The following is a 121,896-nucleotide window of genomic DNA, read 5'->3' as shown; positions in this document are numbered from 1 at the left end:
TAAGCATTGAGTTAACATCTTTTGCCTTTTTTTTTCTTAAATCAAAGAGTTATCAGGCTAAAAAAAACGGAAAGCCTAATTATCCAAGTAAAACAGGTCAACATGTTCAGTACACAATCAATAAAAATGGCTGTCCTCATGAAAAACTAATTCAAAATGAGCTTTGACACCACCTTTTCTTTGGAATATTTTTTTAACTTCTCTTAATGAGAAAAATGAGTTTTTGACTGCCCTGCCAGTGAGTTAAATCTGGGTTGGAACGGAGTCAGGGACATTGGGATTTGGTAGATTATTTCACACATCTGGGCTTTGTCCTTTCAATAATGTTTGTGCAACCGCATTGAAGCACTCCTTCGCAACTTCCCCATCACTGAATGTTTTTTTTTGTTTCCCCCAAATCCATGATACTTTTAGTGAACATTCGTTTGCATGCCGCTGGGCTGTAAACGAAAATGTAAAAATCTGTTATACTGCACTCGAAGTTCGATGTTTTTGCGTGCGCTCACCTCAAACTTCAGCGGATAACTGTGCACAAAAGGGCGGTGCTTTGTTTCGTAGTGGCGCTTCGCAATGTTGCGACGGTTTCGGAGCATATGATGCACACTGGTTTTGAATCGGCTGCAGCCAGAACGAAACAAAATTTCTCCGTCCATTCATTGAAAACAACACGCATCGACCTTGCTAACTTTTTAGCAAGGCATACTGTTAGTATCGTAAACAAAAGATTTGATTGGCTCAAATCAGGGACGCCTTTCCCGTTTTAACTAGAATTGCAGCGCCAACGTTTGCGAATGCGCCCTGCAAAAAAATCATCATAGCTTGGTCATGGGTCCGGTTCGAACCATCGCGCGGTCCGTATCGGATCCGGACCACGGTGCCATTTGGTGATGCCTGATAATATAATATAATATAATATAATATAATATAATATAATATAATGTAATGTAATGTAATGTAATGTAATGTAATGTAATGTAATGTAATGTAATGTAATGTAATGTAATATAATATAATATAATATAATATAATATAATATAATGTAATGTAATGTAATGTAATGTAATGTAATGTAATGTAATATAATATAATATAATATAATATAATATAATATATAATGGAGAACGTGAAAAATCGACCACTTTAGAGGGAACGTTTGCACTTGTTTCCATTCGGCGGAATTTAGCGAAGCACCGAGAGCGCCAGTTGCACACGGACAGTAGTAGGGAAAGCCGCAGATTTGATTTCACGCAGAGAGCAGGCTAGCGAGAACGTCACAACTTAGCTGCATGTCAAACTATTAGAGCGTCCATCTCAACGATGACACGTGTTTGACATTTAAGGGCATCTGCGTAAAAAACAATTTAAAATGAATCTTGACAGACTTCGAAAGCGAGTGCGGCAGTACATCGACCAGGTAACGAGGGTGCTATGTGGAGTTGTAATGTTCCATCCAAGCTAGTGTTAGCCTGCAGTCAAGCCAAGTGAACAGAGCAAAGAAACTGTAGATCATGTTCGTATTTAAGCAGCACGGCATTTTGCATTGTGTGTGACTCTTGGGTATGTGTGTAATTTCAGCAACAATACCAAAGCGCGCTGTTCTGGGCCGACAAGATCGCGTCTCTTTCTCATGGTAAGTTGTCGACTTTACTAGCCGGTGTCATCAGGTATTTTCCATTCCTCTATCAGTAAAAGTGAATGTTTCAGGAGATAATTTCCTAGAGGCAATGTGTGTACGTTATATTTTATAGGTGGTAAGAGCAAAACATAATATATATATATATATATATGTATATATATATCTCTTGAGATCAACGTGTCAGCTGTTTCCCCTCACTTCCAATGAGGTTTTTCCTTTGTTCGTTTGTATAACGCTTAACTGGAAAATAAGTCATTGACAGAGGTTGAGGAGGACATGTATTTTAAAAACAACATCAACAAAAAGGTGATTGGGTTGACGTTTCTCATACGAGCCAATCCACCTCATCAAAACGCGTCGGAAATATGTCACTTATACTTGCAGTTCCAATCGTTTTAAGACAAACGTAAACAAACAACATGGCTGACGACTGCTGTAAAGAATATTTTGAATAATTCGAACGTCAACCATTTTAGAAGCAAACATTTAAAATAGCTATATTATTTAACCTATAAATATAGTTGCTATTGGCTGTTGTCAGAGGTGCACATAAGCGGCACTAAATTGCACTGAAAATGTTAAATCGTGCACCTGATTAGGTTGTTTTTGTTCAGGCCTGCCTCCTGTCAAATTTTAAATCAACCGCCCCAACGATTGCTTATGGAGGACAAAAGTAAAAGCCAAATCATGGTCATGCACAGTAGTACTTGTTATTTTGAAGTTGGCCCTCGCGGCATGTTTCATATTATGAGCAATGTGTCTGCAACTAGTAATTATTTTGATAATAGATTACTCACTATTGAGGGTTGCAGCCATCAAATATTTTGGTATTTGGATTTCATTCTGAAAAGTGAATAATCGTGTATTTGGATCAAAATAAAACATCTTTTCTTGGTTAGTACTGAAGACAAAAAAAAAACGTTTCCACTTGAATGGCCAACTGGTTTTCATTTGTGATATTCAAAATGTCAATAATTGTGTTGATTAATTGTGTAATGTGATACAAAAACACGTTTCAATGTCCATCCCTTTATTCAAAAACAGAACATTGTCAAATTGCAACAGTGCATAAAATGCATCAAATAATTTGATTTCCAATGCACTTCTGCTTGTTTGAGGTTCAAAATTTTATTTGATTCTTTTAACGCAGCAGCTGGTCCACCTTACGATTCAGGGCACACTGCAAAAATTATGGATTCCCCTGAAAACAGAGCGGATGCTTACATAACTGCAGTTTCCTTAGAATTTTACAATATTTCTCCATAACAAGAAAATAGTGTTCAGTTTCACCAAAATAAAATTGCCTTGCAATGTTTGAATGTTCTGTGAATGACAATTTGAAGGAATGGCTTAGTTTATTATCTTTCTCGTTTTGTGGCGTGCAGAAGATCCACAGGACATCTACTGGCTTGCTCAGTGCCTTTACTTGACATCGCAATATCACAGAGCCTCGCATGCACTCCGCTCGAGAAAACTTGATAAGGTATTTCCAGAAGCCTCATTGTACCAACAGTTTGTCTTGACGAGTGTGAGGAAACCAAGTTAGCTCTAGAAACGCTATGTTTATGCATTGAATGAGGTTTGTGTTTGATGGATGCATTGTGTAAGCATGTTATTTTTCAAATGAGGGGCACTGTTTTTCACTAGCATTGGTAACATTTTCTCTTTCTTTCACAGATGTATGGCGCTTGTCAGTATCTTGCTGCACGGTGCCATGTAAGTTAATTGATATATGCGGTGGAACTTGAAGCATCAAACACAATGCTTTGGGTTGTTCTGATTTTGAACATTTCTTTCCCATGGAAAGAAAACCGTTGATGGATCTGTCGCCATTATAAAGCAATTAATTGTACAGGCATTTTTTTAATTAAAATTCATAACGGTCATTCAAATCATCATCATCATCAAAATAAGAATTACCAAAATGCAAAAACAACAAAATTGCTATTGCTTCGTTTTAAATAACTGTTACAAAAAAAGATCCAAAGACAAAGCCAAGAGTTAATACTTGGTTGCTAGCCAAACTGTGGCTGAACTAGGCAACTAGGATTCTAACACCAAAGTTTTTAGAGATTTTAGATGAGTATTTTTGCCAAAATCTGAATTGTGCACTGTATTCAAATAATTATAATGAAACTGATTAAAAGTATCAGTGAAATGATACCTGGGTTACTCTTTATTTGTTCTAGTATGCCGCCAAAGAGTTCCAGCAGGCCTTGGATATTTTATCAGAGGAGGCAGTTTGTAAGAAGCTGCTGGACAGGAGTGTGAAGGAAGAGGTCGAGACAACAGAGGCAAACAAGGATTGGGACATGTCGCCTGCTTCTGTAAGTCATAACCTGCATATCACTCTATCACAAATGAAATATTTATACAGTTCTCTCTGCATTTATTGCCTTGTTTCATTCATGAAAAAAGGCGGAAGGGAAGTCATTCAAATGAACATTCCAACTGTTAAAAAAAAAAAAAGGAGTTTCCTGTTCCTAAATATGTACATGAATATGAAGGCCGCTCCAAACATATTGCTGACATCGTAGCAAACTTTGAATTTGCTGTGTTGGCAATGCGATCATGACCTTATATGGAGTGACAATCACAGTTACTAGAGCACTCGCTTTACAAAAAGTAGTGCAAAATTGCAATTCTTGTCTCCTGAGCTTTGCAAAAAAAATTATAATTCATAAAAAAACATGTGTTTTTGGCCTATGCCCGTTGACTAAGTTGTGTGGCAATTTGATTGGTATTTTTAGCGTAAACCTGCTAACGTTATATGTGATACTGTTAACTTTTTTGCTGTTTAAGAAAAAGTTTGCATAGTATTCTTATTTCCTGTTCCAATTTTTGCTGCATCCTACTCAAGAACTAGTTAGACCTAAATTTCTTGCTCCCTCTGCTGGTTCTTGCCAAATTGTAAAACCCATTATGCTGTCATTGATTCTAGCTGTAACAACCCCTTAAAAAAAAAAAAAAAAAGAAAATGTCACGTGAACAGAGGTGTTGCACATCCCCCTGTGCACATTCTACAGGTAAGCGACAGTAGGACGCAGTGAGTGTTGGATTGATAGTGGACTGACGTTAGTGTTCTTATTCCAGATCAGCAGCTCCATCTGCCTCCTGCGTGGCAAGATCTACGATGCCATGGATAACCGCCCATTGGCCACCTCTAGCTACAAAGAGGCTTTGAAACTCGATGTGTACTGCTTCGAAGCATTTGAGCTTCTCACGTCGCACCACATGTTGACAGCCCAGGAAGGTAAGGGGGGGCCTCTGCTACTTTCCACTTTATTTCAGAACATTGCAAATTACAAATTCCGCCCTCAAATAGACTCCTTTTTACCATCCCTTAATAATCTTTTATTGAGTTTTAATATGCAGTTTAACTTGCCCTAATTTGTTATATAATTAAAGAATCGCCAATAACCTCTATTTGTGGAAATGTTCATACTCCTGTCTACTGTTCCTTGTTCAACAGAGAAAGACTTCCTATACTCGCTACCACTGAGTCAGCAGTGCACAGAGGAAGAGGAGGAGCTGCTTCATTTCTTATTTGAGAATAAGTTAAAAAAGGTAAAGTGGTCCCCAGCTATTATTTGCGGGGATAGGGACCAGACTGGGCAGCAAATGGCAAAAATACGTGCATAATTGACGTACATTAAAATGAGTGGAGGTGGGGAATTTTTTTATTTATTTTTAAACCAAAATAATTCTAAAAAAAAAGGAAATGCTGATCAACATTGAATATGCGTTTACCGTGAGCGTTTGGGGGGAATGGGGAAACGCACCCAAAAAAACAAAAAAATGGGGAAAAATTGGAAAAAATGCAAATTTGATCAATTGTACGTAATTAAAAAAAATAAAATAAAATCAAAGCTATGGAGAGATGCAAAACGTTTAAACACATTGTTTGCACCACCCCATAAAATTTATTGGCAGTGCAAATATAGTAGTATCATGTATCTCAACTTACTGCTTTCTCTGTTTTTTTTTTTTATTGAATTATTCCAACTTTGTTTTACGCTGTGTAAAACGCATTGTTACAGCTTCAGCTGTTATGAAATGCACCATACCAATAAAATAGTATTGTATTAATAAGATTGTGCTGGCATGCTAAAGTGTCTCCACTAACCTTTGCCACAACAGTACAACAAGCCAAGTGACCTGGTGGTGCCTGCCATGGTCAACAATTTGCAGGACAACTTGGATGTGGTGGTGTCCCTGGCCGAGAGGCATTATTACAACTGTGACTTCAAAATGTGTTACAAGCTCACCTCCACGTAAGTAGTCTTGCACTCAGACTGTGTGCGGTGCTTGAAGTGTCTTTAGCTCACTGTGTTGTCTTTTGTGTCTTTTAGGGTGATGGTCAAAGACCCCTTCCATGCTAACTGCTTACCAGTGCACATAGGAACTCTAGTAGAGCTGGGAAAAGCAAATGGTAACGTATACGCCCGCTTTTCAGCCCTACTTGACATACACTCGACGTACATATGGTGTAACCTCCAAAGTTAAACATTCTGTAAGACAAATAAAACTTGAGTTCAACTCACCGTGTGTGAGAAGCAATATAAAGGTTCAACAAGCGATACCTTTTTCTAAACGTCACTACAGAATGTTCACGGTGACATAGGAAAATTCTTCCGTTAAATTTTCTCCTAAGGGTTGCAGTCCGCTTGATTTGTGGACTTGGTGGTAAGGCAGAAGCCAGTACACAGAGAAAAGCCACGCAAGTATGTGTAGGACAGAAATTCCGAATTGTGAGGAATACATGCTAACCACAATTTAATTTTACCAAGCATATACCAACTCAAATACACTTATCATCATGCACCGTTACTTCCAGCAATACTCATAAAACGCCACCAAGTGCTTGTGTAAAATTTGTGATTGTTGCCTAAAATTTGTTTGTACTATTGAAGTTGGCAGTCTCAAATATTGTCACGGAGGAGATGGCATTCCACTTTGGAGGTTCTACTGTATTGACATGTTGACGGGAGTTGTTTCCATGTTTATGTATGTCTGTGTGTATTTGTCCCACAGAGTTATTTTATCTATCGCACAAACTTGTGGACTTGTATCCCAACAACCCAGTAAGTGTCACTTCCTCCGTACCATTTTGGATTTGCCGCAATGACCTAATAATACACATTCCCAGGTATCCTGGTTCGCCGTCGGCTGCTACTATCTCATGGTTGGTCATAAAAATGAAAATGCCCGTCGCTACCTCAGGTAATTATATTACCAGTGCGCAAGAATGATCATGTTTAGGGGTAAAGTTAATGATTAACTTGTCCCTTAGCAAAGCCACCACTCTGGAGAGGACGTATGGTCCGGCATGGATCGCCTATGGTCATTCCTTTGCCATGGAGAGTGAGCATGACCAGGCCATGGCCGCCTACTTTACAGCAGCGCAGCTGATGAAAGGGTACAGCTATAACTCAAGAAGAGACCATTTTCAGGATTGTTTTCACCACACTCTCCATTTGTTGCTGTAGATGTTTACCCGCGTGTGTAAAACAGCAAAAGATGCTTAGCATTTTAGTACTGACCAAAATGTATTATTGTACTACTTTTTGCTGGCCATGCTTCTGAAACATATTTCAGCACTTCACTTAACAGCCATAATTCCAAAATGGATTCAATTAATGTTTTTCCTCAAAATTTTATGTACAACACCCCATAAACACAACCTGTTAAAGGTCTAGTTTTCACTCTTAAAGTTGCTTGAAATATTTCAATGCAGCATCACTTCTATGCTTTTGTCATGCACTCAAGAACTTGCCATTATGTTTTGGCAATAACTATTTGGCATATATCCTCTTACTTTCTAGTTCTTTGATGCCACAGCTTCCTTTTCCAGGTGTCATTTACCAATGCTGTACATTGGTCTGGAGTACGGCCTGACCAATAATTCAAAGCTGGCTGAGCGCTTCTTCAGTCAAGCGTTGAGCATCGCTCCGGAGGACCCGTTTGTTATTCACGAGATGGCCGTGGTCGCGTTTCAGAATGGAAAGTGAGTCACGCACAAGCTTAAGACATTAATTTTATTTGATGGGCATTTCAATAATCGAGCATTCACTGTTAGTGCTCCATCTTGTGGGCAAGTAGTGTAAAAGCTTTTTTATGTCTGCCTTTCAGCTGGAAGATGGCTGAGAGGCATTTTCTGGACGCCATGGAGAAGATTAAAGCCATCGGGAATGAGGTAGCTGCCTTAACAATGTAAAAATAATTAACAAACCTTTTATGTTATTCAATTATAATGGAATTGTTTTTATTTTTTATATTTAAAATTGTATGAATTATTGTATTCCTTTAAATTGTGTATTTAAAAAAATAAATTTTTTTCATTTTTCATATCTATTTAATTTTTTTTAATTATGTAAAATTATAATTATTTTTTATTAAAATTGTATTTTATTTAATTTGAATTTTTTTATTTAACGTTATATTTAGTAAAATAATATGCATGTTTTGCTTCTTTCAAATTTTATTTTATTTTAGTTAAAAATATTTCATTTCGATTACAATTATTATTGGTGTATTTATTTATGTCTTAAGGTTTTACACATTGTGATTTATTCCATTCTAGGTGACTGTAGACAAGTGGGAGCCTTTATTAAACAACCTGGGCCACGTGTGTCGCAAACTCAAGTAGGTAACATGACATTGTTCTTATTGATTTTGCCTTTGAATAATTTTTTAATGAAGGTCTGATGTGCATTTGTGCAGGAAGTATGACCAGGCCCTGGAGTACCACCGTCAGGCACTGGTGCTGATCCCCCAGCACGCCTCCACCTACGCCGCCATAGGATATGTGCACAGCCTCATGGGCGACTTTGAGAGTGCTATCGATTACTTCCATACGGTAATATTTGACCAAATCAATCACTATATTAGATTCATTTTAGGGCTGGTAGATTAATCAAGTTTTCCGGGCAAATATTATATCTCAAAATTCTTATTTTGGTGGTTTGGGGCCTAAACCACCTAAGTCACATGTTGGTGAATTTCCCATCCATCCATCCATTATCCGCCGCTTATCCGGGGTCAGGTCGCGGAGGCAGCAGCTTCAGCAGGGAAGCCCAGACTTCCCGCTCCCCAGCCACATCTTCCAGCTCTGCCGGAGGGATACCCAGGCGTTCCCAGGCCAGCTGGGAGACGTAGTCTCTCCAGCGTGTCCTGGGTCGTCCTCTGGGCCTCCTGCCGGTGGGACATGCCCGGAACACCTCCCCAGGGAGGCGTCCAGGAGGCATCCTAAACAGATGCCCGAGCCACCTCATCTGGCTCCTCTCTACGTGGAGGAGCAGCGGCTCAACACTGAGTCCCTCCCGGATGGCAGAGCTTCTCACCCTATCCCTAAGGGGAGAGCCCAGACACCCTGCGGAGGAAACTCATTTCGGCCGCTTGTATCCGAGATCTTGTTCTTTCGGTCGCGACCCCCAGCTCGTGACCATAGGTGAGGGTAGGGACGTAGATCGACCGGTAAATCGAGTGCTTCGCCTTTTGGCTCAGCTCCCTCTTCACCACGACAGACCGATACAGCGTCCGCATCACAGCGGAGGCTGCACCGATCCGCCTGTCGATCTCTCGCTGAGAATTTCCCATTTTTTTTCCAAAATCTATATTATTGGTCAGTCCTCACGCATGGGTATTATTTTTACACATTGACCATCTAAATTGTTCAAATTGTTTTGCTAAATGTTTTGATTTACTGCTCCCATTGTCTTTGTTGGTGTATTATCGCTTGTATGTAATGTGCTTTGTTACAGCTGCAGCTGTTGGGAAATGCTCTCTGTAATTGAAGTTGTATTAATTGGGACGTGCTTGAAACTTGAAAGCTACACACAAAGACTTGCTTCTTAAATTCACGAAAAGTTTTTTTTTTCTTTCCTAGGCGCTTGGACTGAAACGAGATGACACATTTTCCGTGACGATGCTTGGCCACTGCATCGACATGTACATTGGTGAAACGGACGCCTATGAAGGTATGTTACACTTTTAAGACTTTTAGAAATAAATCTAAACCCTTCCTGAGCAAAGCTGTTGTTCTAGAAGTAACATTTTAAAATGAATTTAAATGTAGTATCTTAAAAAAAAAAAAAAAAAAAAGAGAAATGAACTATGTCATGTGACATAGGCAAAGTGTTTAAGAAAGTGGTGACCCACGTCGTGTGCATCGCATTCTCAGCTGGCATAAATGTAAACACGACCACCCTTACCTTGCAAAACAGCAACGTGATGTGTTTTTATATATCCTATTCAGTATTATTTTCCATTGCACTAACTATTCTCTTATTTATCTAATTTATATATTTAACTGAATTATTGTTGTATTGCACGGGAGAGGGGAGCTCTCTAATCTCGTTGCACACTTGAGTACAATGACAATAAAGGGATTTCTGATTCTGATTCTAAAAAGAGGTTAACTGCTCAGCACATTTTATTAACATGCCATTCTTTTATTAAATAGCTAATCTTTGTGTTTTGGCTACTGTGGATATAAAAAGTCTCCACACTATTCAAATGCATCCCCGCTAAAAGTGTGGAACCGCTACCTTTTTAGTTGCTAAACCACTACTGCGTCTCCAGAATTTCAATTTCCTGTTCTATGATTATCATTATTTTTCCAAACATGTGCCGGTGAAGGTACCGACATCAGCGACAAGGTGCGAGGAAGCGCCAACACGCAGACACTGATGAAGGCACTCAACACGACAGAGAACACCGAAACGCTGGCCTCACCGCGGCTGGAGGACGTCAGCAGCGGCGTGACGGTGGAGACGCCGTTGTCACATCAGGACAAGATGGTGCTTGATGTGCCCCTGCGGCTATCCCTGACGCTGGAGTGCGACATGTACGAAAGCGACGTCATGTTGGACACCTTGTCGGACACCAGCATGTGATTTCGAAGCAATGGGTTGTCATGGAGACACAACCCATAGTGGAAGGCTTTGGAAGGCAAGTTAGCATGTGCCTTTTTTTGAAGGTCTGTAACGAGACTTGGACTTAAACGTCAAATCGTGGAAAGATGTCTGATAGTTTGGAGCTAACACAAACTTAACCTCAGAACTTAAAAGACTGTCGTCACTTTTTTAATGCTTCTCTGCTCTGCAGTAAATGCGGATTTTTCACCGTGACGCCAGAGCCACAATGGTATAGACAAAAGTGCAAGCTAGTCCATTCAATAAATTGTGTCTGTGTCTTTAAAGATTTTAGCACGTGCGTGTGCGTGTGTGTGTGTGTGTGTGCGTGCGTGTGACATGATTGGCTGGTAGTGTGTGAAAGTTTAACAGGATATCAAACTTCTGTTCATTCCATCATGTCATCTGCATCCACTTCATTTTGACATGTCATATGTCCTTTAATTTCAGTCAAAATGTTCAAGTTTTGGCTTTTAGTAATCAAGCACATGCCATCTGAGTAAAAAAACATGAACTTTGGCGTCTGCCCCTATACTGTGGAGGCCATGCCCCAATGCATCATCCACTTGTTGAATAAAGAAATATGTGTTGGCCTGCAGAAAGTAAATAACGGGTGAGGACTGTTACTACATGCCCTTGAACACAAGTGTAGAAATTCTTAATTCCTTTTACTAAAAGTTTGTGTGGCCCATTATTCTTTTTCTGCTCGCCTCAGGGAAATAACAAGACTTTATAACACTTCTGTCCACATACGCGATAGCATTTTCTCTTCTATCTTGTAGCATGATGTAACAATGTCAATTCAAAACAGTTGTATAAACAAGATGTGCTTTACACTTTTCAAACACTGGATGTAGTTTGATATGTCACGTAACAACATCCAGTCGTAATGGTAACTTGAAAATGATGTAAGGGAATTTCAGAATGCCTGTACAGGATTTGACAGCCAACACACTCATCTCATGTTCACGCGTGCTGAAAACAATCGTAACTGACAGGTGTGTTATGATAATACAGTGTTGTCATACTGGATACATAGAAGTGGACTGATGATTGATCAACAAGTAAAATCCTCCCAACGTTTTGTTCAGGTGATTTGTTAATTTTGGTTTGATGGATGGCATTTTATGATGTATTTTCAAATGTACTTCTATATTATTTTAGCACTTTAAGAAAAATGTCAAATATATTTTCATTTTAAGTAATTAACAGAGGGTGCATAAGTCATAGACTTGTTTTTAATTTAGTTCCATTAGGAAAGGAAGGAACGTACAAGGGCTTCATCCTCCAATATCCATAATAACATGCCATTATTGTACAGTATTTTCCTTTTCAGTTTTAGCAACACATATTGAAGAAAAAATGGGCAACTTTTTTCAAATTAGAAATGTAAATGTATTTAAAACAATAATAATGAGCCGTTCAGGGAATGAATCATTGGCTAATTTAGTTTATTTTCTGTTCATTTAATTTACTTTCATTTGTTTACCTGGTCACTATATGTAACGGTTTTTTTCATGTATTTGTTTTACCTTTATTTTATTTGTTTATTTTTTAAAAGAGCTCTGATGTAGAACATGGACAGGAAAGAAATTGACTAATTTCCTTTCGTGACGAATTCCTTATTACGAATTAAAAGGCATTTTTGGCCCGCGTCCCATCCTCTCGCGATACTTACATGTCCTCTCGCGAGCCCTCCTGGCAACGCATGCAGAGTCCTCTCCGGGCAGGGAAAAATGGAACGAGATGAGGTCTGAAAAGGAGCAAATGACGGCGACCAAGGACAAGGGCGTCGTGGAGATCAAGTTACGGGACAACTCGGGGGACCAGGACAACATTCCCAAGCAGAAAGAAGAGAAAAAAGAGGTTTTTACGAAGGTACGACGAGGTCTGGATAGCAGCCTTCGCTGATATTGTTTACGTTGTGTGGGGGAAACATGGCGGACGGCCTTTCAGCACCACGGACAGAGACTCACCAAAACACGTTTGTTTCTCTTTAATTATCCCATACAAAGCATTGTTTTACATTTTGAAGTAATGGGCTCATCTACATCATAAAATGAAAGAGCGAACTTTGCTCTTCTACCTTGTAATGGCACTGTTTGTTATATCGCGGCATTTACATTATTGTTAATTTTAAAAGATACACATCACTGCACATTACAGCAAAACAAATGCAATATGAGAAATAGCGCCACACCCTCCGTTGCTGGATGCGACATCTGTTTGATTAAAAAGTCTTATAGTAGTACAGTAATATATGCAGATTATATAATCGGCTTTTATTGGCGAGACACACACCGCTTAATATATACACGTCTACACACATCTGTTTAGTGTGTTTATATAAGTATAATAATTTCACTTCTAAAAAATGAATAACTTATGTGTTTAACTGATGGAAAGGTGGTCATTCGAAGGCTCCCACCTCATCTAACCAAGGAGCAGTTGGAAGAACACCTCAGCCCGCTTCCTTCCTTTGATTACTTTGAGTTCTTCCCGGCTGATCCAAGGTATCAATACAAAATTAGCTTATGTATTACTATTATTATTGTTATTATTATTATTATTATCATTATTATTATCATTATTATTATTATTATGTCTGTTCATGACCTCTTTTGTTTCCGTAGTCTGTACCCGCATTTGTTCTCCAGAGCCTACATCAACTTTAAAAACCAGGAAGATATCCTTTTATTCAGAGATAGATTTGATGGCTACGTCTTCATTGACAACAAAGGTGACCGCTATTTTCTTTACGATACTGTGTCTTCTTTTTAAAGCATGGGGTAAAATGGTAGAAAGGATAGAAGTATTTCAGTACAGCCCTTGAATGCAAATACTGTATTTGCCCACATGATGGTGGGCATATAGTGCGCTGCAGCCTACGCCAGCTGACTTTGGCCAAAATTCCCGCTTGCTGCGGTATAATTTATTACTTGCATTATTAGCAAGTAGAATTAGATGATTTTTTTTCCATGCAGATGCTAACATAATTAACATGTTGATGCATATATATATACATTGCTAATGGCTAACATGGCTCTCATTTGCCTTCCTGTCAGGCATTTTTAAATAGTTAACAGGTTTGCGGATATGTTATCTGTTCTTTCCTTTTATTATACAAAGGTTTACTTCATTTACATTTGTACAAGAGCTAGGAATGTGAAAATTAATTTTAAGCAGTCGAGGATGGTCGAATTGGTCATAATTCTGGTAATTACAGTTTTATATTTAATTTCTCCTGAGTTGTGGCATTTATTCATTATTTAGTAATTGAGCCATGGCTTACTTCAGAGTGCAGGACAGCAACAATTTGTGAAAATATGATATTCAATACACTGATGATCGGTCTTGGCATCCAAACAGGTCAGGAGTTTCCTGCCGTGGTAGAGTTTGCCCCCTTCCAGAAAGTCTCCAAAAAGAAGCTCAAAAAGAAAGATGCCAAAGCTGGAAGTATTGAGGAAGGTAACGAAAGAGTGAATTGCCACATTAGCGCTGTAACACTACAACCGTGATTTTATACAGAACGCAGCAAAGACAGCTCTGTTTTTACACTGCAACACAGGATCCCGCAGTCATTATTAGACCTCTGCCACTGTTACAGTTCCCATATTACTTAAAAAAACAAAACAAAATTGCTTCCTCTCTCAGACCCAGAATATAAACGCTTCCTGGAGAACTACTCCTGTGATGAGGAAAAGTCGATGGCCAACCCTGAGACCTTGTTGGGGGAAATTGAGGCCAAAACCAGGGAGCTTATAGGTAAGCTTTTGAGTTGCCTTCGCCATTTGGTGTCAGAAGTGAGCAAGTGAGATTTCTTCAAAAAGGTACCATCACTAGCAGTGCTGTGCGGTCAGAGTAGGCAAGTGAGCCAGTGCCACCCCCGATGTCTGTTCCCCTACATATGAAATGTAAAAAAAAGAGAGAGAAAGAAAAAGAACATTAAATTATGTGCCATTTTACATCTGCTGTCAGTGCTTTTGTTTCCACTGATTTTCTTTTGTAAGATTCCATAACTGACTTGTTTCCAAAGTTCCCATCACGATTCAGTGTCATAAGTGTGCTCTTATTAGTGACATTTCTTCAAAGTTAAAGGGCAAGTCAAGCCTAAAAATATAAGTGTTCTATATATTGTGATTGTGGAATATGAGTTAAGCGGTTAAATCCACCCATTTTTGTCCATCTCACTGGGCGGCCATTTTGTCGCTTCTGTCAACTGACATTGCAGTTGCTCAGGGCTCAGGTAACGACCAATCATGGCTCAGCTTCAGTAAACAGGTGAGCCATGATTGGTTGTTACCGAAGCCATGAGCAACTGTAATGTCATTTTCAGTGGACAGAAGTGACAAAATGGTCGCCCTCTGAGATGGCTGAAAATGGGTAGATTTTGCTACTTAACTCATATTCCTCAATTGCAATATTAACCAGAATGCCATGTTCAGACTAGTGAAGACGAAGAGAATATTTTATTCCAGAGAATTTTGTGGCGGTTGACTTCCCCTTTAATAACACAAATCAGTGTCACAATTGTGATTGCTGAGTGATTTGTATTCTAATATTACCATCACAATTTGGGGTCAGAAGTCAAATCCTGCAAGTGGGTCTTTTTCAAAAAGTTACTTTTTTTTAATCTATTTATTCCCCAAGGTGTATCAACACAAGTTGCTGTTAGAAATTGGAGTTTTACGAGTGATTTTTCTTAACAAAGCTACCATCAGAATTTGGAAGAAGAAGTGGGATCCTGCAATTCTTTTGCCTTCCGCTGAGGATCACAACATATCGTTAAATAAATACCAATTTACCAGTGCCAATCAAAACCAGCATCCTTGACTTTGTGGAGCTTCTTAGAGACGCCCTGATGAAGGTGTATATATAATCCCTTTGTTCAATTTTAGCGAAAAGAACTACACCCCTGTTGGAATACATCAGAAACAAGAAAATGGAGAAACAGGTATGCCCCCCCCAAAAAAAACGAATGACTACGCCTAAATGAGAAAAACCTGACAAAGTAATCGTTTCCAGAGAATACGAGAGGAAAAACGAGAGGAGAGGCGACGACGAGAGTTCGAGAAGAAGCGACAGCGCGAGGAGGAGAAACGAAAGCGGCGCGAGGAAGAGCGACGCAAACGGAAAGAAGCTGAGAAGCAGAAGAAACTTTCTGACAAAGACATCAAAATTAAGGTACCGATTGGCCCGTACTGTCTGTGATTCTCCTGACCTCGAGCGACCTGTCGCCTCATACGTTGCATGCATTCATCAGCTGCTGAAGAAGAGCGACAGGGACGACGACGTGGACTCAGACCGCGTGAAGGACAAAACTGAAGTTGGGGAAATGGAGAGGGGGAAATGGGAAAAATCAGGTGGACAGATGAAGTCAAAGGATTCCAAAGAAAAGTAAGGACCATCAAATCAGATTACGCCATCCATCCGTTTTCTCTACCTTTCATCATCATTTGAGTTGCTGGTGAGCTGGCGATATGAAATTTGAGATATTTTCATGTTTTTGATTCTAAGTTTTACCAGTAAAACTGGATTTTAAAATGCATTGTAATCTATTGCGTTTCTGGGGAAAAAAACAATTATGAGGTTTGCACTTTTTTATGGATTTTTTTTTTTAAGGTCTGTGTGACGCCACCACTGAACACCAATAATTGCCATGAGGAGAAATACTACATGCGCGAGCTATAGAAAAGGAAATAATAAAACTTTATTGCTCCCACAGCGGGGGGATTCATTGGTTGCCGCAGAGAGATTTAAAAGGCTTACAATGTAATGAAAAAGAGACATTATCAAATAAATCAGATGAGCGATATCAAAAGTTATTTAGAAGAAGTCTCGAGAGCACAAGTTGCATTAAACAACATGTATTGCACCCCGTTTTTTATTACACAGAAAACTTTCCACCGAAGTGACATCGAAAGTGTTTGTGCTTGTTTTTTTGGCTTTGATCGAGTGCGATTCTTTGTGTGTTTCTGTTGTTTGGCTATTGATTGAAAATACAGAGTCTGATTATTGTGGCCAGGTACACAAATTTTTCCACTGGGAAAAAAAGTTCTGGCACAGAAGTCGCGATCAGGAACTCTGTAGAGAAATTCAATAGGTGAAAGACATGTCAGCTTGGCAATTTTCATTACTACTCAGTTAAGTCTCTGCATATTTGTCTGCAGCGCATGGTGACATAAAATTACTACATCTTGTGTTTATAAAAGTAACAAAAATCTAAATGTAATTAGATCAAAAATGTCATTTGTTTTCAACTTTGTCAATAATTATCATACCTGGAGTTCATTTTAAATGTATGTACAGAAAAGTGAATGTTGATGAGTTGATTAAGGATTGGAGTTTACTTCATTAAACAATACTTAGTGACTTTTTTTAATCTTGCACTCGACAAAAAAAGCTAATACTAAAACTAATTAAAACTAAACTAAAATGAAGTGTTAAAAACATAAAAACCAAGAAACCTCTAAAATTTAATTAAAACTAACTGAATTTAAAAAACAAAAGTCAAAACGAAATAGCCCGACAAAAATAATAAGTGGTTCAGAAAATGTATGTATGAATGTATGTATGGATGGGTGGATGGATGGAAGAATACAAAATAAAAATGAACTATTTCGAAAAATCCCAAATCATTATAACCCTGGTGTGGAATGAGCAATGAGCAGGTTGTGAAAAAAAAAATCTGAAATTAACCAAATTGTGACATAGGACGCTTCAGCCAGACACCAGTCATATGTGCACATCGTGCAATTTGCAAAAAGTCCCGAGTGTACCTGCACTCTCAGCCAAAGTCAGCTTGGGTAGCCGCCAGCTCACCCACGACCCCTTTGATGAAAAGTGTTTTACAAAATGCATGGTACAATATTTACAGTATCTACAATCTCTTCGCTAGAGGTCAGCCTGAGAGTGACAAGGAGCAGCAGCAGCAATGCCGCAGACAGCGAGACAAGGAACACCGCGGGAAAGACGACGACAGGAAGCGTCAGAGGCACCACTACGACTTTGACAAATTCACGCGGCGCAAAGATGAGACCAAGTGGGGCAAGGGCTACTGCCAGGACCGCGCCAAGAAGGAGAGCCATCATCACACCTACCCCTACTGCCCCGACAGCGGCGACAAGCAAATGAAGGAGGACAGGGACGAGCTGGCAAACAGGAAGGAGCGCCTCCGAAACAAGGTGAGCGAGAAGGTGAGCATGCGAGTGGTTCATATGATTTTATTTATTTTTTTGTTATAACTAACAACATTTGGATTTACACATTGTGATTTCTTGACTTTAACAATAAATGCCTTTAATGGTCAACATTAAATCCTGCAGACCTACTGTAAATACAGTGACAGTGTTTTTTTTCCTGCGCAAGCACAATTTGGTGTCAGAAGTGGGATCTGGGACAACATAAATAGTTCTTTGATGTGATCTTTGTGGAAGCAACTGTGCAAACTGTATAACAGTCAGTTATTTTGATATGTAGTTGGGTCATTTCTTTGTTCAGTGAAAATTAATATTTGAGGAGCTACTTAGGAACTAGGAACTGTAAGTTAGTGAGTGAAATAGTTGCTAAACCTGAAAGGTTAATTTGTTAGTAAAGCAGAATGAACCAAACCACTCAGTGGAAACTAACCTTCAGTTAGTTGGTTAGTTAATTAGTTGGCCTGATTTTTCTTTCAAAGACATTTGTCATTTACCATATCAAACTGGAGACGGTTACTTTGCCACCAATTACAACACTAGCGTAGAACTGGATTGGGTTTTGAAATGAAAGGGGTGGGACTGAAAAACATGAGGAACATGAGGAGTGTTTGGCTACAAAAGTCCTTGAGTGCATGTTTTGATGGCACATGATCCTTATGTTTGTCTTCTCACCCCTCTGCAGGACCGCCCGGCCATGCAGTTGTACCAGCCCGGCGCGCGAAATCGCAAGGGTGTCAACTCAGCTGGCAAAGGCTATGATTGCATGCCAGCGGGCCACTCGTCTGAGGGAGAGGCGTTGGGTTGCTTTGAGGTGGTTGCCATGGCGGCTATGCAGGACAAAGCCTATGACAACAGCAATGATGAGCATGGGCACTTGTAAGACATTGTCCATGATTCACAAAGGAGGGTTTGAAACCGATCACCATCAGATTTATTTTCTGACGCTGTACATTACATTAAATTATTTGTGATACTTTCTGCCATGATAGAATTGTATAAATGAACGGCACAACACGGCAGTTTCGTTATAGAATGGAAATAATGGAACTGGTTAACTGTATTCCATGATGTTTGGAAAATAATGCACTTGTTAAATCATTACCATATGGTTGTGTTTTAAATGGGAGATGTGGGGCGGTTGTGTTGTAACATGACACTAATAACAGCAGAAAACTCAGATGTCCCACCCAGGAGTGTGAGTCTTGTTGTATTTCCCCAGACTGTTTTGTAGGGACATTTTGGCTTTCATCCTGTTAAGACCCGTGCGTCATCCTTATGAAAACATTACTAACATCATTCAATGGACATTTCTATGACAACCTTCCTAGAAAATGAAATATTTTTTATTTTGAGCCAGATTACTAACGGCTGAACCAATAATAATTTGCTTTCAGAGAATGTTGTCCATGTATAACATGCTGTTTTCCCCCCAGCCAGCCTACTTTGCACATGAACAAATAAATGTCTTGTCAGAGACAAATTGAGTTTCAGTCTGATTTGGAAACCTCTTTTACACAAGGATTGATTTGGTTCCCTTTTATACGTATCTCTGTATCACTATCTACAGAATCAATGTACAGAATCTGTCTGTCTGTCCGTCCGTCCATCTAGTTAGGCTACTTGTCAGATGAATATTGAACTCCCTTGTTTACTCTATACATTTCTTTTTATTGTGATTTTATGTTGTCATACAGAATTTCACAGGTACAGAAATGCTGCATCAAGCGTCTCATTTTTTTATTGACACAATCAAAGAACAATACAACACAATCAAACATTAAGATCCATTTTGTATTTATTCTTCTCAATTCTTAGTTACATGTACGATTTCAGTATTAAACAATGTTTTCCCAACTAACGGACAATAAGTGGAATTTGCACCGGAAAACAGGTAAACTATCTCTGGATATTTTACAACTGAGGCTTCATCGGGGAAATGTGTGTATATCACAGTGAGAGACAGTATTGGTCGTGGGTTCAATCCTGGCTCCGGCCATCCAGCGTGGAGTTTGCATGTTCTCCCCGTGCCTGCGTGGGTTTCCTCCCACATTCCAAAAACATGCATGGCAGGTCAATTGAACATACTCTAAATTGCCCCTCGGTATGAGTGTGAGCGCGGATAGTTGTTTCTGTGTGCCCTGCAATTGGCTGGCAACCAATTCAGGGTGTCCCTCGCCTACTGCCAGAAGATAGCTGGGATAGGATAGGCTCCCGCATTTTTAAAGCTAAAGATATCCTTTATTTGTGGTGTTACAGCAGCAAAGATATAGAACACACAGAGGCTTTAATTAATAACATTAGCAGCAAACATTCAGAAAAAGCAAACCTATGCGAATATACGTATATCCACAAATTACCATGTATATACACACGTACATCCCACAGCATGTACAAGGAAAGACTTCTAATGTCTGGACATAATCCCGAGGGAAGTCTGTCCATGGTACAGAGGGAAAATAAATAAAAACGCTGCAATGATATAAAAAAAATACTACAATGATAAAAATACTCCAATGATAAATTTAATGCAACGATAAAAATACTGCAATGGTAAACGAAATTCAATGGTGTACCATTGATTAAAAGTTCAGTAGTAATGTGTATTGCATCCTAGGGCTGCGCAATTGCAGTAATGCCCGCCCGTTTGAAGAGTTGATCCAATGTTCTTGTAAAACTGTCTGACAGGAACCAACAGGAATGAGCGGCGAAATCTCTCCTTTGCAGAGCGAGGGTGTGGCAGTCTATCACTGAAGGAGCTGTGGAGTGATGCCAGATTATAATTGAAGGGGTGGGCTGGGTTGTCCAGCAATGATGACAGTTTCGCCATCATCCTCCTGCCCCCCCCACTGAGTCCACGGAGGAGCCCTTTTACAATCAAATGCAACAGACCAATGAATGAACAAAATATATATATATATAAATATATCTTCAACAACAACAATGATAGAAAAAATAAATAAATCCAAATACCAACATAAACAAATAATACCACAAGCGGAAACGACGACACTTTTTCCTAGTTTCCTAAAACCTTTTTTAAACGAAGGTATCAAGCGTTTCATTGGCCAAGTATCTCCGACGTTTTACGTCATCACGTACATCACGTTGCTCATTGCCAAGTTCCGGTCTTGCTGAGGTAGGAGCGATCAAACCCAAAATGATGAAATAAATAGTGTTTTTCCAAGCGTGTTTGAGAGAATTGCAGTGTTTTCATGTCATACATGCTACCGGCCATACAACTCAACATTTTGTCCTTATGTATGCATGATAATTTCGGTGACCGTATAATGCGCCAACAAAATGTGCCAAAGTTAGCGAATTTTGACGTCAAGCTTGCTGCAAACCTAGTTGTTTGGTTACTCGCATTCATCAACTTAAAACAGGCGTAAAGCTGTTTTTTTTAAACTTATCCTTACGCTGTAAAACGAGAACAAGGGTAATCAAACATTTGTTTATTCATCACAGCTTGTATAACACGTCAAATTACGTAATTCTTAATTATTGTCCCGTAAATATCTTCATTGCGGTTAAAAACCAGCATGACTAGTGTACATCTACACATATATCATGGACGTGCTATTGCCATATGTCAAAACTGAGTGAAAATATCTAAATTAGCCATCACTCTGCACACAAATGGAATAAGTTGTCAACAGAAGTGAAGTCAGCCCCGAGTGTAAATGCATAAAAAAAACTTGCATGGCAGGTTGATTGAAAACTCTAAATTGCCCCTAGGTTTTAGGCTGAACGCTGATGGTTGTTTGTCTATGTGTGCCCTGTGATTGGCTTGCAACCAGTTCAGGGTGTACCACGCCTACTGCTAGAAGACAGCAATGATAGGCTCCACAACCCCAGATAATTGATGGATGTCGTTTCATACATAGGGTTTGTCGATACAAATTTATTTCTCTGACATATCTTGGTCTTTGTGTCCTTTTACTGTAAAGTGGACCACCAACCATGGTGCTGAACCCCGTCATCTCCAAACTGGCTGGTAAACTGGTTGTGTTGGCCAGCGCGTCTCCAAGGCGACTGGAGATCCTTCGCAATGCTGTAAGAGTTTGGATGAACATCAATGTGCGTTGTGTCGTTCTCATGTCCGTCTTCTGCCTCACGTTAGGGGCTGCGTTTTGAGGTGGTCCCATCGTGGTTCAAAGAAACTCTTGACAAGCGACTTTTTAAAACACCTCAGCAGTACGCTGTGGAGACGGCCAAGCAGAAGGCATTGGAGGTGGCAAGGAGGATGCCTTGTGTGAGTTCACTCGTTATTATGTGGTTGCATAGCACATTTCCTCATATCAACTACAAATTCTGTGATAGTTTTTTTTTTTTTACACCGGTACCTGTTGGACAGAAACATTAATGGCATTTCTTTTCCCCACTGTGCGTGTTTTAGAATCACCTTAAAATTCCGGACATAGTAATCGGAGCAGACACTATCGTGGTAAGTATATCCTTTCAAAGTCAGTGTTATGTTACGGCATAATGTTTGGATAAAAAGTTGTGCGCGCAACTATTGCGGTCTTGTTCTCAAAGGAGGTTGGCGCTTGGTGCTTATTATTTTCCTCACACCTCAACTTTCTCTATACCTTGTACGTCAAGCTATATTGTATTTTTTATTTAAAATCTACTTCCGCAGACTGTAGATGGCATGATTCTGGAGAAGCCACGCGACAAGCAAGATGCATACAGGATGCTTTCAAGGTAAATATAGATTAATGTAGTGGATATAATTCTTTCCCCGTCCATGAGCCGTTACCAGATTGTGGTGGAGGGCTTTGAGTGTGCCAATGATCCTATGAGCAAAGTTGTCTGGGGTTTAATCCAGGCTCTCCCTTTTGAGATAAAATGAGACGCATGGTCATTCGGGCCGAGCTCAGACTTGAGCCGCTTTGCCTCCACATTGAGAGGAGCCAAATGTGGCGGTTCGGGCATCTTGTCAGGATGCCTCCTCGACACCTCCCTGCTGAGGTGTTCCGGACGTGTCCCACTGGGAGGAGGCCCAGAGGACGATCTAGGACACGCTGGAGAGACTATGTCTCCCAGCTGGCTTGGGAACATCTCAGGATCTCCCAGGAGGAGCTGGACAATGTGGCTAGGGAGAGAGAAGTGTGGTCTTCCCTGCTTAAGATGCACCCCCGGCGACCCTACCTCGGATAAGCGGAAGAGAATGAATGAATAATTATTTTTTTCCTGTTATCTTGCTTTAGCTTAAGTGGTCAAGAGCACAGTGTCTTCACAGGCGTCGCCATCGTGCTCTGTTATGAGAAAACAAGTAAGTGGCGTTCAATGAGGCATCAGGGCACAGGATTTTTTTGCACATTTAAATTCTTATAATATTGGATACATGTAACTTGGTATTTGTGACAGATTTGTGGGTAAATATGTTATGAGTTAGTATGGTAATGTTGCAGCCGGGAAAGATGGAAAACATGCAGGAAAGCGGCCCTCCTGTCGAAGTAATATCAATCAGAAAATGCATGATCAAGTAAAAAAAAAACACAAATCGCTCCGGATTCTTATCACATATTTGAGGAAATTTAATTTACAAAAACCAAGAACAATGGACCCCTGGTCGTGGGTGTGTTCAGAAATACTCTCCAAGCGCGCACTGCTTCACTCAAACCGTTCGGAAAACAAGAGCGTTGTTCAAATGTCCCGTTAGGTTCGTCAGTGTGCCCCAAAAAAGGAGTGCTCAGTACGGATGTAAACAGTTTAAGCATTTAAGAACTGCTGATCGCTTTATAACATAGGCTGTGTTTGGAAATTGATGGGAGGGAAGTGTGTACTGCCTCTCTGAACACCCACGCTCTCAGAGGGACGTTAGGGAGTCCATGTACATTTCCGAACACACCCTAGAGAATGTGGATTTTGGATGCTAGCCAGAGCTCAAATTTGAATACGTACAAGTTGTACCTGAGTATAATTCGCAGGACCAGCAAACTATGAAAATGAGTGCAATTTATAATCCCCAAAATACAATAAACCTCACCTGAAAAAATAGATTGGATAGAATGTTCACATGCTTTATGGGTTTTGTGTCATGCTATTATTTTATGTGCAATTTAGGATTGGCTGATTGTAATTCCCCTTTTTTATGCAATGCATAATAATCCACTATAACCTTTTCTGACCTGAGATGACGAAGATTACCATATAGTTGACTTCTATGAAGAAACCAAGGTGAAGTTCGCCGACCTCTCCGAGGATATGCTGTGGGAGTACATTGACAGCGGTGAACCCATGTGAGTATCACGTCAACGTGTAAGAGTGACTATGGACTTTGATGTCACTATTTTTAGCTGCTTTAACCTTCATCCAACTGACATATTTTACAAACTCAATTCCAATAAAATGTGGGTGTTTTTGTTGTTGTTTGATTGACTACACTACAGAGAGAAGATATTTACTGTTCAAACTGATAAACATCATTGGTTTTAGCAAATGATAATTAACTTTGAATTTTAGGGCTGCAACACATTCCAAATAAGCTTTGACATGGTCACTGTGTTACATTCCCTTTACGTTTAACAACATTCAAATTAAGGACACTAATTGTTAAAGCTTTGCAGGTCGAATTAGTTCTGATTAGGGATGTAAAAATTTACTTATTTTTAGGCACACACCTAATTTTGAATGTGCTGATGATGTTACGCATACTAGAAAAGCAAAACAAAACGTTTTGTATTTAGATTAAATAAAAAGTAAATCAGAAATCAATTCAAGTTTTATACCCAATCATGGCACCCAACAGCTCCCAATTATCTTGTTCACCTGTGGGGTGTTCCAAACAGATGTTTGAGGAGCCTTCCTTCAACTTTCTTTTACTTCTTCTTCGCCACCTGTCGCGGCTTTCTTGGAATGTGTTGGAGCCATAAAACTCATAAGTTACTTATTATTTACTAAAAACAATCACATTTCCCAGTTTGAACATTAAATATCTTGCCTTTGTCGTGTAGTATTCAATTAAATATACACTTTTTGGTTGCACATGATTAATATGTATTAAACTAACACGTATTTATTCTCGAGGAAAACACGACATGATGCAACTGATGTACATGTTCGAATTAAGTAAATCCAAAGGACCCTTTTTTCAGGACATAGAACATGATTTGCAAATCATTGTATTTTGCTTTTATTCATGTTAAACACAAAAATCAAACTTAATTGGAATTGAGTTTGTACATACAAATCATGTTAAAAATGATCAAGAATTGTCTTTTTCTATTTTCAACAAAACAAGACCACCATTTTACTGTTTGTCACAGTAGTAAAATCCATAAAGATTTTTCTGAATTATTTTTTTATTTAGAATTTATTTCATTTTGATTTTTGGCATTGTAGACATTATGATGCATCATAGTTAATCCTGTCTTAGTCTTTCAGGGTATTGACAGCAAAACTGTGTCTTTGTGTTTGTGTGTGTGCGTGCATGCTTCTGCCGGGGTGTGTGTGTGTGTGTTAGGGACAAGGCAGGCGGCTACGGCATCCAGGCGCTCGGCGGAATGCTGGTGGAATACGTGCATGGAGACTTTCTCAATGTAGTGGGTTTCCCCCTCAACCACTTCTGTAAACAGCTGGACCAGATTTATAACCAACAAGGCAGTTGTCAGGGCGGCAATGCTGCCCCAATTCTGCCAGCCACAATTCATCCGCTATCTACCACTTCATCCTCGCAGACTGTACTTCCTGAAGACCAGGTTTGCTATTACCATGCACAATATATTTTTGCAATCCTTTTTAAGAGGTGGTCCTCTTGAAGGTGGTCAACAAGTCGTCTGGACACGCTCAGGAAATACAACCAACGACTGCCAGCAGGGGGCACTTCAACAAATGTGAGGACAGTGAAGAAGCCAGAGAGGCCCTACAGAAAATCATTCCTCTGATCGACGGATTCAAAGCCTCCAAGGTGATTTTTGCCAATAGAAGTAACTGAGTCAAACTACTCTAATGCAACTATTAGAGGTGCTATTGGTTCACTGTTATTTTGCGCTTAGTGCAACTTGACATCCAGGGAAGTGCATTCAATCTACATTTTGTACTCGCACTACACAATGAAATTGGCTATTTGACCACAAATGTTGGCGCAGCACTTGGAGAGAGACAATGGTCCAGGTTTATATTCTGTACAATTTGTGAAACATGAATAATATTATTGCACCTTACTGAGTCAATCGTAAAACTTATTTTTGTCTCTATGGCCGTATGATACTGCCCCTAAGTGGCCATGGCGCACACACGAGGAGCAAATAGCAGCACAATGCCTATTAAATTGAAGCAAAATAGAAAACATTATCTTATATATCATATTATTTGCAGAATTGAATAAGCCATAGACTAATCAACTATAGCCAAACAAAATTCTCTTTGTACAACCTTTTGGTTGTGGGATTGAATGGGAAAAAAAATCTTTAGATTTTTATTTATTTTTTTTGTCCAAAAACAAGGCACTGTTTACCGCCTCCAAGTTGGGCGTATTTGACTTGCTCGAGCGCAGGCCGGCATTGGATGCGGCGCAGGTGGCCCTCGAGCTGAAAACCTCCCTCAAGGGAATGGAGCGTCTGCTGGAGGCGTGTCTCTCGCTAAAACTGATAAAGAGCACAGGTTCGTCAACCATTTTCTATTCTTTTTACATCTGTAATGGAAAGTTGCCAAATGTAAACTGAAGGTTTGCGATCTTGAGGCATTTCATGTTCTGTCAAATTGTTGGCAGCTGATACCATGTGAGTGAGAATACTATACTCGAAGCTGTGCATCAACTTTCCACCATCCATCCAATATTGCCACACCCACCTCTCTCATATCTATTTGGGGAAATTCCAGACTGTAAGACACCAACTTATGAGAACACGGAACTGTCCAAACGCTTCCTGCTATCCAATGCGCCATCCTCCTTGCTGGACTACTTGGCGCACTGCAACGACTCCGTGTGGCCGCTCTTCAGCCACCTGGAGAGTGCCGTGCAGGAAGGCGTCCACCAGCACCAGAGGGCCTTCAGCAAATCTGGCGACTTATTCCAGGTCTGTATTCTATAGAATTTGTAGTCCTAAATTGTGCACTTTAACTTCTAATGCCGAATTGCTCACAAAGGACGCAGTTTATAGGAGCCAGGAGGTGAAGCTGAGGTTCATGAAGGCCATGCACAGTATCGCTCAAGTGACCAGTAAAGCAGTGGCAACAGCGTTTGACTTATCTGCCTTTAAGAGTGCCTGTGACATCGGAGGTGAGAAAACATGTCCAGTTTCTTGTACTCAAATGGAGATGGAGGTTTTTTTCACAATTGTATTAATGGCAACAAAAACACCTCGTAAGAGAAGAATTTCAGAGTTGATCGTAACCTTTTTCAAAAGTTTCCTTGATAATAAGATAAATCACATTATATTGATCATAACAGTGCTTTTTGACATTCTATGTTTTATTTTGTGTTATTTAATCACTTGATACACTTTTAGTGGCAGTAAATAAAATGAAGATGATATAGAAAAAAATTAATGGCGGCTTCTTATTTTTTTTTCCATGAATGTATAAAGTCTGAGATGTGCTGAATGCCTTATTATTTTTCCAGGCTGTACAGGTGCAATGGCATTGGAATTTGCCAAAGCTCACCCGGGCATGTCTGTGACAGTGTTCGACTTACAGACCGTTGTTGAAATGAGTCCCCAATTCCTTCCGCCTTGCACTCAAGACAGGATCACATTTGTCGCAGGTATTCTTATTGGTATGATATATTGAATTAAATGCCATTGTTTTCGAATGGTAACGTGGCTTCACGCTTGTGACCCAAACAGGAGATTTCTTCAAAGATGCCTTACCCAAAGCGGACTTGTACATCCTGTCGAGAATTCTCCATGACTGGTCTGATGAGAAAGTGCACTTGTTGCTCAGCAGAATTGCTGACGCATGCACACCAGGTACGTTTCACTTTGTATATTGGACATGCAGGCTTTGTCAAGCTAACATTACTGATCATTTACGACAATACACACAAGTGCGTTTGTTGTCCTGCATGCAAAGGAGGAAGGTTATCAAAAAAGTTGTTTACGTCGGACGGAATCATTTTTTTTTCCTAGTTTTCCCACATACGTAAAAAATGTAAACATGAATATGTTTTATTTAATTCAGAAAAGATGTGCAAGCAGAAATACTGTAAATACGTCTGTCAATAATCATAAATATTTTTGGAATCAATTATTCAATCAGTTATTCCATTGCTTAATCAAATAATCAGATTAAAACCCACATTTTTTTTAATTTGATATTGTATAAAGTTTAAATGTAACCAAATAACAATCGAGCAATATCACATGATTGGGACTTTCAATATGTTGCACACACTAACATTTTTGAAACTGACGAAACACAGTCGTTTGCAAATATCTTACTTTACTTTTGAGAGTTAGACACTTAGTTTAATTTCAACAATTTTAAGATAAGCAACGGCTCAAAATGATTCATCTGTGATTAAAATAGTTGGCAAAGCAACTTCTGAAAGCATCTTCTCTCTGGTACTAATTAAACATAATAGTTATCATTAGAGATTCACTGAAAGTTCTGCGACTTAAAATATTTGTCCAAAATTGGTCCAAAAGTCTGCTTTCATTTTTTGGCCGGAAGAATTTTGTCACTGAAACATCACCGCAGGAACAGAATGTTGTGATGACACACGCGTACAGCGAAGGCTGGACTGACTGAACACATGGAAATATGCCCAGGGACAAAATTCTTCCATCACGGCAGCTTTAGGCTACATTCATGAAGGACACGATACCCAATTGGGATGTTATTGTTGCACACAAACCACATCACATGGTGCAAATCATACAGAAGGAAATATTACTGATAGACCGATATGATTTTTTTCAGGGCTGATACTGATACCGATTATTAGTCGTCATGGAGGCCGATAACCGATATTTCAAGCCGATGTTCATTGGTTGAAAAAAAGGGGCGTAAAATGGTGTCGACATTTAAAACAAACATAAAAACTCCAAAACTTGACGTAGTTTCAATGCCTTTAAGCACATGTTATTAAACGACTTTAACAACATGTTAATGCTTCTTTAGAGCCTAGTAAATAGAAAACTTAATTTTAAAAGTCTGAACAAAAAGTGCACAGAGCTTCCAGGCTCAGCTGCATGGATTATAGTTCAATGAAGACAAACACGTCTTCAAAGTTTACCACGGCAAATAGTTTTCCATTAGTTGTGAGTTGTAGTAGACTAACATTTATTCAAATTTTGGGCAAAGTCTGGAACCAATCAGATGTTGCTGTGTGTTGTCCAATCTGCTTCTGCAGGAAGGGCGACAAGCTCAACAGAGAGAAGTGTGCTGCAGCGAGCCAAAATAAACCATCTTTTAATATATCAGCCTTGAAAGTTAGTTATTAAAAAGGCCGATGCTGATTATCGGCAAAATGCCAAATATCTCACTTTTAGCCACGAATGTTCATTTTTGTGCCTTCCTTGTTATCAGATTTCAATGCTAAGAATCACCTTTCTGGATGTACTGTGTTAAAATGCACATCCACTGGTGCTGTCAGGTTGTGGCCTACTGCTGAGTGAGATCTTCCTGGATGAGAGTAGAACAGGGCCAAGTCGCGGGCTGCTCCAGGCCCTCAGCATGACCGAAGGCAGACAGAGGAGCGCAGACGAATACGCTCTGCTTTTGAAGAGCCACGCCTTTGTTGCCACTGGTGTCAAACTGACGGAGAATCTGCTGGATGCAATGCTATGCGTCAAAGTCTGAGCCGCCTTCAACACCCTACAGGTCCGCCAATCAGAACTACGACCATAAACTCCAGTAGACTGGATTTACACTGCAGGTTCCACATTTTCCGACATATGCCAGAGTACTTAATGATCCGTGCTACTCTCTCAACCTATGAAGACCATTAAATATGGTTTTCCACACATTTAATGTGCCATATTTGGAAAACATTTAATTTCACTGATCTACAACAAATCTCAATCACAGATAACTTCATGTGTCCATAAACTTATTTTTTGCGCTGACTTAAAAAAAAAAAAAAGGCTTATTTCCTAGCACATCCGTTTTTTTTTTTAATTTTTTGTTTTTAAGTTTGATTTATAGAAAAGTATGGGCAAAACATATCGTACCACATTGTAATTCATAGCTAAGACATTTCAGAAAAGAATTCCATCTGTTGCCGAATCTGACCCTTAATTCATCAATATTACGAATTAGAGTACAAACTACATATTACCGTGTATTAGTGTCCATTGTCCTTGAGAGTCTTGAAAGGCTCTTGCAAATTGCATTTATTATAAAACCTGATGTTTGTTTTTATTTGTAACACCAAATGCAGGCTGTGCTGTTCTCATTGCGGAGACCTTGTTGGACGGGCGCTCCGCTTACTCCACCCTGCAGTCTCTGAACATGCTGGTCCACACGGAGGGCCTGGAGAGGACGCAGCATCAGTATGCTGACTTGCTGAGTAAACATGGCTTCGGAAACATGCGTGTGGTGCACACGGGGAATTTTCTTGATGCCTTTCTCACCATTAAAATGTGACAAAGATGAAAGTGTGTGTAGATCCCTTTTTCTTTAATTTTGGCTGAACCTGCTGTTCTTTCATTTCATACTTTGTGAGAAACAACATCTATGTAACACACGCCCTTCGGAATCCCGACAGAGTTGACGCACCCTCATCTCTCTGCACACATCTTCTGCTTTTTCTTTTCCAAGCTTCCAAAACCGTGCACACACACCTTCAGCATGATCAGATTTGACGCAATCCTTTTCTTCCATATGTTATTAGCGTGACAGTTTGTAATCTTGGACACTGTCTGGGGATGCACTATTTGGAATTGGGGCAAATTATTTAGTGGGTGCACCTCTCAAGTTGTGCTTAACTTGTTACGCTATAGTCATCTTATCTTATCGTTTTCCATGTTGTTGTTTTTTTTTTTGTTTTTTTTTTTTTGCAGCACTTACCTGTATTTCAAATGAAGGAGCAGCCTAAATAAAGAAAAATTCCACTGTTACAGTAGATGATTCTTTTTAGATAGGTCACCATCTTTTTACATTTGTGTAATAGTTATTGATTTTGCATTTGCTTGATACCATGCTTCATGTTTTAACATTTTTTGAAACATTGCCTGCAATGATTGAAAAAGTAGCCCTACCCCTTGAACTTCTTCACGTTTTAACCTTATAATTACAAATTTGAATGTATTTCTCTGAGATTTTGTGTGATAGAACAACAAAAATGTAATTGTGAAATGCCACAAAAATTGCAGCATAATACAATCTAAAACGTGTTCTATGCATTTGTATTCAATCCGGTGTGATCGATTGGATACAGAAATCACCCACTTAGTAATTAGAGTCTACCCGAGTGTAATTTACTCTCAGTAAATACACTTGTTTTGTGACACATTAATAGTTTGTTACAGAACAACAGTATCATACAGGAACTCACCAGACTGGTCGTGGATAAAACGATGTAGAATTTTAATGCAGAGTTCATAATCTTTTTACTATTTTTCTACGTTTCTATTTGAACATCTCAAGGAACACCATTTAATCTACAGTATCATCCAAAAAATTGAAAAAAGTATCAAAATGCCCTTTTTTGTCATTGTACTCAGTGTACAACGAGATTGGAGAGCTCCCCTTGTCCAGTGTAATAGAACAAATAATTTCATAAAATATATCAATTAAATTAATTGAAGTTTAAATAATTAAACGGAAAGTAAACCATAATAACACACTTTGTTACAGTTCTACAAGGTAAGGGTAGTTTTGTGTGAGAGTTCAGCATGGAGATGGCTCTCGGGAAGAAACAGTTTTTTCTTTTTTTTTTCGTTTACCTGAACTGACAAGTGTCCTGCAGGTTTTCCATATCTTCCTGCTGCAACACAGCTGATTCAAATGATCAGATAATCAGCAGGGTCTGCAGATGCTAGATAACGAGTGCTCAGGTGTGTTGCACCAGGGAGAGGTGGAAAACGGGCAGGACACCGGCCCTCGAGGAACAGGATTGAAGACCCCTGACTTAAACTGACAAAGCCAGCGAGGAGAACACTGGTCAGCACCATTCCTTCGTTTCGTGCTCTGATAACATACCACAGCCACTCATTTGATGCCATTGGTCCATTGCAATTGTGCCCAAAACGCTCCCACATGTTTCTTGACTTGTCTTTGTTTGACGCTTGTGTCACAGCCAGTAAAAACATCCATGGTGTAGTTTAGTAAAACTTAACAAAAGAAGTATAGTGGTTGCAAACATTTGGGAGGAAAAGTTTGGCGTGCGCCATTAAATGTGATAACAAGTGTGAACGCAAGAGGGCAACATTGGCTAACAAAAGTGACATTTCAGTTGCTTCACATGGAATGGAGTTTCACGTGAGTGACCAAAAGGGGGCACCATTGTCTACCAGAATTATATATTTCACTGTCCCAGATACAGCAGCACGGTGACTGGTGGTTGGCACACGTTTTCTAGCCTAGCATTTCTAAAGTTAGTGAATTTGAATCTCCAGCCTTCCTATGCGGAGCTGTATTGTCGCCTGTGCTTGTGTATTTGTTCTGTTAAATGACGACTCCAAGTTGTCCTTAATGTGTGCGTGAATGTTTCCGTCCTCTGAATGAGCTACCTAATTCCCTAAAACAGTATAGAAGTGGTAGCCTAACAGAAAATTAATGGATATGGGAAATGTTTTACTTGCACCAAGTTAAATATTGAATGAAGAATTGTGAAATGCCACTTCTAAACGATACCTGCTCATAAAGTGTCCCATGTTCAGAAGCGTTTTTGCTAACTTAATTTCACCGGGCAGGATGGACATCATGACTTATGTACGGTAAGACTGGCTTTTTTGTGGGAGGGTTAAAAAGAAAGTTGCTAAAGAAGACTAATTGGATTGAGAAAATATATTACCAGAACTACAGTATAAATACAAAACAAGCTGTTCTGTGTGCTTATGTTGCTTTTTTTTTTGCATAGTTTTTATGTCCACCAAGAAGAAACATTAGGTTAACAAAAATCATGCTCATCCAAGTGGCTAGAGGTCATGACAAACAAATTCAGGGCGAATTCTGAAAATACTTCAGTCATGTTAACCCCAATTATGGCCATGTCTGCGTCCACTTACTCCAAAAATTATAAATATATAATAAATATAACCTTTAACATTTTTTCTTGAGTTGTGGGCCCTTTCGGACACCTGTTTTCCAAATGATTGTTTATCATAGCGTCTGGCCCACATCTCATATCAGCAAATGTGTAAATTGTTCAAAGTGAGTTGTGCTACATTGATTTGTTTCAAGACAAAGAGGGAAAAAATAACCTCGAGGCATGTAGCGCTTAGAAATAACAACGCAGCCCTTCTCTGCTCTGTGCTGTTTGTTTGGCTTGACATCAGCCCGAGAACATGGAGGGGCTCTAATGAGAATGAGGGGGTTGCTTTATTCCTTCTTTTCGTCTATTGTTTTAGGATACGTGAGGTTAGGTTGGTCCTTTGTTTCAAGTCTGAATGCAAAGCTAAGAGCTCAACAATGCATTGGATAGCAGGCCCTGAAGTATAGATTGCGGCGGTCATACATGGGACAGAGATACTCCTCCATTTGTCTGACGTCGGAGGTGTCAAGTGGTTGCAGACGGGACTTTGATCCGACCCAGCAACGAGTCTTTGTTGTTATTTTTGGGATTTCTCCTGGGTGCAGCGTAAAACAGCAGTCGACGAGACATTTCAGCACACTTGCACACAACCACATACAAATGCTAACATGCACCTTTACATGTACAATAACACGCTTGCCGTCATGTCAATCAAGTGGATTTATGGATCGATAAAGCCTTTTATTGTCTGGGAATAGGACACAAAGCAGCATGTCGTATTTTGGCTGGATTTCTTTTGTCCATATTTAGTTTGTGCTGGATTAGTATGCGCAAATTTTGAAATGATAAATACATATATAGATCTATAAATGAACACGTACATGTGTACATTTATAAAGATGTGCAGTGCAAAGATGACGACGAATGACATTTGTCAATATCTTCAAATACTGAAAAACATACATAGTTTTATGAATGTCTTACATTTGTAAATTACATTATGTAAATGTGCAGAAAGTTGTGTAGATGAATGAATGAATAAAGATTCATTACTGTTGACATGCATATGCACAAACGTGCAAATCATTTGAAATTGCATAGTCATATATAAAAACAAACGTTATATAATCAGTAATTGTGAGAATGTAAATGAAGTACCTACAATTTTTTTTAAATAAGTGCATCAAATGTCTGTGAAATCTCTCAAAAAATCCTCCAAATTTTCTCATAGAAGTGTAGCTCTAAATGAATTTATAAAAAGGTGAGTAAATGTGAAGAGACAAATATTCTGCCTTTCTCGTTTTTATTGTGAGATCAAGTATGCGACGGGAAATTATCCAATTTAAATTAATTAGTCTGAAATGTACGTTTACATGCGGTTTAGTTTGACTAATATTCTACAAATCTTTATTCCTCGATCGCTGCCAGTTTTATTTAGTGGTAGTCAAAACAATGAAATGCACTTCCAACTGTCGGAAGAAGGTATTAAAAATAACTTGTGTATCCATTTTTTTCAAAATTTGTGTTTGGTAAAGTTCCATGAGAATTTTTCCAATGTAAAATATGTGCCTTAGTTCAACAAAGGTTAGGAAACATGACAACGTATGGCATACTGATCTATAAATGTGTACATGCACGTATACCGATGTGTGCATGTGTCAGATTTATGAATGTGCAAATAGATCATTTTTGTATGCGCGTACCATCCTGCATGTTGACGGCGTTGCCGTATGAAATGGAAATAAACGTTCGCCGTTTGATATCACACTCCAAAAGTAATTATGACCTTTCACCTTTTGCGAAGTGCAAAACAAATGTTTAGCCCGGCGACAGTTTGCGTCGCTAAGATATTTAAGGGGTTGACGTGTGTAGCGTCTCGCCGTGTGTTCGTCTCGACTCCAAGATGTCACATCAGACGCGACGGCTGTTGCAAACATGGCGGCGACGCTCCTCTCGCAGCGCGACGCTGACCTTTCCTCTTAACCCGCGCCTGGCTGCGGCTCGTGACAACAATCAAACTAGCGCTGCTAGCTAGCATCTGACGTATAAATGATATGCATCCCCCGCTGCTCCCATGGCAACCGCCTTGACTTTATTGTTGGCTGGCTTTGATCCCGCTACGCTTTGATTCATTTCTCCTTTCAGCCTTTTAGCTAAACATATCATGTGAATTTGGAGCTTTGTTCCTGACAGGCCCCCGTCTTCCTTTCGGCTCGCTCCCGACGCCTCCCCAGAGGAGTCGGGGAGGAGGAGAGGAATTCCGCCGGATTCAAAGACTTGTCATGACTTTTCTCTCCCTGGGCCTTGCCTTCCCTTGCTGACCTGATCCCCGTCGCCCTTGGTACGTTTACATGCGTTTTAGTTTGACGAGGGCAAGAGTTATACAATAGGACCAATAGCACGTCACAATTTAGACATTTAATTGGAGCTTTTTCTTTGATGAAAATTCTCCATTTACTTCTGTGCTAAGGCCAAAAGCCAAAAAAAAAACTATTAGTTTGGTGCGAGGAACTATGTTGGTGAAATTTGAGGAGCTTTACTTTGACAAAAATACTGCTTTGTCGCCATCTAGTGGAACTTAGGTGCCAAGCAAACGATGATGAAGTGAGTGTAATAAGGGTTTATTTGGACAAAAGTAGAACTTTGCCAACATATTGTTGCTTCTTTTGTGGATTTTCTCATTTCGCAGTAGGGTCAATCTCTATCACGCATGAATAGTGGGAGAATATTGACTATTTCCAGGACAGCAGAGCCCTTTGCCACAAGTAGCTATTCAAAGCAAGTGTGAGTGGCTATACCATGGTGAGCTAGTGGTTAGCACATCTGCCTCTCAGTTGAGAAGTTCTGGGCTCAAATCTTGACTCTCGCCTTTCCTCTGTGGAGTTCCATGTTCTTGGTGTACGTGCATGTTTCTTCTGAAAATATGCATGTTATTTTATTAAAGATTCTTAAATTGCCTCTGGATATTAATGGTTGTCTATGTGTGACCAGCGATCGGCAGGTGACCAGTCCCGGATGGACCTCACATGTCGCTCAACGTCTGCTAGAACTGTTGCTGTAGAAAATGGATGAAGGGACTCTGTGGCTCAAATTATTCTACCTCACTAATTTAAACCAGCAAAAGTATAGAGTTGGACCACTATCGATTACTAGGCTACTACAAGAAATATTTAAATGACCGTATTTAAAGTCTGATGACACATTGGTAAATAACGGGATTCATAGCTCTTTGCTTCATTTGCCAAATTGGGTGGTGAGGCATTTAATGCGCTTGATTTAGCCCAGCCAATCATAAAGACACGATTACGTGACGTAAAAGTGCACTGATATACAGAACATTTACAAACAGAAATAGCATATTCAATCCAAATAAAAGGCAGTTGGGCTTGCATTATTATGGGCATGCAAGGAGCAAGGTCATGCATACTAATAGGCCATAGGATGTGTGACGTGTTTCTTTAATACTTAAATCCTACATTATTTCCAGTATATTTTTCTGTACGTTACATGTGACTCTATTTTCATAGATAGGCACAGCTACATACGGCGGAAAAACTGGCGCTTCTTCATGTTTGTCGCGGCTTAAGTTTCACACACAGATGCACGATGAAAGGCGTTCTGCAAGTGCCTTCATGGCAGCCAACTTTACATTTGCAAGTGTAGATCTTGCAATCCCTTAGAAACGTACATTACGCATGCCTTTCACCTACATGGTCTCCAGTGAGTCTGTTATAATTCTGCAGTGAAATTAAAGGGAATGAGAGGTGCCGTTTCCATTGGCTGGGAAGCAAGTTGTCGGTGTTCACTCCCACAATGGCGCAAACATCCCCTTATAACTGCCGCATCCATCCATGATCCGAGCCGCTTATCCTCATGAGGGTCGCGGGCGTGCTGGATCCCATCCCAGTTGTCTTTGGCCCGACGGCAGAGTACACTTTGAACTGGTTGCAAGCCAATCGCAGGGCACACAAAGTGCACCCATGTGCACAGTTTGACTGCATTTTGCACTAGACTTGCAAGTACCGGAGAGTTTTGAGATCTTCCATGTGTGTGGTGGAGCTCTGTTATTCTAGCATTGTGGTTTCTTGTCCAGTGGGTCAGTGTGTGTGTGTGTGTGTGTGTGTGCGTACGTGTGCATGTGTGCCTTACATTGTGGGAACATCAATCTTTTTATGTTGTCACATTGTGGCAATCAGCCTCTTCGTTTGAAGTTCTGGCCTTGGTTAGGTGAAGGTATTGTGTATAAAGTAGTAGTTCTGGTCATACTGAGGGCAAGCAAGTGTGCAGGAAATGAACGTTAAAGTTAGTCATGACAGAAACAAGACCACATTTCCCCATAAACGTCGGAATTAAAGACATGGCTATGTGTTTCGAAACTGGTCATTACAGAACAGGCCGTGTTCTATTGCTTCTGCCATGACGTTTATTGTTTGCCACTTATTATACTGTGTGTATGCTTGCCTACCACTGATACTTTAACAGTCGCCTGCTGAAGCAACTGCCGCTCTTGATTACCTTTGCCCAATTTCTCAAGCTTTCCACAGCAAAATATTACTGCGGATAATTGCAAAAAGCACTCAAAGTTGAGTGCATCAGTGGGAATGAGCTACATGACCAAACAATGACAAAGTCATGTTTTTAATTCTTGGCATATGGAGACACATTTGATCCGAGTGGAGAGTAAGGGCATCAAGACAATGGAGTGCTTCAGCAAAGTGGAGAATGTGGCGATGTCAAGCCTCCTGGATCTATTTCATGGGGATGGTTAGGAGACTTTCATAATGTAAGAGGAGCAAGAAAGTGGAGTGCTGCAGCCAAATGGAAACTGGAGCACAATACTTCACACATCCTGAGTGAAATCTCACCAATATGGCTCACTAACATTTGCAAAAAACAAGAGTGTTTCGTTTACCCCCACCCCCCAAAAAAAAACAAATAAATGTCATTACAGCAAAGTGGAGAATCCGGAACAACTTTGGGCTGTGACCAAAGCTAGATTAAAGCGTCATGCCAAGCTAACATTGGAGAACGAGGGCCCCACAATCAATCTAGCACCCTGCATGTGGCGATTTAAACACAAATTACAGAATATAACCCTGAAAACGTATTCACTGCCAGCCATTTTTAGCCCCTCCTTTACCTTACCAGTGATTTATTCATTAAGATATCTAACAACGTACCTCAGAATGAATGCCTGGATATTTAAAAGATGTAAATATATGTCATTGGCAGTGCCTGAGTCGTATTGCACAGAAACAGAAAAGCTAACGGTAATGTCACCAATCTCAAAATTTGGAGATACATGCTTTTTATTGGACAGTGACGATATATCACTCTTTCAGGACTTTCACCGCTCCGAAAATGTTTGATGTTAGTGATGCTGACATGTAGCCACCTGGCATGTACACGACTTGCATGATCGGTAGAGATTGACGTCTCATTCTGATGAAAAGATGTGTGCTGTTTTTTGGTTGTTGAAAAAAAAAAAAAAGATCATGGCGAACAATGAATTGTTGATGTATAATCAAAAAGGGATTCTAATACCAATACCGTTTGTGTTGTTTGCTCACTTGATGCAGCGTATCAAGTGACTACACCTGTCAATCTGCTTTGAGGATGGAATATTTTAATTATCACCACACTTTGCATCTCAGTGATTCCCCCCACTCATGTTTTTGATCAGAGACAGTTTTGCACAACCACAAAAATATACACTTGCACACGCTAATGACTTCCAAGAAAAATAGAAATACCATATCCAAAATATTCAATTTGTGATTGAAACTGTCAAATTGTAATAAATTGAACCATGTAGTTATCATTGTGGTTAAGTTTTCGAAGATAACCTATTACCCAGACCTGCTCCTTCAGAGGCCCAACTAATTTGTTGTAGTGTGATATTTGACCAATGGGGGGCAGTGTGACTGCTGGCAAAATCCCCTTTTCAATACAGTGCACATGGATGGAGGATTTACCAGAGCATTTTTTTGTCTCAAATGTAACGCTGTGATTATACGATTTGAATGAATCAAACTAATGCATTTAAATATTAATCAAATTACTTTTGTGTATTCTTCTGTGCTTATTTTAAATTTGTAGTAACTCCTGATATGCTGAAAGTTGTTTGTATTGTATAGCCAGTGTCATTTAAAAAGCTTGTATTTTTTTTAAATTTTTGTTTATTTTAATTTTTTTTGTTTATCATTTCAAATCAAGCGTGAATGAACAAACAATGCATTTCAAAATGTTCATTGTTAAAAACAGTAATCTCTGCAAGTTTTTTAAAGCACATTTTTCCCAAAACAAACACAAGAACAACAATAATAATAATAATGAAAAATTAGTCACTGTCCAATGAAATGTATTTGACTCCAAATTTTATGATTCACTTTTCAAACACAAAGGGAATGTATTTTTATTGTATTTAATAATAATAAAAGCAATTAAAAATTGGTTGCTCTCAGAAGAAAAGCCCTTACATCCACACTTAACTTTTTTTAATCAATGATGTAATTAATCTTTTTAAAAATCTGAAATTCTAATATTTGAAGTTATGTACTCTTTATTGTTCAGATTTCTTTCATCACCTTACTGCTATTACCGCTCTTGTATTTTGCACACCTGTGCCAATAATTTGCTTCTTCATTTATTTGTATTTAGACACTTTTTTTCCAAATATCTTAGTACATCTCCAGATAAAAGTGGAGCTACAGGTTTTTATTTTTTAGTAAAAAATTTTAAATGCATTTTTTTCAGCATTTTCCTGTAATTTCACAGTGGATCTTGTTGAAGACTATTCGGACCTCAAAAGTGCGTGGTTATATGATGAAGATGCAAATTGCTTGGTTTTGGCCGAGTCTGCACTCTACTCTTCCACTCATTTTAAAGTGTTTTTATTTTTACTTTGTTTCCAGTAAAATAACATCCTTGGCCCCTCCCTCTTCACGATAGAACACAACTCTACTACTTTGCATTTGTGAGCCGAGCAAACAGCTGCCTGATGAATAAGTTAGGTCATCTAAATATGGCTGCTAGTCATGTATCTTTAAAAACTATTTAATAATGGTAATCAAGATAATCAACAACGTAGCAATTACATCTTTACACTTTCCCTTGTTAATTATGGATCATGAGGAAAGACTGCGTTGGCGGTCTCAGGTGGATTGTTCGTCTTAAGTGTTTACGAACTCGAAAGCGGAGCGACTACTCACGAAATAGCAACGATGGCGGAGTTGCTATGATTTATTTATTGGCGCATGTTAGTAGGGGAAGACCCGCTGTAGCGTTTATTATCATAAAGGCCTCCGGTCACGCGTGCAAAGCCGCCATCTCGCATGCATCACTCGAGAGGTAGCGTTCCGCACTACGACTACGACGCGACGTCGCTCTCCCCGAAGCTAACGGCATTAAACGTAAGATGTAAGTTGTTTTCCTTCCTTCGCTCTCGGTTTATTTTAAATATGTCAAATCAGTGCCAGTGTGCTGCGGGAGGAAGAGGCGAAACCTCTGCTCAATGCACCTGCTCTCACATCTTCTCCAAAGCATGCAAGCGAGTACCTGACATGGGCGTTTGCGTTGTCGCGAGCGCACGAGTGGGTTGAAAACTCAAAATGAACCCTGCAGAGGCCTTCCCTCGCTCTGTTCAATTATTTAGGCTCAAAGAAGATGAGGAGGAGGAGGAGGAGGAGAGCGGCGGTTTTCCCCGACACGAGCACGAGCGAATCACATATTTATCCAGCTTCATCTTTGCCAAATAGCCGCCAAATGGAAACAAATACCTTCAATGGAACACTCATGTTTGCTTTATGCGCACAGCTCATTTTGGGAAAGCAGTCGAAGAGCGCAATACCTCTCCTGGTTACTCCAGTGTCCTTCCACATTCAATAAAACGCATGTTAGGGTCAATTGTGACTGAATTGTCGTTGTGAATGGCAGGTGACGAATCCAGGGTGTACCCTCCAAATCAGCCAAAGTCAGCTGGCAGAAGGATCGTCAGTCCGTCACTGATGGACGCACGTTTTTCTGACAATTGACGAATGATGGGAAACTTAAATAAATAAATAAATAAAAAATGTCAATCATCAGTGTAATTGCCACTAACTGGGTGAAGGACCGACGCATTTCTCAGTGCATCACCGACGGGTGCCCGTTATGACTGCAACACGTCCGCCTGGCTCGTGCGTTTGTTTGCTGAGCTGAATACAAACAGGGTTGCTTCCATTGACTATATACGAAAATGCTTTGTGCTTCCTCTCCAGTACGTGGCGGTGTGCACCAAAGAGCTGTAATCCCCCAATGAACCATGAAGAAGAAAAAGTAAATGATGTAAACTGCCTGGATCTGATTTCACCCCTGCGGAGCAGAATTCTGGTTAAGGTAAGCCATTTTGGCATAAAATGTTTTGGTGTTTTAGGAGTTGAAACGGCTGCCGCCACAGGCGTGCTCCCACTGTTCTTAACTGTTTAATAGATTGGCAAATAAGTGTGTGTAAAGTAACACTTTCGATTTTCCATGTTATGGATGGATGGCTGGACTATGACGCGCTTTTTTGGCTTTGTGGGGGTTAATGACGGACTGACGATAGACCGACTGGCGGACCGCAAGCGATGACTGAAATTTTTAAAAAATAACTCGACCGACTGACCATTCCACTTTGTTTAGGCTAAAAAAAAAAAAAAGTGACGGACTGACAATGACGGACACATTCCCAGGCTGCTGACGGATAGCAAGTGACGGACCGGTAAAATGTTGTCAATTAGCCATAGCCGTAGCCATAGACGCTGTGGGGGTTCCTCAAACCAGAAAAACGGATAGTTGCAAAATCCCCAGCGGATATGACATAACTACATTTTATGCAACAATCATTATACACAACGTTTGTGTTTCGTTGGTTGCAGTCATGCTACATGTCACGTGCCAGTAATTGGTGGATACATCCCTCACTCTTCATTGGGTCTGTCCTAAAAACAAGCATCTCACACAGGATCACAATTGGTCAGTTGCATCTTTGGCATTTCAATGGTCAGTCTCGCATTAAGTTAGATTGCTTTCTTGTCATTGGTCATTCTACCTGTCCGTCAGTAGATGCGTTGATATGGCTGTTGTTGTGCCCATTGTTCTCTTGTCCCTCCCCTGGTTGTTAACCACTCCATCCTGTTAGCCGCATGTCTATACTCTGTCTCTCCATCTTAACGCGGCAGCCCAAGAAAGATGGTTACTAAATAGGGCCCGAGTTTTGGTTGAGGTTTTTGACCAATCACCTCATTGCTCACACATGTGGAATGTGGTTGGTATTCTGGGATGAGTTGTTGATATAATCACTGTATAATATGTCATGCGCTCTCTTCTGTCGTGAAATTGTGCTATGAAAATGAGATGATTTGGGATACTAAACTTTTTATTGGTCCGTTGCGTGCAGCCTATATGTATATTATGTCCGTCACTTTTCATTGGTCAGTAGGGCAACATTTCAGCAGTTGCTACTTAACCCAAGAAGGTCACAGCCAAACGTCACCAACACAAGTGAGATCAGCACTGGCACCGGCAACTAAGCCTGAATACTCTCAACTTATTTACAGACAGCCCCACGTTTGCCTTCACATGATCGCCGTCAAGACGAGAAAGCAAAAACAAACTCCACTGTAGCTGTCAACATTTCCTCCCTGTCTGGTCGTCTCTTTTACAAGCGCCTCGCAGCATGTAAACACAAACGCATGCACAAAAGACACACCGCAACAAAAATCTGTACGCCCACGTGCACGCACGCCACAATTTCCTCCAGTGCAGGGTGCTGGGAAACCTGTCAGACGCTCACAAAGAGAACAGCAAATTTATTTATTTCTCTGAGTTCTGAGTAATTACAGGCATTACGGCGGTGCGTGGCGCTGACGTCTCTTTATACCATCAGGTGTCAGAGTGCGCCGTGCAGAGAGGAGGAAGCGGCGGAGACGAGGAGACGTGACTCCTTCCCGCCGTCTGATCTCTAATCAAATTAAATAGGTGAGCACTTCCTCCTTTCGCCCCCCCCCCATCACCCAAAAAAATGGTAGGAGGTGCCAATTGTGAATCTCAAGCTGCTGAAAAGGAACAGGTACCTAGAGGAAGAATATTCTTTGAATTCAATACCCCTAACATGTCAACACCATTCCAAACTAAATTATTACCCTTCATGCCAGACATTACAGACCGCACCTGTGATCGGTTACGATTGATTGCTCAGTGTACAGGTCAGCAACATCCGAGATTATACAGTTACAACCCAAATTCCTCATCAGTTTAAAAGTTTGCAGTTGACGTTTGTCAAGATACTACTGTTTTTTTTGTATACTATATACACTGTACTATAAGACAATAAGCAGCTACTTTTTTCCTAGATTTTGAACCATGCGACTAATACAACGGTGCGGCTTTTCTGTAGATTTTTCTTTCACCGGTAGGGACGCTCTATAGTTCCGAAAATACGATAAATAAACCTCGATTTTTTTTTTTTTTTTTCCTCTCGGGTCTGTTCTGTTTTAATTAGCAAAGTTGTTGCCGTGTTAAAAGGCACTGTTTTAACAATCTGTTTATGTGCATCGTTCTGTGCATGCAGTAAACAATACATTTTTTCATCATAGAAAACTGCGGCTTACAGCCTGGTGTGACCTGTATATGGTTTTTCTTTTGTTTGTTTTTTTTTTGTTTTCTGGAGAATATTTTTGAAAGCTGGAGAATGCTTTTCCTGACCCGGATGCTAGAAGGCTTTACTTTCACCAACTCGTGAGCTGATTGGCTATGGCAACTGCCTGTCAACTCTAAGAGCTCGTTCACTTACAAAGCACATACTCCATCACTGCTCATTCTGAAGGTGTTCTATGAAATCTGCCTGGCAACACAAGCTAGCCGAATTCTGATTGGAATAAAAACTCTCACCAAAAATATAACGTCTTATATTTGCATATTCTTAATATATAAAATTAAATACAATTTCATAAATATGATCATCAGTTCTTGATTTTTGGTTATGTTAGGCAAGCAGAGAAGGCCTTGAAGGGAGCCTCAACCCTCACCATCAGTACACTCGCAAACTGCAGGTTGCCCTCCCCTTTAAATTACAGCAAAACAACCTGGAAGCATGTTCATTAAAGGCAATGAAAAGTGGAGGGATGAAGGGAAGAAAAATTGGCACATAAATATCTCTTCCAAGCAAATCACTCTACAAGTCAACCGCCCCCTCGGAGTGTGTGAGGTGGTATTGAGGGTGCGACAGTGCCCCCTCGACTGCAGACATGCAGGAGACACATGCATCGACTTTGCCTGTGACGGCTGTTAGCTCCTCCTGAAAGCTGCCTCAACTCGCCATGGAAAAGTAACGGCGGCACGCTTGGATGACACATTATTATCCTTTAATCTCCACGCTCAGCTCGTGGAGCATCAAATTGAAATATCCTGAACAGATGTAAAAACACATGTGGGCCCGGGCGCGCAAGCTGTGCAGCGCTTTGTTTCATCTCGCTGTGATGTGAGCCTTAAGGAGAAAGCTTTTTAAAATTTCATCACTATTCAAAAGGATAATTAATACGTACCCCCAGGCTTTGATTATGCGATACCCAGTGTGTACTGCCGCTGCTGTTGCCATAATGAGCCACTCATCATCAGCGCACTCTGCCTCCCTGTGCCTCCCCAGCAAACATACAGTTTGCATAAGGTACCGTACTTAAGATTCTGCACAAGAACCTTTTGTGTGTGCGAGACACCGTATAGTCCCCTGCCATGTTTATAAGAAGCTGCGTGTATGCATGCAAGGTGCGACTCCCTCATCTCATTTGCAGTTCAGCGTTATACGATCACGCTAGTTGTTGTAGTTTGTCTACAAGACGCCCCCTGTCAGGCCGCCTGCACCAAATGTGGCCTTCTATGAACGCGTACAAATTCGCTCTCCTCCCTCATGCTTGACGCTCAGGCGGCATGTGGAGAGTGACAGACCATGGAAGGGCAATATTGTGAGGTCACATGTAATGAGGGCTGTTAATTAGAACACCTCAAGGCGAAACAATAAGCAGGCTTAAGGAAGACTCTCACGTCATTGATCAGTCTGCATGTTGGTCATTACACACAGAGCCAGTGATTGGTCGGTGGCGTCACTTAGGCTCAGTTGCTTAATCTGTGAATGAGTGCAGACAACACCAGTTATTGGTCACTTATTGGGCTGCAAATAGTAATTATTTTAATAATCGATTCATTATGAATCGAATTGTAATAAAAAGCATGTTTACCTTCCCTTTATTAAATACAGGAAATCAAATTGACAGTGCAGGAAATGCAAAGACTACTTAATTGTGATTCAGTGACTGATTTGAAAAATAGGCAAAAATGTTGATCATTGTTTTTCAACATAAAAGCAAATGTTTTCAACACAAAGATACTCTGTCGGCTTTCATTCAGGACTACGGAAATTGTAAAATTTTTCAATGAAAAAAGGTATTTAAATGATTAATCAAATCTCAGAAAAAATTGATTAAATTCAATGTTGATTAATTGTTCCACCTCCTCACTCTTCATTGGTCGATCCGATCTACTTGTCAATCATTGCAGACAACTGTAATCGGGCTGTTTCATTGGTTAGTCTACAACCACTCATTCCAGACAGCACGGGTGGGTGGTTGGTCACGTCTTTTGAGCAGCATTGGTTAGTTTTCCTGTCAATGCTCAAAACATCAGTCATTGGTCAATTGCATCACCTATGGTAGTGTCAAGAGGCTTCGGGATCGGTTGGAGAGCGACAGGCCGTGGAAAGGTATGGAGAGGTCGCTCGTAATGAGAGCTGTCAATTAAAATGTCTCACTGCTAAGCATTAAGCAGGATTACGGACTACAAACTACTAAATCCATATGTCTGTTACTGAGCATATTTAGGGGTTAGTATTGCGTCTTTGACCGTCCAAAAACAAGCAAAAGCAGCCACAGATTTGACCACATAAACACACCAACCTCATTTTTGCGTGGAAGGTTGTCCACTTCCAAGCTACTTCTCTTGACACATAATAGGACACCACTGTCACACCGGCACAATCTCCTCTGACATTCTATTCCCTGAATAACACTCTTCATCTCTCTTTGCAGATGGGGGGTGAAAAAGAGCATGTCATTTGGGATTTGCCCCAGCGCCCAAGATAGCCAATGATGGAACTTTAGCCCGCGAGAAATTTTAGCATGTTCACTCGGCGGTGAAGTGACACGCCAGAGGGGCGCCGTGACGGGCAGACATCAAGGGCGGACTTGGGCGACTCCTCCATCCTAGAATCCAATTCCATGCCTGACACTGTGTGGAATTAGCTTCAGACAGGTGAGTGATGGCTTCCCTGGGTGGCAAACGGACACGAGTCAGATCAGAGTTGAAGTTGCACCTGGAAATCCTGATCAATTAGTAGTTAAAGTTCATTTAAAGAAAGAGTTCCCAAATTTATGGTTGCCATCCAAAATAAGTGGCAACTCACAGTTGTTAAAAAATTCAAAGATACTAGTATTCATATGTATGACACTTGATTTAAATTTAAATACATTTCTACACAATGTTTGACTTGCTGAGGGCATCTGAAGAGGAAGTGGAGTGGGCTGCAGGGTGCACATGGGCCTGCTGGAAACGCCTTCAGATGGGTCTCATTAAAGAACTTATCATGTCAATTACCAATCAATACATGTCCTGGGGCTTAAAATACATTACACATGCATTGCCCCCAGAAGAGTTTAGTGTTGATGAAATTATTATGTCTAGTCTTTTTTTCAGCTTTATTAACTCGTTTAAGTCAGCCTTCAATGGTACTTCTACGTGCTAAGTGCCAATCGTTACACATAGAACCAGGGAATGGTCAATTACATTATGGTTCATTAGTTAGTCTATCAATCCAAGGCCCGAAAAAAAACAAATTTTTTGCATAGCAGGTTTGCTTATAGGCGGCTCGGTGGCCGACTGGTTAGCACGATGGCCTCGCAGTGAGAGACAGCATCGGTCGTGGGTTCGATCGCGTATCTGGCCTTCCTGTGTGGAGTTTGCATGTTCTCCCCGTCCCTGCGTGGGTTTCCTCCGAGTACTCCGGTTTCCTCCCACATTCCAAAAACATGCATGGCAGGTCGATTGAACACTCTAAATTGCCCCGAGGTATGAGTGTGAGTGCGGATGGTTGTTTGTCTCTGTGTGCCCTGTGATTGGCTGGCAACCAGTTCAGGGTGTCCCCCACCTACTGCCAGAAGATAGCTGGGATAGGCTCCAGCACCCGCCGCGACCCTAGTGAGGAGAAGCGGTTACAGACAATGGATGGATGGATGGAGGTTTGCTTAGTAATGACTTAATTTTAGGGGAACATTTCTATATTTAAGGAGCAATTTGGTTAATCTCAGGTACCTGAAGCAAAGGTTTTATTTAAATAATAAAAAAATTGTTTTCATTTTTGTATTTTCTTGCAGAGAAAAAATTCAATGGGCAATTTCATACACAAATATCAATTTCACCTTGAACTTGGTATGTCTGAATGTGTCGTATGGTCCTTTAACAAAGTTAACTTGATTAAAATAAATAAATAAATCGAATCTGTTATGTCATTTTGAGAACATTTATTGTGCAGGCCTCAAAAGAAAGTTAAAACAAACAAGCGGGTATTATAAATATTGTACTTTTACATTTCTAGGACAGCCCTCCTGCCTGACATTTGCCCTAACGGAAGTTTATTCAGATTCATTTTCAATTCTGTTTAGAGAGTATGATTTTTTTTTTTCTTTCTCCGTAGTCCAGACACTTAAGTTGCTGTTATTTTTGTTCAAAATGGAATTTTCTCCACTTTCAGGCAGTTTCAGCCAGACGTCTGTGAAAAGTGAACTTGATCGCCCAAGCACATAATTCCGGTCTTGAACGATTACGTGTCAGTTTTAAGTTACTTTAGCAATTAGCATCACTGGTCTGTTTAACCTCGTAATCGCTTGATGAGAAAGATTTTTGTCACAAGTGTAAGTTATCCGCAGCCATGGAGACAATGATTAGTGATTTATTAACGACTCCATGCTATCTAGCCGTTATTTCTGGTTACGGTACAATTTCATACTTGTCATCCCACTTATAAGAAATGCACATTATTCGTCGCCATTGAGACATTTCATATCATAATTCATGTCTGATTTTTTTTTTTTTTCCCTTCAATTTTGCGCCTTGGCTTTTGAGTAACTGCTTTATTGAGACTCTCCTCCGTCCCTACACGGCCTTCCATACGTATTGTCAGCAGGTGTCAATCAAAATTCGGCCCTCACAAAAGAAGCCTCACATTTCGCACAACAATTATGACCGGCTTGAAATATGGATTCTCTCCTTGACGCCTCGCCACTCGTCATTCATGGGGGCCAGCGGGGTCCTGCCATGGGAAGCAATTATCGCTAGATGCCAGCTGACAGCCTGACTCCGTTGCCAGCGCCATGATGCCTCTCATCCCCGGGCATACTCTAGGCAAATAGCATCCTCATCCCTCAAATCAAACCTCTTTGCCACTATTGGCTACAATCAGAGAGAGGGAGATGGTTCCCTTTGTTTCGCAGGACAATGCAGTGGATAGAACAATGAAGAGATGCTTTGATTATTTTTCTTTTCCAAGCAACTGCTGTCTTGCCCATAGGGAGAGATTTTTTTGGGAACGGTGGGGGCGGAAAGCAACAATTAAGACCCTTGCAAAGCAAATGACCACATTTGATACAAGCAATAACGAAAAACAGCCCTTTCAAATCTCATTGGGTTGAGAGTGCATCCCGTCGCCATGGCTAAAACATTCATCAGAAAACAGCGGCAAACGGCATGGAGCTCGCGGTGCGATCAACGCAAGCACTTCTCCTGGGATTTGTCCTGCTCTTCAAAGCAGTGAATAATACCAGGCAAGTCTGAAAGCAGACTTGAGACGGTGGTGGGGAAAGCGATGGACAAGGAAAAGGCGAATGCTAGTGGGTATGATAAGAGCATGTCACTGGTAGTTGGGGAAGTCTGGACTACTTAACATGGATGCAGTCACACGGTTGGTTGTTAGAGCAGCACAAATTGCATTTTACGTTGCAATTAAAGAATTTGACGGAACATAGCAATACACTTGTGCAAATGATATTGGAAACCACTAATAGGTGTATTGATTCCGAGACAAGGAACATTTACTTTACGCGGAGAAAAGTGGACGACATCAAGACCAATGCAGCCAAAAATATCAGCTATCATTTTGATCTGGAAAATAATCTAAAGGTGGTCTCTGATGGACAACCGGAGGGAGCGGGGTCGGCCAATTGTTGTAATTGTTGTGAATTTCAGAGAAGGAAAAGGGATTCTCACCACTGCAAGACAGAAAAGTAGTATTAGAACAATGCCATACCAATGAGGAATTTTTTGATTTTGTGAGACAGAAAAGGTGAGTGCAATTACGTTGAAGGAGGAGCGACAGAAAGGGAACATTGCCGATGACAAACTTATTGGAGGGGCTGTGTTCAGAATCGTATTCCAGCAACAAAAAAAAGGTGTGACTTAATGTTTAACGATATAGAAGTTACAGATACATTTACCACACATGAAACCAATACAATACTAGTGTGCTTTTTAGAGGATATACGTGAAATGCTCGATAAAACGGTTGATCGCAACTTTTGGGAGACTTTAATATGAATGCATTTAATGAGAACTGCCCCATGTGGAATAGATTATCATCTGTGGCTAAAATATAGAGAGAGTGGCAACAGCAACTAGAATAGCTGTCAACAAGTTTGGCAGTTGTACAAGATGGATGTTTACAGGGATTGTTGATAAAACACGCACCATTGAAAAAATAGACTGCTATATTTAAAAGTGCACCTTGGTTGAATGTGGAAATGAAAACTTTAATTTCCCAGCGTAATGATACTAAAATAATGGCAAATAAATCAGGATTGCTATTTGACAGAGAATTTTACTTTAAATTCAGAAACACGGTGATTAAACTGAATAAAAAAAAATTATTGAAATTGACATTTACAAATCAATTTAATGGGCTGATTTGGGATTAGGAGGTCATCCGCTCGACCAGGGGCGGGCAAACTTTTTGATTGGCGGGCCACAACGGGTTCTAAAATTTGACCAGGAGCAGTTGAAGGGAGTGTTTTGGTAACCTTACCTCATCAGAGGAAAAAAATGCATTTCATTTTAAATGAAAGTGAACAAAAGCATTACAACAAAAAATATGTCTTTGACACACCACAGTATTTAAAAAATAACACATTAACAAGGTTTATTCATTGAATTTTTTTCAAGTTTGGCGGGCCGTATTAAAACGTTGAATGGGCCGCAGGTGGCCCCTGGCCATCGTTTGCCCACGCCTGCCCTGGACTGTACTAAAATACTAAATGACCAAATACAATGATACAAAATTGTTTTTTACATTTTTTCATAGCCTCATAATACAATACAATACAACTTTATATTTATAGTGCATTTCAATGCCCTGTACTATTCCAAATTATTCTAAATAAATATAGAAAAGGATGAAGCTGTTGAAAAAGTTTTGAAGTATATCCAAACTCACCTTGTTGGTGCTTTTGGGGGAGGATAATGGAATGCATCTGGTGTGGTTCATGAGCCACGATGTTAGCACTTCCTTTTCTCACACCTGTTACGATTAGATGCCACAGATCTGGACTTTAAAAAAAACAAAAAAGAAATGTGTACAAAAATAGCATGCTCACACCCTGTAGCGCAGCCACGGGTTTAATGCAATCAATTTTTTTTGGGGATGTTTGTTTTCGACTGTGGTCAACAATACTGCTGAGCCACACATTATTCATTTTATGCCAGAGGGTGCGTGCCACAATTGGACGCTGAGCCGGACTATGCTTTTTGCTTAAAAATAGTGTGCGAATGGAGTCGGGAGCCCTGACTCCAGCTTTAACATGCGTTGAATTCAGTGTTAGCATTTTCTTTTTTGTACTCATTTGACTGACCTCCATTCAATAAATGCCTAAAACAATTGGTAATTGTTACTGGCATATCTGAAGTATGCTCATGATTTGGGTTTTGGCTCGCAACTAGCAAGGTAACAAAAGCTAATGAAAACTAAATGCCATCCATTAGCTGAGGTGCTTCTCCTCACTATTGTCGCAGGCGTGCTGGAGCCTATCCCAGATATCTTCGGGCAGTAAGCGGGGTATACTGGTTGCCAGCCATTCGGAGGGCACACGACGACAAACGGCCTGCAACATGCAAACTCCGAAAACTAATTTGAAACTGAAATGACTCAAACTAAATTTGATGAAACATTTCCGTTAATAAAATAGATATGTGATTGCCTTTATAGGAAAAACTATCACGAAGTGAAATATGAGCTTCATAGATACTTAGACTTACTCGACTTTATAGATTTAAAAAAAAAAATACTAAAACTAATGAAAATTAAACAAAAAAAAAGCATTTTTGAATAAATAAAAACTAGCAAAAATAAAAACTAACTATAATGACAAACTCATGCTTGTAAGTCAACGTTCCTCTTACTAGTGCTAGTTTATCAATAGAAAAAGAGCCACGATTAATCTGACGGTTTAAGAGTACCTACAAGATGAATTGGGATAAATGAATGGAAATGGCACAATTAATTGCTATAAAAGTCAAACAGTCATTTGCCACTTTTCTCATTAGTTGAAAAAACACACCAAGGCAAAGTTCAGTTGGATGCTTTAATCACTTTAATTAATGCACATTGTTGTGTGTTCCCTTCTCGCTCACGGGCTTGCTCACTTGCTCCCTGTGTACCTATATTAGTGAAGTAATAAATAAATGAACACACACTGCCACCGACTAATTATCATGCAAATACAGCAGCAACAAAGCATGCTGGGACTGTTAATCTGTGCCACGTTGCTGGCGAAATTCCCCATAGTGCCTCACAATTGTCCGCCGTGCAATTAAGAGGATGGAGCGGGCAAGCAATGGCTGTCGCTTGGATTCGCCATTTGGCTGGGTGATGCTAAAATAAACTGTGTATGCCAAAATCTACTTGTTACTACTACTAAACAGATAAATGGTAATGCAACATGTTGGGTTGCAAATTGGCAACATTTTGTGTTGCGACAGGATGCCGGGTTTAAATTTAGACCAATTCTAATAATCACTTACGAAAACAGGCTTTATGTGGGCTTTTTCCCGACAGCCTGCTGCTTTTTATTATCCTGTCCTGTCAGATGTTGCGAATAAAACACTGATGTCTTCACTTTCTAGGCCTAGCTTTGCTTGGATTCATGTGGATTTGGACGCCATTTCATGGCCAGGTAAATATTGGCTTTGTTTTGATTGCTAAGTAATTGGTGTCATCATTTGCAGAGGTGGAGTTCTCACACTTAGGTACAGATTAAAAAAATAAAAACACCAGTACAAGTAAAATGAAAAGTGAAGACTCTGAAATGGAGAAAAGTAAAAATAAAATATAATCAAATAAATTAAATAGATTTTGATAATGTATCAAAACGAAAAACGTTTACCCTTATACTTGTTCTCATTCGGGTCATGGGTGAGTTGCAGGTTAACCCGGAGAGTGTACCAGCCAATCACAGGGCACATGGGCAAACAACATTTCACATTGAGTTCACACCTTGCCAGATAATCTGGTGACTGACTGTGGTTTGTCGGCAACTAAATGCGATCTTAGTTGACAGTTAACTAGTTGGAAACAATTCACTCGCAACTTACTTCAACTTCCTCTTCCTCTCGCTCCCAAAGACGGCAATGATATTGTTGTCCCACATTGTTTTTATTTCATCACAAGCATTGTTTACACGTGTTTAACAAAAAAAAAATATAATAAGATGAAGTATTGATAAAATTGTTCATGCAGATGGGCGTGACTTAGTAGATACGTTCTCAACCCCGATTGGCTGTCACCAAAGTTCACTTCATCCTACAGGGGTGGAATCGATGAAGGAGCAAAATTTGCTAATTTTCTGCTAGTTGAGAAATCGCGCCTGACTACGTGAACTACGTTGACTATATATGGAAATGCACCGCTGGGAATGATGAGCACGCCTTCGGTCTGCTCATAGGATAACTTGGTAATGAAAAGTATTCATGATGACCCCGTCATATCGTCGCCCACGCGAGAAGGCGCGCTCCCCCAGTTTGAAAACAACTGAATTAAGCTAACATGCATGTTCTAGAATGTGAGAGGTTGCCAGAGTACTTAGAGAAAATTGACTCAGGCAACAAGTAAATGCGACAAAGGATTTAAAGCCCAAAATCATCAGACTTGTGAAGCAAATGTGCTAACCAATTTCTAACGTGCTGTTTTCGATTATTTCCAATAGGGAAAATTGTTTCTAAAGCCCAAAAAAGTCTGAGGTTAACCAGCATTCCAGAGCAGATTATGTTCCACTCTACTTCTCTCCATACAAAGACTCATAAATACATAAAATGCCACAAAAAAAGAGGACCTTACTTAGATTCCTGATCCAATTGGATTCATCGCAAAGATCAAAGATTCCAAATCAAAGGGAAGAAGCAATTTTTATGTTTTAGTTTTACATGAGCGGCTCGGGAAATGGATGGATGGATTTTCACTTTGTTGGGCAGATATGCCGCAAAATAAGAACACGAGAGCAAAAAGTGCCTGATTCCGAGAAGCCGCATTATCATAACGACCTGATTTGCCGAAATCGCGTCCTCGCTGTGGTTGTGGATGTTGCCTCTCCCTTGTGGCTAATGAGACTGGGCCAGCCTGGTCTCCATGACACCTCTTTTATTGCTCGAACACTAAATGGAGGCAATGATGACCATTTGATTCATCGCCTTGATGTCACAGGGGCACGCTGCTGTGCCCTCTTTTAATATTTGATTGTTTTCTTCAATAGTGCATCATTTGCTCCAATTCATCAATTGAGCCTTTCATTTGAAGCTCGTCTAATGTGGATGTTCTGATTACCGGACCCTTGTTCGCCTTTGATGGCCCCTTTTTCCTTTTTCTTGACCCAAATTTGGCCAAAGTAAACTTTGGTTGCTTAACTTTTGCATATTTTTCCAATTTACTGTGCTCTGAAAAACAAAATGTATCCAAGTGTTTGTTTGTACTTTGTGTCCCTTAATTAATGCTGTAAACACAGCGGGGGTCGTTTGGGGAAGCACAATATGATAGTTGGGGAAGGGCATAATATTTGATTAAATTGATCGTTAAGAATTCTGTGTGGAATTAATTTGTTGATCTTGAAGCAAGGAGAGACAAAATGGAGTACACTACTAGGCTGCAACCGGCGGCGCTGTTGATTCACTCTCAGCTTGTTTAAAGGAGGACATCGTGATGGGATGTTGAGCGACATGCGCACAATGGCAACTGCTTTGAGTCAATGCGACTCATGTAACATCGGCATGGAAACAGTAGTTAAAACAGATAAGAATCTCATTAAAATGTCATTTTTTTCTTATAGTTGATCAAGTAAACGTATTTTAAATGACCATCCGTAATGCTAGCGTGGCTGTGTAGGAAGTAAAGGTGCAGTACTGTATTTTATGATATGCCAAACTCTTTGTCCCGGATGTCATTTTTTTAGTACACTTTAATTTGGATGCCAGTCAGTTGTATGTGTTGGTAAATTTATAAAGGGCGGAGCTAAAATCCCCGCCAGATCCACAATCCCCAATTCCAATGAAGTTCAGACGTTATGTAAAATGGAAAACAAAAAACGAAGTACGATGATATGCAAATCCTTTTCTTTCTAAATTCAAATGAATACACTCTCAACTACTGAGCCTCATTTTTTTTAAATTTACTTGTTTTTTTTTTTTTGTTTTTTTTTTTTTTGTTTTTTTTTTTAATAATGCCTTTCCATGACACACCATTTGATCTCTCACAACAATGGTTGGCAGTCACTGCTTGAAGCGACAGAGTAATTCTAGCCAGTTTTTATGGGTGCAGCATGACTCGTCATATTTTGTTTTACAACTTAAGAATAGCAAAGAAAATAAGCGTTAAAAGTGATATTGCTTAATCAACTTATTTCATTGCAATTAAAAGCTGCATAGATGATGGGACATTGCCTCCGCGTTTCAACACCGTGTTTAAAGCGTTTCCCGTCAGCTATCAGTTATTTTCCAAATCGCTCAGTAAATCCTGCACTGGTAGGAAATGAGGATCAATATCTTTAATTCCAAGCCGTTTGTGATATTTTCATACGGAACTTACAATTACAGGGGAATCGCACTCATTATTTTTTATCAGTACTGATCAACAAATTGCATCAAACTCTTGAAATATTTCCCCTGCCTGTTCTGAGGCTCATTGGAGCTAGTGCTCAATTAGAGCTGCATCGCTCTGTCTGTCCTTGTTAGCGATTCACGGTCATGGATGGGCTGGCAAAACCCACAACGAGCTTTCACTGTGGTGCGCTTGCTAATGGTGGACTAATGAACTGGTAGAATATGGAGTTTAACAAACATACGGATCAAAGTTTTGAAGTTTTAAAGGCAATGTAGATCTGTCGTGCGGGTGTGTGTGCGAAAATCCCTGTTTTGTACTGTATATTAAAAAAAAAAAAAAAAATTAAGACTTTACATTCAGTCAAAGCAGCCATTAGTCTGATTAACATCAATTGGTGTCTGATGTCTGAACTCCGGCGCAGATCGACTCAAAGGTTAACAGCGACTTTCATCAGACACAAAGCGCCAATTGTGTCATGATTTTAACTTCAAGTAAGTAACGTAAAGTGCTCCGTGTCACTCTGTCTCTCTCCTTGCTTCTTATGGCTTAATCAGTCAGCTGTGAGCAAAGCGCTTGATTGCGCACGACAGGGCAATAACGTGAGAATGAGCATGCGACGAGGCCGTGCATTTGGCAGCGGCACAAAGGGAAGCTTAAGTAAGCTGAGACAGTCACAATGCTGTTGGTTCCCTTTGGGCTTCACAAGGCCGAGTGGTGTGTTGTGAGAACCTGACGGTGCCTTTTAAGGATGATTGCGCAATACTAGCTACAGACAGCCTTCGGACTCGAATGGAATAACTGCACAACACAACAAATACTTTGTACAGTAGGACAAACGTACACATTTCTTATTTCAGTGGCATAACTTTGGTGTTAAAGGTTGTGGTGGTATTTTTTGAGGCATATTATTTTATTTTGAAATGTATTGATCTGGAGTACTTTGTGGGTCACATGGAAAACCTCGTGTAAAACAGCCTAGAGCAGAGGCTCTGTGTGCTGCGTGCGCCTTCGAGTGCAGTGGTGTCAATCGCATTTTTGTCTTTGGCTGGACCATAGTTATGGTTTTTTATGGGTTAACTTCCTCTTTCAGACCAAACTTAGCAGGTTAATTGTTCTCCCTTGAATTGATCAAAAGGGGAGGATCAGGCACGAAATGTCCTGGTTACCGGTATGTGTGTACCGGCTTAAGGGGAAAGTGTAGTGTCTGTCCGTAAACAAATACAGTGCAGCTCAACCTCTTCATAGCAAACCTCCTTACTGTAGCGAGTGACAAGCTTTGGGCATTAAATGGGAACGTGAATATCAAAGCAGCAAGCCGAAAAAAAAATAATATAGTGCAAATGCAACCTTCTTGTTGATTCCTCAAATGAAGCCATTGGTGTTTGAATTCCGACTGAGCAAGCTGTTTAGTGTTGCACATGTCTGCACACTTTCATTTCTTCAAAAGAAGACAATTAAGCGGCTCAGAAAACGGATGGATGGACAACCATTCACACTCACTGAGTGGGAACTGAACACCCACCGCCTACACCAAAGTCAGGCAACTGAAACACTTTGCCAGCAGTGACTCCTAAAATGTTATTTAGTATGAAATATTTCTTTTTCTAATTTTGTCATATTAGTTTGTTTTTTTTTAGTTATATTTTATTTAGAATATTTCCTTATAGTCAAAAATGGACTGCCATGTTCCCCTTTTCATTTCATTTTAACAACCCTTTAACTCCTTCCTGTTCAGAGTTTTTTTTTTTTTTAATTTTGCTCCCTCACTGTACCGAATGTGAACCGAACAATGAATTAAAACCAAAGTTGGTACCTAATCATGATTTTTTTAGCTTACCATTACATCTTAAATTGAAAGTTTCTAACTTCCACAATTCTTAACGATTGATAATTGAAAAATTGAGCACATCCATAGAGGGAACAATCTCCTGATCATAAATCCAAAATATTTCTGGGATTACCATCTGACGCTATTAAAGTGACTAGCTGTCTTTTGATGTCATTGTTTTGCTATAAATGTACGTATTGAGTGGATTGCACCAACAAATTAAACTGCATGTGGTTTAAAGATATGCTGTACTCACTGAAAAACATTTAAAAATTCCTGCAAAAGTTACCGTATTTTCCGTACTATAAATTGCTCTGGAGTATAAAACGCACCAGCGCAAAGATGCATAATGAGGTAGATTTTTTTTAATAATAATAAAAATAATAATAAATAATAATGATGAAATCAAAAATAAAAATTATTTTTTTTCTTCTGGAAAAAATGTTTTTTGCAGGTAATCTATTTTACAAAATGCTTGATCAAAAACATTTCACCTTGTAAGGCAAGTTATTACATTGCTAAAATAATAAAGAACAGACTAAATAGTAGTAAGATATGCAAACACAATGAAGGTTATTCAGCTCCATCAAAAATAGATTTTAATGTTCATGTTTTTGGGTCACCGCTGTCCGTGCTCTGATAGGGAGGCGGTTGCGTTGTATGAAACGGAAGCACCAAGAAGGTCCTCTCACTTAGTCCTTCATATTCATCGCCTTGGCAACGACCTGAGCGTGGAAACGTACCGTATCTGCACTCTCCTCTCAGCACGTGACTCACTGGAGAAGTCTTTCCTCTAACTGTGACCATGTAGCTTTGTTTATTTTTTTTTGTTTTTCTTCATCGCAGTAAGAGTAGCATCCTCGTTTCTTCAGTCTCTGACAAGTTTCGCATCTCCAAATTTTCTCTCTGCTTCTTGATTACTGTATTTATTTGCAAATTTCACGACTTGCAGCTTGTAGTCTACAGAACATTATTTTCTTTTGAGAGACATTTATTTATTAGTGTTCACAGTTGACCTTTTAAGTTAATGTTTCATTTTTAAATTAAGGATTAGGAGACATTGGTGCAAATGTCTAGCGTGCCTTCTCGTGGTTTTCTGTGATATTAGTCTTTTTTTTTCCATGTATACGTCGCTCCGGTGTATAAGACGATTTATGAAAAAAAGTGAGATTTAAAATCCGGAAAATACAGTAAACTAAAGAATCTTGATCATATTTCACCCCATCACTAGTCTAGTGGTTAAAAATTGAGTCTTACTGCCACAAAACAAATATTGTATATCCTAATCTAACCTCACCTCTGACCCCAGAATTGACATTTTCCAGTGGGTGTGCTTGAGCAAGATACCTATCCCAAAATTAATAACCGCGTGGTAAGACGCTTCACACTGCTCCATTGTCTGAAAATAGTGATAAAATGGGTCTTGATCGTCATCTTTCCATTGTTGGCGCTCTCTGCAGCCTTCACAGTCGCATTAAAAGTTGTACAAAGTGACAGCATGAATCCAGGCGGCGGTTCTGTAAGCTTCTAAGCGCCTAAATGCTCGACAACACAAATATGTATCAAACCGCACAACTCTCGGAGGTGTGTAGCTTAGCGCTATACGCAGAGGAGCGCATCCAGTGAGCGAGTTGTCTCGATGTCACCGCATTTCATCAGAAATACCCAAGACTCGCCGTCCGTCTGAAGCAAATGGCTCGACTTTATCTCTCGGCAGCCGGCGCGCAGGCATGAGGCCTAATAAGCACTCGCTAAATGTGCTAAGCTGCTTTGTAGCTATTCTTTTCTTCCACCCTAGCGATTACTGACTGCAGGCAATGTGTGCTTTCTGTTCCGTTCAGACGTAACACAGCGCAGAGCAGTGCAAATAGAGTTCTTTCTCAATTGGTCCCTCGGTGTCATGCTGGAAAGGATACTTGGACACCAGACGAAAGCAAAAAGGGATAGTTTTTTTTTTTTTTTTTTTTTTTAACGTTTTGAAACAGTCAAGCGCTGAATCGCAGCATGTACTCTGAGGAGGTTGAGTTTAGTGTTTCTAAGAGGCCCCTGCAGGAAGCTGTGATTCAAAGCGCTGTATGGCTGCAGTGCTCATGAAAAGTAATTCTCAAGCACCTGTGCTGAGGTCAAACCCAACATTGGGAAATGTTGCCAAAACATGTCTGACACATGCGATAACGGTGCCAGCTTTGACTACAGTCTAAGTCAGTGTGAAAGCATACACGGGTATTTTTGAAAAGTCAAGTTGTCGTTGTCCATTCTGACATCGTGCTAAATGTTTCCCTCAATGATCTATGTCCAAAGTAGACCATCAAAAATGTCATTTTGCAGAAAGGCTTAACTAACCACAACTTGAAAAAAAAACATCCCCAAAAATAGCACCAGATAGTGGTACGTTGGAAAAGTAAAATGTGCGGTAGACATTCATAGTTATATAGTAATGCGTGGTATCGTGTTCAAGTTTTTGTGTTAGGTGGCGGTAATCCTAATTCCAAAGGCCAAATGAATGAATGACTGACAGCGAGCCTACTATTGTGCAATATGTGGAGCAACAAATATCCTCAAAGTGGAAGGAGGCTGCATTTTTTTTTTTTTGTATTTAATAAATCTCATGTTGGCGGTGTTAATCAATTCACATGTAGTTGATAAGTGACAAAAAATATTTTCTATTTATTTTTATTTTTTTTATCGAGATGCAAATTAAAATTTCTTCTCCTCTTTTGTCAAGCAGATAATAACAATAATAATAGTACAATATGTCATATTTTTTAACAAAGGGTTAGGTAAAGCAATAGGCGGATTTTTTTTTTTTTTTTTTAAACCTGATGTGCTCGGAAGAAAGAATGTTCTAGATGAGCTAGAAAAAAATATAAATACATTTTGGGACACAAAGCTATCTCTGATTAAAAAAACCTTAACAAACAAAGCATACAATCTCCAGTATACTTAAAGACTTAATTATTTTCCCCCGTGCAAACTACTACTAATAGTTGACTATTGTAGACCTACTCTGCCTCTTCTTATTTCTGTTAATTATTCTGCTTCTCTTCTTGGAGACCTCTGTGCTCCGATATTGTGTTCTTATGGAACAAAGAGTGGACACATAAGGATTAACAGACTGGAAATTGTCTGATGATTAGAGCGTTTTCATGAAGGAATTCAGGCGGTCCAATCTATCTTTTGCACTTCCAAAGACAATGGGCCACTCATGAGTGCAACACTGTGGCCTCTCTCACCCTTTTTAGCAGCAGCTGGCGGCTCGCACGGCCAACGAGATGAAAAGCACCTCTCTGCAGCTCGCCCGAGTGGTACCGATGGAACCTTTTAAAGAGGCGAATTGCTCCAGTGAGTGAAAACATGGCCAACGCTCAGGCTGATGTCATATCCCAGCTGTTGCCTCCGCGTCCGAGCAGGCCTCAGAGCGACACATTCCGCGCAACACGCGGCTCGCTCATTGAGGCGCGGGGAGCTTTTTGAAGCGCCGCGCCTCCGCCAGCACCTCAGCGACCCGACTGGCAACTAGCGGGTCTCCAAAGGCCCTGCCAGTTAAAAAGGGCCAGGCTCAATCAGCACATGCTTAGACGGGTGATGACGCCGCTCCCTTGTTGCCGCGAGTCAATCACTGTTCCCTTGTTTTGCCCTCCATTTTCCACCCTCCATAACAGGCGGCACTCCCGTGCAGCTGTTAAGCGCTTGTACTTGATGTCATCTTAATAGCGCCCGGCCCCCTCTGTTTAGCATCCTTCTCTCAGCATGTGCTCCTAAGCATTTTTGTTCGATGACATCTTCTTCACACGTTTTTACCCACTCAAACCGTCGATTGACCTCTCTCTTTGCATGTGAACGCCATCCGTTGGCTGCTTCTTTCTGTCAAGACCTGTGAAAGCGGCCCGATGGCTGGAAAGGTCGAGCGGTTATTGGGTTTTGACAGTCAGTGCAGCGAGACCAGTTTAAAGTGTATGTTTTAAGTGTGTTAATGAGAGTGTACGGTGGAGGCTACCACAGCCGAATAGGTTCCTTGCCCGAGGCTAAAGCAAGAAGTGCAAGCATGTGTAGTCGCTGAGCACCCGAGGTTGAGAAGACATAAATTGTCTTTGGCCAAATAACATGTGTTGCACAGTGAATTAGAGGGGTGGAACATGTCCCGTACATTTTTCACGAAAAGTTAAGCTTTTTTGATTGATTGATTGTTTAGTCATAAGCAGACATCTGTGTGAAATCTCCAAAACCCGTGCGCGTTTTCATTTTTGTGCTGAGGGAAGTCAAGATTAGCCTATTTGTGAATTTGGCAATCCATTCTGTGCCTCAATAGTTCTATTGCACACCCCCAAAAGTAGACTGGGTTTTAGACGGGCCAAAAGCAGGTCTAAGTTGTGGCGCTGGTGGTGTAACGCATATTTTGATCGAGGATGTCATCGTATTTCATTCATAAATATGACAACAGTGTTCTAAATCATAGAAATCAGTTGAAGGAGCACATTATTGTCATCTTTATATTTTTTTAAATGCACCCCTCGCCGCGTCACAACTATGAGCAGAGGTCTTCAAGCGCCCAATCCACTGCCGCCAACCTTACATCATCCGCCCGTAGATATCTTGCAGTTTCTTTTCATGTACTTTGCACATGCCAATCTAATAAATGCACTCCGGTGAGTCCTTCCACCATGTCGACAACGCTAAAGGGAATGAGAGGAGCCGCTTCCATTCGAGTCAGCCGTGTTCCCTGCCACAATAAATAAATAATAAATATGATTCTAAATTGAAAATCAATCAAATTACATTTTTCATTCAATTTCTACGTGTGACCGCGGCCACATTATTTTAAGGTTCATTCACAATCAGTAGAGTTCTTCGTGAGTGTCTTGACATGCGCTGTTCTTTCACCATATAATGAGTCGCACCGTCGCTATCTGTGTCACCAAGTAGTATTAACACTTGATTGAATGTCACCCGAAGGGGAGAAAAAAAAAAACGTATTGACGAGAAAACTCCCGTCAGCAACAACTTGATTAGTTATCGCAATCAAACAAAGCCGACTTTGTAACACGTACGCTAACACTCCTCGACAGTTCCCGCAAATCCCTTCAACCTTACCAAATTCCAGCTGTGAGAAAATATCCAAACCCCCAAAACAAGAGCAGACGTATTATTTTAATTATGCCCTCTTTTTTTTTTTGTTTATTTCACACACACATACACACACAGCTGGATGTCAAAAACTGTGCGAGAGACAGAACAAGCAAAGCACTAGCAAGCACCCAAGTGGTTGTTCAGCAGCTACAAAAGGCGCCAATGTAGGAAATAGCTCTTATTAAAGTCAATACACATACATATTCCTGATGCATAATTTATAGCGCCTTCTGTAGCAGGAGAATAAAACTTCACACAGCAGTTCGGTTTGGGATTTTTCAAAGCCTTTCCAAAAGGTGCATAAAATATCGCAAAATAAAAACCTGGTGCGTTTGAGACGGCATTAACTGCTCAGGTCAACGAAATACAACTTAAAGTAAATAATATTATGATGGTTCTCACATTGAAAACTAACTTTTAGTCCTAATGTGTCAAAACCTTTGCCCTCAGAGCACGGGTGAGTAATTTAAATCACAATTTAAGATGCTTAATTGTTCAACAATTATAAGCGTGGATTTTCAGATCCCTACTTTACTTTACAAATTATATTCCTGGCAAGAGTCACTGTTACTGCATTTCATAAATAAAATATATAATTTTGCTACGATGCATCTTTATGTGTGACTATCAAATCCAATTCTAAGAAATTGTTTGTTAATCTAATGCCACCAAGCACAAAGTGGAACAATAGTCATGCCAAAATGTTTTCTCTTCAGATACTTTTTACGTTTTTTTACTCAAATATTTCTTTCCGATATTTAATACAAGACTGAATACCGGTGCCGGCTAGGACAAAAACAGGAAGTTGAAACTTTATTACAGTACCTGTACTTGGTATAGTCCCTCAAGCTGATAGTGGAGGACGGACGGGTGCCTTGCTCAAGTTCAACTTGGCAGTCGTCAGGAAGAAGAGTAACATCTCTCCAACTGCTAGTTGCCATTTCATGATCCTTCGTTTTCCCTTTGAATTCTTACAGGTTAACTACTGCCGCCCCAATTTACCAGAATAAAACCACTAGCACCCTTCAACGTCACTTAATGTTTTTTCTCTGACTCTAATAACACGAAACACTCTGTGACACTGTACAAAAGTATATGGACACCACCAATCTTTTCTGCTTAACATCTGAGCCTGATTAATTCATTTTAACTTCCGATGGGTGATTCAAAGCATATTTTTTCCTAAACATTCTGGATGAACTTGAAATTTCCTGAAATTTAAAGCCTTGAACCCTATAATGCCTGACCCCAGAAATAATGGCCAGAAAATTCAGATTTTTGGAATCTGAAAACTTTATTTAGCTCTGTAACAAAATTAAAAAATAAATAAATAAATATTTGCAAATGATAACCTGGGCATTTTGTGCCATTCTGACGTTCAAATTATATAACAAAAACATCAGTATTTTAGTTTGGAAAACTAACTTTTAAGAGTAACTCTTGTCGATGCAATAAGGCTCAGAAATTCTTGTATCAAATTTGATGCGTTTGGCAATACAGGGTAAATAAATGAGGTTCGGTTGTTACTGTAATTATGTTTAAAAATGTTTTTACATTTTTTTTAAATTAGATTATGTTGATCTCTAATATAATAAAATGTTAAATTAAAACACTCACCTGTTTAATTGTCGGAAATATACAGACAGTTGGCCTAGCAGGTAACCAGTTGGCGGCTACTCTATTTAGCTTGCAATCAGCACGAGAAGCTAACATACTGTCGCAGTTGACACCTTCACTCAAGGCAAAAACACAACTCTGCCTTGTCAGACAACAGGTTAATGGGCCAAAACAACTCGTTTAAACAAGTCAACAGTTTGCGGTTCCCATCGTTAGTAGCATTGCCACGCAAGCTGGAATATTGCACATTCCAGACTTCAAGCGGGCCATCTGGTTGCCGAGTGCACAGAACGCCTCTTTCATATTACGTGTTTATTGTTTTTGTTAGATCGATGCTGTTAATATCGGCCTTTCAGTGTGACAAATTAGCATCCACTCCTAATCAGCACCATTAGAAGATAAATATCAGTAATTCAATCATGCCTGCAATTTCTTTCGCAATAATGCGATTTGCGAATGTAAGCGATTAAGTCATTAGCTTTACATCTGTGACGATTACAATCAATGCGTGTGATTGTCTTTAAGATTGCGTTGCTACACTTTGGTCATCTGCATTTTTTTTTTTTCTGTTTTGCTGTTGTTTGGATATGACCGCCGCATGCCCTCAAGGATTTTTACGTCGTAAGTGTAGCATGTTCCGAATAAAGACAAGCTTAGCTCCTTCTCAAGGATTTCTTTGTTTCCCGACGAACACTAGCCTTTGGGCATCTCCTCATTTTAATATTTTAGCGCTCTACAATTTTATTTACAAAGTAATTTGTCGGTTAGTGTTAATTTCCTAAATGCAACATAAAAGAAGCACAGTGGTGTGTGTGTGTGTGTGTGAGCGAGAGAAAAAAACATTCAAGGGGAAAGTCGTAAAAACAGCAGAGAATCAGGGAAAATTGCTTCCATGTGTTTGCAGCTGGCAGCGCTAAAGGAAGCGGAGCGCTGCCTAAACGCGGCTGACCCGCCGAGACGGGGGCCAATTCACTTTGAAAGGCTCCGGCTTGCTAATGAAGGCCTAATTTTTATTGCCACTCTGTCGGCTTCAAAGCGACGTGGCTTGCCAAACATAATTTCACTAGAGGTATTTTCAGGTGCACTGCAAATAGTTCATAAATAATTTCCCCATTAGTCCAGCCAATGCGCTTTCTGGGGTGAAGGCTTTGTCCGTTTAGCTCTCCCAACTCCCGTACCCACAGGTTGTGACATTGCAAAGCGCTACCCTGTATCCTTCCACTATTCCTGCAACCGTGTCAGCCCTCGAAAGCTTTTTTCTCACCAGCTTAAGCAGTCATGGATCACTTGGTGGCCCTGGGAGTTCTCAGCCGAGGTGAGGAAAGACGGTGTCAGTTGGGAGTTGACACCATTACAGGATTAGAGATTTTCAAAAATAAATCCAAGCAGAGGTCTGGATGTTGTCACCTTCAAATGACATGAATACTTACTAGCTATGTTTTGATGTATATGCAATTCCGACTTGATTTTTCAGTATTCATTATACGGTAGTTATATTTGAGCCTTTATATTTGGATACAATCTTTTGCCTTATGCCGGTTGCTGCCCATTTTTGGTTTGGCCCGGAAAACATGAATGGCGGTATAGACTTTTTAATGATTGTAATTTATACGCCAGGCACTGTTAATATTTTTGGGTAATTCTTCGTATAGCGTTCCTTTCACCTGACTTCAGTACAGGCAGCCTGTGTTGACTTCCCACTCAGGAATGTGAGTATGGTTGGCGATTCTTCACCACACATTTGCATATGGACTGCATATTTATCGGCACACTTCAAGAAAAAAAAAAAAATGAAACCCTGGAATTGGTTTTGAAGCTCCACATACAATATCCTGTACTGCAGTGGTCCCAACTACGGGGGCCAATTTTGGTGGGCTGCACAGATGAAAGAATAGAAAAACGCGCAGTACTTCTGGTTTGTTTGCTAGTTGAGGCTGAAAATATTTTATTTAGAAAAGTGACCCAATTCTTTCCATTATGTCCGTGTCCATGACGTACTCTTGACGCGTGCCACAATGCTAATTGTCTATGTTGCGTAGCGCTAATATTAAAACCACGTGTTAGCAAAATGAGTAAAAAAAAAACAAAACAAAAAAAAACAAGACTACCCACGAAGAATGCTATGCAGAATATACAGCAAGCACATTGATTTATTGATTTTGCATTATGATGAGTTTAGTTCTCTATTTTCATGCACTTTCTATTTTTTCTGTGCTGCCTTATGTTTACACATTTCAGGCGACCACTGCTAATATAGTGTGGTTTTCTGTTTAGTTATCTCCAGAATAGTCCTGCTTTTGTTTTGCTCGTATCACGCACTTTGTTTGTTCCTGTTGCGTTACAATAGTGACCATGTTAAAGCATTGTTATCCTTATTATGTTGTGATTTACATACACGTGTCGCTGGTGTCAGGCCGAATCCTTGTACCTCCAAAATCATCAGGGAGACCCCAAAACGGCATGTTTATTCAAACATGAACACTGCATTGCCATAGAGAGCAAGACATTTTCAACACTTAAATGTGTTAATCATTTACAAAAATAAAACACACACATATGGGCTGACCAAAAGTTTAGATTTGTGAAAAAATGTGAAATTTGCCAAATTATGAGATTTCAGTCACATTGTATTGCTGGCTGGTCCATACACACCATCTCCCAGGGCAGCCAACATTTTTTTTCTATTCTTAATTAACATACATATCAAAAACGTTTTGCACAACTTTACGGTCAATATGTCTTGTGAAAATTCTAGTTGAATTCCTACTTGTACAATCTGTTGAAATTTCACTGTAGGGGATTTTCCAAATGTGAAATGTTGGATCTGAGAACAACACCAGATCACAGAATAGTTTTCGAGGTCTTAATCCAGATGGATGCAAGGCACTAAGCAATGCTCTGTACAGGACTTCATAAACACTAAACCTTCATAACAGATCTAAACGCCTGCGTTGTCGACCAAATGTACATTTCTTGAACAAAAATAGCACGATGATTGCTCATTAATCACTCAACTCTCCCGCCACCCCCATAATAACCCACATTTCTCCACCTTTTTACATTTCAATGTTGTGATTGTTCTGTAATTGTGTTTCCTCCCCTGCAGCACACTGCCTCCTTTGAAGCAGGGAAAATGGAACACTTTTTCTCCCCCCTTGAGGGTGCAGGCTTTTTTTTTTTTTTTATGCAATAAACTGGCCTGGTGTCATTGTACACGCAACATGTTTATTGGGCAAACGGGCCATAAATCACAGTAGAGATTACCCAATGCTCCTCCGCCTGCATCCACGTGGTAACCGCGCCCACCCAATTATCAGCCACTATACTTCTTCTTTTGTGTCATTATTTTAAGATGTGATAGGATTATTAGATGTATAATGGGGCGGAATAGATCCTGCCATAATCAATATGTAGCATTCAGAACACCACTAAATGGGATATGGCTGCCACTGTGTATGCTTCTACACGAGGGGTCACCAACCTGAACTGAGCAATGTCTTGTGTACTGATTAATGTTTGATACACACTGTAGTTTGCTCAAATATTTTGAGGTAAATAATCTCATCATGAATGCTATAGCTTGGTCATGCACTGAATTATTTTGAATATTGTCATTGGCAAATTTAAACTAACGGAAGCCACTCATTGGTAAGTGGTTCTTTTTTTTTTTAATAGTACACAAATTATGCTTCTCATGAATGTGCTACGGGTATTTTCAGAACAAGCCTGCAGGTCCCTCATATCCTCTTTTGGGGCTACCACGAGCACCCTGTTGGTGACTCCTGTTCTACTCAGTAATATGTCAACCCTCATTGCTGGATGTTCCTTATAGTCTCTGTTTGGTCTCTGCTACTACCTCCAAACATGTAAGATCTCAGACTTGGCCTTTCCATCCTGTGTATCATTGCAGTTCATGAAGAACACTGTATCTAAACAAGGTGGAAAAAATGTTATCTTTTCCAAAAATTGTTAACACAATCGTATAGATAGTTGCGGAACATAATTTTGTGCCTCGTGATTTTAAAACAAACTGCGTCTGAAGAAGAGTCGCCAATCAGCAACTGTAGAGACCGAAGGTGTGTCTGAAAAGATTTCCCATGCACACAATGGCACACGCTGTGGTCTTACTGAAACACCTTGCACGCATACTTGTTTCTTTGGCAGAATTATTAAAAAAAAAAAAAAAAAAGTTAAAAAGAAGGGATTGCATAATTCTCAAGACACAACTGTAAAGATACAGTATGTAACCACGCAGGCGCGGTGCAGCCACTGTGAGGCTTCAACACAATGCCACCATCACGGTCCTCATCATGTGATGGCTGAGTTTGCTCACAGCAAGGTTAAAAGATCTGCCAAGGCATTCTCATTTGAGAATGACAACTCTAGCTTGCTTTTAGCGCAAAGAGGAACTGCTTTTCAGAAATGGAGTTCCGCATGTAGAGGATTTAGGAGGCAAACTGAATTTTTAACGTTTCTGCTAGCCATCTATATCACCTCAATGTGCGTTAAACTCAACATCAAACCGCTTACATGTAGTTCTTTGTAGTTTGCAACACTCCATGTCAAAGCCATGCAAGTAATTTAGCAGCCATGCCTAAGATGGGCACATTCGTACGGTGCACATTTGTGAGTGGCTTTGCTTTGAGACTTGATTGGGCGAGGAAGGACTGAAATCACGCAACATTCAAATCTTGCTAGCAATTTGAAAATTGCAGTTATGGTTTTAATGTTACACTTTTCGTATGTATTACAAAAGAACAAAAATACCTCGTTTCTTTTTCAATTTTTTTTAAAATCATTTCCCATTTTTTTGCCCTCCACAATATAGTTCAGAACAATTTTAAAGTCAGTTATAAACCTTCGTATTATTTATTCCACGGTATTGATTGAGCGCAACTTGAATTGAAATCTGGTAACTTTCCCAGTGTTCAGAAGCCGGTGAGTAACTTTCGTACAGAGCAACATTTTTGTTTGCAAAGAGTAAGAGCTCATTAACACGGTTCTCAGTATTACAAATCCTTTGAAGTTGTTACATTCCAACCGAAAAAAATGACAGTAGCTTCTAATCCGAATTTGAGAGAAGAACACCCATGTAAGTTCCCTGTTAATGGATACAAAACGTGTCTGTCCCAAAACGTGAAAAATGACACCACCTAGCAGGAGACATTTACATCCTTAAGTCATCTCTCATGGAATCCTGCGTAATAAATGATGACGTTGTTGTTTTTCCCACTTTTCACCTCGCCGTCATGTTTATCTTTGTCCGGCTGCTGTTTGGGATCCGACTTGCAACACAAGACTGATGCGTCTCGTGATTCATGGCTACAGCCGCTCTAATTCCCCAACACACACAAACCCTCATTAATGACTTGTTATTGAAAGAAAACGAGCCCTCGGTATCTGTTAAACAAACACGAACCTTCTTAATGAGCTCCCTCTTGGAATTGCAAAGCAACACGGTTGGTTCTTTACTGTCCCTAAAGCTGGAACTTTAAGGACACATTTCATCCAAGGATCTGTTTTAGAAGGCGCAACATTTTTCCATTTCTGTTGTCGGGTCAAGAGTTGTACTTTTGATTGATGAAAATGTGTTCAGAATGGCTCTCAGTGCTCGGATCCCAGAGCCAATTCCACTGACTCACAACAGGAAATGAGAGCTTTAGGGGTAAGGAGTCGGGCGGCGTGTTCACATGGTGGGTTGCAGACACATTGCACACCTAAAGCAGATGTGAGCGGAAAGTCTCCAATGATAATAATCGATGGATCACTGACAAAAAACAAGGCACTTGCCAAGAGCCGAACTGTCTTTCTCGCTATTGCCTCTTTTTTTTCCCCCCCTTTTGTAATAAATAATTTTCTTTGAACCTGACACACAAAATGACTTCTTTTTATTCTTCAAAATGAAAATTCTAAAACTGACACATCATCCGCAAATGTGCAGATTAAAACCTAATAATAATAATAATATTGCTATCTAGTGTAAGACTTTTTGTAATTAGAATTTCAGCATAACAAGGAGAGCTCAGAATAAGTGGAACTGTTGACAATGATTTGATTGTGCTGAGGAGTATTTCTCAAAAATACATTACAACCATTTTAAATGCACCCAAATTGCGTGCTCCCAATTTTCATACATCAGATACATTGAACGCGCTCACATTTTGTTAGTGTCTTAAACATAATTGAAGTGATCATTAAAAAAGGTCCTAAATGTCTTAAATTTGGCTTTCTGTAGCCCGCAGACACTCGGAGAGCCGACTGAACTCGAGGAAGACATTTCAAGTTGTCTTTGAGATAACCCTCCCGAGCAGAGACGGGTTATTAGATAGCTGGGCTGCAATTAATCCAACCGAGCGACACAATACTGATCCCCATCAAACGATTTCCAGACCCCCACGACTCCAACCCCCACCCACATTCTCCACTCATACTTTCTAATCATAAATAATCACACGCAAAAAAAAAAAAAAAAAAGACACTCAATTAGATTAGTCTCCCAAGTCGGGGCTTTATAAGGGGGAAGACATTCCTTTGGCCCATTGCTAACTATTAAGCTAAAGTGTAATTGCTCTCTGGTGGCTTCATATCAGTTGCAAGCTCGGAGTTTGAACGGGCCTTATTAGGCGATTTTCAAAGCGGCGCTGATTGAGTATTGAATTTAGGGAAGATTGAAATCGTCTATAGTCGCTATATGGAGATTAGATTGCCTGTGTTTTGATTAGTGGGGAACATGTTGTGAAATAATGATGTCTGGAGTTTGTGCCCAGTTTGCCAAATTTGAAGGCGGCAAAGTTTCTGAATGCTTATGATGTAGCTGCATTTGATATAATCGACAATTTGCATGTTAGGCCCCTATTAGTGAGCAGTGCTGTATGAGGCTCTCATTGAATTATATTTCACTTTAGCAGCATTCTTTCAAATCACAGTGAACAATGTACATCAGAAATTTCGTCAGAAATCTCGGACAGAGGTCTCATCAAATTAGTGCCTTGCTTGAAATTCAAATTTCCCCATTGTGGGACTAATAAAGGACATCTTTATCTTTATTAGCACAACAGAGCTGTAACAGATCTGGTCTTCATTCGATATCGTCTTTTATGCAGCATCCAGAAGAGCGGAATGCTGCCATTTGGCTTTGTATAACACAACAAGGACAGGAGAAGTAAGAGCCAAATATCAAACATCTCACTCCTGTCCCGACAGTTGTTATGGCTCTGGTACGATTTCATGGTCCCATTCCGTATCGGTGCCATTCATACAGAATAGCCACAGATGACTTTTTTAAGTGGCTCCTGGTTTCTTTTTCACTCATTTGCAGCGGTATTTTTTCATGATAAGAATGATCACTCTGGTTTTCGGAGCAAGACTTGTCAGTGTGTCATGTTTTCCCTCTTATTATGGACCGTCATAGCCCCCTTTGGGAAAGTCCCGCACAGGGAAAATTGTAACCATGACGTGAAGGCACCTATGACATCATGTCACCAGATAAAAGAAGAGATGGAAATCATTCTGGAAGACATGAAGGATTGTTATTGTCCGGTAAGCAAATTAAGGAATCACTGATCACTCTCCCCCAACCTCTCAAATTTTGGTCTCTTCGTATGCCAACCTATATTACTGCACACAGGTTTTTCTCTCTGCCAGTGCAAGAAATTGCATTGACCTCTTCTATCTATCGCTTCCATATGCCGGCAGTTATCTCTCTTGCGAATGGAAATGAGAGCTGAAATTGCAACAAATGGGGCCATGCCACTGAATGCAGATGTCCCAGGACCAAAGTGCACACGCCCAATTAAATTAAGTTTAACCCCTCCGCCGACAGAACAGACATCTCTTTTACAAACGCCCCCCACACCGGCAATTGCTTTTGAGAACAACTGTACGTCCGCACATGGAAAATGAGAAACAATGGCATCAAGCACCTGGCATGAGCGTCGTTCGCCGTTAACCAAGTGGAAGCGCCCCAGGGCCTTGGCCTCCCTTTCCAGAACTTGGCCCAGTGTGGCCTTGTGCTCTCATTCCCTCTCCTCTCGTTTTGGGCTGGAATTGGCTATTTGACAGAGAACACCTGTTTCTGAGGGTTGCGCCGGAGAGAGGACCGTGGCACCAAGGGAGGTGCCCTCTGAGAGGGTGCAGGTGCTTCCTCTGTGAGTCTCTGGGAAAGACGGAGCCTTGATAATGTATGCAAATGGGGACAAGCTCTTCATGCCCTTGATCAAGTTTCTATCTGCACCACCTCCTGGAATAATAAGAAAACCTTATAAAAGTAGCCTGACAGGTAATTTAGTAAATTGCTTAAATGTTGCTGAGAGCCTGGAGTGTTAATATGCTTCCACTCAGCGCAGGCAGAGGTCAGCGTCGGCTCTGATGATCCCATCCCACACGTTGCCCTTTAGGGTTCCTCTGTAACGGTTGCCGCAACTGACCACATAAATCCACACAATATTTTCTTTACCGTCATTTTGTGTGGAATTCTTTTTTGTTGGCTTCTTCTCCCTCCTTTAGGGATACCCACTCTCTCCCAAGTTACGGCTAATGAATGTTTTCCGAGCTTGGCCCCTCATCCATCTCAAAAGGCAGAACATGTCACTGTTCTTTCTCCACCCAGCGCTACCCGTCCGCCGCTAAATCCATGCCATCACTTACGAGTCTATCCGGTTCACGCACACAAGTATTACATAGGCGCAAAAAGCATGCAAAATTAGAACATACAGGTGCTAACTTATTTGTCCACGTCTGTTCCCTGCTTGGGTTAATAAAGAGCAGGTGAGTGGCTGTTGCTTTAATCAAGTGGCGAGGGGGCAGCGCACAGATTTGCAGCTTGCTGAAAGGCCCGTTGTACACATGGGCTTCATTATGAGGTTAGAGGCAAATCAGTCAGGTACAATTGTTTTCCCTCTCCTGCCGGAATACTTTTCTCTCCCCATGTCTTCACACATGCTGATGGATTCCTGCGAGTCAGTTTGGGAGAAGACCGAAGGATTTTTGTCCTGTTGCTAAATCCAAACCACCAACTTTAAAAATAAAAACGTTATCTCTTCCGTGATTAGCAAAATTTTTGCATGACATTCCAGTCCACACATTTTCCTTCATGTTAATGACAGATTTAAAAAAAAAAAAAAAAAGAGGTGGCTGGATGACGTCGTGATTTCCTTATATTGTGTATCCATTCGAGAAAACGTTCATTGTGACATGGATATTTTATTGGTTAATACAACATATTAAAATTTGGAAAAATTGTCTCCCACACACTTAAAAAAATCACTCAATAAAATATACTTCAAGGGACGATTTGACAAATCCTGCTAACAAGATGTGTCTCGCCGTGAATCAAGTTCTGACAAAAATGGGATAAACAAAAAGAAACAAATGATGTTGCTTGGCTGTGCGTGATTAATGGCCCACTCGGGAGGTTTAAAAGCGCATTCACACAAATGATTCCAACAATTCAGACAAATGAGCAAATAACTTCATGTTAGCCCAGACAGGGATGTATGACGATGTCGGCCAGCTGACTCGCAGAGCCCTCCTCATTTCCAGTTTAAATGGAGTGATTCTTTGGAATTATGGTATTAGGGGAATACCAGCAAACTAAAGAGGTCTGCTTTTTTAAAAAGGTAACATCTGTCTTTGAAACGTCGCGATAACTCTGCAAGGCTAGTAATTGCTCTCACTTGACAAAGAAATTGGACTCACAGATTTTGTTTGCAAGATTATTCATTTAGTAGTTTTGTCAGACTATTGAGCCAGTAAATGGAGCAGGAGCACAATATTTTCCTTTCCATTTATTTATATTTTTCTGTCTGTTGGTTCTTCACCTATTCTTCATCTTATTTTAACTCCCACAGCTTTAGTCCCAAAGACGCATTTGCTTTCTTTACCTTAAAAAAAAAGATGTTGTTGTTTTTTTTCAGTATTCACAAGAGGGTTATGCAAAGCAGCGTTGGCTTTTAGTTCAACTTTCTTAAAAATCATATCCCAAAGTTGAACTTCCTGGAGGGAATTCATTTCATTTTTGAAGAGCGAGAATATTGGAGCAGTCCGATAACAACCCAGTTTAATTAGCCTTAGTAGAAATTCATCGAAAGATACCACAAGTGGCGAACTTTTTATTGCTGATGATGTAAACTGTCGTGGAATTTATTGAAAGGAGAAAAACAATTACTTGAGGTATAAAGCAAAAAGAGAAAACTGTTTGATGCCACACAGGGGCTTCTCACCAATGACTGTTCCCACGCCATTACAATTAACAATTGACTAATTCGCTAAATATGCCCACCCCTAATTGGTTCATCAAAACAAAGCCTTAACAATCTGTGACTTCAAATAGGAGTTAACAATGGCTCAATCACGTGTCAACCGATAGCGATACTTGTCAAAAACACAACCAAATGAAAGCCTGATTTTGTCTTTCATCACCTTCACTTCACATCATTTAAACAAGATTACAAAAAAAAAACATGATGGAGCCTTGTAGTCCGTTGCTCCAAATTGTGGATTGCATTCATTCGAGCTGCATATTTAGAAAATTATCAAAAGCAGTTAAAACAAGCATTCCGGAAGCACTTGTTTTGATTTGATTTTTCTTGTACTAACTGTAGAAATGTTGTGACTCTGTATTTTAACCACGTACTGTAGTGTCAGTCCTCGCTATGAGAAGGGCTACAAAGTATAAATAAAATCTACTCACTTGCGAAACCTTGAGTGGGGATGGACACAATTTTAGAACACATGATGTCAGCAAAAGTATGCATCCATCTCAGGCAGCATGATTCTGTGGGGTACAAGACTTACTTTGAAACAAGCGACCACAACTGACAGATGAGTTAGCAATAAGTGTTCAAATGTAACAATTCATTGTGATTATTATAATTTACCAATCAAGAGATTTTAGTCAAATGCACATTGCTTAAACAGTCACATAAATCTGTTCTCGTTGGTCCTTTAGACATTTGTCTTTCAGTAATTTACAGTAAAAAAAAAAACCAACTGATTAAAAGTCGCAGAAGCTAAAGTTAGCCATGTAAACACATTTGTACTCATATTGTCTGACTTGCATGAAAATAAAGTGGTGGCTCATGGTCTGAAAAGTAGCGAATATCAAAGTGGACATTATATAGGTTGGATTCATTTCTGCACATTCTTAGCAACTTGGTCTTGCACAAGTGACTTGTAGAAGAGTAATTAAGGACTGATTAGATCAGGAGTGCTAAAATACAAATCAAAGGGCCATAAAAAATTTGACCACGTTTTGTCATACTTTAGTACTTAAATTAAATTCCGCAATTTTCATTCAACAACAATTAAAACAACAAAAATACACATTGAAATGAAATCAAATTTCCATTTTTCCAAAAATCTAAATGAATAGTTTGATAAAATAAAACGATTTTTGCATTAAATTTCATAGACGATCCGTCGCAACACCGATGAGATCCTGTCAATCCTCATTAAGAGGCATCGTTACCGATATGTCAGCTGCCACCTTGCACCGTCCCCTCCCCTGCCATATGAAAGCAGGTGACAGGAGGACTTACTGTCATGGCTGCTTGTCAGACTGGAAAAATAGTTAGCAGCAATAACAAGGAGTGTTTTTGGCCCGGTCACTGACACAGAACAGGGAACAATTAAAGGCTGTTTTTTTTTTCTTTTTCTTAGGCTGTTAAGGCTGCACCTGTATTGGCACTCTCAGAAGCAAGGTCAGGCGTGGGAGCGTGAAGAGAACTTGTCTTTGACCTTTTAACCTCCCACCCCTTACTCGTTTTCAAAGGGTAAAATGGATGGAAGAGGAAGACGTGGCTTTATGTGCGACAAAGAAAGTGCATGAAAGAAAGGGTATGTTGATATTTTTTTTTAGTTGCAGTGGATGAAAATTTGTGAGACTATTATGAATTTGACGAGAGACTCTGATAGTGCACTTCTACTTAACAGGGAAGTAAAGTCCAACACTTTCTTTACAATATGTTCTATATGCCCCTTCTTGTCTAAAGTCAGGATTTAGATTCAAATTGTGTTTCTGGAATATGAATTAAGCAGAAAAATCTGTCTATTTTTATCCATCTCAGTGGGCTGCCATTTTGTCTTAAACTTGAACTTCAACAAATAATAGAAGAGGTTGTTCGTGTACATCAATGAAAAGCTCACTGGTGGTAGCATTAGCAACTATAGCCTTTCTATTTAAATAAATAAATAAATAAATAAAAAAAAGGCTAAGAAATTTTGCAAGAACAGAAAATTCTTCATTATCAAAAGAGTGTTTTCACTTGTTTCCATATTGTAATGCATTTTTGACCACACACCATCGAGAAAAAAAGTTTAACAACTTTATTCTGGGGCTGGAATTCTATATATTTCAATGGGAAACAGCGCTTCATTTCACAAGCATTTGCAAATGGAGTCTTTGAATAATTTAAATAAATACATAATGTTTCACTGCATTCATCTTGACAGAGATAATAAACGACACAGGTCAAACAATTAATTGCTGTGGCACTTAATTGAACTTAGTTGAAATTTCGGGAAAGCAATTAAAAACGATTATTGTTCTGAAACAAATAGTTGAGTCTCTGGCGTTCCGCATGCACACCAAGTATCTAATTACACAACTACTATTGCCTATTTATGAAACGGAACAGTGCGGCAAATAGACATAACATAACATCACACGCACGCTCTGTTCTACAATGTCATGAACAGTGGGTTATTTTCATTGGACATAACCGCTCTGTGATACAAGGCTAATTTTAGCAAGGTTTGAATAATATATGTACTCCAATTATCGATCCTTTTGTTATTTTGATAAGGCACCGGGGAACTGTTTTGAATTGTGACAAAAAATGCATAATGTCTTCAATGTCAATCATGCGTAAAAATGTTCAATTAATGTTATCAATCAAACTTTATTTATATAGCAATGTTCACACGTGAGATGTAGCACAAAGCACACACCAATTCATCCTCACACATCGACTCTCAAGCAACATTCCCGACAAACCAGACAATTTGTGAAGTTTAAAGTATTCCATAATCAATTGTATCAAAAGCTGCACTTGGTCTAATGAAATGAGCACCGGATGTTTTCTCATGTCTAGTGCTCATCTAATGTCATTTAGAATCGTCACAAATGCAGTCACACTACTGTTTGGAGTTCAGATTGGAATTTGTCATGGACGTATTTGGAAATGATCAAATTGTTCCGCTGATTAAAAATAAGCGCATTAAAAGTAGTAAATTGGACGCTGGTCTGCAATTGTGCAAACAAACAAACTAACTAACTTTAAAGACAAATGATGAAGATGTAAGTCACTGTGAAGATTATTTGCCTCATCAAACGTAAAAATAATATTTAAATAAATAAATAATAATATTGTCATAACGTGACACAATTTTTTTTTCAGTTTATACAGTATAGAATTAGAATTAGAATTAGAAATCCCTTTATTGTCATTAAAAAAATCCACAAAAGAACAGAAATTAAAAAAAAAAGACACTCCCCGAGACAATCCCTTGATGCTGGCGCAAATGAGTTCTCGTGAGGAGAGGCGAGATCAAAATTTCACCCACAATTAATTTTTTTTTCCAAAAGTGCCAAACACCAATACATCACCATATAACATGACTTCAATGGCTTTTTCATGAACATTTTGCTTCCTTTGCTTTTATTTTACAATCACTGAGTATGGTGGTTTACTCGCTTGACTTTCATGCAGGCAGAATGAGTCCAAGTCACACAGACTGAGTGAATGTGATTGTGAATAATTATCTGTCTCTAATGTGCTCTGTGATTGACTGTAGACCAGAATCAGGTGTAGATTATCTTTCATCCAAAGTCAACTGGGATAGGCTCCTGCTCCCCACAATTCTCCACAGCATAAGTAGCAACAAAATTTATGTATTATTACGAGAAAAATGTATCCATTCAAGACTTGTACTGTTATGATAATATGGTTTACATATTGGGATAACTTTTTTATTGGTGATGTGAACCACTGAGAAAAGGCGGATACCATATCACAATATTCTGCCAGGTAAAATATCCCAATATGGTGATATTTGAAGAACTTTTATAATACATAATGGTCTATATAACAGAAGATGGGAAAACCTTTGGAAACGATCTTGCACATTACGTCAAAATATTTTGTCCCACCCCTAGTACGTAGCTAACGAGTTTAATTTGTTCCATGACCAATCTCGTACTGCAAATTACACATTTATCACATCGAGTGGCATCCTAAGTGCAGTGTGAAAAGGCCGTAATACCTTTAATCCATTCCAGCCCCCCAAAATGACAAAATAGTTTTGAAAAATCGGAAAACAACAGAACTGTTGAACTGTTTTTCCTTAAATTACATTAATCTAAAAGTCACCATGACTGGAATAAATGTGAGTGCCTTTAAGGTGCACGGTCTCACGATTCACATCACGAGCCGATCCATGCGTTTATTTCAGTTTTACGTACTGCTCCTTGCTCGTGTTTTCATTTTGTATTTGTGAAGTTGACTCTTTTCCTGTTTGGTCGTCTAGAACTTTTTTTTTCACTTGACTCATTTTTTTGGCTCGCAATGCAAAGCAAACAAATCGACTCGTAACGAGGAACTCTCGTAAATCGGATCAAGGTAACCTACTATTGAAAGTGGTCATGGATGGAAATGTCACATGCAACAAATGTGCATCAGGTGCAATGCATTGAAACGTTGACCTCATCAGACAAAGTTCACCTGCTCGACGTCTGCACCGCTCCGCTTCCTGTGGGTGCGAGGGTGCTTCCTGTTGGGCCGGTTGCCCAATACAGTCCTACATTTGTGTGCGTGTGTCGCTGGCAGGCAGGCCGTAAAGCTGTCTTTAGCTGGAGCCGTGATTAATACGCCCATCACTTTCTAAACGCTGCCTGCCTGCTCTGTTGCTGCCTTCAGGCTCGACACGGCGGACCAATGTTTGCTTTTCCCAGCGAGCCCTCCCCTTCAGTCCACACGGGGTCAGTGGGAGAAAGAAGCTTTCTTTAATTTGACAATTAGCCAGTGCACTCTTTTGGGGGTGAACGAAAAGGATTGCGCTCATTAGCTGTAATTGTCTAATTGCCTTTCATCTCAATTGTGTATAATTTTCACTTCACGGATTATACAAATACTTTAAATGCACCTCTGTGTTATTTGTGTATCCTGAAGGTGGGGAGGAGAAAACAGGCAATTGCTGCTGTCAGGTCTTGATGGAGAGACGGGTTTATTTTTGAGTCCTCACAAAGAGGACGCATGGCTCTCACGACTGATTGTTTGTGAAGGGTGCATTCATGTCAATAACATCCCAGTTATGTTTCATCCAGATTAGGAGAACATTTTATCTACTCGGGCCATTTTAGTCAAGTTTTTTTGTTGTTGTTGTTGTTGTTTCTTACCAACCGGAAAACACATTAAATTTTTTGGTCGTCACTCTCATGGGGAAAATACAAGCAGCAAAACGGGGACAAAACAATGTACGGTTAAAATTATATGAATGGAATGATGAACTGTGATAAATTTTCACATAGTTATGGTTTAAAATAGAAAAGGTATGTAAATATTGTTTTGGGCGTCTCTGAAAGTAGATTAGTTGTCACAACAACATTAGCAGTAACATCAGCAGGTAACTGAACTACAGTAAAGTTGGTGTTGTTGATGTTAGATTGTTGAGAGAGTTCTTAAAGAAATTCAAGTTTATTTGTGCTGCTTTACTCACTCATCACCATCGCAAATGTTGACATTCTTATGACGAATAAGAGATGAGAGCAATGCCACGTAGTTTATTGTGATGCATTTTATTATTTGAAATGTTTACAAAACCAAACAACCGATTCAGACCACACAAAAATGTGAAAAAACAAAGATATTTCTGGGAATATTTCATGCATGACAATTTATTTTGGTTGTTGCCGTTTGCAATTTCTTAAAGACAAAATTTGAACTGGTTTACTAATTTTATATTTATTTTTTTGTATTGAATATAGAACTTATTTTAGCTACAGTGATCATTTCACTCATGATAATCGTAATTTGAAATTTTCATGTCACGCTAGAGTTCCTGTCTTTTCTGGTCTCGAAGATATTTGTCCGTCTCATCTTTCACGTACTTTGGGGTTGCAGGGTGGAAAATTTGTGTGAGGGGAAAAAAAACAAGTGTTACATGAGCTTTTAGTGCAACAGTGCCAAAGACATATTGTTAGTTGGTCAAATGGAGACCAGCGTTGTCTGAGGCAACAATCGTCAGATGTGATTTGTCGGGATGCGTTTAACGGGGGATTCCCCCTCAAATCAAATGGAATTATGGAATCACGATGGATCTCCGGCAGGAGTATGCACATACGAAGCGTAATGAGTTTTGCATGTCTGTGTCAAGCAGCTCCCAATCTCAGAGGTCTGAATGGGAAATGCAGCCCATCTGTTGAACAAGGACTGGGGAATCGAGGTGATTACACGACAGGATCATCTATTAGTGCTGTCGTTGGAAATCTACCGTGGGAACACCAAGCAAATTGGCTTCCACCACCTCATCCGCTAAAATTGCGGCCTTTGAACAAATATACAATGCTCAAGTCCAAATGTTGAGCAGTGCTTTATGACATTATAAAGGTTTAAATCTGATATTTAAATTGCTTATCACGTTTCTGCAGTCTACACAAAGGGATGGCTTGTGTTTTGTATCAAATTGTAAAGATAACTTAATTTTGGTTGTTTATATGAACATCGTGCTCATTTTCATTGTATGCGGTTACATTTTTTACCGCGGTCACAGTTTAACACTTTGTTAGCAAAAGGTACATTCAGAATTATTGAATTATTTATGTACCGTACAATTGATGCTGTTAGATTGGTTTCAATCAGGCCATTTAATTTACCACACAATTGAATTGAATACAAGGATCAATCCAAAAGCAATTTGTGAGGAATTGCGAGCATGCTTAACCATTCACACAACTTATAGCTGCTATATGTGTGGGTCAGGTTATAAATTAACACCTGCCAAATGTGGGTTAAAATTCATTTTGGCGAGTGTTGTTAAAAATTTAACAGCCACTTTGGACGGTGATGCCAGAAGTAATTGTCTCATTCAGATATATTTAGGCTTAGCCGTCCAATCTCAATATTCTATTGGAACAGGTAATATTCTCCCAGAATTATTCTCATTTTAAACTTCCGATTCCCCGTAACGATGCGGCATTCACCGACCGTAAGGAGAACTTGCTGAGAACAACGAAGTACGCGCGCACACGGGTGCACCCGGTGCCGATCATAAGTGTGTCTTAACCTTGTTAAACTTCATGAAGAGTTGCTTCAGTGAAAAACTTAAAGGGACTGAAATCTTATATATAAAATGATTTTGCTTAAAGGACTTGGCTTGACCTGTATAAATTCATTTGACGAATATGAAATTAGAACTGGCATGGTTTCTATTTGCCCTTCTATTAAATTTGTCAATATTATCAAAAACTTTCCCATGCAATGAAGGTTGCATCAGATTTCACTTTGTAAGAGGGACCAAAAAAAGATGAGCAAATTACATTTATCTTATTTCCAGTTGGTGGATGTCACCTTTTTGTCAGCTAATGAGCATAAACAGTCTCGCACGCTAACGAGCTTCTCACGACTGTTGATTTGAATAACAACACGTGTGTCGCAGAGAGGCAGCAAAGAACAAAGTCTCGTCTTCCTCGTTACCCTCGCCGCTTGATTGTTCTCAGCCTCTGTGTGAAGACACATCCTAATATCATCTCCTAATCTGCCACCCTCTCCTCCAGATGCCCCCGTCGCCACTTGCTTTCATGTCTTACTGTCGTTCAAAGCCTCATGCTTAATGTGATTTATTCCTTGCTGCGCATTATTTTGTTCCGCCTAATTTGTTTGGCTTCATTGGCGCGGGAGCGTAAATCAGAATCAAAGCCAGTTTCCTCGCGCTTTTTTCTCGTCACCTCCGCTAATGGCCTCCCTGGCGGAGGTTTGCGTTGAGGAGAAGCAGACCTGCTGCTTGCCCAAATCACCTTTCCACCCCCCCCCCCAATCATTAACACAAAAAGCTCATTGGCTACCAGCACAAACACCTTCCCTGACCGACCCCGGGACTATAAATCAGCGATTTTGGTCGCTCAAGAGCAAGCTACAACGGTTACACATTGTTCAACTTTGCAGCTTTTGGGATGAAAAATGTTTTGAGAATTTTTCTTGCCATATGGTGTGACACAACCTGCCACATCCAAGAGACAAGCAATTGACCCATATGAAGCATCTTTTTTCTCGAGGCTTCCCCACATCCATTTTCTGTCCCACCTATCCTGGTCGACAGTCGATCACAAATATACAGTGGATGTAAAAAGTCAACACACACCTGTTTTCAAATCAAAAATAAGATTTTTTGAGAAATTAAAATACACAGATCAATCGTAGATGACATATTAATGTCTGCAGCGTAATTGATAAAATTGAAACAAGCGTGAAGGACGAATAAATAACTCATATAATGTAGTTGCAAAAGTGTGCACACCCTGTTATAAGCGTGACAGTGCTTGTGCTCAGACACTCATGTTAAATGGAAGTCAGCACACACCTGCTACCCTTTAAAATGCCTCTGATTAACCCGAAATAAAGTTCAGATGTTTAGTTGCCTTTTTTTCGGCTTTTAGATTTTCCTCGGCCCGGTTGGGCAGTTTTGACAAGGGGATGTCATTGAGCTGTGAACTGTGGGTCTGCGAAGCTCTTTGAGACGCTTTTTGTGTTTTAAAGACCATACAAATAAACGTAACTTGACTTTTTCTGACATTTCGATAGTCAGATCTTAAAGCGCAAGCCACGGTCCACAGAGAGCTTCCACAGCATCAGAAGAATCCCATTGTTCAAAGGTATCAGTCAGGAGAAGAGTACAAAAGAATTTCCAAGGTGTTAAATATACAATGAAACACAGCGAGGACAGTCGCATCAAGTGGAGAGGTTATGGCACAGCAGTGATATTCACAAAAACTGGACATCACTGCAATATTGATGTAAAGAAGAGGACAGAAAATGCTCAGGAAGGCCACTGTCGAGACTGCATTCACTCTTCTAACTTTTGCAATGTATTGTAGATGCTTAATTGTGGTATCAGGAGCTTATTATTAACTCAATCTGCCATGATATTGTAAAAAAATAAAAAAAAACAAGTGTTATACGCCCACCATCTATTGTAGGGACTATCTAGCAATACAATATGTTTACTGTTTTGAAAAAGAATGTGAAATGTTAAAGTGAATTCAAGCAAGTAATAAACATTATAAGTTTGCATGTTAATCAATAAATGATAAAAATATACAGACTACGTATAAAATAGCCAGAAATAATTTTCTATTCCAATCATCCTGTGTGGACAATTTAGCATCACATTTGTTTTTGGTGTGTGGGACGACAACATCAAGCAGGGATGGGCGGAGCTTTTCAATTGTGATGCAAATCTGCGAACCCCAATAACACCATGTTGCGCAATACTGTAACTTTTACACAAAAAATATACGGTGGGTTCTTGGTGTTTGTTGATTGGTCACCATTCTTTTAACAAATCACTCTATGTTGAAGATTTAAGTCAGGCACCACAAATGTATTCACGAGAGTTCCTACATTTTAACATGCACAACTTTTTGCTGTTGCCACAAAAACAGATGAAAGACGTACGCACGACTTTTGCAAGCTATATAGTTTGGCACTTGGCAAAGACAGAAATGAGAACAAAATAGCCTTAACGCTCGCATTCGACAGACGCAGCGACAGCGCGGAACAATGAAGCGCAGATGATTGTCATCTGTCCATCATGTGCGCGAGGCGAGCCGCCTGCCTGACGGTGTGATGCGTAATGCGATCGGACAGTGCTGTGACAGTGAGCTGTGACCTTCAGCTGCCTGCTGACTCCAACGCCGCCTTCTTGGGTTCCGGCGGGGGCGCAGATGCCACTGATCAATCGGGACATTGGCACCCGTCACGTCAGATCCACTCGCCGTCCATTTCCCATCTCTTTTGTCATCGGGCCGGCGTTTTCCTTCCGCTAGTCAATCACTCACCGCCAGACGTAGAAGTCGCATAGATTCACCTTCACATTTTCTGCACATAAACTCTCCCGTGTTATTTTTTAAGGCTACGGTCTTTCATCGTCTCAAAGCAACTCGCCAGGAATTATTTGCAGAGAATTTCTACCAAATATACACAATCAGGCCTATATTAGGTTTCTTTCATGTTGCTGAAAGGAAATGCAAATGAGATTAGATAGCACAAGGTCCACAAGGCTCATTTGGCTCCCTGCGCCAGGAGACGGCTAAATGCTCCAATTCCCCTCACGCTCGGCTCCTCAGGCCACGTCCCCCTTTGGTTGAACCCAAACCAGCTGCATTAAAGTAGAAAACTGTCTCTCGCGGGAAAACTTTCCCTCGACGATTTCTCTGGAGTGACTGAGGCAACTCCAGCTTTAAGTGGGCATGCTATTGTTTTGAACAACGCAATTATGGAACGATCAGAACATCCGCCTGAGGTTTCGATTCATGGCCCGTGCGGGCTTTGGCAGTTACGGTGCTAGAACGTAAACCGAGGGTCCGAACACTTAGATGTGCAAAAATGGCAGCGACATAACTTGGCCCTTAATCAGATTGGTGCAATCAGCTCCAACATTTTCCCATGTGTCGTTACGGCGGAGTTGCTAACAAGGACCGATTTAGGAAAAGCCTGATAAAGCGGCGGGACAAGAATCAAGCAAGTTTGAGAGAGAGGAAGGGTCACATGCAGGCCAAAGGGAAGGTGGCGTATCTGGCTACAATTAGTCAGTCTGCTTCCATGGCCCGATTGGTCTTCAGTCCGGCTGTTTTTTAGGAATTGCACCGATACAGAATGGGGGAGACAGAGTCCATCTATCCATTTTACTACAGCTTTTCATATCTCAGCTGATTGCGGGTAAAAGCCAGACTTAACTTAAAGACTTTAGAAACAAACCTCTTCCACAGTTCCCATCAAACTGTCGAGTCGCTGTCCTGCCCACTAGTGTCCGAGCTGTATCATAGTTACCCTGACCAACCAGGTATGTTTCCGCAAGACACATTTTGAGTGACAAAATTCAACACCTGTGACGATGGCTCCTTGATTGGTGAGTCAGGTCCCCTTGCTTTCCTGCTAGTTTGTGGGTGGGATTGGCGGAAATGCTTCTAGTCAAATGTAACTAAATGTACCTTTTTAAAAAGAAATTGCCGACTGTCTGTAATTTACGGCCCAATACCATCTTGCGGGCGCATGGCGGCAGGCTGCGTTAATGTGGCCTCGTTTAGGCAATCTCATTAAGCAAAGTGCTTTTATGAGATGTGGTTACGATTATTTAATGAAATAAGAGTTAGGGGGGTGTTTGCAAACTCATAAAGAGAGTTATTTTCATTTCCTCCTCTTTTAACTAGCCCCCGACAAGTGTTCGATAATTAAGAGTCCCGAAAGTGTTTCATAAAATGGCACACATTTCGAACGGTTTTAGAGGAAAAGGTGCCTTTATCTTGTGCTCGCTCAACAGGGATCAGTCCGGGGCGGCTGGACAACTTTTTCTCATTTAATTTATTACCACATGTTTCTCATAGACTTATGACCTCCATATGTTAGTTTCTAATCATTAGCAGCATAATGTGTGTTTCTGTAACTAATTTATAGTGTAATGTATCTCTATTAAGGCTGAGTATTTGACTAAATGTGCTTGATTGATTAAGTTGACAATTGACAGGGAATTATTCATTTGTAACCCGATGTCCTATTTTTAAGGCAATACTGTCTCTCTGGATGTTTTGAACTTTCCGGGCCCTATTTTGGTAGGTGCTTGAACGCGCTCGGCATATAAGTGCATATAACTTCAGTTTTGTGCTGCAGCAAATCTAGTCTACCGTGTTTGCCTGGACGTTCCAGCGCACGGAGTTGCCTTGCCTCCGACAATTTGGTAATAGAAAGTAGTCTGAGCTCGGCATAAAAATGGCTGTATCATAATTTTGGTACCGAGGCAATTGTCTAATTCAGTATGTTGGGGGGGGGGGGGGGCAGGGGGGTGGGGGGAAGCTGTACTGCGGTTTCCTCCCACTTTCCAAAATCATGCATATTGGGTTAATTGCAAACTCTAAATTGTCCCTCATTGTGAGTGTGGATGGTTGTTTGTCGATGTTAGCCCTGTTATTGGTTAGCAATTAGTTCAGGGTGTACCGCGCCTATTGCCCAGAGGCAGCTCTGATAGGCGACCCTCATGAGGATAACCGGTTTGGATAATGGATGGATGAATGGATATCATAAAACAAGTATAATAAGCTTGTACAAAAATGCTGCCAGTAAGAATCACCCTGCGATCATGTTTCAATATAAAATACAGGAGGTACTTTATTCTATATTGAAACACATCTGTTATTGTAAGTCAAATAGCTTTCCAAATTATTCTGTAGTTGACAAAATCCTTTTGTACTTCTTAATGCAGCAAATATTTTTGGACTGAATTGACAGTTGTAGCACATTCTATTTGCCTAAGTTGCTTTATGACAGGCAGCATGATGACAGGCACGGCTGGAAGAGGGCATAGGCTTGAATCTTTGCTCAGGCCGTCCTGTTTAGATTGCATGCTCGCCTTGGTTTTCTCTGGGTACACTGGCTTCCTCCCTCATTCCAAAACATGCATGTTAGGTTCGGTTAATTAAAGACTCTCAACTGTCTATGGTTGTATCTTTGATTGTCAGCTGAGATACAATACGGTAGGCGCTTTTATTATGCGCATCACAAATCATAAAATGGGCATGGTTGATTTGGAATTGACAGGTTACAGTGAACCTGCATGTAAAAAAAAAAATATCAATAATTAATAATTAATTAACCTCTACAGTTGTTTTTTAGATGGTTTCAAGATGCTGTCAAAGTAATAGTGTTATTACTCTGGCCTTTGCACAAAAAGATGAGCAAATAACAGATATGTTCAACATAAAATCTGTAACTACATGAATTTTAGGACCGTCAAAACACGTAGTCCTGAAATCAGGTTCATAATCGTGGTAAGAGTGACTACACGTAGAGTAGAGATGTTAACAGTACAACATTTGTGCCGCAAGTGAACAGCGATTATACGCAGTCTCTGATCATTTTACTTTTGGACAAAATGCGAGTCAGAGGGACAATTTCCACCCTCAGTTGTATTTGTTTCCATATCAACCGACAGCCACAACATTCCATAAACCAGGGAAATGGGAATGATTAGTTATCTTTGGCTCAAACCCTTGTCGTAATTGTGGCCGTCGTCACACACGTGTCGTTATGGCTTAATGGTGAGTTGAACTAAGTGTCACAGTTTATAGTAAGTGCTGTCCTCTGATGATATTAACATGAACATAATAGCAGTCATGAAGGGTTGATCATGTGGTTACATGTCGTGTTCAGCCACAATTTACCACTGCTCCACATTTAATTGGCCCAAATTGGAGCTCTCGCCCTAACTTCTATGATTTGTTTTACAGTGCCGCAAACCTTAAAAAAAGTATACAGTCAGATTGGGAAACACAGAGTAACTAACTCCACTCTTTATACATTGCAACAAGACCAACGTTGATTTTCTGTGTGCCTGAAGGAAGAATCATCTCACAACCCCCTAAAAAATTTCAATCGTGTAATATCATGGTGCAGCGATTGAGCTATATTGGATTCACTGAATAAAAACTCGAATAGACCTTATTGAGTAGCTCTAGAAGAAAAGTGTGAACATCTGACTTGAATCGAATATGTATCCCAAAATGCAGGATGATACTTTGCCACGTCAAAAATATTGGACCACTGCAAAATGAAATTGTCATGACATTACTCCCATATAATTTACACAAATATCTCCCGTAAATCTGTCTGCCATCTATCAATGCTGTATCATGACAAATATATATATATATATATATATATATATATATATATATATATATATAATACTTTGCAATATCAAGATGCACTATGATAACTGACACACGGCAAGAACACCAACACAAAGAATCACATTGGGAATGTTTTCAAAATTGTACAAAAAATATGAGCATCTGGTTGTAGAGTATGACAACAGATTCTGATACAATTACATGTGTACTTTTTGTACAAGCCTGCGCCATGACCACACATGGAGTCAGGAGCACTCCCAAATAAAAGTACGAAATAAGTGTAAGCTGTAATTCATACAGGGCTGATATGAGCGTGTGTGACAGGCCAAATCCAATAGCAGCGGTGGGGCTGACAGGCCTGACATGAGTCTTGCCTCGCCGGCCCCCTTAATTATGCATGGCCCAGTGTTTCCCCCGCATCTTAATTGAATCACACTGTCTGAAACTTGTTACTTCCAATTTGTTGCATTTGATTTCTGACATCGGTGCGGTTCCGTCATGAATTATGCAGATGGCAGGACCTTTTAATTGCCAGCGTTATTAAAACAAAACTAATTGCGGATGATTAAAATGTGACGAGGAAGCTGAAGGCTTGAGGGGGCTGCGGCGTTCTTGCTCCAGCCAAACAATGATTGGCTGTCAGGCCTGTCGAAGCAGTTGTTGTGTTGTGATTGGAACTGTCACCTTGGCTGGAGTACGTTGTGGGGTTAAATGGAGCGACATGATGCGGGTGAACACCAATATATGGGTGATATACTTTAGCCGCTGATGATTCCACAGCCAGTACATTTGTAGACCCAGAAATAATTGGTGCAGCCAATGCTGCCGGGATAGTCAAGTGGCGACCCGCGGGCACTCTGAGTGTCACCTTGACTACTTAAGAAAATAAATAAAAAATGTGGGGGTTGTTAACATGTTTCTTCCACTATAGTGGACCCCAAATACCCATGAATTCACAGATTTGTTTTCAATCATTCTTTTTCTTGTTTTGAAGGGGTGGGGGTATTGGAGGGAGCTAACCAAAAAGGTTTTTTCCCCCAATCTAATTCAATTCCCGTCAATTATACGTGGATTTTCGCTATTCTCGGGTTGGCCCGAGGTCTATACCCCTTTTATAAACTATATAGGTTTAAGTTTTAAGTCAGACATAACTTATTTGCTCCCATCTTGTGTAAACTTTGTGCTAAGGAACTATGTTGTAATGAGTTGGGGGGTTTTATTTTAAAAACAAATAGTACTTTGCCACCATCTTGTGGCATTTCTAAACCTTTTTTTATGGGTGGGGGGAAACAATTACTCACAGGAATTTGCTATTCAGAGCAAGGCTTGGTTCCTGTCCCTCGCAAATAACGACGGTTCACTATAATTAAATAATTGTGTAGCCCATCATGCTTTCCAATCCCATTGTAATTTTCTACTCTGCAGTTATCTTATTTTTGGTCTAGGCCATCACCAAAAAATGTCATAGAGCATGCAAAATCTTTCCGAGAGATTGTCTGTCATGTCACACATGATGTTAGTTTGAACGTCAAGTTTTCTTGGACTTTTCGGACATTCCATTTGTACTTCTGTACCATTCCTCCTTTAAGGCCAATCACGCAACTACTTTCGCTTTCATTGATTTGCTCTTCGTTCCTTTCGATTAGCTCCCCTACCCGAAATTGTTTGACTTGCCCGTTTAATGCTTCGAAAATTGCTTTTTAACTGTCCGTGGTGAATGTGTAGGAGCCACAGATGCAGACATAAATGAGCGCTCATTGAACTTAATTCTTTTCATGTGCATTGTGTGGCAAAAGTAATGTCATTTGGATTAAATATGTGAATGTGCCCCCAAGCATTCCAATAAATCAATATGGCCTGAAATAATTTAATAAAATAATTGCAATTGATTAGTGTTTGAAAGTTTGGGATCTTGGGAGTTTAAATTGAATCGTGCGAGATGTCAGCAAATCTTGGGAGTCCCATGCTCAGCGAGCATCGAAAATATGGCCACCTGTATGTTGTAAAATTTCAGTAAGTCACTACTTAAGGGTAAATGTAAAAGATGCGAATATTGGAGCAACAATAACCTAGAGTTCCTCCAACTTTTATTCCTGACGCTTGGGGCTCATCTAATTCCTCCAGCATCAATTTCTGAGGTCCTTGCTCTTCTGTTTACATGCCACCGCCCCCCACCAGAAATTCCATTGAGAACCAAAGAGATTTACAAAAGAGCGATGCTGGAGGAGGTAGAAATATTTGGTGGAAAGATGATCGCTCCTGTATGTCATCTACTTACGATCTCATCACGTCTTTGACATGTTTAGCAGATGCAAAAGATAATCAGGATTGGTTTAACACAATACCAATAATAATAATAATATAAATATTATTACTACTACTAATGATAATAATACAATATAATAAAATGAGACTTTATTTATATAGCGCATTTCAATAATAATAATAAGCCCAGCCTGCCAAAGCTTTTCGTCCATCATGCACCAAAATGTAGTTGGCGACGGGGCGCGGCCAAAACGCACTTAAACGTAATCGTTGACAAATGACGGGCAGACCACTGCAGGCGGCCGTGATGGAGATGCAGAACTGGCCCGCAAATACACCGACTGTTCGGGAAAATGAACACATTTTCCTAAAATTCCAGATGGATTGTAATATTGCTTGAATTGTCAGTTCTGTGGTCTAAAACAGCGACTAATTGCCACCAAAATTCAAATCCACATTACTACTCTTGTCCACTTCAACCTGTGAATGTATAAAAGCATTCTGCACAATAGTTTGGATTTCTTGACATCAAACATGAGCTCATATAATCACCTGCACAACAATCACTTTTCCACTGACTCTGGCTGAAGCGGACAACAGCAAGAACACGCACATGAACCCCGACTGGTTATATTTCCGACATTTAGCCACCGTAAAGTTTTAAGTGTCAGGAGGCAGCCGGTCGCCAGAAATGGATGTTTGCACCCAACTTCCCACAGTTAACAAACAGTAGGTGCTGAGGCGGTAATAAAATTGGCAGCAATTAGCTTTTGGCCGCTAAACAGATGGCGTTCGCACAACAAAATCAGCCTCTTACCATCCAGGCCTGTGACTTTGTGACGCAGATGCCCGTTGCCACTCATGCAATTGAGGACACCCCCTAAAGTCAATTCATGAAGCTGTCAGCGTCGCGGTGCAAGTCAGCGTAGATTTCGGACAAACACCTTTTTTTTTTTTTTTTTTTTTTTTTTTTTATTGTTCCATGTCACGGAGCGGCGTGTGCTTTTATCCGGGGGAGAGAGAGAGTGAGAAAGAGAGAGTTTCATACCTGGGATCAAATGCCTGGATTCCGAAAAGGCAAATATAAATTTCATTGGCAGTGAATGAGTTAAAAACAAGTATTTCAATCAAGAAGGGCTTTATAATTCATATCATCATCAAAAACTACTTTTAAAAATGCACTTCCAATCAAATATTCGCAAAGCCCGTTGTCACGGCGACTGATTGTCAATCAAAAAACGTAACTTGTAGTCTAACTTAGTTACTTTTTAAATGATCATTAAAGTAATCAAGTTACTTTTTCAAGGTAACTGTGACAACACTGGAAATAAGAGCACACTTATTTTAATAAAGTCTGCAGTCTGTGTGGGGCAAAATGAGTCCTCTTGTTCACCTGATGAGGGATTGAACAAGTGAATTGTGCCTGCAGGGCACTACAGCGGAGCACCTGACTGTAAGGTGGGGATCCTCAAGGCTGTGCTGCGTACGGGACCTCGCAAATGTCTGGAAATCATTACCACACGAGAGGAGGAGGAGGTCGGTGGGGGGGTTCACTTTGGTTTCGTGAATGCTCAATCAATTCAATAGGACAGCTTAAGTTTCCCTCTTCCTGCCGCTCGGAGCACATTTGAGGGCCCACAGGCGCTGGCAGGCTGCATTCAAAGGCCTCAGACAAAAGAACAGTCGTTTCACCTCGGAGGGAGCAGCACATGAAATGTGTCGTAACAGAAAAGACAGAGCCGTGTGAAGCGTAAAGGTACTGAAACAAAGCTGATCATAGCCTTTCTAAAGCAGTCAGAATTATCACGGCAAATCACGTGCCATCGCCAGTGGCAAAATGGAACGAAGTACATATACTTTGTAACTGTACTTAAGTTGATTTTTTTTAGGTAGTTCTCAGCTTTACCTGAAATTTTTTCAGATTATTTTTCATTCTTAAATCTGAAAAATAGCTGTACTTTCTACTCCTTGCTTTGTCGCAATAGGACACAATGACACCCTAAGAGTAATTTTCCAGAAGACTATATATTCTCAATTGAAATATTTAATGGCTGCCAGAAAGAGTGACACATGGCCGTGGAGTCTTTTTCTGCCTGATGCAGAAAAAGTTTTGTCCTCTCCAAAACGATCCCTTAATCTTCAACTACCGTACCGCACCCATGCAGCATAACCTATACAATGTGTTGCTATCTTCCCTCGTGTGACTGCACCGTCTTGTTTCAACTGAAATGTGGGCCAAGATAAAGAAGTTTGAGTAAGTTGAGAGGTCACAGTCACACAGCGGCAGCTGTAACAAAGCGCTTAATGTGAGATAAAGGATGTTAATCGTTGACTATTTTTTTTGTAAATTCTTGCTACTTTGTACTTTCACAGTTTCATGTAAACATACTGAGCAGTACAGAGGCAAGAGCCAACAAAGTCCCTCTCATAGGTCAGGCTATTTTTTTCTCCCCTGTTCCTCCGGGATGGCCGCCAAAGCAAATCTACGGAGACGACAATTAGAGTCATGTTCCATTCAAGATGGGTGGGACAGGCACCGTCAACCGTCAGGAGAGGAAAATGGACAATGACAGCGAGTAATATGTGAGCCACTCGGGTTCGAACCTTGTGCTGACCACTATAGAGGGAGGAGGACATGCGGGTTAAATTGGGGGCCATAACACCTCCGCAGTCATGTTTTGAAATGAGCCATCGCATCAATTCCCTTTTCTTCTGCCTTTCATGGACTCTCTGCGTCCTCTCACCAATAAAAGAAGCGTCATCTGTGAGCTTGTAAAGATGGATCGTCGTGCAGGAAACTACCTGGCACGCAATGCATGAAATATCAAGTGGATGAAAGAGCGTTTTCTTATTTTTATTTTATCGCACCGCATTGAGGCCAACATTACAGATGACATAACAATCATCTGTGACTCACCCCTGGTACGCACTTAACAAATCTAAAACGGAGAGCAGGTTGTCAGACGTTTTGGCATGACTCGTAGTAGTTGATTTATTTGTTTAGTTAATTCCATGACCAAGGTCATAACTTTAATTTAATCCAATGGAAAAAAAATTTCCTCCATTGGAATTAACTGAAATTCCTTATATCCGTTCCAGCCCCACAAAAAAAAAAACATGGGTTACATACTGTATCTTAAAATGTAAATATAAAAGTTGAATCAGTCATGATAAAAGTGGGTAGCATGATGGCCTCACATTGCAGAAGTCATTGGTTAGATTCTGGCCCTGGCCTTCCTGTGTGGAGTTTTCATGTTCTCCCCGTGCCTGCGTGGGTTTCCTCCGGGTACTCCGGTTTCCTCCCAGATTCCGAAAAACATGCGCGGTAGGTAGGTTGATTGAACTCTTTAAACCGGCGCTAGGTGAGAGTGTGAGAGTGGATGGTTGTTCGTCTTTGGCTGGCAACCAGTTCAGGGCGTACCCCGCCCACTGTCCGAAGATAGCTGGGATCGGCTCCAGCGCCCCCGCGACCCTTGTGAGGAGAAGTGGTACAGATAATGAATGGAAAATACATTGATTTTATTGAAGATATGTATTTATTATTTCAAACTCACACTAGTATATTTGTGTGTTGTCTTTAAGTGGGACGGCCTCATGAGTTACGTCAGCAGCCTGAAATCAGTGGGTGTAGCAGGTGTTTTCATTTTATAATTGCGTATTTCACTGTTCGTTACGTTCAATAAACAGGTGTCTTGTTCGCAATCCGTACCTTGGCTCGCAACACAAAGCAAAACAAGTTGATGGCTCATAACTCAGTTGCCGAGGTTTTTGTTTTTGTGACGCGCACCTTTTGGGCGCCAACTTGTTTTGCAGCCAATCAAAGCAGCAGACAGGTATTTAGCTAGATAACCTCATCTGGTGAGGGAAATAACATTTGCTAGCTCCATAAAGTTGTTGAAACCTGTCCACATGACCAGTTTGTTAAATTGTAAAAGGTAGAAAATAGAAGTTTGCTTCTAAGGTTTATATGTGAGATGACATAAGATGTGCTTAAATCTGCAAAATCTTGACTGGCCAGCAAGTTTTGAGAGCAGCGAGGCCTCGACTGCGCAATCTCCCTACCCAACATTAAAAATTTCATTCTGAAAAGAAATTCCACATTTTCATTACCTGTAATCAGTTTACATTTTACAGTTTACAGTAATGGAATAGAGTTACAGATTTTTTTGTATCCTCGATACAGAACGTGGGCACGCATATCGGGCACACTCGATGATGTTGCAAAGTGTCCAAACGGATGAGATGGTGCCCTTTATGGACGATGGTGCCTGATGCTTTGCGTGCTCTGCGTATAGGCAGCCTGGCACTAGCACACCCGTAGAACTCGACGTGATCACTCTTGTGAGTGTTCATGTTTATGTTCCAGGGATTGCACCCAGTCTAATTAAATTCTCTCGGACTGCTGCGTTTCTTCCGAACATTGTAGTTTTGTTTTAAACACAGCCCCGCTTGACATATAATTGTCCAAATAAAGGGCTTCCCTCTGTTAAATGCCTTTCCCATCTGCAGTTGAATACACTCTATAAATGCCCCCGGGAATTATTTTGTGGGAATATCATATTTTAGCTCCTCATGTCATCGGTTTGCCACAAGCAGCGATTTGTTGAACTGTTATAATGGCCCGTCACTCAAAGTAAACATACTGAAGATAAGATGTCTCTCTGGCTCTTTCAGGAAGTGCGAAAGAGGAGCCAAGTTTTCGTTCCTTACTTGTGGCTTCTCATAGAGTGGTTCCCTCCATAATTGCTGTCAACATCTCCCAAGCAAATATCCCACCTAGGAAGCAAAAACAGTTTGGGCACTGAGGTGGCTTCCTTACCAGGCCTCATGAGGATTTGGTGACTGCACCATACCCAAAACCTCCACGCCCAACTCTACGCACCTCTCCCCCCCCGTCTTTGTTGTTTACCTCTCATTGTCACCTTCCCGACAACATCCCGCATGCGGGAGGAATCAGAAGGCTGCGAGCCGATAGCGCTCAGAAACAGAGAGGCGGATAATTGAGAAGATTACACTCGACATGCCAGCTAGGATTTGATGATGTGAAGGGTTTTTCAAGTGGTGAAAGTTTGCCTCCCGACCGTCGCGCGACGGGTAGAAGACACAAAAGGCTTTCACACCCCCTACCCCTAAAAAGAGACGCAGATGTTGACATGTGTTTACTCCACATGCCTTGTCAACCACTTTGGCAGATTCACATCCAAGCGTCTCGACTTTCCTCATGAAGGCGCCGCCAAACTGACACTCTCTTGTCATTTTAAGTGCGTTTAGAACATGTCCTACATATTATGGAACCTCTAAGATTGAATACTATCAGTTAAGGGACACTTTTTCAACCTCAAAACATTTTTACCCATAGGAAATAATGAAAATAAAACAGGTATGTATTTACAGAAATACAAATGATCAAAGTGCATTTTGCGTGCCTGAAAAAACATAAATGCATATCTCCTAATGTCAAAACAAAATCTGAATTATTTCTGAATATAATACGTTTGGAAAATATAATACACCAACATTTTAATTAGAACCTGATTATTGTCATTTAGGATGATTAAAAAAAAGTCTGACTTTGCCTTCTGAATCTTCTCAAAATTCCTTCGCAGAAATTCAACCTGGCTTACAATTTTAACCTTTTCGGTCCATTCTATAAATATTTGATGGGATTTGAGGTTTTAACAAACAGAAATCTAATGTACAAATTCATTTAATTCAAAAAATATTTGCAACTCTTAAGCAACCCTGCAGTCTTAAAATTGTTCACGACAAATTTAATGTACAAATAATCTTTTCAAAACATTAAGAAAATAAATTAAAAAAATCGACCCAGTGCACAGGCTGAGAATAGGTGAGTTAATCCCCCCTTGTTGGCAAACATTAGAATTATCTTCAAGAGTAGACCACTAAGGTCACGTCCCCTCCCAAGGCGGAAAGCTGCAGGAAATTGCCTGCATTAGGGAGATGTATTGGTGTGAAAAGATCCGATGACACGTCGCTGAACAGGCCCACTTGGCGCTATTTGTTCCTCCTTGCACTGTTTCTTGCTTCGGATACAAATCATGCCTGCATTCATTTAAGACGTTTGAAATTTTTGGAAAGTCTTTGTACAATCCTGGCCAGTACTTCTTGACAGCAATTATTTTCTTTATTATTATTTTTGGGGCAAACAAGACCCCAGTGACATCTTCAAATATTTAGAGGACTTAATCTGTGCTGTGTCACACACTGTAATTGAATGATTTAATGATGCAAATAGGAGAAAGAAATCGACGTAAGATTCACATTCTTATCTGCCATACAAATGATGAAAATGACTTGACTGTTTTGAAAATTAAAACAATGAAACACTCAGTTTTATCGTAATGCTCTTGTCACAAAAATGTAGACGTCACTGTTAATGTGGAACGTTCCAATAAATGAAACACTCTACGTTGAATTTAAAAATATGAAGCGCATGGTGACAGTGTACAAAAGCATTCAGACACTGTGTTGGTCTCACTACATTTCAAAAAACACCTTGACATATTTGAAGTCTTTCTATAACCTGAGCACCATATTTGTTTTCTTGAAAATAATAGAGCATGTGTATTGGGATGCGGGTACGACAGAAGATGCGCATTTTAGTATTTTCTATATCCTTTGGCCTTTGCAGAAGTCTGTGCGTTTTTTGCATTTTTACTATTGAACTATTCTGCATCAAGGCTGTGAATTTTATAGTAAATTACTGTACCATATGATCACAATATGTAGCAACAGTATCATGATACGGCACTTCTTTATTCATAATATGACAATCGTTAAAATTGATTGTATCCCAAACGTCACAATAGACCTCTTTTTTTTGCAATTTCATTTGCGATATTTTTTGAGGACATCAACCTTTGATTGCTCCCATTTTTGGGGGGAATGAAATGGATTAATTGAATTTGAACTCATTTCAATGGGGATTTTTTTTTAAGTAATAATAATAAAAAGAAGAATAGTCCATGAAAAATGTGGCTGGCCAAAAATTTAAAAAAGAAAAAAAAAAATCACAGTTCATAGGGAAAGCCTTCAGATATTTGAACGAGTCGTGAAAGTTGATGAGTTTTCAAGCAGCCCCTTCCTGTCAGTAAATGTACAAATGGATTTTATTTGGCCTTTCAAAAAAGCATTACTTTGAAATGCCTTGGCTTTGATGCGAAATGAATGCACGTGTCCAACATGCGTGTTTTCTGCTTGATGCATATTCTAATTGCTGAGTGCAATCACTCCCTCGCTCCCACTGATGAGCGGCCGCAGAGATATTGACCTTGCGGCGCGCGTGAATCGATGGCAAGTTGATAAAGCCAAGTTCATTGCTGCCTAACGCAAAACAAAGCTGATTTGTTTACCTAGCGTAGCGGCCTCGCGTCAGTCCCATTAGGGGGATGATTTATAGAGCAGCGCCCAATGAAATTGTTTAAAGCAGATTAGGTGGAGCCCAACGATCAGCACTAATATGACAAGCTGATGTGGCGTGACAGGTAACCAAGCAAACAAGTTCCTGAAATTCAGATTGCATTAGAATCCTTATAATCCTGGAGGGAGCAGCAGATTTAATCAAGACAGGAGGATAGCGGAAGACGGGAGGAAATAAAGGATGCTGCTTTTTCAGCTGCACAGGAAAGGGGAATGCTGCTACTTTTTTTCCCTTTCTTTTTTTTTAATTTACCTGTCAGAACGCATCATTCAGTCAGAGAGAAAGGGAAAGACGGAGGAGAAAGCAAGAAAGATTAACATCGGGGGAGATGTCTTTATGCTAAAATGGATGAACTAGCATTTGTTGTTATTTCAAGTATTTTTAGCAAAGGAAATTAAGTGTCTTCAGTGTTAGGGATGAACATAACCATTGAAAGATTGATCTCAAAAGGAATTTATACTTCATTTTCTTAAAAATGTGCAATTGTCCATTAGTTTTGCTGACGTTCCTTTTCATTAGTTTGCTTTTTTTCAAGTTTTTGTCCATTAAGATTTGTCTCAAATATCTTTAATCATACCATACAATATGCATGTAGTTTATATTGTGTTGGTGCAAATAAAAAATATTCATGCAATATAAAGCGTGAGGACTCCCCTCCTCGCAAAGATGAAAGACTTCCTTAATGGTGTTTAGATTGTGCTCCAGTGAAATCTTGTTTAAGGTCATGGTACAACATCAAGTATTTAAAACTAGAAAACCAATCAAGGAAAGCGCTTTAAAACTGCTAATATTTCGACAACTTTCTACATATTCATCACTTGCCTCCATGTCCTGTTTATTTGAAAATAATGAGCCCAAAATGAGGAATAAAGTCTTTCCCCTCCTCGGACAGTGAATGCCATGTGAATGATGACATTAATGTTTAACTAAGGCACATTGTTTGGGTATTTTGGAATATGAACAAGAATTATTGTATTCTGAGGAGATAAAATTTCTAGCTCTTTCCATGCATGCATTATGCAAGTTTTAATATATCTACGTCCCGGGGAACACGGTTACAAGCCACTGATGGATATTATCCCCTCACATGAAACTAAACAAATGGAATTAATTTAGGATTTTGCAGGAATCTGTGTAATTTTGTACATGAACTAAAATGTGAAGAGGCAACTTAAAAAGTGTACAGCCATAAAACATTTTTTTAAAAATGAACGTTTTCATGTACAGTACGTACTTATGGTCCAAGCTGGTGGGATCGTGAAAAGAATTATATACTACTGTGTTATCTTTTATTTTTACTAGTCTTCTAACAAATACACGGCCTACTACTAATGCCTGAGAAGTCTCCAATTTTTGTGAGTGTAACTTGGTGAAAATGGACTGCATGTATATCAGGTGCTTGATTGCGATCCCCAAAAACCCACTCGGTTACACACCCTTGGAACGTTAGGGGACAAAATAAAAACAGTTGAACAGCAAGATGGGCCATTTGGGGCAAATTTCTGCGGTCCTCTCAGGCAAATTAAACCCCAAGCAAAATCGTATTTCATAGACGGGTAGACAACTCTAAATTATACGTGTTTATTTCAATTCGGCGGAGGAATCACATCATTTGCAATGTTTTTGGAGTAGGCCATTAAATTCATTTGATTAATTTGTTAATGACTTCAATCAAGAATCTTATAACCCAAGCCAGAAATGTTATGTCACAGGCCACATCATAGTTATGGTATCCCTCAGAGGGCTGTCATGACAAGCCTATATGAATGTATGATTTCTTTACATTATCTTTTATGCACAACACATTGCTGGATAGCAAGTTTTGGAATCAGAAGCTAGTAAATATTTTTTGTTCAACTGCAAAAAGGAATTTGAAACAAAAAATGCTTGCAATATGTCATCCATTTATATCTTATTCCATGCTGAACTCTCACACCCACACACAACCACCCTTACCTTGTAGAACAGTGACATAATGTGTTTTTTATTTATCCAATTTTGTCTTGATTTTCTATTTCATAATTTAATCTATAATTAATTAACTAATTTATATATTTAATTAAATTATTGTTGTATTGCACTGGAGTGGGGAGCTCTCTAATCTCGTTGCACACTGTACATTGACAATAAAGGGATTTCTGATTATCTCAGAGTTTCAAGACACTTTGATAATATATATAAAGTCCCCCCATTGATTTGTCTTCACGGGCCATGTAAAATGATGTTGCAGGCCAGATCTCTACCTCGGACCTTGATTTGACACCCGTGCTTTAAGGTGTTCAAGAGTTGCGGTTTCACTGTATGTAAAAGTGCGAGAGAAAAAAAAAAAAGACTAAAATGGGAGGGACCAACTTGGCTAGGTTCCTTTCCGTCACCAAATGTCAAGCGTGCAAGTCTCTTTCTATGCCTGTCTCAGTGACACAAATCGTTTCCCTAACATGCACACTTGATTCAACCTCACTGCATACATGTCAGCATTTCCCAGTGATGAAGGGACATGGTGCTGGTGCTGGTGCTGGTGCTGGTGGGGGGAAAAGTTTCAGACGGGGATCTAATTAGGCAACACACAGGCCTGTTTCTCACCCCACTCCTAATGAGGGGGTTGTTATGTTTCCGATGAGCGGCGCGTGTCACGGCGAGGCCGGAGTGGAAGCGTTTCGAGTGCGACGGGGGCCGACGAGGCGTTTTTTTTTTCCCCCTGCAGAGCGCAATTGTGCACCTGTGAATCCCCCAACACGACGAAAGCAGGCCTCGTTTGATGTGCTATTCTTTTCATGTGCGGGAATGGGAGGGACCGAGGAGCAGGGACTCAGTTGAAAAGAGGCAGGGGGACTCGGGAGGAGTCTATTAGATGCTTTAATAATGTTAATTAGTGAATAATAGTATTAGTAATGAGCTAGTGGCTGTATTTTATTCATGTGATCATCACGCTAATTCTCTCCTTGAGCAGTCATCAAGGGACCTCACAAAACACAAACAAGTGCACAAATTCACAAGAGGTTGCACATGACCTGGTATCTGATTCAGACACGTTTAAAGATATGTCTACATGAGCTGCTTTAAGGTAGATGAACGTAAATTTGGTCAAATTTGCCAATATGACATAGTTAACATTTTATCTGTGTTTACCGGATACGTTTTTAGCTGGCGAAAACACATTAACTCAGCTAAATTAAAATCCTGAAAAGTGCAGCAAACTCCTTGGTCAAACACTTTGAGCCAACTTTAAAGAAGGAGATAACATTAAGATTTTTAGGAATTATTATGTATGCATAGGAAGTCCTCTATTAATGACACAGACATAACTTGTTATAATTTTGCACCGAGAAATCGAACACACCACGTAGTCTCTCACTCACCTCAGTGTTAATTGCATGTGAAAGTATTAAGTTCCTTTACAATATCACTGTCTTTGTAGAGTAATGAGTTACTCAAGTTGAAGTTACTGTTAATCATTTATTTATGTATTTATTCTATAAATGAGAATCAACTCATAATGAAGCTATTTAACTCTATAGTGTGGGTTATAATATTAAATGATTAGAAACTATGTTAGGAGATCACTACCTTTGATCAATTTTTGTATCAATAAGACTTATCCTTTAATAATAATAATAACTTTTGGAACTGATATTTTGTCCAGTAAATAAATAATCCCAGACTGTAAACCACAAATGACATGATTAACATTCTCAAATTAATTTACACACAAAAATGTACTGTATGCCTTTAGAGAATAATATAAAACCATCTATTTTGTGATCATCTGTGGAACAAGTTTTCCTCAAGTTTCAAGTATTTTACGACAGATGAGGACACCATGGTTTAGTAAAGCCCTGCTCAGTGATTTATGGACCACTCCTCCACAGGAAATGAGAGCATGATCAGGCCCCACTTAGGCCTTCGATGTGATTTACACAACCACCTGTGCACATGTGCATGCTTCCATATGCACAAATGAACATATGAAGTGTTTTATTTTGACTCAGTGTTGGGGAACCTTGTTTCTATTAGGGGTCATTTCTAAAATCCTTTGAGGGCCATACTAAATTTATGAAAGAATACGATGCAACGATCAAACAAAGTTTTATGGTTCTATATTGCGTGCATTTCTGGGCCGTAGGTTCCCAAACCCACTCTGAGATTTTTTGGACCATGTCTGAGAAGGCCAGCGATTCGAGGAGGGGGAGGACTGAGTTTTTCTGCTCTATTTGGACTTGAATTTGTGTGTATTCTGTGAACAAATTTAAAACGTCCTCAGAGCATGCACAAATAGTGAAGGACCAGCTTCTGAAAAATATTTTTTTCAACCAAGATGCACAATGTATTGAAACTCCAATCATGAACATTTTAGCAGTAATAATCTGCAAAATAACTGTGAAAGACACTTGCCATCGCGTTTACCCTCCTGCCGTTTGCTGTCTGCAGTTGTCATTCAACGAATGACAGAGCAGTACGCTGTTGTCAAGTTCTGTATTTCAGCAAGCTTTCCGATGAGATAAAGCTTTTGAAAATAGCATGAATTGAGAAAGTTATGAACATTAAGCGGACATCTCTCCAATTTTTTTTTAACCTGTAGCGAAACTCCGCAAAACCCTTTTGAATTGTGGGCGGAAAAAAGACTTTAAAACAATTTTATTCAACGTAAGGGGGGGGGGGAGAATTAACCATTCAAAACTATCATTGGGCCTTTATTCCTACCACAAACTCTTAATTTTAAAATCGCTGCCTTGTGGGCAGAGTTTCAACTACATCGTTTTGGAGGAACGCCTTTCAAAGTGGCTGAATCTGATGGAAATTGATTAATGAGGTCCAAGGCACTCAAGAGGACGACGAAAGCAATCACCAAGCTCTTTCTTTTCTGTGGATTCCCGAATCTCCGTTTCCATCTGTTTGCATAATGAAGTTACGGCTGGACGTCAGACTTCCATCAACACCCGTCCAGGTTTCTAAAGATTCTCATTAAGCCTGACCTCATTGTGGGCCGGAACGTAGAGTTGGACAACATTGTTTTGTCCACCACTACTACCTCACTCTGCTTCCCGTCAGAACAAAAGGCATCCCCACACACAATAAGGGGCGGGAATGAAGGGAGTGGGGGGTGGAGGGGGTAATCCCACTCCGGTCTTAATCAGCGCCCCGCTTAATAGAGAAACACTTCCCAAATATTATTAACCTCATCTGTCTGCATTAGGCTCTAATGGCCTCGTTGGCCATGTATTGTCTTTGCGGCAGCTGCTAATGTACATATATATTAATCCACTCGCCTCCTCTCCTTTCGTAACCGGAGATTGCGCCGCGCCTTCGGAACAAACGGCGCCCTTCACAGAGTGAGGCAGACACAGGTTAGGAAGCCACTAATTAAATGTCAGACTTGACAGATTAAAATTATGAAATTTAAAATCTGCAAGTGGCTCTTTGTCATTGTCAAATTAAGGGGTGCATGGTGCGACGAAGGGGAAGGGGACGGCGAGGCCTAATGGATTGAAAGGGAATGTGCTTTAGCAGCAAGTGGCTGCCAGTGAATAAAGATTCGCCCAATGCCATCACTGGTGTAGCTGCATGCTGAATTCCTCCATATTCTTCCCAATTCTGGAGCTGAAGAGGGGGTCAATCCTATCCCGACCGTTCCGTTTAGATGTTTCATTCCTCTGGCAACACAAATGCTCGCACTCCGGAAAAGCTATTCCACCTTTTGCCCTCCCGCATCTCTCTGTCCGGTGCAATGTTTACAGACGTCACCAGTCACTGTCTCCGTCATTGATTGTTTGGGAGTCAATTGGGATGGAATTTCTCAAAAACGTTGCTTTGTAATCACTCAGGAAAGTTTATCTCCGAGAAACAAATGAACATGAAATAGATCTAAAACTTTACGAGACAAAGTGTTGTCACCGCTACTTGTGCTCATGTATTTCCTTTCTGTTCTATCTTTCTGACGATTAACTAACCACCCCCCCTTAATTAATTCAGAAATATACAACACAAATGACAGTTATTGTTGTTAAATATAAACAAAAAATAAATTCATTAAAAATTTAATAAAAATGAAAGTGGATAAATAAAACACATGTCGCTGTTCTACAAGGTAAGGGTAGTTGTGTGTGAGAGTTCAGCATGGAGATGGCTCTTGGGAAGAAACTGTCATTCAGTCTGTTAGTCTTTGTTTTGATGCACCTGTAGTGCCTGCTTGAGGGCAACAGGTCGAACAGGTGTGAGCTCGGGTATTTGTCCAAAAGACATTAGCGTAAATGTAGTTTTCCGATGATGAATGGCTATGCATGGGCCGTAAATCTCTTGTCAGAAATGGCGATAGAGCATCTGTTCGCCATTGTGCTTGTGGTGGTCGAGGTACGAAAGTAAATGGGTTCATTGATATTTTCCTTTGGAATCTACATCATTCAAAGGCTAATGGCTTATTTAGTTGTCTGATTTTGACATCCGCACATTTATTCATCTCAGTTCGATGAAATGAGACCTTTATTGATCAAGAGCAGCTGACAACGTTCTGTTCACTATCCAAGGTTGTTCGCGCTATAGGTTTATTAAAACAAAGTAACTGCAGTCTCGGGCATGATGTGAGCCTTTGCACTTTCTTCAACAGAAGATGTGGCAAAAAGAATGGGTCGGACCCGGACCCGTTAATTTATCTGCCTTGGTCTTTTACACAAAATGCTGTGTGTGCTTTCATGCAGTGACCCCATCACATATTTTGATGCAAATATTTGTCTGACTAGAGCAATGATTGCTTTCAGCACACCGTGCTGGGGGATGGGTGTGTGTCAAATTGCACACCCCTGCCTCAGCATTAAATTAGATTAGATTACAATATCATACAAAATATGGCATCATTAAGAGAGTAAAAGTCCAATGATTAGAATGACCATTTGGGGTGTAACGGTATACGTTTCTGTATTTACACGTTGCGGTTTGGTGCACTTGCGTACCATTCAATCAATCAATTTTTATTATTAGTGGGACCTTACGCGCAAGTGGAAGCTGTTGAGTGTCGTACGCGTACAAGAATGAAACGGCACCACAGAGGAGATAGCGGGCCATCCATGGATGGATGGACATCACGGGCTAGAGAGAGCAATCACAGCACATTTCAGTGCTTCAATAGTTTACAAAATTAAGATATCTTTATTTTTAGTGATTTTATTTTTCTTACGGTGTAATAAACCCAAAAGTGTTGCTTTTATTTATTCAAAAAATGTCCTCAAAAAGGCTGTGCGCCCTCCATCTTTTGCGCTGTACAACCTCAATGTTGTGGCGTGACGGAAGTAAGGTGTTAGAAATCGGAATGCTTGTGCCCTGCTTTAGTTTTTCATTCCGAATCAGTGCCATTTATACAGAAGTCTTAGAGGGTTAAAGAGACTCACATGCACATTTTTATTGCCTATTTTTGATGTGGTTATAAAAACACAATTTTCTTAAACATATAGGTCGTTTAGCGACAAGCTGTTTACTGTACATGAAGTATCTGGACATTGACATTGTGTTAATTCAAGTCCATCAACTCCTCATTGACATCACACATTCGTCTATGGACTTATCTCGACGGACATTCACCTCTCTCCAAATCAGGGCGATATGCTCAAGACTATGCTGACGATCCAATGCCAAATGAGAACTTTTAGGGGTTCAAAGCGTTGTCAGCCTGGGCCTCGGCGGACCTAGCAAGGTGGAGGCTCTAATAATAAAAGCGGAATAAAAGTCGGTATGGCGCCAAGGCAGCAAACACTCTGTGAGGATCAAACCACCGGCAGCATGCGAAGTGACAAGATCCAATTAAATTTAATTACTCAAGCTACTGGATTCATTTTAACTGACAATTTTGATTAAGGTAGGCGATGTGTGCTCAAAGCAAAGAAGAACGGGAACCAAATTGCACCAGAAAAACAGTATCAGCGCACATGGACCGAGTCTGGGTTTAATTAAAGCATGACCCGAAGGACCAGCACAAGTCCAATAGTACAGCAGTGGTCATGGGGTCATATCTGTTAGTGAGTAGGTCACGGCTTATCACGTTGTAATTAATATTTATCATTTATTTCGAATGTTACGATTTTAAAATGTTTTCAAATATCATGAGTCATTAATTATGAACTTGAATGTATTTGCACAAACACTAACTTTGTTTTTGTTTTATTCAAAAATATGCACTGCCACCTACTGGTGTGGAGAAAGTTGATGCCGCAGTGAATAAATGTAGTTCGACTCAATGATCATCTGCAGATTTTATTCTGCTTGTAATAAGCGGCATAATGGTCGGATTAAATCCATTGACATTTGCCAATCAATAAAATCTGACTGAATAGTCGAAGATGAACAGATGGTTGCTAGCCTTGTAAAACACTATTCTCACGCTGTTTTACACTTTGATCAATGTGATTTTTTTTCACAGAATAAAGATAATGGGACTGAACCCTGCGGAATACGCTAAATCTGTGAATAATTGCCCCCCCCCCCAAAAATGGCTTGTAACTGTCTTTAGATGCTTAGAAGATTTACTTTCATAAATGAAACTCCTCAACTCAATTCATCACAGTTCCTTCACACCAAGATGTCGCAAGACACTGGCAAAGCATTACTTTTGTCTAAATTAAACTCCTCAACTCAGTTCAAAATCACACTAACTGTCAATGTCTAGGAAGAAATCATAATCGTAATCGTATATATATATATATATATATATATATATATTCTAATTTTTTTTACAACCGGATTCTAGGGGTAAAGTCGCCAGTTTTGATTGTCAGTGATAGAGGTTAGCGTCATGTAGCGAAGATTGGTGTTTTAAATATCATCCCGCCAAATAACCCGCGAATGCGAGGTGACACCTCAACGGTGGATGACGTACGTTTGAAAGGTTAGCAGGGAGTCTGAGTGGCAGGAACAGCGGTTAGCCTAAGGTGCTTCATGTTTATAGTCACATGCTGATCAGTGCGCACACACACACACGCACGCGCACACCTTCAACTGGGATGAGGCTCATCTGCTTGCCCTCTGGTGTTCTACAGTGTTTTCAAAGCACCTGCAGTGTTGTTGTTTGTAAAGTGTCATGGAAGACACTTCATCCTATTTGTCATTTTGACAGCGGGCTTTTTATTCAAAATGTATCCACATGGCTCAGTCCAGCCCACTTTAGTTCACAACATTTTATTTAAGGTGTATCATTTTACCCTTATTAATGTATCTGTCTAAAATAGATGACCATTCCTTCCAATGTCGATATTCATATTGCATTTGATCAAAAACCTAAATTAGAAATGAGAAGTGAGCCCTTATATGATCACGGTTAATTTGAGCAGGTATGAGAACATAAATATGTCTTGGGGAGTTTGGTTATTTTTCAGTAAATCTAAAAGCATTATTTACAAAAAAAACACTACTAAACTGCCAATATGTATTTTACACGAAAAACATGTGGCCAGGGGGCTGCCAGTTGCGCATCCCTGATTCATACGCACGGTATGTAAGTGGCAATGTCATAGCTTAATTTTTGTTAGTCCAAAGTATGGTCTGAAAACTAAATAAAAAGAAAACAAACACACACTTTTGGAAATTTTGTTTAAAGCCTCAATTTCCTCTTGGCCTGTCCAATATTCCTCCATAAATCATGCACGTTTAGGTCAACGATGCACTCAATTGATATGGTGGACAGCCTCAGATGTCCTCATTTCCAATTTGGAAGTACCAAAACCACACAGGAAATGTCTGTTCAGTTTAAAATTAAACACTGGCCTTATTATTATTGCCAGGTTATTAATCTTTCTCTTCATGTATTACCATGTGTCTTGCGTGTGTGGTTTTTGCCTAATTTGAATACAGCAAAACCACAAAATACTTGATATTCCAAGTTGACGCTACCCTCAGTAATAGTCTAGTTTTATTATTTTGTTTGAATTAGGTCTTATTCAGTGTTCTCCTTCAAGAGGTCTCTCCAAACTGGTAATGTTATTTTATAAATGACTCTCAAACACAGACAATATTATTATTCTACGTGTTAATCCCTGCCCCATCTGTGCCACGTGCCACTGAGGCTGCCTAGAAGTGTGTGTGTGTGTACGTGTGCGTGTGTGTGGGGGTGTGTGTGTGCGTGCAAAGGGGGAGGGTTTGAGGGGGGCAGGTCAGGCAGGTCAGACCTGACACCTTCTTTAACTCTTATTTACTGTGATTCCACGACAAGACAGATACCAGCTCCCGCGACTCCACTGATGTATGTTAAGCGCGTTCCAAATTACCCGCCTGATGGATCTATTGATGGCCCATTCCGAGCTGTCACCTAGTCTCCATCAGCCTCTCAGTTATCCCCCACCGCCTCCTCAACCCCCTTTCCCCAGCTCGCCATCTCGTCCCAGTGGGCCTGAATAAGAAATGAGCAAGCATGGAGGCAGATATATAGAGACCTTTTTGTACGCCACTTTGTGCTCCCTGCTACAATACAATGGTCAAGGTGGGCCGTACTGAAAAAGTTAAGAGGGTTCAGAAGACCCAGTCCTGTCCCCGGAGATGCCAGAGGGCAATGTAGACCATGACCGCGCCTGCTAACAGCCTTGTCTTACTTATCACATCCTGTCATTTATCCAGGACCCGAGCATGCAGTGCGAATTCCCTCTTGAAATTGTTTCTTTGTTGCTATGCTTAAACCCAATAAATGCCCATTAGAGGGCCTCCCTTGTTGAAAACATCACCACATTTTGAAGATGTGTTCAGACTGGTGAATATTTACATTCGGTAGACCTTTCAGAATTTTTTATTTTTTTTTTGCCTCACTACACTGGTGCTGATTGAATTTCAAACACTGTATACACACATTGAGGCCTTTGTCTCACCAACTTCCAAAGTTTATTTGGTTATTATTATTATTATCATTATTATTATTATTATTATTATTAACAAACTGTATTTCAATTAAATACAACATGTTGAGTGGTGATGGGTTGACTTGGATTAAAACAAATTGAAGGCCGTTAGCTTTAGAGGCTTCTGGATCTTGACTTATTTAAAAAAATAAAAAATAAATAAATAAATGTGATTTCTGAAGAGGATGTACTTTATGTATTTTGAAGGACATTTCTGGCGGCCAGTGGAGAAAATGTGATGAAGTAAAATATTCTTTATATTAACACATTCACGTTTTCAAGGAAGTTACAGTGGAATTTAGAATGATGTACTGTGCATGCTTGCTCTCTTATGTGACTGTTGAAAATCTAATGAAGTCACTGTGCCTTCAAAACCCCAAGTTTCATCGTCCACTTTATTATGCGCAAACAAAACTTAAAATTATTGGCGGGGCAGGAAAAAAAACCCTCTTGAGGCCGCCCTATCGGATAAATACCGCACTGAATCTAGTCGCGCTAATTGACTCTCGCAGGCATTAGCGGGATTAAGTTAGCTAGCATCCAACGTTCATTACACAGATGAATGCGTCTTTTAGCTTGCAAAGAAGCCCTTAATGCCAACTCACCCACACGCAATACAACATGTTTGTTAGCAACGTTCACTGTGGCGGGATCCTAATGTTGTGGCTGATGTGATTACAGCAAAATGGGTTAACGTGTGATCTTTGATAACATTCGGGCCTGCTTTCTTTGTGCATCTGCGGCGATGAGTGACACAACAGCAGGTGCTCAGAGAAGCGTGGCGAGTGCTTTCATTTTGCCACTTACACGACAAATTACCCAGACAATGGACCTGGCGAGCCGGGACGCTAATTCAATTGCAACTGTTGACTCCGGGCATTCCGCGTGCGCTGCGCGAGGGAGGTTCCACTCCAGAAGATCATCCGGACGGTCAAACAAAATGAAAGGCAATATTCTTTACACGGGCCAGGGATAGCCGGCCTAATATGAGACAATAGGATTTAGGGATTCCATGCGTTACTCCAGGCCTCAAGTCAAAGTGATTTGGATCAATAGTGTTTTCCAGGAGAGGCAGGAACCAAGAGAAGGGGGTGGAAAAGAGCAAATTTCAGGATAGAGGGAGCGCATACGTCACAGGAGCTGTAGTCAGATTTCAGTGGTGTCAAATTAATTTCCGCGTTATCTGGGAATTCAATTAGAAACTGCCCCCCCCCCTTCTCCCAACTGCCTCCCTCTTTCTCCCTCGCCTCCTTTGTGAGTAAGAGAGTGTCGGACATCCCGGCGTGACAGATTACACTGCTCAGAGTGCATATCAGGCCGAAGTGTTGAGGCCCACTAATCCGCCCTCTAATTCTCAATTAGTGTAAAATGAGGCCATAAATCACGCAGACAGTCCGATCGATGGAAACGTTGTTTTGCGAGTGATTGGCAGCCTCCCCAAAGGTTACTGTTTAAGTTGGTTTAAGGTTACGGGGAGGCGGGACGGCAGCACGATGCTAAGCGCGGCCGGGCTTGTGGTCGCGAGGGCTCGGATGGGGAGGTGGGTGGTTGAAGCGGGGGCCGGGGGGGGTCGAACTCAATCTATATGATGCAGGACCTGCATCCTCTGGGGGATACAGCAGAGGGACAGCACCAATTTTTAGCCCATCAGCCGTCCAATTTTTCTCCTTTTCATACCTGCTGTAGTAAATGAGAAACAAATTAAATTTCAGACCACTATCTCCGCAGAAACCATTTAAATCCTTTATGGAAACCAAATTGTCCCCAGACAAATCGCCCCTGGTCCTGTTGGAAATACACTGCGGCGCAGCGAGCGAAATAAATTTGTGTCAGTGTGGATGTGGTATTGTCTGTAATGCCATTCATTGGGAGGTTGCTGGTGAAAGAGGGAATAAAATAAGGGGGCACTCTTTGTGGAACAAAAGACCCCAAGCATCGCCATTCTCCTCCTTAGCCTGCTCTCTCCTTTTGCCATCCCACGCTCCCTCGTGCACGCTCCTCCCGTTATTAATTTTCGGCCAAGAGTTTTTGCATTCATGAGCTTGAGATTGAAATGGAAATGAGGGGTGAGCCAAGTGAGCGGGCTCAGCAGTGACCGCAGCCAAACTGGAAGAGGAGGAGTAGGAGGAGGAGCGCGCTAGGTGCTCCAACACGACGACACGTGTCAGCATCGGGAGGGCTGCCATCCAGCCTCTCATTCCCCAAGATTACCAGCCCCTCCTGGACATCAATCACTGCATCAGGGAAACAATGCATAAAATGGGCCCAACAAGGGCGATGAAAAATCACTGACAGTGCAGGAGTAGAGAGCGGTGCAGGCAGGGGAGGTCGGGAGGGAGGGAAGCGGCCCAACGCCAACTTGGATGATTAGTCACATTCACAGGGGAGATGCAAGGAGAACGCTACTGCGAGGGAACATGATGATGAAAAAGAGAAAACCAGAGATTGCTGCACAAGTTGCTCAGTCACTCCTATAAAAACAGATCCACTGCTAATTGCAAACTTTTTTTTTAGCATATATTAGGCAGTGTGTCTGTTTGGATGACTGACTACCTGCTGCATTTCATCCGTCATGTTAAAATAAATCGACAGCTGTTTCCAAAATTTGTTTTGTTTTTCATTTTGCAAGGAACTGCAAGTACTAGCACTAAATGTTTGGCTATAAATTCCCATTAAAAGTTTAAAAAAAAATTGAAAAAGCTTGAAAGTTCCTAAAACTATGAAGTTAATGCAGCAGTTCCAATGGTCCCCATATTACAATTGACTTTGTAGCATACATAGTCCCATGTTTGATGGTATGGTGTGGCCTTAAAAAAAAACAAAAAAAAAACATTTCTCTACATAAACACTGATAGCCGGTTTGTGCCTATTTGGCCTCCCTAGTTAAGATGTGTTAAAAGCCTTAAAATAGATTACATTTTTATCGCAGAAACAAAAGTTCATACTGAAAATTGTAGAAAGGGTTCAGAATCAAGCTCCTCCCATGGTCATCTCAGTCCCCAGACCTCAACCCCACTGAAACATTGTACGAAAACATGAGGTGCTTTTTTTGGGGCCAAAATGGGGTCATACAAAGAGTGAGGTGCTAATAATTGCAGCACACACAATTTGATGGAAAATAATAATTTCTTAACATGGGACATTTTTTTCCCCACTGAATAAAGACTGGATTCTCCTCTTTCTTTTGGTGCTTTATTATTTAGAAAATAAAAATCTATTTATTATTAGAACCCAAAGAACACTTCTTAACCAGAGGTTCTACTACAAGTGGCAATTATGGATATATGATACATTTTTAAACAGTATGTGTATTTATGTAGGTATATTGGTTGATATAGTAAATATACCTCTGAGGTAATCTTTGTCCAATGCGTAGAATGACTACTATTACTGCCAAGAGAAAGTTGTAATGTGACTCAATTAAATAAGTTATAAGAACAGTGAGGAAAAGTGGGATTTTGCTTTTGCTAATAATATCCTCCATTTAGCAACCAGTGAATGTTCTTTGAATCCTTATTGGTTGTATCATGGGTCACAGGGGTAATTTATCTCATAGCATAAGATGGCTGCACTTCAGGGTGGTCTGTCACGAACGCTGACTTCATGCAGGAACTTTCCTAACTGTGTCCTGAGCCGCAGGAAGGTCACCTCGGACTCGTGGGGTGATATTGCATGACGTTGTTGGACTTTCGAGGCTCATTTCTGGGAGCACTGGAATTCCTTTCCAGACGTGCCAGACGCCTCTGTTATTATTACGAGCGCTCATACCGGCGACCTTTATATTTCCTCCCCCACCTACCTACTAGTTGTCTGCTTTGTGTCCTCTGCAGTATAAATCCAATGCACAGAAAGGCTGCTTCCTGCCTGAAATCGCGGAGTGCCGTTTTGCACTTAAGCCTGGTGAAGTGCGTCGAGAGACGTGAGGACCTCAGGGGGATTCTCTTTGTCGGAAAAGTGACAGCCTCGCCCAAACGACGTCTCGTAATTTGATTATCTTACGATGACAATCTTTATTTATAGTCTACGTGGGGAGGGAGGGTGGTGTCTTTGGTCCGCGGTTCTCCCGTCTAAATAAAAACAAGCCAAGCTCGTGTTAGCCGGGGCTAATTACAGACGTGTCGTCCATCCAGCGCCCGGCCCCTCATTAGGCTTGTGATCGCTCGTTTCATTCGTGAAAAGGGTCGCCGCCTCCTCGGGAAAAAACACCTTCCATATGCATGAGGATTACATCAGAGGCGGCTGTGTTGTGGAAGCTTTTGAAATAATCATGCGGCAAATGATGACGCCTGGGGATGCTACGGCACAGCTCGAGAGGCGTCGCTTCCACAAAAGGGGGAAAATAGGTTGCAGTGAATCGGAAACATTATTTATATTTATCCGTTTACATCAAATTGTTGCGCATGCAAAAAAAAAAAAGGAAAGAAAGAAAAAGGCGGAGGTTTGAACTCTGGGTTAATGAAAAAGTCCCCTGGTATCAAGTTACCTGCTCGTCTGTCGAAGCAAACATTTCATTTGTGCGCCACATGTTTCGCAGACGAGACCCCCGTAAAAGTTGTTCAATAAATTTTACAGCCGAGCGTCATTTTAGTTTTAATTGAAAGTCGGCTATAAACGTCGTTTCACCCAATGCGGGCTGCTTTAGATCAAATGACAACGCCTTCAACCTCGCCTTGTCTCCCGCTAAACACCCCGACAGCGCCACGGCTGTCACTGTCTTTTGTCAGCAAAGCGTTATATTTCTTCAGGAGTTCTCAACCCGCCGCTCAGCGGGGCGGGAATGAAAATAAGGCGGCCATAAATCAGCTAACACGCCGAGCAGGTAGGCGGCAAAGCAGATCGGACACCAGCAATCACGCTTTAATCACGTGTAATAGACACGTCGTCGCTCTCTTTTCCAGCGTGTGCTATTTAAATGTGCCTTATGTTTGTTTGTTTGGGTGTCAGAGGTTATTCTTTGGTGCGAAGCCGTTTGAAGCGTTCACATCACCGCGCTTCAAAGGTCGCCTCTCGCTGTGATACAGTTTCTTTTCTCTTTTGTTTTTTTTGACACGCCGCATGTCAAACGTTAATGTTATTGTTGGCAAGGATCTTTTGTAAGTGTATAATTTTATTCAGACTTTTTTGATTAAACAGGAGAATGTCTTTTCAAGTTAAGTGGAGTTCATTCTAAAAACTGATTGGTTAAGGAACGACTTATCTGGTTGGTTACATTTTATGTTGGTTACGTTAAAGGGATGCTTCATTGGCGTGAACATTGACACTTATATAATAGGTTTGCATGTAAGAATGACATCAGTACTAACCCCACCCCAAAAACACTGTGTCGTGATTGAATTTTTTTTGTGATGAGATTTACGACAAATTGGCCCGCCCTCTTTTGGAGTTCAGTATGTTATTTTTTTTCTCGGTTTCAGCGTCTACGTCACATGCAGGGAGGCAAGCGAGGTTATTTGCTTGCATTGTCAATTCTGTTGTCTAAAAAAAGCGACCGATTGCCACTAAAATCTAAATAGACTTGTCCACTTCAACCCGTCAAAGTATAAAAGCGTTCTGCACAATAGTTTGGATTTATTGACATCAAACGTGAGCTCATGTGATCACCTCCACAAAAAAAAAAAAGTGCCAATCATTTCTCCACTTACACCGGCTGAAGCGGACAACAGCAAGAATGAGCACACAAACCCCGATTGGTTAGATTTTGGACATTTAGCTACGCTAATCTTTTGTCAAGTGAATTTACACCAAAGACCCCCCACGGTAACAACAGCTTTTGATCGTTAAACAGATGACGTTAGCGCAACAAAATTCGCTTCTCACCGGCAATTTGGTGCTGGGGATGCCTGGCTGTTGCCACTCACGCACATTTGCGTCCAATTCATGAAGCTGTCAGCGGCGTCGATTTCGGATAAACTCCTCATCGATGAACCATGGAAGTGGTCTTCTTGAACGCTGGGCATCGCGGGACGGCTTTGTGTGCGTCAATGTTCAGCGAACAATAACCGTTTTTGGACATTATAAGCAATGAAAGTGCAACAATTTCAAATGAAGAGTTTGTAATCGGTCCCTTTACTGACTCTGCAGTACTATGGGGACAGCAGAGGGGGGCGTGGCCGTAGTCCTTCTTAAAAGTTGGTGTTTTTCAAATCGTCACTTATTTCCTTATTTCTCCAAAATGAATTGAAAGAAAATGATAACTAATTTCAGTTTTCTGATTAAAAAAAGCTTGTTAGTGAAAAATGGGCCATCTTGGATCTTGTCCTCCGTTAACCAATAGATCAGAATTTGACCGATTAGCTTGGTTATAATTACTACCAGTTTTATTAGTTAGTCAAACAACCAATGTAACCAAATTGGTTACAGAGAGTGCACTTCACGTGCTCATTTTCACATTGTCATTATGGGATGTTGTTTGCAGAATCTGTAGGGGGAAAAAAATCCAGTTTGGAATGAGGTTGTAACATTGCACGACGTGGAAAGCACTGTGATGACTTTAAAGGTGCACTGTACTGTGTAAAAACATTGCAACATTCCACCAAATGGTGCTATTTTATCATCCCGTGCACAAAAGCAGCAAATAGGTGATTTTTTTTTCCATCAAATAACGGAGGATCAGTGAACAAAAACAACCAATAGGTGGATTATCCAATACTATATCACAAATATGTGGCAGTTCTCTTCGCTATTTTTAAGTAAAGTGAAACCTCCAAAACCCCATGTACGGCAAAGCGCAAACATCGAATTGTAATGTAAGAACAGGAAATGGAGCATACCACTCCCACCTTGGAAAGTGTCTGGCGGCTCATTCCAAAATGAGCTATAGAATTAATTAACTTAGATGCACAGATAGGCAGATACACACTAGTTGGTTGCATTAATAGAATGCCGTTGAAAACTTAACGCTAATGACTAGCAATAAAATGTTGTATCACCCAAAATGAACTCATTTGGACAAAAAAAACATCTGCTCCATATTGTTTGGTTTCAAAAACATCCCTCAAATGCCATATTATTAGAAAAATATGCGTCTTAGCTGGTGTAACAAGACTCATCTTTTACATTTTCTCATGTCACTGTCAAAACTTTGCACACGTCAAAAATACATGCTTGCATCTTTTAAGGATGAAAATATGTAATAGATCAAGTCAAGAACAACATCCACAACAGCACACCTTGCAGGTCTACTGCGACTAATGATGCAGCCATTATGTGGGCGCTTTAAGGCACTCAAGGGTTGTTCACCTCAAAAGCGCAGCTGATTATGCACAAGCTCCTCCACCAATAAGTCTTCTTTAGAGGCCCTACAGGTCAAATTGTTAATTATCCTTCCTTTTCGTTCCCGTTTCAAGAGGGAAATCACTCTCCCACCTGCCATTAATTTGCACGCAGACTTGTATAAAATTAAAACCAGATTAGAGAATAATTAAAAGGCAGCTCCCCCCAAAAAAAAGATAAAAAATCAGGTGAATCAATCATGCACTTGATTTTCTGTTGTATGGGGCTTGTTAATGAAGTGCTATTGTACTGCGCTTTCACCTGGAGAGCCACAATGGCGGTCCCCGAGGAGGGGCGGACAGATGCGAGGCGAATCCAGAGCTGCCGGTAATTGAGTAACAGCTTCATTACATAACGCCAGAGAAAGTGCATCAAAGCGTGTGAATGATAACGCAATATATCGGACATTAGCACTGCAGATTGACATGTGACAAGGGGAGCGGGTCGAGGCGACCAGGAACAGATGGGCCGCCCTTCTTCTAAGTGCGCTCTAACGTGGTATAGAGCTTGTCCAGGGCCCAGTAGTATTGATTGAATTCCTGCCCGCAGACATGGCTCCGATAGCTACATGTGTCAGTCACTATTATGTCTGCTGGAAACCCAACACGGAACGCAGGCGGGCTGGGATGGCGTCGCTTGGTAGTCGCCCATCTGCCACGCCAAACGTGACTTTCATGTTGCAGGCTCAATCACACTCATTATCACGTGGGCCATGTCCACACCAACACTGGTATTTATTGAAGAATATTTAAGGCGTTGCTGTCTGATTTAAAAAAAAAAAACAAAACAAAAAAAAAACATGCATCTTTCAAAAAATGTGAAATTAATCGGTCCCAGGCCGCAAAAAACACTTTGACGTTCTTGTGTTTATAAATCAAGAAAAATAACAACGTGTCAGATAACAACATAATAAAAGACAATTTGTAGGGAAAGATATAGATTTTTTCAAGGCATAATTACTGTATATTGGAAGAAGTCGGAAATCACAACAGCTTTACAGGGGCATGGCCTCATGAGGGACATCAGCAGCATGGTCTGTGGCTACGTTCAGACCGCAGTTCCTAATGCTCAATTTGGAAAGCCTATATTTTTTTTTAATATACATAAATGGTCACATTACATATGAATTGGGACCTCTGTCTGGTGTGGGAACCAAATACATCCCCGAAGTGACCAGGATGTAATGTAGAAGAGAAAATCCTTTCATCATCTCCTATCTATAGCATTGTGGGAGGAGATAGAAATATTTTGGGGAAATGAGGCGACGCTTTTCGAGCTCCTCATTGGATGACATTTGATCCTAAAGATGATGTCCCTTCATTGCTGCACGTAATAAATAGTCTGCGTGGCTAAAATACTACTATCATCACAGAGTCCTATTATGTTTCATGTTTCAAGCGGGATTAAATCAAATATGAAGTCAATGCTGTTACTCAAAACAACTTTGACGCACTCTCTCCCGCCTGTATCGAATACATGGGACCAGTTTTCAGACTGAGGTCGCATTGCAAAAAAATCTGATCTAGGACCACATATGAAAGTGACCAAGGTTAAATTTGAAAAAATTGGAATTGAGACGTTCAGACTATCACAAAAATAAAATAAAATAGGGAGGCAGGTCACATATGGGCCCAAAAAAAATCCTATTTGGGCTACCTGCATTCTGAACGTTGCCTTAGTCTCTGTGTGACCTCAATGTGAGGTTTAGTCTACTGTAGATGCTTGTATGTGTTCTCATTTTGTAAATTTGAGTGGATTGTTTGTTTTTAAGCTTTAATCCATAAAATAATGTATTTATTTTGTTTGTTTGAATGAAACAGGCTCATCACAAAAATTTCAGCCTCATTTTCACACTATTACGCGTTTTGTTGAAAATGAGAAAAATGATACGCGTTACTATTTTTTTAATCTGCAAATTGATGTCCCAAAACCAACAAAAGATCAATTATCTTCTATAGATGCCAGAAAATTCTGACAGAGCACTGTTTTTTTTTTCAGAGCTCCTCAATTTACTCCATTTTAGTTCCTAGGCTCCAAGATACAACAAGATGGCACCAAAGTAATATGTTTATTGCTTTGGCCTGAGCACAAAAATAAATAAATGCCTTGTCCACCAAATCCCCCATCCCCTCAAAAAAACTGCGAAATGAACGCTGAACCACATATACAACGAGGTTAACCGTGCATATTTTAAAGGCAACCTAAATAAAAAATATATATCACAGATTCATAAATTAACGTGAAATAGTCCCATACCTTTGTCAAACACGATGTGAAAAGAAATTTTGTCGCCTTTTCGTTTGTTTGCAGGATTATGCAAAAACTAGAAATTTGTAAAACTTTTTGGACGGGTGTACTATTTTCACAAAAATAAAGTTGTATTGTATTGTATTATTTTCACCCTTCACGTTTCGTTGTTACTGTCTACTTGCACTGGGGTCCCCATGTACACTACTAGTTCCACTAGATGGTGCTAGAGTGTAAAATTATGTTCCTTATTAAGTTCATTTTCAGCCTTGGTGGAGGTCTTCTGAGTACAAGTGTTATTGTAGTTTGAGTGATTGTAATTTGTTATCCCGCAAATTTTGTCCTTACAGAGTCAGCATTGAATTAACTTTTCACGTCAAGCCATTAACTCCCGCTTCTATAACGACACAGCAGCACGGACCCTCTCCCGTCAACACACACTTTAACGGCATCGTGAAAAGCGGCGTACATGGCTCCCCCCCCCAACATTCATCTGGTGTGAAGTGTAAAATGATATTAATATCATTATATAACCATCAGCATCAGCCACGACCACAGACGTCTCCCATCAATTATCTGTTATTGGAGCCTCTGTATCCTGAGTATTGTGATATGCTTTGATGAATGCTGCGCTCGGCGGGTGTTTGGGGTCCCCAGGATATCATTCTCCCACTGATGTACTTATTAATAATAAATTGAGCGAGGTGTGTTGGAGTTGTGCCTCCCTCCTCTGTGATTACAGAAACGGCGCAGCGTTTGAAGTATCCATCTTAATCCGAAGACACTTTATTAGATAAAGCAAACTTGCTCAAGACAAATCGTGACGCCTTTGCAGGCGAGTAACTGCGACACTCCTTTGCTGTCTTTATTTGTCTTTCTGCTCATTCTTAAATTATCCCTTTTGAACCCGCATTGATTGCTGTAAAAAGAGGCGCGGTGTCAAGCGAGGGGAAACGATTCGAGCTCCCGCCAGTTTGAAACCACCAGAGGTCGTCTATGGAGTCATATGTCATTTATTCATATTACAACGGTTGGCCCTAAATCGCCGCCCCCCTGCAGCTCTAACACTAACAATACATAATCTTCACGTGTCACACCCTCAAAAGAAAATACTGACTTGTTATTTATGCCTCCTTCGCACCTCTCCAATATGTTATTTCTTTCTACCGCGCTGTTATAAATCAGCCCCGAGCTGCACTTTGTGAAAACACGGCGATTGAGTCGGCGCACAGCGGTCACCTCGGAGAGGCCGTAAATTTCCCTGGTAACAAAGTTAACATTGATTCCGATATATGCGCTTGTCTGCGTGTAACAACGATAACCTTTTAGTGGATTTGTAAAACATATTTGACACCTATTCAATTAAAAAATGATTTTTCTGCCTCCCTTGGAAGACTGCAGCAAGGGTGTTTGGACGGGAAGATGAAGTAATAAGTGAGGAGAGTGAGGTTCGTAGCTGCGATCAAACTGTCCATTATATCGCACATTTCACAAATGTCAATGTCCTGCAGCTCTGGGAAGCAAAAATGACGCTTGACAATCTTGAATTAATACCAATAAGCCTCTGCTTGTCATTCGCACATTAAAATGACATGGGATCCTGCTTTCCCGCATATTTATTTGTAAAACGAAGCATTGTTTAAAAAAAATAAATGAAAAAATCACAATATTAAATGTAGACTCAAATTGGTACAAACACAAAGTCAAAGATCAGCATCATAAATGATGTCCACAGTAATTATTGTACTTGACCGTTGAGGATTATGTCTATGAAACGTTGTCCCTAGCTTGCTTTGAGGTATTTTGCGAGCTACGTTACAGTGCATAGACGATTCCCTCGAGAAAATCATCGCAACACCTCATATGCAGATTAAGTCAATCCATCACGATTTGGAATTGAGCGAATCACTTAAGTTTGTTGAGTCGAGTGTCTTGCAGAGTATGGGTCTGAACAAGGTGCAATCGTCAGCTCCTAATCGGCCGTACAAATTATCGGATTGGTTTGAAATTTGATTAGTTTACTTTTGTTTTTTTTTTCATTTACTAAAAATGAGCCACTAAATTATGTGTTCATTCTCACAGGACGCATGCGCTGTAGGTGGATGAGTTGTTCATCGGATTGTTATCAATTCCTGAATTTTCAAATCGTGGCCACTAAATTGAGTGTTCACTCACTCTCACAGTCGGGATACGTTTGACAAAAGGTGTAAAAGTGGCGTAGACTGCTGTATATCAAAGATGCTTTTGTGCTTCAAATAGCTCTGATTTTCACCATGGAAAATTTCAGGAGGGATCCACATTCTTGAACTTTGGAATTGGAATTACTAGTCGAAGACAAATAAACATGCCAGTATTACTGAGGAACATCAAATATTGTAACTCAAGCTTCGATCATTTTTGGGAAGCCATCAACTGTATGAGCCATATTTTACTTTGGACCCCAAAGATCCCCACTCTGCCTGCCCCACCCTTTGCACGGCCCTGCATTAAAGAGACATTAGCACATAAATACAGTAGATGCTCTATTCCAATGTTCTCAAAGTTTGAAGTAACACCTCATAGTGTTCATTCAAGTACCACCATAATGACCAAGATTAAAAGGCAGCCCATTCACCCATCCATATTCTCTACTGCTTATCCTGTCGAAAAGGTTTTATTCCTAAAAAGTGTATATAATATTATTGTAATAATATAGTAAAAGGAGACAATCTACCCAATTTATTTTTTTCTCATTTTAAATCATTCAGTTATAATGGTTTGCTCATTTTACTGGTTTTACATTTTACTAAAGGCTTGAAGAAAAAAAACGTTCCAAAACATTCAATGAAAATGTATTGAATCTCAAAATTAAATACAACTGTACTTAAAGGCCTTATGAAGTCAGTTCAGTGATTTGTTTCTAAACACATTAAACTTGATTGAAGATGGCGACACGGTGTCAGATTAGTTAGCACATTCACCTCTCAGTACAGAGGTGTGTGGTTCGATTCCGGCTTTCCTGTGTGGACTTTGCATACACAATCTGGCACTAGGTGTGAATGTGAATACATAAGGAGATGAAGGTGTATCCTAAACCTGCAAACATGTTTGATTGAAGTTTGAGAGCTGATTGTTTTCAGTGCATTTAGCTGAGAAAATAAATGGTGATCTTTATTTTATTTATCATTCAAATATTCTGGTTTGTAACAACACTCTACTCTAACAAATTTACATGACATGACATATCATTTTAACTTTGCAGGGACCAGCAAAAGTACTCTCTACTGGATTGAAAAAAAAAACAGTTTGAACTTTTAATTCAGTGATTCTTTCATATACCACTAGAGGGAGCCCACGTGCCACGAGTGTTATGAGGACCACACTTTTGGAATCTCCATTATATCATAGAATAATCTGCAATTTATTAATTTAAACCTTCAAGATTCTTCAAAACCATTCTTAAGACCTATCAAATGTACCTGACTTCTATTATTTTCGCTCTACCGTCCTTTTAAGACGTGATTCTTGTGTACAACCAGTTTGCCTTTTGTGTGCGTGATAGCTTGATGCTAACCGTCTTCCCAAATCGAATGAAACTTCACACTCGCTCTTTTCATGATCCTCGCTCAATAGTTTCCATTTTAAGTGCACACATGAGAGAAAGCGCGTATGCGTGTCCGATCTTAAAGAGCAGACTTAGCGAGGAATGTATTTTCGCAGTGTCACATTCAGGTTAACATCGACTTCAATGAGACGTGACAAGAAAAGCTCATAGTCTTGAATTTGTAAAAGTATCAAAGAACAAAAAGAGCGAACAAGTACGCTGCTCTCATTTTCCCTTCTCCCAAAAAGCGGGAACACATGTCAGTCGCTTTGCGTGTGGGTGTGTGTGTGTGTTCTCTCCAAGCTAAAATATTTTTCCTCGCAAAAGCACCAAAGTGACAACTCCATCAGTGAAAGTAGTTTGTCCGCCGCTATTCAGTAAAAATATTTTGAGAAGCTGAAGTTTGGGAGGAGTGACGGACAGCTCTGACACGCCGGAGCACTTAGACAATTACGAGGAGTTTCTGGCAGTCACCACATCTGACACAACACAAACATGGCCGGGATAATTTTACACTACACTGGCGGGCTACGGGTCACTTGAAAGGAACACAGGGAAGCTTGCGTTTCAAGGCCAATCATCCCAAATTGGCCCCTGTGAACACAACATATTCTCCCTCTCTTTCTCTCCCTCTCTCATTCTCTCTCTCTGCTCACCGCTTCAGATGGACATGACAGACGAGAGCCTTTGAAGTGCAGCTGTCACTCAGCCACTTTCCACGGTGGGAA

General features: G+C 40.3%; 3 protein-coding genes and 1 long non-coding RNA gene across 7 annotated transcripts; all 4 read left to right on the top strand.

Moving 5' to 3' along the window:
- Positions 1-1,133: 1,133 nt before the first annotated feature.
- On the top strand, positions 1,134-11,635 carry cdc16 (cell division cycle 16 homolog (S. cerevisiae)). Its single transcript, XM_088315896.1, has 18 exons — positions 1,134-1,414; positions 1,576-1,630; positions 3,022-3,119; positions 3,314-3,352; positions 3,826-3,963; positions 4,730-4,889; positions 5,109-5,203; positions 5,777-5,910; positions 5,989-6,068; positions 6,671-6,720; positions 6,786-6,859; positions 6,930-7,055; positions 7,491-7,643; positions 7,769-7,832; positions 8,220-8,281; positions 8,360-8,495; positions 9,525-9,615; positions 10,277-11,635. Exons 1-18 carry the CDS (start codon positions 1,367-1,369, stop codon positions 10,531-10,533), a joined length of 1,860 nt encoding a protein of 619 aa, XP_088172022.1. The 5' UTR covers positions 1,134-1,366; the 3' UTR covers positions 10,534-11,635.
- Positions 11,636-12,252: 617 nt separating this feature from the next.
- On the top strand, positions 12,253-19,365 carry upf3a (UPF3A regulator of nonsense mediated mRNA decay). Of its 2 annotated transcripts, none has more exons than XM_088315839.1 (10): positions 12,253-12,429; positions 12,958-13,064; positions 13,185-13,291; positions 13,921-14,019; positions 14,206-14,316; positions 15,450-15,505; positions 15,577-15,735; positions 15,815-15,948; positions 17,450-17,747; positions 18,433-19,365. In XM_088315839.1, the coding sequence occupies exons 1-10, from the start codon at positions 12,298-12,300 to the stop codon at positions 18,628-18,630; spliced, it is 1,401 nt and encodes a 466-aa protein (XP_088171965.1). In that variant the 5' UTR covers positions 12,253-12,297; the 3' UTR covers positions 18,631-19,365. The 2 variants fall into 2 exon arrangements, with proteins under 2 accessions (XP_088171965.1, XP_088171966.1); XM_088315840.1 differs by having other exon boundaries at positions 17,450-17,735; positions 18,433-19,204.
- A 1,446-nt stretch (positions 19,366-20,811) lies between these two features.
- asmtl (acetylserotonin O-methyltransferase like) lies at positions 20,812-30,757 on the top strand. Of its 3 annotated transcripts, none has more exons than XM_088315675.1 (16): positions 20,812-20,886; positions 21,698-21,803; positions 21,871-22,002; positions 22,147-22,194; positions 22,390-22,454; positions 22,961-23,025; positions 23,890-23,995; positions 25,219-25,453; positions 25,546-25,662; positions 26,201-26,357; positions 26,577-26,773; positions 26,844-26,976; positions 27,319-27,459; positions 27,542-27,664; positions 29,293-29,519; positions 30,079-30,295. In XM_088315675.1, exons 2-15 carry the CDS (start codon positions 21,711-21,713, stop codon positions 29,496-29,498), a joined length of 1,818 nt encoding a protein of 605 aa, XP_088171801.1. In that variant the 5' UTR covers positions 20,812-20,886; positions 21,698-21,710; the 3' UTR covers positions 29,499-29,519; positions 30,079-30,295. The 3 variants fall into 3 exon arrangements, with proteins under 3 accessions (XP_088171801.1, XP_088171799.1, XP_088171800.1); XM_088315673.1 differs by having other exon boundaries at positions 25,516-25,662; XM_088315674.1 differs by lacking the exon at positions 29,293-29,519 and having other exon boundaries at positions 25,516-25,662; positions 30,079-30,757.
- A 943-nt stretch (positions 30,758-31,700) lies between these two features.
- On the top strand, positions 31,701-52,119 carry LOC148323255 (uncharacterized). Its single transcript, XR_015846445.1, has 5 exons — positions 31,701-31,802; positions 41,094-41,211; positions 42,743-42,834; positions 45,936-46,158; positions 52,069-52,119. It is a non-coding gene; the product is annotated as an uncharacterized LOC148323255 (long non-coding RNA).
- The last annotated feature ends 69,777 nt before the right edge of the window (positions 52,120-121,896 follow it).

The sequence above is a fragment of the Idiotropiscis lumnitzeri genome, chromosome 14, assembly GCF_059441095.1.
Source record: "Idiotropiscis lumnitzeri isolate Australia: NSW breed Sydney's pygmy pipehorse chromosome 14, RoL_Ilum_1.0, whole genome shotgun sequence".
NCBI classification, from domain to species: domain Eukaryota; kingdom Metazoa; phylum Chordata; class Actinopteri; order Syngnathiformes; family Syngnathidae; genus Idiotropiscis; species Idiotropiscis lumnitzeri.
This window is presented reverse-complemented; position numbering and strand designations above follow the sequence as displayed.

What these genes read in the sequence shown, in the direction of transcription:
- cdc16 (XM_088315896.1), top strand. Translation starts at nt 1,367, where the DNA reads ATGAATCTTGACAGACTTCGAAAGCGAGTGCGGCAGTACATCGACCAG. An exon ending in TGTTACAAGCTCACCTCCAC is followed by an intron (nt 5,911 to 5,988) that starts GTAAGTAGTCTT and finishes TGTGTCTTTTAG; the next exon opens with GGTGATGGTCAAAGACCCCT. An exon ending in CTATCGATTACTTCCATACG is followed by an intron (nt 8,496 to 9,524) that starts GTAATATTTGAC and finishes TTTCTTTCCTAG; the next exon opens with GCGCTTGGACTGAAACGAGA.
- upf3a (XM_088315839.1), top strand. Translation starts at nt 12,298, where the DNA reads ATGAGGTCTGAAAAGGAGCAAATGACGGCGACCAAGGACAAGGGCGTC. An exon ending in AAAAAGAGGTTTTTACGAAG is followed by an intron (nt 12,430 to 12,957) that starts GTACGACGAGGT and finishes ACTGATGGAAAG; the next exon opens with GTGGTCATTCGAAGGCTCCC. An exon ending in ACAAGAAAATGGAGAAACAG is followed by an intron (nt 15,506 to 15,576) that starts GTATGCCCCCCC and finishes AATCGTTTCCAG; the next exon opens with AGAATACGAGAGGAAAAACG.
- asmtl (XM_088315674.1), top strand. Translation starts at nt 21,711, where the DNA reads ATGGTGCTGAACCCCGTCATCTCCAAACTGGCTGGTAAACTGGTTGTG. An exon ending in TGGAGATCCTTCGCAATGCT is followed by an intron (nt 21,804 to 21,870) that starts GTAAGAGTTTGG and finishes GCCTCACGTTAG; the next exon opens with GGGCTGCGTTTTGAGGTGGT. An exon ending in AATCTGGCGACTTATTCCAG is followed by an intron (nt 26,774 to 26,843) that starts GTCTGTATTCTA and finishes TTGCTCACAAAG; the next exon opens with GACGCAGTTTATAGGAGCCA.